Genomic DNA, 144,179 nt, shown 5'->3' on the forward strand with positions numbered 1-144,179 from the left:
ATTCGTGGGGAAAATGTTTTTAGAGTATCTTGATAAGTGTGGAATTAAACACAAAAGGACGCCTTTATATTATCCCCAAGCAAATGGTATAGTCGAAAGGGTGAATTGATGCATTATGGAGGGTATTCGTGGAGCGAAGTCGTGTGGTCTTGACAGAAGAGTGGCTGTGAGAGACAGGTTGTATGCGTTGTGGATGGCCCCACGAATTGAGACAGGAATTAGTGCTTTCGAACTAATGAGAGGACGAAAAGCAAACACTTGTGTGGCACCGGCCTGGTTGGGCAGGGCTCCCCCTGCACCCTGGGTGATGGGACTTACAGTTTTTGGGGGCGGTGTTGTCCTTCTCCAGAAGCTTGTCCTTCTTGCACCCCCCGCAGCAGGGTCCTCAGTCCATCAGCTTGTGGCACGTAGGTTACCAAAGACCGACTCGTCGCCATTGTTAAAAAGCAGGTTCCAGGCACTTTAAGATTTCTTCAGGTAAGTTTATTTCCAAGTTCTTAGTTACATATCCACATGAAGACATAAAGGACATAAGCTGTGACAACACCGGCTCCCATCACCCAGGGCCAGCCAGCTGTAACCGCCTCTACACAGAACACTCACTCAGAATATTCTCATCATCCACACATAAACATTCCACATGACATCTCAAGCTACCTCAGACAGGCACAATACAACAACCCGCTCTGCCAACAACCTGCTCTGGCTTGCGCAGCCTTCCAATAAAATATGATCCATATTGCAAAGGGCCGCCAACATTCAAATCATGACACATATTAAAAGGTTGTTCCTGCAAATGTTGCAAGGAACCAAAAAAAGCAACCGGGCTCATCGCCCCCCCCCCCTCCTTTACCAGCTTTACTACGTTTAAGTCCATGCTGCCGTAAACCACCACTTACTGCCAGTATGAAGAGCACACACCCTGAGATTCGGAATAGAGCGTAATAAGTTCACAAGTGCTTGCACAACCAACCGTTCCAGTATATGCTGTCAAAAATAAGTTATTCAATCACATCTATCTGGAGTCCCCAGCTTCTTTATTACAAACACAGTTCTCTACTACTCTCACTACTAGTCGTGGGCCTTTCTCCCTCTACACAAGTCCCTCATATCCCACTTTACATGACCCTCACATCCAGCTGTGCCTCAGTCACCACCTGAAGCCCGGCCCCTCCCGCTGTTCAGTCACCTCAGATATGGGCTTCGAATTATTACTCCCTTAAAACCCAGAGCTCCTCTAGCTACCAAAAGGTCCCAAAACTAGCCACTCAAACAACCGCCAGAGACAGTTTGAAACAGGTCCCATGTCCACCCAAGCCCAATTATAGCACTAAGCATTCCCTACCACTATTGATCAACCCACGAAGCCAAGCCACAACTTCCCGCCAACAAGCTGTGACCTATCACTACTCACCTTAACTGAGTCCTATACCACCCGACAGCCGAACGCCCATCTCCCAAAAAACCCTGGACTGTAACCCATAGGAAACACACCCGACCCATCGACAGCAAGGACAGACTGAACCTGAGAGCATCCGAGCATCTCAAAACTAAAGAAACATCAATACTGTGCTTGCACAATATATCAGAAAACCACCTACCCTGCTACCTCTGCACCGTGAACCAAAATCCCCCGAAGCAGAAAAGGACGCAGAGAACGAGAGCAAGAACGTGCAACAATGGCCACGGACACACAAAGCTAACGGCACCCAGCAGAAGCAGCCTCAATTTCAGGAAACGCCCCGCCCAACACGGTCATCATCAGAACAAACTACGCAAGAGAAAAATCCCTCTCTCACACCCTACCTCGCGACAAACACGTAACGTAAATACCTCAACACTGAAATCGCGACACATAAAAAGAATCCCCCGAAAAACCCGGAAAAAAGAAGGGAGCACCCAATAAGAGAGTGGGATGATTCTAATCCCCTTACCCCATACATTACAAGAACAAAGGAGCACCATCGATACCCACAACATACCAGACAAGACGATGATGCCCTGGTAACCAACAACCCTACCATTAACATAACAGACCGATTCAATGAAGAAGAATCCATCGCTGATCTTCAACCAATCGTCCTCATTGGAGAAGCACCACTTTTGAACAGCCATTGTATCAACCTAGTGGACCGCTTCAATGAAGAAGCAGCCGTCTGTTCTTCTTCCAATCAAAATCAATACAGAAACAACTACAAACCGGAACAAGGAACAACCAATAAACAAAACCACACCAAGAAAATCCACTGTAATTTAATAAACACAAGGTCAATGTCCAAACACTCAACCGAAATATACGACCTCCTGACTGAGGTATCGACATCCTATTCGGAACCAAAACATGGCTAAACGACAATTACAAGTTCACCCTCAACAACTGCATTTGTGAAAATTTCAAATGCATCCAAGCAAACAGGAAAAATAAAAGAGGGGGTGGGGGACTGGCAATCACCCATGAGGAAAACCTGGCTATCAAACTGGAAGATCCACTAAACATCAATACATGTGAATCCTTAATACTACACCTAACAGTAAACGCCAAAAAACAAACTTTAAAATTCATACTGATATACAGACCACCAACCTACAATGCAACCTTCGTAGACGCCTTCACGGAAGTAACCTCCATCCCAGCCATCAAGCACAATCACCTGATCATCCTCTGAGACTTCAACATCTGGTTCGATGAAAAAACCACTACCACACAAAAATCTTTAACCGCCCAACTAGCAGCAATGAACTTACAACAACTAGTCAAGGGAGCGACACACTCGGCAGGGCATACTCTTGATGCAATCTTCACCAATAATAAACACATTACCACAGCACCCCCAATTCAAATACCCTGGAGCAACCACCTCATCACTCCATTCATAATCACAATGGTCGTTCCAATAAACCAACAACAAGACAGACCACCAATCCCCATGAAAAGAAACTGGAGCACAATCAAAAATTCAAACCTAACCGAAATCCTGGAACTCAGCAAACCACAAGCAACAATTATGGAAGAAGCTGACATGGACAAAAAAGTACCCTTACTCCACACCTGGATCGCAACAACCCTAGACGACATCGCAAAAGAAAAACGCTTCACCCCCTCACGTAAAAAAACAATGGCAAAATGATTCACCCCATTACTCAGCCATAAAAAGAAAAAATGAAAACTAAAATCAGAATGGAGGAACAACAATGCTGCAAACAAACTGAAATTTCTGCACATACAAAAAGGAAATACAAAAAGCAAAGAGGAAAGACTACAATAACCGAAACTTCAAAGCACCAAACACCCAAAAAGAACTCTTCAAAATCATAAATAAAATTTAAAAAACCACCTGGATGCAGCAATACGCCAATCCCATCAACGAAACTATGCAATGACCTAGGAGACCACTTCAAAAGTAAAATCATTACCATCCAACAAACCATACAAAAGAGACTACGCAATTCCACTACAGACCCCATCTATCCTCATGAGGAACACCCGAACAAACTACAAAGCTTTCTAGAAATATCAGTGGAGACTTTCGTCAAACTGATCAATCAAAGCAACAAATCAGGCTCTCCTGAAGATCCCTGCTCCCAGACATATACAAATCGATTCTCATACAAGGAACCCCCATGGAATACCACAGGAATGTCCTCAACCTCTCGATCGCAACAGGTAAAGTACCACAGGGCTTCAAATCGATGTACATCAGGCCACTACTCAAAGACACAGCAGGAAAGGTAGATGATTTATCCAACTACAGACCCATCTCCAATATCCCGTACATAGCCAAACTGCTAGAAACACACATTTACAAAACAACCCAAGAATTCATAGAAGAGCACTGCCTACTACACCTGGGTATTCCTGAACGACTTAAAAAATAAAACTACCAACGCATACAAAATGCGGCAGCCAGACTCCTTCTCAAACTACCCCAGAGAGAACACATCACACCCGAACCAAAAATACTACATTGGCTACCAATAAAACAACAAATAAAATTCAAATTAATGTGCAACACGCACAGAGCAATACACAACCAAGGCGCCGAATTCCTTTACGCCTACATCAGCCAACAAGAAAGCTCAGATCAAGCAACGGCATCCACCTGGAACCGAAACCCTACAACAACAAAAAAACTTGTAGGATCCTCTTTCTCCCATCAGGCTCCGAAAACATGGAATGACTTACCAAAGGATATATGGAACACAAGAAACCACCTACTATTCAGGAAACTGCTCAAATTCTAGCTCTTCAATACGTAACCAAAGACCACCCGCAAGAACAAACACTGCTAAAAGAACGATGAATATAGAACCCGATCCCAGTTCCCAACAAGCAATCGAATAGAAACAGAGTGTGGTGAACACACTCCACAACATATACAGCATAGTGAGAAATACCCACAAGAGGAGGACATTGTAGACCGAACATATACTTGGTTACAAACACACCTGGTAACTCACAAGCGACACGCTTGGATCAATGAATGGTGGCATGTGCCGCGTTTGGATGGGATTGTGGATGTTGGCCTACGCTGCGTCTTGGTTGGATGGTGGATGTTTGGCAGACATTGCGCCTGCATGAAGCTGTGGGGGTTGGCAAGCGACACATTTGGATTTGTAAATGGTGGCATGTGCAGCATTGGATGAAATGGTGAATGTTATTGGATGCCACACTGAGCTGGAGTTGTGGCTGCTGGACTGCATGGTATATAGACGGATCTGTGAGTATTAGCAAGTGAATTAAATGCATTGTGATGCCTGGCCCTTTCCCCCCCATTCGGCAGGACTCCCAAGTCTGGATGTGCCTTTGTCTGTCAGTTATATGCTGAAGCCCACCCACGGTGGAGCCTAGACATTTCTTCCACTGTGCAGGACTGTCGTATCTAGGGATAGCCTCCGTCCTTGTATGCTACATGGCGAGACATAGCTTATTGTGAAGCCCAGACCTTTCACGACTTGGCGGGGCACTCAAACCGAAGTGTGATATACATACCTGTACTTCGTATGCCGAAATGGAGCTTACTATGGGACCAGGGCCTCTCAATGAAGGACCCGTGAAATCAAGGCATCTAAGCATACTGCGACGATTAGCTCCAAATCATATAACCCATTAACCAAAAAAGCTCAAACTCTCTGCATACTTAACTCACTCAAAAAAGTCACAAACACCATTCACAATCACCTCTCGCACCGCAAGCCGCATGCACTTCACCACACCACCACATAGGCTGCACCAACAGCACACGAGGACTGACATTGATCCGATACTCGCACCAAAGCTCAGCACACAGTGTATACCGAGTTCAAGCTGCCAACAGTACACCACCCCTCTCACTATCCTACTCCCTCTTCGCCTTACTAACCCATCGCACCTTCTTGTTTGCAGATCCACCATAGCCTGGGAACCAATTGCGTTGGTGACGGTGCACGGTACAAATACCTTTAACTACATACATAGGGCGGCAGGCTGCATGTATTTTCGCAGAGGTACAGCTGGTGGGGTAGGAAGGCAGCACAGCCATTATCTATAGTAATGGTTTGATTTGATGTTTTTTCCTTCTGACCTCAAGGTGGGGAGAGGGGGTATGCAGTGTGTGCAAATCACAGACTATTCATGAACGCTAATGGTTAGAAGTGTCCGTTTGCTTATTGTCGAGGAGGTTGCTTTCAAAGGACTTCATCCGATCCACAATGCTCAATGGCTCAAACCATGCCCATACTTAACCTTGTTCACGGGACGATATACTTTAGCATGAGTCAAGCCTCTAAGGCGACTTGCACTATAAATGCATCTATCAAGTACGATGATTCGTCTTCGTGGATAACATCTGTCAAATAAAACCTTTTCTTGCTCAAATCCATAAAGCAATTCTAGCAGCATTAACCGCCCCCCCCACCTGGTACATTTTCCCAAGAAATGTTGAATATCAGGGCTAATTAGCCTTCTGCAATGGTGCCTCATACGTTCCATCTCCCGAATCCAATGTTATCTGGTCTGTGCTTGACTGAACTTCAATGACTGGCATTTGTCCTGCAGATTATTATAATGTACGGGTGGATAGCTAAAACATTACAACACTCACCCCAGACATGGGCCCAGTCTGCACTTCACAAGCCCCAATTCCAGAGCAGAGCAGGCTCAGCCCTTCTGCAGTCAATACATGAAGTGGCATTACATTGAGAACAAACCACACGTTACAGCACTTAAAAGCATTAGAAACCCAATTTTTAGCGTTATATGTGAACCTTGTAATGCTGGCGATCATCTGCCTGTAGTTATTACAATGCACTTTTTAAAATAATGGGCTGACTTTAGAAATTCTTTTTCCTCCCAATTCTCCTTCACTTAGGGTTGGCCACATCCTTCCTTGAGAAGCTCTACTGGAATCCAGATTGACATTTGCACTAGCAGCCTTTCACTTACTTTCCTTTTTTGGACAGAAATCAGGTGTGGGTTGTCTCAAAACGTCTTAATAGGCATGTGCTGGACCACAAGATATGGCCAGATTAAATCTATTTTAACATTTTGGATAAAATCTACAAGAGGATGGCAGTAGAAGTTTCCCCATTCCTCCTGGATCTATCAGCGGAAGTCAAGGAAATTGGCCAATGGCAATACTAAATAGAAATGGGTTTCTGGGCGTTTATCCGGCTCTAATCTTTGCTCTCTGTTCACACACCTGTGCCCATCAGAGACTGCAAGTCTGGCTCCATGCCTTAAGTAGCGTGTCCACAGAATCGCGTCACCCCAGCTTTTTCAGTCTGTACATGGGTCTGGCGGAGTCAAGTAGAGTCTTTGGCGGCATATTGGCGAGATCAGAATCTGTTTGCTCTGTTTACCCAGCTGACGGAGAGAGGAGGAGAAGCCTATTCATACATGATCTCCAACTCCAAGCAGAGCGCTGCAGAGTCAAGCACAGCCTTTGGCAGTCTTCGGAGGCTTGGCGATGGTTCTAATGTTGGTTAGCAGGTAACGTACTATATTTCTCCCCCCCCCCCCTGACCCCCCACTAACTACTCGTGAACCCTAAGCAAAGCAGGCTGTGATAGACTAATTTTGTATATATCGTGGCAGGAAGCTATCCAACTGAGGGCAGTAACCGTTCTCTGAACTCTGCCTCTGGCAATATTTGCCACTTCTGATTGAGGGGAAAAACTAACGTGTACATCTGAATTCTAAGTACCCAAGGATTATCAGCAATCCGTTTCATCTGCGGTTTGTATTATTTTGCCTTCTGGTGACTGCTGGGTGGACGTTTCAGCCCTTTGAACCAGTTATGGTGAGGGAAATTAACATAGCCCTAAAGATTAAGGCTTTTCATACTGGTTTGCGGAGCCAGTCCAACCATCAAAACATTCTTCTACCTACACCTCAAATAGCTGGCCCTTCCTCTAGTTACCATCAAGGTTTTGCTAGGCAGTCCAGCAAGAGAAAAGGACAAGGGATACTTGGCCCAACTCTGTCTCCCCTATCGCGCCAGGAAATCAAATCACCCTCGAAAGAAACACTTTGAGATGATTTAAGGGAAGACCAGAGCCCTATGATCTTGGAACCTCAATGTCTTTCTCCAAATAAACAAATACACACATTAAGAAGGTCAGTGCACTATCTTCGGTCATCTATAGGGCAGAAAATTACAGACTACCTCCCTAAATCTTTGGGATCTAGCACAGAAATAATCAGTTCGATGTGCGGCAGTCCGACTGTTCCCAGATGAACGGGTTAACTGACATGAGCATAATCGAACATGCAGCTGCAGATATTGATCAGGACACCATAGATGTACATAGCGGCGGGACTCAGCTTCCGGTCAGGGCTCTCACACAGACTTCACTGATTTCATGGCCTTGGAGGCTGGGGGTGGAGTCTCTGCGATTCTGTCCGAATTTACTGAGCATACAGAGGACCCTATTCACCACACATTCAAAGAAGCAGACGACTTGGTTAAATTGACCTCGCCTAATCTGTCTGCCCTGAATATGGTGTGGAGCTCCTTCGTTCGCCTTTATAATATATGGGAGGAAAAAACCTATACCATAATGTTGAATTCTATCAACAAAAGGTTGAAGACCTTGAAGCTTGTGTGGGACATGGTGTCTTTCGGACAGGCAGAAATATTGAATCAACATGTAACCATCCCTAAACCGAGAGATGATAAAGACAAAGTGATTGAAGAAACAATCTTGGAAGACCCGGTTACGACTGCATGTGCAACTATTGTAGACCCCATTTTGAGTGGAGATGGAGTAACCTCGAATTTAGAGAAGGGAGACCAGAAGCCTCTAATGGACTGATAACAGCCGCTGCACCAATACAAAGAGGATTAAAAAACAAACTTGCCAAAAGAAAACAGGTTTCTTCTAGGAAATGTTTGCATAACCTTTCCTTACATGACAGGAGATATTTTACCAAAGTATCCCCCCGGCCGCAGTCCCTCACTTGAAAGATGCCACCTCCAAGTCAACTTTAGTGGACTTACCTAACAAGGGGATACACCCATTCTTCTCTTTGCCCAGAAAAACTCGCCCAGAGGGAGCTACTGCAGTAAACGTGGCAGAAAAAGCTACCGAAATTGTACAGGAATCCCAATTTCAAGGGGAACACTATGGAGGAAACAAACTTTCACCTTTAGCTCCCCCTCACCCACTGCCAAGAACACCGTCAGATAAGTTGAACAGGGGTTTGACAGTGGGGGGTGCAGACAGAACGAAGTAGACAATCCAACAGGTGCTTTAAACTGCTCCCTTCCCAAGAAACGCTAGAATCAAGTCTGGAAAATTGCAAGACACGGATGAATTCCAAATTTCTTACCAATCCTCTGCAATTTATTCTCTGGGGTCTCCTCAACTTGGGGTAACTTTTGGGTAAACTCTATATCCCTGCACTTAGTGAAGACCCAATCAATAATTACAAAACCTCATCTATCAGAGCAGACCTACAGTATTCTCTAGCCAAGGGTGAAAGCTACAAGATGAAGGTTAAACTAAGGGAACAGGAAACTGAAAAGCCTTATACCTTTCAGTCTTCTGTAAAGAGCGCACCCCCTGATGACTGTCCCCTAGGATTTTCTAAACTGCTGTTACCTTCCAGCGAGCTTCCCTCTAGACCCATTTTTTGGCCCGGGACTGATGAGGGTGGCACATTTGGGACGCAACGTACTCAACCTATCCAGTCTGTTGGGGGATTCTGTCCCAGTTGGTTTAACATCGCTCAAATGTTCTGCCGATTCTGGACCGATCATGATCCTTGTCCTCAGACATCGACCTTCGAGTACATAACAGGTTCGTCTGTACTTTGAATCCAGACTGGTCATTGGCCGGATATTGTCTCAAGAGTTCTGTAGAAGATGGGTTTCAAAGTGGAAAAGGGAAGTGATCTTGATCAGAATTCACTCCCCCGCACTCTGCCCCTGGTTAAAAGTCCCTGTAGGGCAGCGAGTTACTAACTATATAGATCCCCGACAGGAGCACGGATGGGGTTTTGAGGGCACAAGTGGGCAAGTAAGGTACACAGTTACTCCAGCTTGGGTTCAAAAGGCAGGAACGTTGAAGATAGGAGGGTCATGTTCACTCCCACGGTCTGTACACACACAACTGCTGACCTGGATTTCACAGGGAAATAGCCATCTTCTAACAAATGGGAAAACCATTGAGTGTTTGAAAAGGGGCTCTGTAATTTCTTTGCAGGAGACCTGGTTAAACTCGTCTCCACCACTCAATGGTTTTTTTGAACTTTTGTACAGGCAGCAAAACCTAGTACAGGTGGTCGTCCAGCTGGGGGCCTCACAACCATCATTCACATTAGACCAGGCTTAATAGCCCGGGAGGTTAAAAATGACATATGGGGTTTTAGCCGTTGAAGTCTACATACCGGAGGAGAAATTCAATGTCTTATTAGTTAACATCTATTGGCACAGGGGAATGGGAGTCTTGGAGGACTTTATCAATGATTTAAATTATCTTATTTCCACCTGACAAATATGAAGGGGCCCCCGCAGGTTGTTTTGGGAGGGTACTTAAATACTGACTGTATCCACCCGCAACTTACAGCAAACATATGGGAAGAGCTTCCAATTTTTATAAATTCAAGTGATAAAATACAAGCTGTACAGCAATGGCTTAGTGCAGCGGCCACTTGGGGGGCTTAAATTGCTGAATGATCAGAATAGCAATCAATTGGGTGGGAACTCACATGGGCTAGGGGCATCAGTGAGTCCACACTGGACTATATATTTGTGAGTCACTCATGAGTAATGCACCATTGAAAATAATGAATGGAATGACCACAGCATTCTTAGCGCAACATTTGCAGGTAACTTAAACTACATATCCACGGGGGCGCTGTTGCACACCGTTGAAAATGGCCGCCTGATCCGAGTGCTCCGCAGCCTGCAAACTCCTGTGTAAAGAATACTGTGGTCTGCCTCTGCCAATTGCCGCCTTCTCCGCAGATCTGAGGAGCGGAGCACTGGGGGCATAACTGTGCTGACTTTCTGCTGATAACGTGGCCCCATTCTCTGAGGATCAGCCCCCAGACCGGTGGCGGGCTGCGCTGGCATCTGTGAGGCCTCGCGCCGCTCCTCGAAATGCCCAGGGCGTGATCCGGAGAAGAAACACCAGCTGCTGTAGCCAGACCAGTTCCCCTACGGCCCTTGAAAGCAGAGCACCAGGGAACATTCCAGCAGATTTGGTCTGCCTCCGTCCCCGGGCCGCCAGACCCTGATTCAGGTAGAAGCGGGCACCAAGAAGCACGGATCGAGCGGTGGAGAGGTTACCCGTGCAAGCCCGCTCCCCGACAGCATCGGAGCTGCGGGGCTCCCCAGACACCTGCATACTAATTGAGCTGCTCCCACAGCGACATCAATCCCACGAGACCAGCCGCATACCTCTAGCTGTCAGATCACCGAGACATGCCTGGAGCTCTCTGAAGGTACGTGCTGGTGCGGAGCCCCCACAAAACACGTGCCTCTTCTGGGCAGAGGGCCGCTGCTGTGCAATTCCCAAGCCTGTTCCACCATCCATACTGAACGCTGCCCCCCGCCCCCACCACACGGCCACGCAAGCCCTAATAAATACAAAGCCCCGGGCCTAGATTGATACTGTGCAAGTGGGGGCACCATTTGGTCTGTGGTTGTCTCAAAGAAGGTTCATAGTGATAATGTCGAAAAAAAAATGTCGACTTTTTTTTTCAGTGCATTTTTTTTTTCGAAATGGGGGGTTCCCCCCCACCCCCCTTTTTTACATTTTTTTTTTATTTTTCCTTTTTTTAACTCCCGAACCCCTAAAATAAATATATAATTAAAAAAACGAAAGTCGAAATTTTTTTTTTTCGACATTTTTTTGTCGACATTTTTGTCTGTCGACATTTTTTTTTGAAATTATGACTGCCCACCCTCAAAGACAGTATCCCGTTTGCCTCACAGCTTTCCAGCAATACGCTGACTTGGGCCCTTATCCCGGACTGGAAGATCACACTCCAGCTGTTAACCCAACCAAACAGGGACACCTCCTGTGGAGGAATTTGCAAGCCACACAAGCTCTACAACCAAAGCAACCGCTAACCCTCTGCTCAAAGCTCCTATAACATGGTGCAATACATACAACACTTAGCCACCTCAAGACATCTCAGCACATGAAAGCAAGGCAATAGCTCAACTACATACCAGATACTGGGACAGCGCTGCGCGCCCAGCCAAAGCATCCCCATGATGGGTGGAGGATCCAAAAACAAAAAGAAAGGGCCCATGGATACATTTACCTCTGCCCTCACTTCGGATCCAACTCAGCCACAACCCCAAGTGATTCTCCCCCCCTCCCCCAACCAGAACTACCTGAGCAGTGCATGGCGGCGATGGAGAAGAGGTTCGCAGCTATCAACAACAAGCTGGACGACACCAGCGAGAGTATAGCTTCCATACGGTTGGATATAAGAAAGGTCAACGCCAGAGTCAGAGGTAGAAGGGAGCGCGAGTACCCTAGAAGATGTGACCACCTCACACAGCAAAGACAGAGGGCATCCATAAGGACATCAAAACCCTGAAGGCAAAATGTGAGGATTTCGAATCTTGGTCACAGCATAATATACGTGTGGTCGGACCAGTAGTGTACTCATGGAACACTTCCTTGAGGAGCTGCTCCGCACATTGTTCCCGGATAACCAGTTCTCCAGCCAATTCCTGGTCGAAAGGGCATATAGGGCGCTGACCCCTCCCCCGAAGCCAGGGGCCCCTCCTGGGACCATCATTGCGTGCTTATTGAACTATAGAGACTTGAGCCTGAAACATGCGCGTGAGAGCCCTGCTGCTGTAAGACTCTACTCGTCTGCACATACACCCAGACTTCGAAAACTTTGCAGTCTGCCAGATGCACCTTTGACGGTGTACAGAAGGTGTTGCGAGAAAGGAAAATTGTTTATGCTACGAGGTATGTTGAATCAAACACCCCCAATACGACTGAGAACAGCTAAACCCCATCCTACACAATGCAGAACTAGGCTCCTAGTTGACCCTTCATAAACACTTCACAGAAAGAGATGCGCCATGGAGGAGACGACACTCGTGAAGGCTGCGGCCCCGGATGGGGCAACGGAACACACCACCTCCATTATTGCAATATTGCATGTAGTTATGAGGGATACACCGCCCATTAAGGGGAGGGTTGGTGTGGGGGGGACATTTATCCCATGTTGGGGAGGAGAGGGGGGGCTATTGGAATATGTTAAACTATATAGAAAATCTGGCACGGCGAAACCTGGGAGACAGGTATTTGGACAACGTAGTCGCAACACACACATTACATGGTGGAAAATATGGCAACGCAATATAGGATGGTGAACACTAGGTTTTCATCCTGGAATATTAGAGGCCTGTCCAATCCAATCAAAGCCAGGAAAGTCATGGCTTATGCTGCAAGACATAAAATCGACATAATGCTTCTGCAAGAGACTCATGCAACTGAAAAAACAGTTGCATCTTTTAGCAGCGCCGGGGGTCAACAAGTGATTACCACTGATAATTCCTCACAATCCAGAGGGGTTGCAACAATTATCCACGAAGAATAGGATTCGCCATAACTAAAACTAAGTGTGATCCCAAAGACAGGTACATAATATGGGGAACGCTTCAAGGATAAGATATAATGGTCCTCAATACGTACAGCCCTAACCTGGACACCCCAGAGTTCTAACACCAGATACTAGCACTGATACTGCCAATAGGAGAGGCGAAGGTAATATGGGGTGGTGACTTCAATACCATCCTAGATCCCGAGATGGACAGAACTACAAGCAGCAGAAAGGAGACGAAAGCAGCGTCAACCATTAAACAGGCTATGCTCCTAATACCGTTGGCTGATGCATGGAAAGAGCTTCATCTTCTTCGCAAACAGTTTACATTTCACTCATATGTTCATGGTTCGAGCTCCCAGATCGATTACTGGCTGTGTTCCACAGAGTGTATCCAGGAGACTAAGGAATGCACTTTATTGCCCCACACCCTCTCGGACCAATCCCCGATCATATTAGACATCCAATTTGGATCTATACCCCAAAGCCCACGAATGTGGAACATGCCACTGCATCTCCTCCGGGATGAGGCGCCGGTGGAGACACTCCGCATAGAAGTAACCAACTTATTCGAGCGCAACAAGGGCTCTGTGATATCGTTCAACACAATATGGGAAACCTTTAAGGTGTGGTTGAGAGGGCATCTGATCGCCACGGCACATGGCAGACTCCAAGAGATCCGCTTGACCCTGACCCAGACCAAAGCCTGCATAAAAATGGAAGAAGCATACACCAGATCACCTGGGGAGAATACCCTGGCCCCGCTACAAGATGCCACCGCAACATTCAAAACTCTGGCGGACCAGGAAGTCCACTACATGATACGACCCATGAGAGCCAGGAGGTACGGAGAGGGGGAAACAAGTCCAGTAGATTACTAGCCAACCTTATCGGATCAGAAATGGGCCACAGACAAATTACCAGCATCACCGATGAACATGGAACGCCGCATAAGGATAAGAGAGGGATTAACAAGATATTCCTACGCTTTTACTCCAAGTTATACCAGAAGAGGGACCAGAAGTCATCTAAAGATCTTCAGCAACACTTGGATTCCTATTCACTTCCAAAACTCAGACGAAGAAAGGGTAATTCTGGACAGCCCTCTGTCAGTGGAGGACATATCCCAAGCAATCAAAGACCAAAAGACGGGCAAAGCACCCGAAGCCGACAGCATTACGACTGATCTTTACAAAGCATTTATTACAGAGTTAGCCCCCTGGCTTCTGAGAGGAGTCCCTGGCGAGAGGAACCCTACCGCCGTCTTTACACAAGGCCATAATCACCATCCTGCTGAATCCACATAAACCTCCTCAAGACCCCTCCTCATACAGGCCCTTATCTGTCATCAATGTGGACCCGAAAATTATAGCAAAGGCCATTGCCAACAAGCTGAATCCACATGAATAAACTGATTCACCCAGATCAATCTGGCTTTATACCTTCCCGTTCCACAGCCCTAAACCTCTGTAGATTTTTCACAATTTCATCTCAAATGGACCCCGAGAAGAAGACCGTTGCAGTGACACTAGATGCCGAAAAGGCGTTCGACTCCATCTCCTGGAGTTTCATGAATGCCATCCTCCAGAAGATGGGATTCGGCCTGGGATTCATCCAAAGTATACAGGTATTATACCATAACCGTACAGCCAGAGTCAGGACTAACGCGACCCTCTCTGCCAGTTTTGGACTACAAAGAGGTACGAGACAAGGCTGTCCCCTCTCCGCGCTGAGATTTGCGCTTACTAGAGGGAATGGCAGCATTCTTGCATCCAAACACGCATGGAGAGGGGTACACATGGGGAAACTTCAATTCATTTCACTCTACGCCGATGAGACTATGCTGTACGTCAGAGATCCAGATACACATCTTCCCCCGATAATGCAGGACATTGCAGAATTTACAAAATATTCCAGATACAAGATCAAGCAATCCAAATCAGAAATACGTTACCCAAATCCGCCACACAATCTGAGGCCACTACCCTGTCCACTGGTCACCCACTACAGCCCGGTACCTTGGGATCTTTATAGCAACAGATAAGGATACGCTGTACTCCAACAACTATGGTCAGTTTCAAACGCAGTCGGAAAGTAAGTTCAACCTCTGGGCTAAACTACTATCCATGTTGGCAAAATAGCCCTACTAAAAATGGTGATCATCCCCAAATTATTATATCTCTTCAGTGGCATTCCCACCTGGCCGGGTCGAAAATTCTTCAAAGTTCTACAGAGACGCAGTGTACACTTTGTATGGGGAGGAGGTACCCCCAGGATTAGATGGACCAAGATATGTGAACAATACGATACAGGGGGTCTGGCTGTGCCGGACTCCTGTTATACTATAATGCAGGCCAGTTCGCCAGATACTGGTTCCAGGACACAGACACTATGCGCACATACATGCCGAAGAGTTTGCAGCGGCACCAAAAGACCTTCAGGGTATGATGTTCACTAAAGTAAGATAAGAACAAGTTACTTTCTTACCTGGTAACGTTCTTTCGATGGGATGGTCCGACAACGTATTCCATATCTATGACAGGTAATGTCCACTGCTGTGCTGCTTCGGAAATTCTTTGGCGTCTGCATCGATGACGTCGATGCACCGTCCCCGAGGACCTCCTCCGACGGCCGACTTCACCCCATGTGATAAGTAGGACGCACATAGCTCAGCGGCAGCGTGCGCGTCTTGGAAGCAAGACGACACAAAGCAACAAGTTCGATCCCCGGGTCCGCGCTTAGAAACCTCTGGGTGTTTAAGCGCGTTATAAATACGCAACTAAGAGAAAAAAAACTATTCATGTAACAGCGCCTCGATGCCTGCGGGCTATGTGAGCGCTTTATAAATGTAAAATAAATTTAAAAAAAGCCTCAGTTATAGTTTTTTCCCAGAACGTGTGCCACCAGTTTTCTGCCAGTCAGACACACAAGGCCTTGCGGAATGCAAGCTGCAATCGCAAAAGAAATTCTGCAGCAGGTTAGGCAGGGAGGGAGCGATATGGAATATGTCGTCGGACCATCCCATCGAAAGAACTAGTTACCAGGTAAGAAAGTAACTTGTTCTTCGAGGGGATTGGGTCCTCCGACATATTCCATATCTATGACAGACTCCCAAAGCAGTACCAAGCAAGGAGGTGGGAAAGAATTTAGAATACAAATTTAGCATGCCCAATCAAATTGCGGAATAGAGAACTGCCTTGCCAAAGGCCAGATCTTGCCCTCTGATGGAATTGAGGGAATAGTGACGTACAAAAGTATGTACTGAAGCCCAGGTGGCTGCATCACAGATGTGACGAATAGGAACTCCCCTCTGCAGGGCAGTAGATGCAGCCACTCCTCTGGTAGAATGGGCCCGCAAGCCAGCCAGAGGGTCCTTACCCCCCCCCCCCCCCCCAAGCGGTAACACTCGGAGATAGCTAAAATAATCCAACAAGACAACGTCTGTTTCGTCACAGCTTGTCCCAAACGTTTTCCAGCGTAACCAATGAAAAGTTGATCGTCCACTCTGACCCGGGACATGCGCGAAATATAAAAGCTCAACGCTCTCCGAGGATCAAGCCTATGGAGCCTCTCCTCTTCCTTACCAGGATGTGGAGGAGGATAGAACGCCGGAAGAACCACCTTCTGGCTCAAATGAAATTCCGAAACCACCTTCAGAAGAAAAAAGAAGGACAAACTCTAAGGACAAGCCTGTCCTTATGAAGCACAGGGAAGGGTGGCTTAACTGAAAGTGCCTGTAACTCACTCACTCTGCGAGCGGAAGTAACTGCAACCAAAAACACAGTTTTCAGAGTTAACAGCCTCAAAGGGCAAGAATGTAAAGGCTCAAACGGAGCACCCATAAGAAACTTAAGAACAAGGTTCAAATCCCAACCTGGCACCAGAAAAGGTGACGGAGGGAACACATTAGTGAGCCCTTTCAAAAACTGCGAAATTAAAGGAATTTTAAAATATGAACACTCTTCAGACGAGCGCTTAAATATGGACAGCGCCGCCAGGTAACCTTTAACGGTTCCCACTTGCAAGCCCCTGTGGGCCAAAGAAAGCAAAAAAGACAACCATGGGAATGTCACATTCAAAAGGATCCACATTCTGAAACCTGCACCAGTCGCAAAACTTTCTCCAACGGCACAGAGACTTAGTTGCCGGCCGCCTGGCTGAGAGCAACACCTCCAATACGTCTTCAGGGAGGTCCCAATCCTTATACCTCAACCTTTCAGATTCCAAGCGTGAAGATTGAGGGATCTGACCTCTGGATGGAGAACCCGACTCCCCCTCCCGTGAGAGCAGATCGTCTCGGTAGGGAAGACGACGTGGAGGGCAGATGGACAAGTCTAGAAGGTCCGGGTACCACGTCCTCCGGGCCCACGCCGGAGCAATGAGGATCATCCGGGAACCGAACCTCCGCAGCACTTGCGGGATGATGGGGACTGGAGGAAACGCGTACAGCCGTGGGAATGACCACTCCACCACGAACGCGTCGCCTAACGCCCCTTTTGGAGGAAATTCCTGCGAGCAAAACCTTTCGCACTTCCGGTTGACACTGGAGGCGAAGAGATCCACTTGAGGGGTCCCCCAAAGGGCGAAGATCTCCAGGAGAATCTCCTGAGCCAGCTCCCACTCGTGAGAGATCGAGCTCTGCCTGCTCAGAGTGTCCGCCGTCTCGTCGTCATCTCAGGCCAGATGAACAGCCGAGATCGAAACTTCCTGCTGGATGGCCCAGAATTCGAGCTGCATCGCCTCCCTGCACAGCGGAGGTGACACTGCGACCCTCCCCCCCTTTTTGTTGAGGTAGTGCATGGCCACCGTGTTGTCCGTTAGAATCAGGACACTCTTTCTGCGCACAGTCGGCAGAAAAGCCTTCAGGGCTAGCCTGACGGCCCTCAGCTCCAACAGATTGATATGAAGTCTGGACTCCGACGGCGACCAACGACCGCTGACTGTCAACTCGTTGGCATGAGCTCCCCATCCCGTGAGGGATGCGTCCGTCATGATCGTCACCTCCGGCCAGGGCAGCCAAAATGGGGCCCCCCCTTCATCAGATTGCCCTCGACGGCCCACCATAGAAGGTTCCGGGCTACCGAGGACAGCACCTGAACAGGGTCCGACAGCCTGCCGGAGGACTGAGACCACAGGAGCTTGAGTGCCCACTGCAAAGATCTCATCCACAGACGAGCCTCTGGCACCAGAAGAATGCAGGATGCCATGAGGCCGAGCAGTCTCAAGAACTTGGATGCTGGGAGATTCTGGGCAAACAAACTTGTGCACCATCTGCTGAATGTGAAGAGCCCTCACCTGAGGAGGGAAACACTGCCACAGGGACGTGTCTAGCACTGCTTCGATGTACTGGAGCCGCTGCGTTGGTGTCAAATGGGACTTCTTTAAATTGAGGGAGAAGCCCAGCCTGTGAAGGGAGTGGCAGGTGACGGACAGATGATCCAGGACTTGCTTGGGAGAGCTCCCCCTGATCAACCAATCGTCCAGGTAGGGGTAGACGTGAATCCCCCCTTTCCTGAGATGCGCTGCCACCACCACCATGAGCTTGGTGAAAATCCTCGGGGCGGAGGTCAATCCGAACGGCAGGACCCAAAACTGAAAGTGCGAGTCGCCAACCGCGAACCTCAGGTACTTCTTGTGCTTGGGATGGATCGGCACATGCAAGTAAGCATCCTTAAGGTCGAGAGACACCAACCAGTCCTGAAGTTGAAGGGCCTGGAGGACTTGAGAAAGAGTCACCATCTTGAACTTGTCCTTCCTGAGGAGTTTGTTCAAACCGCGCAAGTCCATGATGGGTCTCAATCCCCAGTCTTTCTTCGATATCAAAAAATAAGGGGACTACCAACCCTTGTTCCTCTCCGCTTCAGGCACCAGTTCTATGGCGCCTTTCTCCAGCAGGGCTTGAATTTCCTGCACAAGGAGCGGATCCGGACTCTTCAAAGAGAGGCTCCCTGGTAGATTGTCGTGAGGCCTCTGCCGAAAAGGAAGACAGTAGCCGGGGGATATGATCTCCAGAACCCACACATCCAAAGTAATGGCTTGCCACTCTACAAGATGCTGCGCCAGCCTTCCCCCAATCGGCGAACCATGGGACCTGGCCTCATGACTGAGTGGTAGCGGCTGCGGCATTGCCCGAGCGGCCTTGGCACCTCGAGTACCTTTATTTCCACCTCTGGCACTCTTACAATGGCCTCTTTGACTGCTAGCTCCCCTCGCTTTACTGAAGGACGAGTAATAGCGAAAGGAACCTCCCCTCCATTGCTGTCCCCTAGGACGAAAAGGCGGAGGTTGGTGAACTGCAGCGCCCAACGACTTTGCTGCAGCTTTGGAGGTCTGCAACCTCTCAAGGCTCTCGTCAGCCTTGCTGCCAAAAAGGTGTTCACCGTCAAAGGGCATGTTGAGGAGCCGGGACTGCACATCAGGAGCGAACCCAGACTTCGGCAACCACGCAAACCTGTGCATTACGGTGCTCGCCGCCATGGACCGGCTGACACAATCCGCCAAGTCCAAACCCGACTGAACGGCCTCACACATGGCATCCTTGCCATACTGAACCATAGCAAGGAAACCATCCCGTTCGTCCCCTTCGGGAATATGTTCAGCCGCTAATGCAACACAGTTCCACAGAGTGTGTGTGTGAAACGAGACAAGGCACATATGGAGTTGGCCGCCTGAAGCGCCATATCCCCCGAAGAAAACACTTTCTTCGCCCAGCCGTCAAAACGTTTGTCGTCCCTATCCGGAGAGATGGTAGGATACGACGCCTGCTTTGCCGGGGCCGTAGCCGCCTGCACCACCAAACTCTCCGGAGTGGGGTGCCTAGACAAGTAACAGGTGTTGCTACTGGCTGGACGGTATTTTCGCGACAAAGACTTGCCCACTCCCGGGAGACTCCAGAGCAGTCCAAGCCGCCGCCACCCTTCTCTGCAGAGCCATATGAAAAGGCAAAACCGGGTCAGTGGGTGGACCGAGATCAAGGATGTCCGCGAGATCATCCTGAACGAACTCCCCTGGGGGCGCTGACCAACCCAAGTACTCGGTAACCCGAGACATAAGGCGCCGATATGAAGAATTGCCATGAGTGTCAGGCTCCGGCCTACAAAACTCCACCTCCGGAGAGGTGTCCAGTCCACTGGCATCATGCAGCGACTGCCGCAGGTCATCAAACTGGCTATGGCCCGAGATGAGTTAATTGGGAACCGTAACCAGAACCAAGCCGCCATCAGAGCCTTCATCACCCTCAGAAATGTATTCCAGGCGGGGAGAGGAAGACCTCTGGGGACCAAAGCAGTGCCTGACCTTAGCCAGAGCCTTTCTAGGGGCAAACCCCGTGCCACAGGGCCCCTCCGACACCACCGCCTCGAAAGGCGTCGAGGGCGCCGAACGAGTCGGCGCCGAGCAAATTGGCGTCGACATCAGCTGCAGCGCCAGCAGCGTCGACACAGGCCTGGAAGCCGGTGCTCCGAGCGTGTCTCTCGACGACCTAGGCGCTGACGACCTCCTCAGAGGCGGAGCCTCGAGAGAAATCGTCAACGACCTCGGTGCCACCGGCGTCGATGTCTTCTTCGAAGACGGCACAGGATCACGCGGTCTCGAGCGCGTCGAGGACCGGGACCTGGAACGGGCATGGCGAGAACGGCTACCCTTGTCCGAGCGGGACCTCTCCCGCGAGCCGTGCCGACCACCCGAGCCCGAAGGCATACGAGCGGTGTCTCTCGACCAGTGCCGACCGACCCCACTCGGAGGCGCGGACGGACCGGTGCCATGTGATTCAAGAATCGCTAGCATCTGCTTCCCGAAGGAAGCCCATTCCTCCGGTGTCGCTTGCATTGAGGGATAAGCGACCCGCCGACGGGCGGAGTCCTCGGAAGAGGACGGGGAAGGCGACCTATGCCAGCGCTTCCGGGAATGCCTCGAAGAGGCGGAGGAGTGGCGAGACTGACTCCTGGAAGGAGACCCACTGGACTTCCGATGATGACGCGGAGAGTCGCCCCTCGAGTCATCCGTCGAAAGCCCCGCAGACCTCGACTTCCGGGGCTTAGACACCCGGCCTACTGACAGCTTCTTCTTGCGTTGCCGCAAGGCCTTTGCCGTGAGCGACATCTTGGACCCACAGTCCCCGCCGTTCTTGAAGCCCGGACGCGGGGTTGAAGATGAGAAAGACATCACCACGAACAGGTCTTCACACAAACCGAACAGGTTCAACGAACCGAGATTTGAAAACAGCAAACTCCAGCGAGTCGAGGCGTACCGAGATTCACGAAGCGAACACATTTGCGGAAAAAACGGAACTGAAGCTATGGGCGTCATGCGTCCTACTTATCACATCGGGTGACATCGGCCGTCGGAGGTGGTCCTCTGGGACGGCGCATCGATGCAGGACGCCAAAGATTTTCCGAAGCAGCACAGCTGTGGACATTACCTGTCATAGAAATGGAATACGTCAGAGGACCCAATCCCCTTGAAGGTATTGGCGGACCCAGTGACGCCCAAGGTTCGTGCATGGATGCAGATACTGAAACGAGTCCAATGCAAGACACCATACTGGCCACATGCCCACTATGGGCATACCCAGACCTTGAACCAACCATGGATCATACTCTGCAGAACCGATGGGACGCAGAGCCAAACTGGGTGACTTCTTTCCGGAGGGCCGCTTTGTCGCGATTGCTGAAATCCAGGACAGAATAGGCACCGGCCTGACCCCAACACTACAGTACCACCGCCTAAAGGCAGCCTGCAGAGCCATATGGCCGTCCTTCCCCCAAGGAACCACCAGTACATACCTTCCTTGCTGATATCCTGTCACCAGCAGGGCTCAAGAGTGGCATCTCAGAAATATACAGAAAGGTACATGCGATCCAAATGGGAGGAAGACCTTCATATAGAAATTAATGAGCAACAATGGACACACTACTGCAGATACACTAAAACCATCTCCATCAATGCCAATTTCCGCCTCATTCAATTCAAAAGTATAAATCCACTACATATTACCCCCAAAGAAGACCCATCCAAACTAGCAGTCTGCCCCAAATGCGGACCGATTGCAGCAGACGTGATCCATATGTACTGGAACTGCCCAACGATCCGCCAATCCTGGGAAGACGTAGCAGAGACAATGAGTGACATACTGGTTACTCATATCCCGGTGACACTGCTAAAATATTTATTAGGAGATATTGGAAAGCCCTCGATAAAAGTTTGCAGACTGTTTGCTGTGGCAGGGGCAGTAGACAAGAAGCATATACTTATGAAATGGAAGTCTACAGTCTAAAACTCCCCCCACAGTCCAAACATGGCTTCAAGACCTGGCTCTCACGCAGGAAAATGAGATTTACACACAGGGCATACAAACTCAGGCCAGGCCTAGGAACATCTGGGCCCCACTCAGAGCATACCTACACACATCGGCGGATCGGTCTGATGAAGAGGGATAGACAGACAATAAAAGCTGTGTGAGACGTGAAATATTTTATGTTTAAAAGTTGAATTGAATAAGAGTCCATGCCTTCCGAATGTCTGAAATGATTTGCTTGATATTTGCTAAATGCCATGGCAACATTAAATAAAGGTATATTTTTTTAAACTACCTATCCACCGCACAGCTGGAGGGAGAAGGGGTGGATCTTAGCAGGTCGCAATGGTTAACAGGTGGTCTCATCAAAACAGATTCATTAAATGACTCCCTTGGGCGTGTAATGTCCAACTCATCCTTTGAATGGAAGCTGAGGGCGTTCAATGTATTCCATTCCAATTCTACTTTAGAAGATTTAATGAAGTTAAAAAGAGGCTCCAATCCCAGTTCTAGGTACAGTCATAGGAGACACCTGTATACATTTGACGAAACTGCAGTGAACAAATAAATAGCCTTGAGGCTAGAAATCCAACTGCTTAGGGGAGGGGGGGATACCATAGTTCTCAGCATGCTGAAAGAATTTGACTAAAAACAGTTTCAAGAATTTCTGCAAACAAAAGAAAGCTGACCTTTTAAAAAGATGCAGAAAATATGCTCGCAGCACTAATCAGCAAAGATGTGGGTGTGTTCTGGTCTTTGATTAACAGTCTTGATGTCCCGTTACTTCTCTCCCAGCCTAACATAGCTTTGGAGAAGGACTGGGTTACGCACTTCTCCGATTTTTATGCTGTGGGTAATGCGAAAGAGGAACCACACGTGTTGAGATCCTTGATGGTATAGCGGACTGCCTTTGAGCTGTGTGTTGACAATGATGGTGTTGGCAAGTTAATTAAAGCATACAAGACCTCTAGGGCGGCGGGCCCGAACGGCCTCACTAAACACTTTAAGATCAGACTGCTATAATTGGACAAATGCTGTGGTAATCCTCTTCCAGAGTCCGATTGAGCTAAATTGTATTCCTCCATCCTGGCATACTGCCATAGTGGTTCCACATTTTCAAGAGGGGAGCTAGATCGCTCCCAAGAAATTATCGAACAATATTTCTTTTGTACTCTTATAGTAAGATCTTTGCCTCCCTCCTGATGCCCCACTTAGAGGCTTGGGCCAAAGCAACAGATTCCTTATTTTTCAAACAGAGTTTCGAAGAGGACACTACTAACCTCAATGGAATGATTGCCAGGGCTATCCAAGAAAGTGCGAGGTCGGACAAAACTGCCCCTACCTAGCCTAGATTGATTTACCAGGTGCCTTTGATAGAGTAGATCGCAGGAGACTGGTGGAAATTGGATTCTTGGGTAATGCCGAGTGGCATGTTAAAACTTATTATGGCACTCCACGAGCAGTGAGGGTTAGATTGAACAGAGGGCCTTTTGACTGACTTTATTTCTACTCAGTCTGGCTTAAGGTAAGAATGTAAATTAGCTCCCTATCTGTTCAACCTATACGCATCTGACATAAACATGTCAGCGGTCTGGCTACTCCAAAACTGGGCAATTAAAAGGATTCCCTGGTTAGACTACGTGGACGACTTCTTGTTGTTCGATCCTATACGTGTAGGTAGAAGGAGGCTGCTAGCTGCTTTCTCAATATTTGTGGGCGAGAACGACCTATTAATTAATTCTGTAAAGACCAAGATCCTCTGCTTTAGCAGATGGCTTAAAATGACTCCTCTAGCATGGTAGGCTGGAAAGGTCACTCTCCCACCATGTCCTAGTATGACTTCCCTCTTTTTTATTCTGGCTCGCCCTTCTCTTTGTAACCTCCAGCTAAATGTTAGGCAAAAGGCATCTCTCATGTTAAACCAGCTGGCTATTGTGAACCAAAAAGTTGTCGGCTCTTCGATAAAACCGACCCTAAAATTATATGAAGCGAAATTTGTCCCTAAAATTATATACGCCCCTGAATTACATTTCTGGGTGGCTTTGAAATGGTTGTATCGAGTAGAATCCAAGGTTTGGAGGAGACATTTAGGTGAACCAAGTTGTGTACTCATTACAGCTATTCGGTTTGAGTTGGGGTTAACATCTGAGAGCCCGAGTGCAATGGAACTGCCTGGAACTATATTTCAAACTTTTGCATCCTATTGAGCTGTCACTATAGGAGGCAATGAACAAAGCTATGGGTGTGATCCAAGGGGTAAGAGAGTCAATCTGCTGTACGAATTTCACTCATATTGCAATTTTATTCTGGAAAATCTAAATGTGAGCGTAAAGTCCTTTGTTGATAATCCTGAAATGGTAAACAGGTTATATGATCAAGATTGGGTGGAGACTACCGATAAATTCCACAGCTACCCGTCTTTGGGTCACGAGGCATGAATACAAAAAGGGCCCACTATTCCCCCATACTTAATTTTGTTCCCATGCATCATTCGAAGAGCAGTATTCCTATGTTTTTGTTAAAACTTGCTACCCACACTTGAGATCCTACAAAGGAGGGGGCAAAACTAAAAGTATAATCAATCTTGTAGATTTTGTAATATTGGGGAGAACATAGAAACAACTACGCATTTACATAGAGTGCCCTGCATTAAATATTCTGCGTATGAGTTTTTTTTGGGTAAAATGTTCCTCTCAAAATTCATAAATAGTGATTCATTGTGGCAAAGATGTTTAAACTCACCATTTGTCTATGACGCTGTTGCATTTTTTTTAAATCAATTGATTTGACTTTTTCTGGTTAATTGGAAAATAGATTTCTGGGTTGGCTTTACTCATTTTTCATTGAGTAATTGGTTTGCTTCATATGTTAATGTTAATGTTAAAGGTCATTTGTACCGCGCACTATCACCACCGGAGTGGTCCCCTGGCGGCTCTGAAAGAGGGGGGAGGGTGGGTTAGTGGGTGGAGGCTGGAAAAGTGCAAGATTGCAGTGATGTGCTGTTGGCAGCCTCAGCCCGGTGGTTCCGTCGGCTGGGCCTGGGGTGTATGCGGCCGGTAGTCGTCGTGTGCTGATGTGCGAGTCTATGTGTGTTTTTGTTTTGTTGTTGCAGTGTAGTGAAGTTCGTGCGGTTTGCTGCGCTAGAGGTTTGTGGTTGTGTTTGGTTTGGAGTTTGAGAGGTGTATGCAGAGTAGGAAATTGTTAATGGTATTCGTTAGTCATCTCTATCCTGGACTGAACCGGTTGGGCTTGTGTAATCTTACACGACAGGATGCTTGTACACCCTGAGCCTCAGGAGGTACGTGCCCGTTTTTTGCATTCGAGGCCGTTTGAGGATTTAGCTGTCCCCTTCACCCGCTCCCTTAATAACCTTGCATGCTCCTCACCCCCTCCACATGACTAGCGCAGCCGCTAGTGTTCATACACCCGATTGTATGGTGATTGGTGGTATCTTGTCCGTTCCACTGCCCCATGGTACCTAGTTGTGGCTGTACGGGCGGTGGGGGATGGTAAGGGTTGGCTGGAGTAGTTGCATCCGTTTCTCTGGGTCTCGCGGGTGGACCCCTGTGTCCAGCGTCAGCCCTACTGGTGCCCAGGGTACTTCTGTCGGTTCTAGGGGTTTGTCAATGTCCTTTTTTGATGAGTCGTTTGTCTTATTGTTGTTTCGGTTTTAGTCTCTGGTGTTGAAGAGGCAGGTTTTTAGTAATTTTCTGAATTTAAGGTGATCTTTGGTGTTCCTCATTACTTTTGGGATGTTGTTCCAGGTTTTTGCAGCTAAGTGGTAGAAAGCGGTGCCTCAGAGTTTCTTCTTGATGTAAGGTTTTTGTTCCAGTCGGATTTCGTTGGTTGACCTGAGCGGTCTCGTTGGCTTGTAGATTGTTATTTTTTTTTGTAGGAATTCTGCTCCTTGTCCGCTGATTGCCCTGTGCGTTATGCACATTGTTTTGAAGATGATACGCTGTTTTACTGGGAGCCAGTGTAGTGTTTTTAGGACCGGGGTGATGTGGTCTCTTCTGGATAGTTTGAGGAGTAGTCTGGCTGCAGTGTTTTGGATCCGTTGTAGCTTCTTCAGTAGGTATTCCGGTATACCGAGGTAGAGGCTGTTTGCATAGTCGATACTTGACATGATGAGGCCGACGATGTGAGTGTTTTGTGTGTGAAGGAGAGGAAAGGTAGTATTTTTCTTGCCGTGTGGAGGAGGAAGAAGCATTTCTTGACGGTTGCGTTTATTTGCGGTTCTAAGGTTAGGGTGTTGTCCCATCAGGACTCCCAGATTTTTTACTACCTTAGATGGTGATGGAGTAGATCCCATTTCCGCTGGCCACGGGATGGCGGTTTCCTTCTCTTGGTCTTTGGATATGATCATGATTTCGGTTTTTCCTGGGTTGATTTTCAGGTTGTTGGCATTCATCCAGTTGAAGACTTCTTTTAGTATATTTTGTTAGTGTATTCTTTTATAATGTGTATACTTAACTGAAACTGTTATAAAAGGTTCACTTAACAATAAAAAAAAGAATTGGCAGATGCGGCCCTCATTCCCCCCCCACCCACAACATGTTTTGACTACCTTGTGGGGACTGTGGAAACCAGCCTTGTGCCCACAGTGAAATCAAGTCACCACAGCGTGTGCATGCTATCATGCCCAAATCCCCACAAGGATAGAGACACACACATCCTGTAAGCAAAGAGGCCCATTTGAACCTTTGTATCACCTTTCCTCAAGCCCTCTAGCAGCTAAGGAAATCCCTCCAGATGAATGGGCCTAGGTGGCTTCCTGCATTCTCAAACTAACATCCAAAAACCGAATTTCTGTTGCCATAATCAAACGCCTCTTTTTACTTCCTGGTTAAACTTAATTCTTCCTCTTTTTGGTGGTCCTAATAGCTAAATACATGGGTTTTATCTTGGACCAGTTTCTGTATTTCCAAACTCTTATTACTTCTCTGGTTGAGTCTGCTCATTTCAGTCCTCTTTCAGAAGCCATTTAACCTTTTATTCCTGCATCTATGTTTTTCAGCTTGTTCTATCCTGCATTTTTTTCTTGCCTTTATTATGGTAACCCAATTTTGCAAGCAAGGCTTTCATTGGCCAAGGTGCAAAGCCCTGGCAGTTTCCAAAAGGTGGTGTTCCCCAATGTGCCGCCAGTACAGAAAAAGTTAACTCGGCAGCGATGGAGCATACCAGACATGGTGTGCACAGAGCATAATTGTTTTCGCACTCACAGCACCATGCTCTTGAAGCAGCCAGAGTTACAATGGAAATGCAACATGTCAGCACTGCTTACAACAGACAACGGTAGGCCCAGGTGAATACTATAACTTTGGAGGTGAAACCCTGCTAGGGGGTCAGCGGGGGAGTGGGAATAGCTACCAGGCCCAACGGGGAGGCTTGCTTCAGCCAGGGACAGCTTGGGACATCCGTCTCTTGCACAGTTGAGGGCATGTGCAGTCTGGAACTCCAGCAGAGTGCATTGATATAAATATGAACAATTACCTGAGGCGGTTGTGGTAAAGTATGCTTTACTGGGGATGGTTGGGAAGGTGTTGCGAAGGAGGACAAGTAGGAACTAAGAAATAATGACCACTCCATACATCACAAGATCAGAAGGGTGCCATGGATATCCACATTAAACCACACGCAACAACGAAGCACTAGAAGCCAAAAACCCAACTATCAATCTAACAGACAATCAATGAAGCAGCCTTCGCTGATCTTCAACCAGTCAGCATCAATACAAAAGCACCTCGACTGAACAGCTACAAACCGAAACAAACAACAAAAAATAAACGAAACCACATCAAAACGATCCATTGCAATCTAATCAACAAAAGGTCAATGTCCAAACATGCCACCAAAATCTACAACCTTTTATGTGACTGAGGTATCGACATCCTATTTGTAACTGAAACATGGCTAGACAACAATTACAAGATCACTCTCAACTGCCTACCTGATAACTTCAAGTGCGTCCAAGCAAACAGGAAAACCAAAAGAGGTGGTGGACTAGCAATCATCTAGCAATCATCCACAAGGAACACCTGGAAATTAAACTGAAGACTCATTAAATATCATCAATAAATGTGAATCTCTAATCCTACGCCCATCAGCAAGCCCCCAAAACAAATCTGAAATTTATATTGATATGCAGACACAGAAGCAATCACCAACCTAGCCATTGAGCACAATCACCTAATCATCCTCGGAGACGTCAACATCTGGTTCGTTGAAGAAACCACAGCAACACAAAAATCTCTAGCCAGCCCACTAGCAATAATGAATCTACACCAACTAGTCAAAAGGAGCAACCCACACGGCAGGGCATACACTCGACACAATCTTCACCAAAAAAAAATAATAAATAACTCATTACCACAGCACCACCAATTCCAATACTCTGGAGGGACCACCTCATCAGACCCTTCATATAATCACACTTGAACAGTCCAATAAACCAGCAACAAGACAAGCCACTCATCACCATGAAAAGAAATTGGAGCAGCATCAAAAACTCCAACCTAACAACTTCTGGAACTCCTCAAACCACAAGCAACAACTATGGACGAAGCTAACCTGGACCAAAAAAAAAGAAAATACAAATTCTACTCCACAACTTGCAACAATTGACGAGATCGCCAAAGAAAAACCCTTCACGTAAAATAGCAACAGCAAAATTGTTCAACCCACTACTCGGCGCCATGAAAAGAAAAAACAAAAATTGGAACTAGAATGGAGGACTAAAAACAACCACGGAAAAAGATTCAAATTTCAACATATCTGCTCATACAAAAAAGAAATACAAAAAGCAAAAAGGAAATACGACAACTGAATCTTCAAAGCACCAAACACCCAAAAAGAACTCTTTAAAATCAATGAAATAAAAAATAAAAATAAAAGATTCCACCTCGCTGTAACATGCCAATACCATCGAACAAACTATGCAATGATCTAGCAGACCATTTCAAAAACAAAATCATTACCATCGAACAGACCATACAAAACAGACCATGCAAACAGACTATGGAACCCACGTACCCTTACGAGGAACAGCTGAACAATCACCGAAGCTACCCCGTAATATCAGAGGAGACATTCGTCAAACTGGCAAATCAAAGCAACAAAACAGGTTCCCCCAAGGATCCCTGCCCCCCAGACATATACAAATCAATCCTCTCACAAGAAACCCATGGAATACCTTAGGAATGTCTTCAACCTTTCAATCTCAACAGGGCAAGTGCCACAATCCTTCAAATCAGCATACATCAGGCCGCTACTCAAAGATACAGCAGGAAGCTTAGAAGACCTCTCCAACTACAGACCCATATACAACATCCCGTACCTAGCCAAACTGCTCGAAGCACGCATATACAGAACAATCCAAGAATTCATAGAAGAGCACCGCCTCCTAGACCAGGCACAAGTAGGCTTTAGACCAATGAGAGGAACGGAATCAGCACTCCTCTCAATATGGGATAACCTAAAGGCAAACGCAGATTCAGAGAACCATATCACTTTGATACTTCTAGACCTCTCTGCGGCATTCGACAAAGTAAACCGCAACTTCCTCAACACGAGATTGGAAGAATTTGGAACCACTGACTGCACCCTACTAAGAATCAAATCCTTTCTAACAAACACAACAGAGACCAAATGGATGAAACCTTTCAACTCCAACCCAGGAGAATCCTCATGTGGAGTACCTCAAGGATCATCCTTCTCCCCATTATTATTCAACATTTAACCGCCTCAACTCATCAAGATCATCAAAAGACACAGCCTCACCTGCTACAACTACACTGACGATACACAAATAGTCTACAAAATACAAAACACTCAAGAAGAAAACACAACATTAGAGAACTGACTCAAATATACAACTGGATTAACTAACTACCTCAAACTCAACCCAGGCAAAACAGAAAAAATGAACACCACAAAGAGGAGACAACCACTACATCCCTTGGCCAAGGGAACTCGGTACAACCTCAGCCCCATCTTCAGTTGTAAAAAACCTGAGAGTCCTGAAAGACAACAAACAAACTCTAGAGCCACAAGTAACCGCTCTAATCAAGCAATGCTTTTTTCTCCTGCGAGCAGTAAAAAGGATGCTACCATTCCTGCCATTCGCCAACAAAACCGTCATCGTTCTCGTCATGTCCAGAGTAGACTACGCACAGCATTTATCTGGGCATGCCTGGACGACTTCTAAAATAAATTACAATGCTCACAAAATGCGGCGGCCAGTCTGCTCCTCAAACTTCCCCGAAGAGAACACATCACACCAGCACTGAAAACACTACATTGGCTAAACAGCGAATCAAGCTCAAATCAATGTGCACTACGCACAGAGCAATCCACGACCAAGGCGCATAGTTCCTAAGAGATACATTAATCATACATCACCCAACATGGACGCTCAGCTCCAGCATAGATATCAGTTTGGAACCAAAACCCTACAACAAAAGAAAATTCAGGAGGATCTTCTTTCTCTCACCTCGCCCCAAAAACTTGGAACGAGCTACCAAAGAACCAACACAACACAAGAAACCACCTTGTGCCAGGATTTGGTGTTTTCTGAATAGTTGGCATTTATTTATTTTATTAAATAAATAAAATAAATACCTACAAATACCTACTATTCAGAAAACACATCAAATCCTGGCTCTTCACCCCATAGCTAGAAGAACGCCTACAGGGGCATATACACAGCCAAAACAATTGGTGAAGAAACCGATCCTCCCGATCCCCCTAAGCTATCGCCCATAAACAGAAGTTAAGTAAGAACAATCTACGGCAGATCAATTTACCGACAGATAGCTATGATAGGACGATACCATAGATTAAATACAGATAGAGTGGGTTGGAAGGGTAAGGATGACATATCAATAACACCATGGCCTACAAACTACACAGGCACCAATGGACCACCTACGGAAATAGATAGCAAAGGAGTGGGTGACTGCTAATTTACAGCAGCAATACCAGAGGGGGGGGGGGGGAAGACAAGACACCGCCCTTCCCATTACACCAAGTTCAAACACCACAGTTGGGAACACGCCATGCCATCACTCATAACAATTAGACGGACAGGAAGAAAAGTGGAAAATATGCCTACCTATAGGACAACCGGATACATAGAACAAGATTTATAAAAGACAGATATATAACCCAATCTCCGCTTACCTAATTCACACGAAAATCCACACAACCATCTTCTCGATCAGCAAACCGCACGCACTTCACTGCAACAAACACAAACCGCACCAACAGCACACCAGGTCTTGCACCAGTCAGATATTCACACCAAAGCTCAGCGCAACTGCACACCACTTCCCTCACTTTCCTATTCCCTCTTCGCCAGACTAACCCACCCCACCTTCTTGTTTGCAGATCCGCCTGGGGACCAATTCCGTTGGCGACGGTGTACGGTATAAATACCGTTAACATTAACAAAGTAACTCTTAATTACCTTCACATCCCACTCTTCCCCGTCCATTACTCCATGAGGGAGTCAGCCTTCACCTCTATACCTTATAGCGTTTGCTCCCCAACCCGTTACAAATATGGCACCCTACCTTACCACTCCCGTTAGTTACGCCGCTTCGCAGCCTCCTATGGTGTCGGGCATGAACTTGCTGGGCTGTGTTGCTGCTACCAGGGAAGCTCCCGCCGGCACCTGCTGGGCTCGGGCTGAGGGTGGGGACCTTCTCGTGCACCGAGGAGTCACCCTGGGGCATCTGGGGCTGTAAGCTGCGCCAGGAGCTCACCAGGTCCACCTAGGAATGCTACACATGCACAGGCAGTGCTGAGAAGACTCCATGAATGAGGGCCGTCTACTCTAGTCTTCGGCTCTAGACAATGTCAGTGGGGTAAAGCAGGTGTGCTGGTACATGCACATAAAGGGAGGACAGGTAAGGCTCCCTGAAAAGTGTTGGCAAGTTAAAAACTATTGTGGTGGTGTGGCCAGTATGCATTCTCACAAGAGAAGCAGGAAACACCAGGATACAGAGTGATTCCAGCAGCTCTTCACCTGCTGCTCGTGATAGGAGACAGCATTTTAGTTAAAAAGGGAGGGCAATCATTAGAGAAACACTAAGGAAGACTCCTAGATCTCTGGCTCTGGTCATTGTAGGGAGTCCTGTTCCTCCACCACGAAGAGCTCCACATATGGACCCCAACTGTCTGGCCAGGACAGTCTCTAGGGGCAAGTACCTGGTCCAGAAGGCAGTGGGTATGGTTGTATGCATAAGGCAGTATGTATGCAGTTCACCGAGAAAGACTCCGATGCTGAATCCCAAGCCTACGGCCGGGCAGTTCAAGAGGACTGAGAAATTGGCTCCCATTGATTGAGGACATGCCCAGATTTATTGGGAAATCCTAGCTGTTGGGATGGAGACTTCCCTGCCTGTAGACATGGCAATCTTCTCTGCTTTCAAGCTTCACAGTGCGACCATCAATGTCGCCATAGGCAGCGTCAATGATGGATGCGAGTGATATGGTGGATTCAGCATTGGAGCAAAATTACGTTTCTCACGTATCCATCTTGTTTTCCAAGTATGCCTCCTACACCACCCAGAACCTTCTGGAGGATTTTCCAGGAACTCTCCACTAGAGTGGATGAAGGACAGGAATGCTCAGCTCTCCTGGAAGTCAGGCATCACAAAGTGGAGTACCTTTCTGACTTGGCATACAATGGTGTCATGGCAGCCTGGATTGCAATGCCAACTACTGTTACCACCAAGAGATTGATCTACATGAAGGACGGACTGACGGACAACCTCCAGAAAAACGTGTCCGAGTGTTGTAATGTGAATTAGTCTTGTTCTGCATCACTGGCCAGGAATGCATGCAAATAGAATGTTAGAGACAGCTCAGGAGACTGTTGATTGAGTGTTGTGTGTTCCGTGAAGGTCAGTTGAGGGCCTGAGCTGGATGTTAGAGGATGGCCAGTGGGTCTGTCCCTTATCTATCACTACCCGTCTTGGTCCCATGTACCTGTCATGTACATACCTGCACGTAACTGGAGTTCTACATCTGTACCTGTGTATAATAAAGTGCCCTGGTTCAGTCTACATGGCTCCACAGCTTGTCTGTGTAAAATTCAAAAGAGCCCTACACCCCATCTTAAAACTGAGCCTTCCATTTTAAGGCACAATGCTTTTCAGTGATGAGCTAGAGGAGAAAGTGCACAAGCAAGAGAAAAAAGCCACCAGTTCCGAAACCTGGCACAACTGTAAGACCTTCAGTCCTATTCGAAGGCTGGATCATCTAGATCTTTCAAGAGCAGACAGAGAATGCCTCTACCAAAAGAGGGTCATCGCCAACCCCAAAGACTACCTATTCCTGACTGGTGGGCTCCTTCCCCAATTATACTAGCAGGCGGAAAGATCCATCTCTTCTGGGATACCTGCATTTGCTATGTGCAGGATTCCTGGGTGCGGGGCATCTTGAAGGACAGGTACCAGATAGAGTTCTCAGCTCTTCCCAGGGCTGTGGGAGTGGTGGATATTCCTTAGCCTCGGAATCCTGTCAAGAGGGTCCGTTTCAAGGCAGAGATCCCGAGCCTGATGCTAAAGAACATGATTCAACCAGTTGCACAGAAAGATCAGCGTCATAGTTGTTACTCCAGGGCTTTTTTTGGTACAAAACAAATGTAAGGTGGATTTTGACTTGTTAAATCTCAAAAGGGTCATCCTGTTTATTAGCAACTTTCCCTTTCAGTAGGACATTACAAAAAAAAAATATATATATATAACGTTGATCTCAGAAGGAGATTGGATTAGCATTGCTGGACCAGAGCAACACCTATCTGCATGTACCAATTCATCCATCCCGTTTTCAATTCCTTCAGTTTGCTGTGGCAGGTCGGCATTTCCAGTTTGTTGTACTAACAGTTGGGATCCGAACTTTGCAGTTTTTACAAAGATCTTGGCGTTACTATTAGGATTGCTGCATGAGGGAGGCCATGCAATCTACGTCTACATGAACCATCTACTTCAAGGCTCCAGTCTATCGGAGACAAAGCTTACAGTGATGAGGTATCCAGGGTTTTGGAGAACCGAGTTCCTAATCAATCACAAGAAGTCACAGTTGGAGCCAGTTCCAGACATTCTATTAATTTGAGTACGATTCCAGACAGACCAGGGGCTGGCTGCCTGCAAGAACAGGTGACCACGCTCAGGGAAGAAGTGGAGTGTCTTTGCCATCTGAGGGGGGCCATGGCCTGGTGGTGCAGTGTCTGATGGCAGTAACGGTATTCATCACTCCGTGGGCAAGACTTCCTCATAGCCCTTTGTTTCCGGCACCCAGCCTTACAAGAATTAGGCACTGATCCTGCTCTCGGTTGAGATAGTGAAGGGCTTGAGGTGGTGGCAAAAGCCTGGCAACTTGCTGAAAGGATTTACTCTGGATCCCTCGCAGCCCAAGGTCACAACTACGGATGTCAGCGTGACGGGTTGGAGAGCAGTCCTAGGGAACACAACTATGTAGAGGAGAGGCCAGACCTTCCTCTAACTGGATGCAGAATAGGGCTTGCAAAAAGCAAGATGATTACCCCAAGTGGTGGCCCTAAAGAATTCAGAAAACGAGACATGCCTTATAAAAAGCTACCAATGCTGCTTTGGCAGAATGAACCCGAAGTCTCTGTGAGGCCTCAAGCAAGCCATAAGCTTTTGCCAAGCAAGCGACTACCCACCTTGAGATAGCCTTAACTGCCAGGTAACAGACGACCATAAGTTCTGAACAATTAGTCTGATTTCCTAAACTGTGTTTAATGTAAAATATCAGTTATTCAGACATTCAAATTGTGTAAAACCTCTTCTGCCAAAGTTGAATGACGGGCAGGATGAAAACCCAGAAGGAAGAGATCTTTATTCACATGGAATTTAGAATCTATCTTCGTTAGGAAGGAACCGCCCGAAGAACCACTTCTTACAGAAACTCAGTAAAGGTTCCTTTGACTAAAGAGCTTGGAACTCTCCAACTCTTCGTGCCAATGCAATCCACCAAGAAGACTGTTTTCGAGGTCAACAAATCAATATCACATGAACGCAAAGGTTCAAAAGGTTATTGCATCAGTGCGGCTAAAATCAACCTAACAATAATTTGAAGCAGAGGGACTTTAATGGGAGTATCTAAACAAAAACTACCTTCAAAATCACACTGAAGGGCCTTGTCAGATCAAAAAAGGATTTGTGGTCTTAATTTAGATAAGCACCCAGGGTTTAAACAAATATTTAGAGCTCTGGGCTTTTAATAGATCTAGGTGTATTATTGGCACTGAGATACATTTTGGAGCAAGTATAATGCAAGATGAGGGAATGTGAGGTTTCTTGGAATGTCTGTTGAGGAGGATGGAAGACTATCGATCATACACCAGGTTGTTCGTAAATACTTACTTCCATTTACCCCAATGAAATACTAATTTTCTACATTTCCGAAACGACAGGCATTTTGCTGTTCAGTCACGCATACCAGATATGTTGAAATCTCCAAGCACAACCAGAGTACCCTTTCCCTCCAGTTTGATCTCTACACTCCCTTCTCCCAAGGTACTTGGGTGCGTGTTCTGTGTCCCACCCGCTGCAGCGATCCCTATAAACACCTCCCTACCCCCACCATCAAACAATAAATGCACAGAGGACGTAGCCCAACATGTGCAGCGCGAATAGCAGGAGGGCACGGGAATGCCCAGTGGAGCACTGAGCGACAGAAGCTGTGGAAGGCATGTCCAAGGAATTGTCAAGACTCAGGGTGTGGTGAAGATCATGTAGTGTAAAGGCTTTGAGAGTGGCAGTTTGAGGAGGTACAGGGCATAGTTCAGAAAATGGTGGAAGGTTCAGAAATAGATTTTCAGTGCAATAATATTAGTCTCTGATGGCAATGCAAACTCAAACATGTGCAAAGAGCCACCATGTTCTACCAGCAAAAGAGCTGAATTTCTAACACTGCAAGAGAGGCTACTAAAAAGAAGCGGTGATCACACTAGATTTCATTAAGTCTGAACTACCAAAGAATGGCACGAAAACTCAAGACAACTGAAAACATCAATAAGGGAATTGGAAAAGAGAAATACACAAAGGGGTCTGCACTTAAAGGTTAACAAATCAATAGTCGGGATTTGCATTTTTTCCTTTGTAGAACCTGGGGGCGCCATCATGTAGTCAAATCCCTACTTGCATAAAGGTTCACAAAAACATTGCTGTAATAGAATTAAAAACATGCTTTACACACCGCAACAGTTTCTTGAATTGTATGGAGTCTCTAAAACAAGAAAATAAAATCATTTGACAGATGCACGGAAAATGGCAGGCCTATCATGAAAAATTCTTGTGTGCAATTGTATCAGCAAATAAAAAGGCTCCGGATTTGCTCTGAACTTCACCATTTTATTTCCTTCCCGAGCTGCCTGTTTTCTTAACCTTCACTCGCCGCCAAGGCACAGTAGATAAAAATTGATAATTTAGTTATGAAAATATGTTCTGAATTGAATGAGCAGCACTGTCAGTGTCCGTTAGTCATCAATGAACGTTAATCTTCCAGGGCCCTCATTCTTCATCCACCTCCGGTATCGCTTCCATCTTGGGTCCGAGGCCATCTTCTTCTTCAGTTCCTCCTCTTGCTCCAGTTTATAAACCTTAAAAAAAAAAGAATTACAAACAAAAGAAATCTGGATGAGACACAGGTTATCAAAATAAAGAGGTTACAATAATTTCTAAATTCTTTAGACCACTCTCATATGGTTTCCATTTAAATACACATTTAACGAGAAAGGACAAAGAGAAGAAAGGATCACTTCACATGCTTTCGATTTACATTCAAATTTGACTGATAAACCTCACTAAAAATAAGGATGACAACAAAACGAATCTTACTTGCATGACTGAAGTTACCCTGGCTTTAAAACACAGTTGGTTTGCCCAGCCTTCCCAGATTTCACCACTCATGAACTCCTTCTGCTTTTCTTTTTGGATTCTCTCTGTACATCTCAAACTACCCTTACTCAGTACCCCCTTGTGACCAGTCTGCCCTTGCACACCGACCCCCACTCAAATAGAAATGTTCAATTTCCTGGCCACATGGACCCTGTTGCCATCAGATCAAACTTGCCACAATATTTCATTCTTAGTTTACCCACGATCGCACCTTGTGCATTTATGACATTTCTCCATCTGCACTGCACTGACCTACTTTTTGGGCAGGTTTGGATCTGGTTTTGCTCTGTGCAAAATACACAACCTGTCCTCCTCAAAGTCACCTTCTTTGGTGAATTCATCCCATGAACATCGCTCACATTTAGGGTCTTCTTGTTTCCAGTCATTTGCTCCAAGTAGTTGTGTATTTAAGCCATTGCACGATTCACCAACTAGGCTTCAAAATATTATTTTTGCCTAACTGCTTAATAATGAATTGATGTTGCATTCCCCTTCTTCATTTACCAATTCTTGGAACACTACCATTTTGTAAAAAAACATTTGATCTCCAAGGCAATAAAAGTATATGCACTAAATGCCCACTTATGAGGGTTCTAAAAATGAACTCGCTCATTCATGGGACTTTGCTACATTTCCCGATTGTTGAGGGTCTCTGAAAAACGAGTCCTTTCATTCCCGAACAATGCATTTAATCTTCAGAATATATCAAAACATAGAGACATCAGCCTTGAAGATTAAGTCTGTCAACCAATTTTATAAACCTAAAGGTTTATAATATGCTGAACCAGGCAGACTTTTCTTTGACAGACAAGAGGGGAAGGGGAAGGGGGGGCCCTCAAAAAAGTTATTCATTTTTCCTGACAATACTTTGGAGAAGAGCCACTAGGAATGGAAATACAGCTTAAAGCTATAAAAGGGTACTTTTATGCATTGAAACCAGATTTGTCAGATTGAAATGCTTTGCATTCAGAAAATGTACCAACTTTCTGAAACATTAAGACCCGATGATGAGCAGGAGAAGAGCAAGAAATAAGTAAAGAGGGACAATGACAAGATTGGTCTGTGGATCAGGATACATTCATTAAACGATTGCAAGGGTTGTGGCAAAGAAAACTATAGCCGGAAGTGAAAACCCAGGTGAAGACCACATGCTACAGTCTGCCAAGGATAGGGCTTACTGGGGAGGTTCCTCTGTACTGTACACAGAAGACCTAGAGGAAGAAATAAGCCTGCAGATGGTAAGTTATTATGCAAAGTTAAGACAGTTATCACATTCCTGCAAAATAAGGCACCAGGGTTTAAACTCCGAAAATCTACCCCCAGCCCAAACTAATGAAATTATCAAATTTGAAACTTGGTAAACAAGGTGTAACATTGGGCCAACTACACATAGTAAGTGAATCTAAAACAGATGCACATGGTTCAAAATAGGAAGCCAACCCTGATAAGGATCAGAGTTAATAGCATTTTGCATGCCACAGCTGTCCCCTACTCGTTTTAGTCCCTGGGTTTGGAAACCTTAGCTTGTTAAATGTTCCAAGATACAGAGCTATGGTGATACCATAACACAGAATAGGGGTGGGCAGGATGGATGCTTGGTTATATACAGATTATCTTCTTTATGTGGGTTGCGAAAATGAAGGGGTGAGCTAATCAGTGTGTGGCCTAAGGAGGGCACACCCGGACCCAAACAATACAAGTTGAGATTCAGGTGGTCTTGCTTGTATAAAGTCTTCATATTAAAAATTAAGAAATCTGGATCGTTCATAACAAAATATATGTATTTAATGTGATTTAGTTTACATAAGAAACTTTACACATAAGAATTAAGGAAATTAAATTTTTACAAGAAAAATACATCATCCATAAAATCAAAAACAATCCTAATAAAAAGCATCAAAGTCAGTCATACATACTTCATTTCCCATGTATAAACTACAAAATACATTTGATTCACAACTCATAACTAAATCTTTCATTCAATACATAAACAATTCAGTGATCAGATCAGCCTCCATTTTGTAAATAAATCACCCAGCAGAAAGGAGATGGAAAAAACAGCACCAATACACTCTTGGTTGGTTTACATAAAATCAGAGCATGTTGGCAACATGAGAGATTTTTTTTTATAATTTAACAAATATGACAGGTTAAAGCATGCAACCCTTTTTCATTCAGCACAAAACGCACACAAATCTTAAAGAATCTGCATGAATTCTCAAGTGGACTGCCCCATTTTACAGGGATGGGATACTGGGGGCGAGGGGATCTGAGTGGAGGACATCTAGTTTCCCCGCTATTCTCAATTACTGCAAATGCATAACTCCAAATGCGTACACCAGATCAATCTTCTAGTTTTGCTTATTATTGGGTTACAAAGTAAGCCCTGGCACCGTCCCATCTTGCATGCAGTTTGCCAACGGCTGGGGTGTTGCCCCATCTATCGCCAGACAGCTCAAAACTCAAACCTTCCGAGATGGAGATGCTGCCATACTCTGGATGGCTCTTAGGCCTTGTTGATTAGTAAAGAGCAACCCAAAAGCTTGAGGCAGTCTGCAGAAAATCAGTCCCTCTACAGTACAGTTTCCAGAAGAACTATTGAAATAATGTGTTCATTGCAACTGATTGGGATACAGTCGTCCACCTTAAGGTCGAACCGCAACTTGAAAATATTAGCAATTATGAAAGACACTGGTCTCCATTGCTCATTTTGTTTTGGGAACACTGCGCTCTTAAACAATTGATCTTTTCAAGTTTCTCCACATTACATAAATCTGTTTTGTTACAGAGTAACGAGGTCTTTATTCAACAAAAAGGCAAATCAAACTAGGAATGTATGTTGACAGTACGGAACTCCTCTACTGCACTTCACCACTCGACAATTGTAATCTCGGGCTGCCCGCCCAACATGCAGAACATTGTTGGTCTCCGAGCTGTAGAACAGATCCCTGTAGTCAACTAGATGTGGGACCAATCTACCACCGTTCATGGGCATATTACATGAGCACAATCCTTTTGTGCTGAAAGGGTTTCCGAAGACTGAGGCCGTAAAAGGTATTGGGGAGGGCTGTGGCACAACACAAGAGGATCTTCATAGGAAGAGTATAAAAAGTCCAGTATCAGGAATTTGTCATGCTAAGTACCTCTTCAGTAATACAAACATGCTTTAGCAAATTAAGGTAAGAATTTTCACTCTATACTAGACATTTACAAATAATTGTTAGGAGAGTTTTCTTTACCACCGCTAGTGTGTGTGGTTGTCCAAGAAATAACCGAAAACAAAAAAATTAAAGGAGAAATGAGCACATTTTTGGATCGAATAAGACAAAAATTACTTTATGCACTTTTTTAAATAATGTGGGGGGAGACCACCCGTACCCCCACCCCCTTACCTTAACGAATACCCTTACACCCCCGCCCCACCCATTTACTTAAATATACAAAAATCCCTACCAAATTCAATCAAAAAAATTCAGTCATTTCTACCTCGGTTTTTTGCATTCTGTCATTTCTATGGCTATTGTTGAATTTAGATAGACCAACCTATCAATGGTAGTGTGACGGAGCAGTTAGTATGCACTCTTACAGCATACCAACACAAATGCATATGTATCAATTAAAAAAAGGATGTGAATTAAATTAATTTACACGAGTTAACAGACACGTAGAAACAGTAAGGTGTCCAAAGTGAACACCCAGATCAACTAGAAAACAGTGATGCAATGCAATATCACAATATGTACCACTGCTACAATGGAAAGAGGAAAGGAAAACAATGGATAACCCGTATTAGGGGACTTATGAAGCACACCTGTAAAAATAACCATAACCGGATTGAAAAGTCCAGCCCTAGCCCCTGAGCAATGACCCAACAAGAGGCAGAGGTAAGTAAGCAGTTGTACTTATTTTGGGGAGGTGTTTGTCAATACGAAAGGTCGTCCCCAGAGGAGAAGGTCAATTGGCATGTGTAGTTATTTTAATAGAAATGGGCATTTACTTAAAATGTTTTTGACCAACTGACGGACACCTTGGTTCCACTGCCAAAGAGGAGGCCACGAATTAGTGCAGTAAGGACTGTGCCCTATGGAGATTTACGCTGTACAACAGGGAGAGGGTGAAAAGATTATGCAAGCACTCAGGAGACCCCTATGAGGAAGACCAGCAACTCTAGGTAGGTTACTACTCACAGATGTAGTACAGCGATTACTCAGATTTTTGCAGAGGTGGTCCAGTGATCACTGGTACAGGGGTACATTTCGGGAATGGGTGTGGGTCATGCTGGCAGCAGATGCGGTCCCTTTCACAGAAGGTGCCTGTAGCAAACTACTGGATTCTGACAAAGAAAGGTCTCTGTATGCAGTCCCACAATGCTGTCAAAGCACAAGAAATGAAACAGTCAGCAAGTAGTTTCAGGTGACTAAGCAACTGTCTGAAGGCAGCAAGGAAGACAACCAACTCCAGCTCTGGTAGTCTAGCCTAGTCGGGCAGCCACAAGGAGCAATAAAGCCACAAAGTTCCTCAATGATGTCACATACCATAGGGAATATCATGTACAGCAGTTCGGGTTCAAAATAGCCTCCCCTCTCAGGATGGGCAAACCTTCCAGACAGGAACAGTTTTGTGGGTCCTACGAAAGACAGCAGTCTGCTAAAGGAAGAGGATGAAAACCTTGTTGTCCCACACTGGCTCAAGGCAGTCCATCTGTGGATGTCTACCCGTGTTCAAAAGGGGCAGAGCGTCAACTGATGGGAATATCTGTTTCAGTTGCAGTCCCTGCGTCCTTCAAGGTCCTTCTGATATAAATGCCAGTCCAATAGCATCTTGGATCCGGCCCACTAAAGATCATCAGATGCCCCCTGGAGTCTGACGAGTTACAAGAGGGAAATCCTACAATCCAGACCTAGAGGTCTGTAGGTTTCTCCACCCGAACTGCCACAAATACTAATTTTACTCATCCATTTATTATATGTGCTTGAGAATTGATTTGGTCCTGGACTCTTCTAGGATGCAGGTGGCTTCATCGTAACCATCGCACACCATTCTGATCACTCTCCCATTTGTTCAAAGCTGTTCCTTTCCATATCACCCACATCTTGCCATTACTGATGCTCCATTTATGGTGAAATTTGAACTGCAAATAAAGTCTATTTTAAATCACAACTTTGAGTCAGTTCTGCTTGCATAGACAGACAGGGAGGCCTACAAGGTGTTCCTGCAGGAAGTATTCCTTGGGGCAGAGAACCTTATACTTAAAAACACTGACACACATGGGAGGGAATCACCTCGGACAGATGGGTGCTGTCCACAGTATCCGGAGGCTACTGCATCGAATTACTCTAGCGTCCCACGACCACCCTCCACGGCAAAAAGTACACTCGCAGGAACACCAGCGGATCCTCCGAGGAGATTGCTACTCTGCTGTTAAAGAACGCCATAGAGGTCGTCCCGGCCAACCAGGTAAATGGGTATTTATTCAACCTACTTTCTTGTGCCAAAGATCAATCTCAATGCGCCAGTATTAGATTTGTGCCCCGCAAACAATGTCAAGCCACAAAAATTCTGCATGACTACGCTACAAGAGGTAATGCTCCTACTAAAAAGGGGGATTACAAGCCAACACTGGATATGAAAGATGCCCATTTTCATATTTCAATGTTTCCAGCACACAGAAGATTCTTGCGTTTCAAGATAGCGAACCAGTACTACCAATACAAGGTGCTGCCCTTCGGAATAGCCTCAGCTCCAAGGGTATTCACCAAGGTACTGGCGGTGGTGGCAGCACACATGCGCAGCGAGGCAATCCCAGTGTAACCTTACCTGGACGACTGGCTCATTACAGGGGAGTCACCCCTAATTTGCAGCAAAACATCCAAAGAACCATCAACCTCCTCTTTCAATTGGGCTTCTCCATCAACGAGAAAAAGTCAAGCCTGGTGCCAAGCACCTTGAAACAGTTCCTAGGAGCTGTCCTAAATAATCAAGAGGGGTTGGACATTCAGTCAGAGGAAAGAATTCGGAATTTGTTGCTGCAAATTCCTCAATATCAAGCCGGTCGCCAAATAAGGGTGCGCAAAGCAATGAGTTTGCTAGGCATGATGGCTTCTTGCATTTACTTGGTTGTACACAAAGACAAGCTGGTTTTATGTACTCACCCTAGATTCTCACCTAAATTCACCTCCAAATTTCATGTAAACCAGTCAATTGAGCTACCGGCTTTCTTCCAGGAACCCAAAAGCTCAGCTGAGTTAAAACGCCACACACTAGATGTGAGGAAAGCGGTCCTCTACTACGTAGACAAGACCAAATGCTAAGAAAAACAGATCAATCGTTTGTCTCCATAGCACCAGGCAGAGAAGGTGACCGCATTTCTAAAAATGCCATCTCTAGGTGGATAGTCAGATGTATCCAACTGTGCCTACCTTTTACGCCCAGGGCTCACTCCACAAGAGGTACTGGAGCCACTCATTCCAACAAAGATACACAAGTGGAACAAGCGGTCCTAAGACATTTATTCGCTCATGAACCTTCTCACATCCCACCTCCATCCACTGCTCGCTAATCTATGCACAGCATGTGATCTAAGCAGATTCCACAAGCCTCAGAAGGGATACATTACTCACCGTAATTGTATTTCTGATGCTTGTATCTGCTTAGATTCAAATGCGGCCCACCCTTCCTCCCCTCGGAGAGAAGGCACATGGATGCTTATGAGCTTGTCTAATACGTATCTGCCTGGATACAACTCTACTCACGCGACACCTAATGTTACCTCATGTCAGAAAAATACAATCTGAGGGACCTACACGCGTGAGGGATCATGGGTACAGTGGAACTCACACTAGGGATAATATTACTGGCATGCCCCGTCGACGTCCCTTTTCGAGTTTCGAAAACAACTAATAATGCTTCCACTAGATGTCGACCTATCATGTATCAAGGATTGATATCAATATCACAGCGCATGGGGGAAGGAGGCTGCATGGGTTTAGGCACGAAATGAAGGCAGAACAAAGACGAAGCATGTTCTACAAGCACATGAAATGCATTGCATTATGATGTAACCATAAGGAATGATCGACATATCCGCAAGATAATTAGAGGCAGTTCAATGGGGCAGAGAGCATCATGAAGACAGATGTGCAGGATGGGTGGGGGGCTCGCTTATCGACAAAAATGCCTTTAATGATAAAGTGACAAATCATGAAGTAACAAAAAACAAATCAGGTCGTCGGTGGTGAAGGCTACAGTTAAAAGCAGAGGGTTAGGTGAATTTATAAATTGAGCAGATGTTAGAGTCACCAGCGACAAAACCTTGTGACCAATGGCAGCAAGTTTGGGATAAAGACGTGGGGGGGTTCGGTTGGTCCCGTGCACGCAGTAGACTGAGGACCAAGCGAGTTCAGCGCGTGTAGGCAGCGCACAGCATGGAGGGTACGCGGATTCTGGGTACAAAGAAGCACAATGTTGATTGGGAATTGTGACAGGCACTGGTCATCGTGGTGGTGGGGAAAAAAATGTATGTTGTAAGGGATTGGGAGGAGTTGAGCAAGGTGCAGCAGTGTTTTAAAGAAAAAAAAATGTTATGGCGATGTGGTCGGGGGAATGTGCATTGGAGTTGGGGAACAGGGGAGGGAACATGGGGCGGGTGCGATTCAAAGGGACAGTGAGGGCTGTTGACGGGAACACGGGGTGGTTGCTTGATGTCGGAGTCATTGTGAGCATATTGCTTGAGACATGATCTTACAGGGGTAGGTGAAAGGGCACGCTCCGCCTGCGGACCAGGGGGCGGGGGGTAGATGGTCGCCTGGCCATAGCTGGTGTGCGCATTGTGTTGTACAGTAAATATGTGACAAATTGTCTGGCGTTCATGTAAATCACACTCGCCATAGGTGAATGGGCCATATGGCACGGATTGAAGTGCAAAGCACAGCAGATCAATGTTCGGGCATCTGTTGCAGACGAGGCCTGTTAAGGCATGTTCCAGTAATGTGGCACGCTCGTGCAGCCATGTGGCAAGGTATAATTTGTTTTGCATGACGGCGGGAAACATGGGGTGGGAAGTTTTGTGGAAGGGGTAGTGCCGCTGAGGAGGTTGAGAGTTTTGCTTCAGAGCGCTTGTCGGCATAGGCCTTGCGGTGCAGACAGTGCGCGAGGCGTGGGCTCATTAAAAAAAAATAATGGTGACAGGGGCTGCGGCTTCCAGAGCACCATGAAGGCCCAGCACACGGCAAATGTTGAGCGTTTTGGGTGGGGGGTAGCCGTGTGGTTAATTTCAACGGAAGTGCAGTCCACGCTACATGTAGTGACTGGATTGTGACTTCAGAATTGGTGCGGTTTTTACCATGATGTGTGTTATGTTTCTTGGTAATCTCATGCTAATAGTATTGTTGATGCTTTCATGAATATTTTAAAAAAATGGAAAAGCAAAAATGAAACCCGTTTCACACGAACTCTGGGTACCTCTTGCCGCACACGAGGCCAGGAGGAATATATGTGTGTAGATGTAGAAGGAAAGGGAGTGTGATAATGGTAGAGGGGAGGAGTGCGGGAAATGGGGAGAGAATGGGTACTGTACTGTTAAAGGCGACTTTGGAGCAAGGGGGCGCACGGCCAGGCATGGGGGCAAAGTGATCCGGGCACTGAGGTACAAACCATGACATTGTATAGTCGGTGGAATATGACTTCGAACTGGCACCGATTGACCAATTGCACTTCGTTGTCCTTGGAAATCATGCTAATGGTGTGGCCGGAAAACTGCTGCAGTGGGCCACATTTTGGCTAACATGCCCCAGTGGATGAGTTACTTCACAATGTGGCTAATAGACCAGTGTTGCTGAATACATACGCACAATTTGCAGCACAGTAGAAAATAAAAAATATATGCTGCAACACGTACTAAACATAAGCTCAATGGGGCATACTAACGTCTAATCAGGCGCTGGGCAAGGTTAAAGTAGTTGGGAGGTTGCTACTGACCACAGACACCAGAATGCATTTGGTGGGGTACCCACAAAACATTTTACAGCGGCTCCTGAACCGCAGGTCAAGACTCTATATGGTGAAGGCATGATCGGGGACAATTCCATTGCTAACTGAATTTAGTGGCGGCATGTCGGCCACCATGCCATTGTTTAATGTAATGCAAATAAAGGCACTTTGTCGATGGGGAATTTCGTTTTCGTGCTACGGTGTAGGGGATTGGTTCGGGGGTGCCAATTTATGAGATTATGGGCGATGAATAAACGTGCCTTCGGGAATGCGAGTCATGGGGAAGGCACTGCGCATACTTTGGGGTTTCAAGGGGCTTGATGGGGGCAGGGCCTTGGAAATGTGTTCAACATACATCCCTCACGAGTCGTCTTCTTCAACCGTTGCTGCAATGGTGGCGTGGGTAGGACTAGGAAGTTGTAATGGGTTCAGAAATGGCAATTGCCACCCAGAGGAAATAGGTGTAGCCAGTGCTTAAAGTGGGCCGGGGCCGGGCCCCGGCAGTCTCCAAAAAGTGGGGCTGAGCCGGGGCCCTGCCGGGGCCCCGTCCCACTGCCCGCAACATTGGCAGGATGCATTATCCCGTCGCGGCCGCAGCCGCGACGGGAGAGGCGCCTGCCATGAAGTCAGGCGATCTGACAGAAGTGGCAGCCAACCACAGCGACGCTGTGCCTGGCTGCCACTTCCATCAGTCACAGTAACTGCATCTGGTGACCCCTCGCGAGAGGTCACCAGAGGCAGTGCCTTTGTTTCCCCAGGTCGCTGAGGCGTCTTTAACCCTCGGCGAACCTGGGGTTTCCTCGACATATTTCGAGGTTTATAAAAGATGGCTTTGAAAGTACACATTTCAAGCCATCTTTTATAAAGCTTTGCCGACAGACAATTTTGTCCATAGTCAAAGCTTTATAAAAGACGGCTTGAATTGTGTACTTTCAAAGCCATCTTTTATAAACCCGCAATGTTTAAAAAAGATGGCCTGAAAACTAGGCAAACCGTAGGGTATGCACACAAATATATATAAATGTTATATATTTGTGTACGTACCTTACTATGGTGTGTATACTATGCAAGCCATATTTTCTAAACATAGAAATATGTTACATATTTCTATGTTTAGAAAAGATGGCTTGCATAGTATACACACCATAGTAAAGTACGTACACAAATATATAACATTTATATATATATGTGTTTATACCCTACGATTTGCGTACTTTTTAGGCCACGCCCCTCACAAGCCACGCCCCCAAATGAGCCCCCCCCCCTCGATTTCTTACCCCACTTAAAGCCCTGGGTGTAGCAACAATTTGCCAAAGTTTATGTTCTCATAATAGAGAAACAATTTGATTTGGCCTAAATGGGTGGCATAGCCCGTTCATAATTATTGAATGCGGACGATCAGGCGGTACCTGCCATCAGAATAATTCGGTTAGTTACTCTCTGCTTGTAAAGCGCACATTATATTACAGCTGATGGTCATGCAACACACAGGAATGTGAGTGTGCAAGGAGCACAACGTGTAGTGCGATGGTTTGACCAGAATGGACGTTGGTCCATTGGTGGTTTTCAAACATGTCTCACACTCCACAGGGTGAATGGTGGAGGTTGTCCAATCGGTAAGGCACAAGGTTAAGGCATTTAGGGCAGTAGACCGATGAGTGAGCGAGTTCCGCACGTGTAGACAGGGCGCAGCATAGATAGAATACAAACTCTGGGGGCGCAATGAATCGTGAGGTTAAGAATTGTTGCGACAGGCCCTGGGCATCATAACAGTTGTAATAAATGTATCTGCAATGAATTAAGAATTGTTGGGCAATGTGCAGCCGTGTTTTAAAAAATAAAAACAAAGTTTTATAACTGATCAAGGGAATGTGGATGGAATTGGGCAGCAGGAGAGGTAACACGGGGCGGGTACGACGCAAGGGGACACCAAGGGCTGTTGACGGAACACGGTGATGACAAGCAACAGATGGCCCGCGGCATGCAAAGGTCAGGGCGTTCAAAGCCAAGGCGGCAGGTACAAGGTCATAAATTCTGGGCTCAGGATAAAACATTTTTTAAAAAAGAATTAAATAAACACAGGGCAGCGGACCATTGGGCGCTCTGCAGGGAAGCTAAGCATTGTATGGGTGGCTGTTAGTCAACAGCAACAGGGCAGATCACAGGGGTGGGGGTGGAGAGGATATATGGAGCGGCTGGGGTAGACAAACAAGTTTCCAGACAGGGGATTGGTCACCCAGTTTTAAACATGACTGTCTGGGGAAAGAATTTTGTTGCTTTTTAAGGCGAGTACAGCCCAGCACCACGGGCAAATCTGAGGCAACTTGCAGGGAAGGGAGGAGCAAGGAGGGAGGGGGTGGAGCAGCCGAGTGGTTAATACATAATGATCAAGTACTTGCAAATATTGTGTCGTGCATAATTAACCTATCGGTCATGTTATCGCGCCGTCCGGTCTCCGTGTTGCACAGGTCAGTGACACGCACTGTTGAATTACAGTGCAATGTGTTGGAAGGCCTTGCCATATTATGGTGTTGGGGGGGATACCGACGTCATTTCGTTTTGGGGCATTATTCCAGCCAATAGTCGGCCCCCGTGCATACAAGCAATGTTTATAGTGGGGCGCGCAAGTAGGATTCCCCCTAATTGCAGAGGAGAGGGGTGCTCCGGCTGGCTTACCTAGGGGGAGAAAGGTGGTGTTACTCTAAGGATTGAGAGCTCAGGGTGCAGTGGGCTCTCATTGGAAACGCGACAACACCGAGCAACACAGTTTCAACCCCGGGTTCACGCATGGACACATATGGTATTGGCGCGCTGTGAATAACTTAGCATATGAAAGCCAGGGCACAACGCAAGGTGGGAGGGGGCGGGAGGGAATAGAAGTTGAGAGGGATGGGGAACCTTAAAGGAGGGTGGTCACAAATGGTAGGTTGATGGTAACAAAGGGCGAAGAGGTACTCCAGATGGTAAGGAATGGGATAAATTGGTTGGGACACCATCCAAGGGGTGGTTGGCGAGGTCAGGAATCATAACCAGACAATCAGGGCAGGAGCTATCACCAAAAAGGGTTGAAGGACCCAAAAAATGTAAAAAAAAAAAGGGAAGGAAAAGAAAACGGAGGAGGCGGGAATCTGGCCAGGGGCAAAGGGACATGGCATGGCCTAGGGCTCAGAATAACAGAATATACTGCCCCCCCCACCAAATAGATAGAGGTGTAATTCCAGCTAAGAACTGGACTGGGGGATGGCATTAAGACAATCTGGGCAGGGGGAAAGTTAAGGAAAACCATGGGTTGGGGGAAGGGGGGGTGTTTGTGGAGGAAAAAGGCGGGCCTTTATTATGGTGAAGTGAATTAATGTGTCATGACCTATACCAATACAATTTGTCTTTTGTTTTCAAGGTGGCCACGCTCGTGGGGGCAACAAAATGAAAAGGGGGGCCCACAGCTTCCAAGACAGCTGGCCCAGGCGCAGATTCGCAAATGTACTTGCATATAGTGAGTAAATAGTATGTGTAAGCAAATAGTACACATAGGATGGAAGACGAAAGAGAAGAAACAGACCGGAAGATAGGTAAAGCAGGACAAAATGCCTGCCGTCACCAAAATGGAGCTAGTTGGGTATTACAGTGGTGCAGCATATTCATACAGCTAGGGCAACGCCGAAAGCAGACAAGGGCGGGGCAAACAGTCAAGGTAGGACGCGCGAGTAGGTTCGCCTCCCCAAGGCAAGAAAATAGTGGGGGGAGAGGGGTGCTCTGGTGGGCGTAACCGGGAGGTACGGGGGGTAAGGGAGTAGGCGTATATGGCAGGAAGGGAGAAAGTTAAGGGGACAATATCACCAAAGAAGATTCTCTCCCTCACTCATATAGCACGTGCATAGGAGATGGTATGTATAGCACGCCTATACACATGTGTTTCAAGGTACGACAAGGCATAGGAAGTGGACAAGGGGGCCAGGGTTAGGAACGGGTTGGGTGAATGTAAAGTTAGAGTAGGTACACCTGGCCAACAGGGAGCAAGGGCGGTGGGGGGGGGATGAGGGAGGGGGACAGGCGGTGAAAAGGTTTAACGATCCTGCACCTGGGAAAGTAGTAAAAGTGGAACCGGCTGCAAAATAAGGCCGGTGCCGAAAGGGGGAGTGTTCAAAGTACAAGTTAGCAAGTTAATAAAGTGGAAAAGTGAAAGTTGTTGGCATTAGCTCTGCATAAACTGAGGCTGCTCGCCATCAAGTCAGAGTTCATAATAAGTTAAAGTGGAAAAGTAACGGCGTCAGTTCCGCTCAACGGATGCTGCTCGCCACCAAGTGGGGAATGTAAGGGTGTGCAGTTCAGAGAAGTATAACCTGATGCTGTATTACTGAGTATCAAGTAACGGAGCACCTGTAAGCTACCTCCTGCTTAAATAAAGCAACTGCGGCCAATACATTCACAACTGAGCCAGTGTATTATTTATAGTGGGGCGTTGGGGGAGGGAGTGGGAAGGGAAAGGTGTGGAGGGACGCAGGGTAAACAAAGTTGAATAAAAAAAAAACAGTTCACCAAATGCAGGTCCCGGGAAGGCCTGTGTGGGGTGTTGCGGCTATGCATTCCACTGAGCTCCAGGTACAATGTCAGAGCGCACTTTCCGGCCCCACCAGGCCCAGGGGAGCAACAGCTGCTGAGCTTTGCGGGAGCCGGCCTGCATGGCGGAGTAAACACTTGTCCCCGGCACCAGAGGTAGGGAGCAGAGCAGCAGCATCCCCACAGCCCGTGTGGAGCAGTCTGGAAAGGCTGGAGGCCTGGGGAAGTGGGCCCACCAGGGAGATCACAGTGCTGAAAGCAGCAGAGCGCCAAACCCGCTCCAGTGGTCGTTCCCTGGGACATGCAGAGCTCTGCAGAGGCCGGGAGAAGCAGGGATGAATTGCAGCCTTAACACAGTGGAGCCAGCCTGATAGTGAAATCCAGAGGCTTTTGTGGAGCCTGCAAATGAGATGCCCGCAATGGGACCTGGTGGCAGAGGAATACGTGGGGCTCTAAACCCTCCCCCACCAACCCCCAGTCTTGGTGAGCTCTGGTGCACTCATCGGCCCCTGAAGGTGGCTGGGGGCCCAATGAGCTTCAGAGGATGCCGTAGAGGGGGACCAGAACCAGCGGCATAGACCAGGAGTGGAGAGGTGATCTGTGGGGGATTGTGCTCGTCACGAGTGGAGAATAATGCTGTGTCCCCGTATGGAATGTTATAGCACCCACCCGGCGGAACTCAGGGAACACCCAGGAGGCTGACTGAGAACCCCTCGTCCCGCCCGATGTTTGGCGGCCGACACTGCAAGGCACAACTCAGAACCGGGAGCCTCGCATCTTGGGGAGCTCTTGGAGCTGTGCAGATACGCAGACCTGGTGGAAGGGTACGGCTGCAGCTCTGTGGCGTAGGGGACAGGTAGCCCCTCTGGATGTCGCTGCGTAAGGCGCAGAAGACCCGCTCTGATTTCCCAGTGGTCCCCAGTCGAGGTATGGAGAAAGGGGGCAAGGAGATGGCAGCGGGTGGAGCGGGCGACACCACACTCCCAAAAAGGGACCTCCGAGTGTATGGCCTCTTACGACAAACGTCCCATTTGTCGAAAGGAGGTCTCTGAGGCCAAAGAAGGAATCCAAAAATCGATCACAGACCTAGCATCCAACCTAAAGCATGGTAGATTCCAGCACTGCAGCCGCACAACAAGAAGGCAGCAACTAGAGGGTTAACTGGGTTCGAGAAAGCCATTATATCGCTAAACAGCGATAAAGTGCTTATTTCTCGTCTATATTCGTGTCTGGGCAGCAGGGGGTTAATGTGCTTCCTTTGTGGGGGCATGGCACAGGGAGCTGGCGGTTGAGATCCAAATACAGGGATGGAGGAAAGACTGGCGGGGACTGAAAAAGGCTACCAGAAGTGTGCAGTATGCAGCGGGGGTATAAATGTATTGCTTGGGGGTACTCTACCCCCCCGGACAGACTGCAGTGTGTTGGTGGGGGGAGTGGAGAATGGGCTCTGTTAATATGGGATATGGCAGTGCTGGTACGTACATGCATATTTGGGGGAGAAGCCCTAAACTGACGCATTACTGGTTGGACAACTTGAATACACAGAATGGTATCACAGGGGCGGACGCTGGATCAAATCATTTGCTTGTTTGGCATCCGTGGGCTGAGTGCAAGGACTCTGTACTGGTTGGACATCCAATTATTGCAAAACATGCTCCTTATGGCTAAAGCTGTGATTGCAGCCTTTTGGAAGTAGCCAAGAATTCCCTTTGATCGATGACTGGTGGGCATGCATGTGGTCTGATTGGAGTGGAGAAGGGGACATCCTTTTTGGACGAGGCACAATGTTTTTTCAGGAGGTGAGCGGATTCTTAGACAATGCGTTCACCCATTATAAGGACTTTACATGCCCCTCCAGACAGCGTTCTGGGTTTGCTCAAACATGTAGAGACTGGGTGTATGATCTCCTGGGTGAACAAGGTGGGATGCTAGATAACCTTGAAAGCACCACTATGAGTCTGCAGAAATATTTTATGCTTCCTTACCTTTATTATGTTTGTTGTTTAATCTGGTTTACTTGTACTCCCGTGTGACACGGGTGATTCCTGAAAGCTGCGATATGAGCATGGGAATCGTGCGCACTGTTATTTTTGTAAATGCCAATAAAAAGATTGAAATACAAAGAAAATGCAAGGCCATGGGTGCCTGCACAGCATATCAGATAGCTCACCTCATAGTTTTCCCTTTTCCAAAGTTCTCGTTCAAGGAAAACTGTTTTTTGATAGTCCTCCAGAGTGTCAAACTGAGACTGGGGCATCTTCATGAATCTGCGTACGATATACAGTTTTTCTTCCTCGCCATATTCTTGTCTTTTGATATTAAAAGTGTAAACCCACCAGCAGTACCACGCAAGGTACTTGCATAAGTACAGAGGACATAAGACGATTTGGAAAAGTAGGATATCATATATTCGAGGCTTCTGATAACCTCCTTTAATATCTATTTTAGTCTTTATAATGTTTCGTATAATCTCTTCTTCCTCTTCTCGGATTTCCTCTTTAGACCTTCTGTTTTTACCCTTTTCTTTGGCTCTATTTAGAAGACCTTGTTGCTTGGCAATATCTGTGGCTTGAATTCGATACTTTGGCACCGTAGAGATATAATTTATGGCTTCATTGTAGCTGGCCCACCAGCTGTAGAACTAGAATATTAAAGAAAACAAAAACAGTGAAACACTATCTTGGTTTAACAACAGTAACAGTTCAGTTTGCATGATACAAAGGAAAGAAATTGTTCCTGACCCAAATAGAATCTCACTTTGTGAACCATCATGAAACACAATTCCAAGAGACTTGACAAGCACCTACAATTATTTTTCTAATGCAGCCATTCTAGAATCTACACCACAGTGCTGCGACCATATTCCGAAAATACACAAAAAGCACCCCCACATCAAGCACATGGTTGGCATCAATGCTTTTGCAGAACACCCAGTTACATACCCAATCTTCATCTCAAGAATGATAAAAATTCCAATACAGCACTCGAAGCCCAGCCTCAATGTTGAGAACTAATTTTATGGTTATAGATGATGTAACAAACGTGGAAAAGCATATATTAGTGGATGCATGCCATGAACCCAATCAGAATGCTTATTGCAATACATATTTGGCATACTGAGATTTGTTTTTCAAGTTCATGCAGCACAAGCAGAGTTTTGCTAAATATCAATTGCAGTCCATCCTTGTTACTGGCTTGGTATTTTTCGTGCATTATTCTCGATCAATGTTATTTTCTGATGGGCTTCGGTTACTTAAATTTAGTCGGGGTAGAAATGGAAGGGTAACGGCTTATAAGAGTTAATCCAATTATAAAAGTTAAGTAAAGGGCTGTGGGATTTTATCTAGGTATTTAAGGCAGGGGGTCGTTTTGGTTTACATTTTTGATTGTACGGAATTTTCCCCTCATTGACGATTTATGCTTCTACCTTAGAGACACCCAGCTCTTTTTGCTGCACTTTAGGACTTTTAATTTCTAACCTGGAGACAGCAAGACCATTTTCCCCCACTCGCTCATGTATTTTTATGTGTTTTGGACGGTTTCTTTTGACTTTGGAGTCTGACAAACTCCATAGGCATCATCTTTACATTGTCACACATAGGGCTGTACCGAATAGCATATTTAGTATTCGGCCGGATACCGAATAGTTTGTCAACTATTCGGCCGGTGCCGAATAGTGAGCCGAATAGTTTTTTTTTTTAGGCCCCCCTATGCAATACAATCTCGGGCCACCGGCTTTGGCCCGGTGGCCCGACAAACACAACATTATTGCGGTGAGGCCGCAGGGGTTCCCTGTGGCCCCGCGGCCTCACCGTGCTCAAGGGGTGAGGCACATTTCACAGCGAGGCCGCCGGGGTCGGCAAAGTGCCCCGGCGGCCTCATGGGTCTGGGGGGGGCCGCTCCTGTAGGAGCGGCCCCCCAATGCAAAATAAACATCGGGCCACCGGCTTTGCACCGGTGGCCCGACAAACAAAACATTATTGCGGTGAGGCCGCGGGGGTTCCCTGAGGCCCCGCGGCCTCACCGTGGTGAGGGGGGCACCGAGGCCGCCGGGGTCGGCAAAGTGCCCCGGCGGCCTCATGAGTCTGGGGGGGCCGCTCTTGTAGGAGCGGCCCCCCAATGCAAAATAAACGTCGGGCCACCGGCTTTGCACCGGTGGCCCGACAAACAGAACATTATTGCGGTGAGGCCGCGGGGGTTCCCTGAGGCCCCGCGGCCTCACCGTGGTGAGGGGGATGGGGGGCACCGAGGCCGCCGGGGTCGGCAAAGTGCCCCGGCGGCCTCATGAGTCTGGGGGGGCCGCTCCTGTAGGAGCGGCCCCCCAATGCAAAATAAACGTCGGGCCACCGGCTTTGCACCGGTGGCCCGACAAACAGAACATTATTGCGGTGAGGCCGCGGGGGTTCCCTGAGGCCCCGCGGCCTCACCGTGGTGAGGGGGATGGGGGGCACCGAGGCCGCCGGGGTCGGCAAAGTGCCCCGGCGGCCTCATGAGTCTGGGGGGGCCGCTCCTGTAGGAGCGGCCCCTCAATGCAAAATAAACGTCGGGCCACCGGCTTTGCACCGGTGGCCCGACAAACAAAACATTATTGCGGTGAGGCCGCGGGGGTTCCCTGAGGCCCCGCGGCCTCACGTGGTGAGGGGGATGGGGGGCACCGAGGCCGCCGGGGTCGGCAAAGTGCCCCGGCGGCCTCATGAGTCTGGGGGGGCCGCTCCTGTAGGAGCGGCCCCCCCAATGCAAAATAAACGTCGGGCCACCGGCTTTGCACCGGTGGCCCGACAAACAAAACATTATTGCGGTGAGGCCGCGGGGGTTCCCTGAGGCCCCGCGGCCTCACCGTGATGAGGGGGTATGGGGGGGGGCGTCACTTACCTGGTGATTGGGTCCGGGTGCTGGCATAGGAAGTGAGGGACGGGAAGAACTGTTCCCTTCCCTCGCTTCCTATTTCAACACGTTAGGCTGGTTCCTCTGTGGTCAGACTGCAGAAGCCAATAGGCAAACAGCTTGTTTGGCTTCTGCAGCCTGAACACTGTCAAACATTCTATGATTGGCTGTCATCTCCCAAACAGGGAGAGGGCAGCTAATCATAGAAAGTGGACTTCGGCTTCGAGTCCCTAAACAGAAACTATTCTGCCGAAGCCGGATAGCTGTATTTCAGCCGAACTTCGGCAGAATAGGGACTCGAAGCCGAAGTTCGGTACAGCCCTAGTCACACACAGCACCTTCAGTGCAGTGGCACAGGGAAGTGTTAGATTTTACAAAGGTTTAAATACCTTCTCTTGGTGAAACTACTGTATCCAAGAGCAGTGAAATGTAATGGACTTACTTTTTACTACAATTGTGTTTTTACTGTGGGCTGCAATTGCAGCTGCAGTAAGACACCCTTGGGTGCCACTGTTGTCAAAATGGCCCTGCTCTTCTTTTTTCGCCATCTCTTGTTGGAAAGGTCCTTAGTGAGATTTACTCTGCGCGCCAAACCAGGTTTGGTCCCTTGGTTCGTTTTGTCTTTGGCGGGATTCACGAAGGGCAGGAAGTGAGGGAGGTGCCCGAAACTACCTGTGCTTAGTCTCCTCGGTTACAGGAATGCATCCAAGGGTGATTGGCTCGAGGGCTGTCCTTGGAGGACAGCCACCCTGCTGTGTGCTTGACAACTAGGCTGCAAATGAATGGGAGAAACCTGCATAAAAGGCGAGGGAACCACTGGACGAAGGAATCCGAAGAACTTGGAAGAGATGCCTGCTGCAACTCCTGGACCGTTGGTTTGCCCGCTGAAGCCCTGCTGCTGTGCTCTCTGAATTTGCCTCGACTAGAAAAGACCTGCAAGGATGACTTCTCCCATTGAGTTGGTGGCACCAATCGACCCCAAGACGAGATCTGGAAATCCTCTCGGAGCAAGCTGTTCTTCCATTGCTGCTGCAGGAACCGCAGTGCCAGGAAGAGGAACACCAGAATCGAGAGAGTGCATTTAAATGGGACACAAGCTAGAGGAAGATCCTCTGACTCCCAGGAAATAGGACTATGCAAGCCTGAGCCACCTCAGAGTGCTGGACCCCAGATGCGAGGAAAGTCCATAGTAGTAGCCAAGAACCAGTGTTACTATTTGTGAGTGCCACGAGAAGCTGAAACCGCAAAGTGCTGCTGATCTGAAGTTTGCCCATTGCTGCAGCCGACCTTCAATTCGTAGTGCTAGAGTCCCAAGACGTCCTACCGCTTGTCGCCACGACTGAGGCACAGGATCAACAGGATCTGCAGACCTACACAGAAACAGAAGTCAGCTGGAACCAATTTCTTCAAACCAAAAGGTATTGTAAAACAAAGAGGACTAACCTCTTGTTGAGTAGCCGTGCTAGTTCTCAGCTGAGACTCTGCAGAGTTGCTTGTGCTTTGCCCCTCACAAGCCTCCCAGCTTGTAGCCCTACAGTGATTATAACTTTTCTACAAAGACTTCTAAAGCATTGTGCAAGACTTACTTGCCTGCAAGAAGTGCTTCAGCTCACCTAGACTTTTTCTCAATTAACATTGGCTGGCCTGGTTCCCTGAAAGACTCTTCTTACCTCCGACTGTTTTGCCTTTCCTCCAGAAAAGGGTTAATTTACTTTGCATTGGAGGGTTAAAAAGGTACTTACCTGCTTCAGAATATTTGTTTAACCTTTGTTTTATTCCCAAACCCTTTTCTTTGACACAAACTCAGTATTGCTCTAAATGTACCAGTGATATGTCCACAGTGTCCTAGTTATTTAGGTACCTCAGGGTGTAGGAAAAATCAGTTTGCCATCCCAAATGGGTGCTTGCTGATTTAGAGAAACTAAGTGCATATTTTGTATTTGTGTTACTTATATATTGCTCCCTTCTGAAGGCGGCTTACTAAACGGACTTAAATTAATAATAGTTTGATCAAGAAGCCTTGAATATAACAGTTTATTTGAATACTTGTCACTGTGAATCTCTGTAAAACTCCTACTGCTCACATTAACCCCTCTTGAAATAAGCCTGGCTGCTCAGCCACACTACTAACCTGTGTAGGACAGATGTATAACAAAGGTTAGGTTCCTATTGCCAGCAGGTGAAGGTTGCTGTAGTCTCCCAAAGGGTACTTCACACAATCTTGCCTATCAAAATGGTTTGTTTCACCACAGACGTCTAACAAGTACAAAGTCTGACCACAGCTATAACCAGATGTGTGAACCTCAGGGGGTCCCTTTTGGTCAGAATGCATTGCCTAGCACAATGACCGCATCACACTTACTCTACCACCAGAGCAATTACCAATTTACCAGAACAATATGGTCACTTCCCTACACTAAACTACGGGTAAGAGTGAGACGCAAGTTGTGATTCACCGTGATAGTTGAGCAATATACAGTGTGAGGGAGGTGTGCCAGAGCTACGCTGGGAAAACAGGCTGTGCCTTCCATGTGGTACACGGAGGAGAGAAGAGCAAGTGGGTCATTGCTTGTGCGGATGTCTTGTGTTTACCCGGTTCTTGGTCTAATGATTTTCAACACCCTAACGATGGACAACACCCTAACCTTAGAACCGCAAATAAACGCAACAGTCAAGAAATGCTTCTTCCTCCTCCACACGGCAAGAAAAATACTACCTTTCCTCTCCTTCCCACACAAAACACTCACTATCATCGGCCTCATGTCAAGTATCGACTATGCAAACAGCCTTTATCTCGGAATACCGGAATACCTAATGAAGAAGCTACAACGGATCCAAAACACAGCAGCCAGACTACTCCTCAAACTATCCAGAAGAGACCACATAATCCCTGCCCTAAAACACTACACTGGCTCCCAGTAAAACACCATCGCCTTCAAAACAATGTGCACAACGCACAGGGCAATCTGCGGGCAAGGAGCAGAATTGCTTCAAAAGAAAATAATCTACAAGCCAACAAGACCCCTCAGGTCAACCAACGAAATACGCCTGGAAATAAAACCTTACATCAATAAAAAACTCAGAGGCACCGCTTTCTACCACTTAGCCACAAAAACCTGGAACATCCCAAAAGTAGTAAGGAACACCAAAGATCACCTTAAATTCAGAAAATTACTAAAAACCTGGCTCTTCAATACCAGAGACTAAAACCGAAACAGTAAGACAAATGACTAAACAGGAAAGGACATTGACAAGCTCCCAGAACCGACTGAGAAGCACTCAGGGCACCAGGAGGGGTGACGCTGGACTGAGTGGTTCACATGCGAGACCCATGGAGACGGAGGCAACAACCCCAGCCAATCCTTACCATCCCCAACCGCCCCATAGATACAACCAGGTACCACTGGGTTGTGGAACTGGCGAGATACCATTAATCACCACACTAACTGAGGTATGGACACTGGCAGGTGAACTAGCCGTGTGGGGGGGTGAGGAGCATGCAAGGGCGTTGACGGAGCGGGCGGAGGAGGCAGCGAGATGTTCAAGGGGCCTCGAATGCAAAATGGCCAAGAACCTTCAGAGGCACAGGGTGCCCAAGCACCCATCAACTGAGATTACGCAAGCCCAACTGGTCAATTCAGGACAGAGATATCAACTAACCAATACCACTATCAATTTCCTCCTCTTCATACACCTCTCAAACTCCAAACCAAAACCTCCAGCACAACAAACCGCACAAACTTCACTACACTGCAACAAAACAAACACACAAAGACTCGCACATCAGTACACGACGACTACCAGCCGCATACACCCCAGGCCCAGCCGACAGACCCACGGGGATGAGGCTGCCAACAGCACATCACTGCACTCTTGCACTTTTCCAGCCTCCACCCACTAACTCACCTTCCCTCCCTCCCTCTTTGAGGCACCAGGGGACCACTTTGGTGGTGATAGTGCACGGTACAAATGTCCTTTAACATTAGTTGCAAACATACCAGCAATGTCCATTGCTACGCCCCCTATCCCCGCTTACAAAAAGAATAACGGGAAGTGGCATTGATAGGAAGTGTGGGGGTTTGGAATAAGCTGGGTTTTATGGATGGATACCAAATCCAGCATTTATGCTGCTGAAATTTGAAGGATTAACAACCACCAAAAACACAGAAATAACACATGCTACCACTTTCCCCAAATCTTAAGGCTGGTAGACTGGAGTAGATTCCAGCTATAGACATGAAAGGACTACTTCGCTTTGGCTCACCTCTAGGTAGCAACGGCGAAGTTCTCAAGCAAGACATGAGCGAGACCCGATAAAGAGAAACGCTTAACACATGAAATAATAAATTAAATGGCCACAATGTTCCAGTTTATACAAGGTCTCTTTAAAAGGATAAGCAAAATCTTCCTACAGCAAAAAGTATTATCCAGTGTAATAAGTACCAAGTGCAGCAGTAAAAGCTGTGTAAATCGGCAGCCATGTGTGTTGGGGGTACACCGCAGAGTCACAAGTGTGAGTATTTTCTTCCTATTTTTTTTTTTTAAAGTTGGGCGTAAAAGGACTTCAGGGAGTAAAAATGTAATTCGAATTCCCAATGTGTCATGATGCCTACCTCCAAGGAGCCAGGCCGGGCCCAGCAACCCCAGAGGCAGACATCATTTTCCCCAGGGAAGTCTCAGCGGGCCCAAGTCGGGGCCCTTTGGACTCAGTCCTGGCGCCTTAGGCGCCAGGCTCATAGCGGACCCCAGTCCTGGCGCCTTAGGCGCCAGGCTCATAGAAGAGGATATGTGTTTAAGTGCTTGGGTGCACACTTACCTGATGCAGACCTTGCTGCTTCATCCAGGCCCTCTTGAGGCCTGAATGGGACTACTTTACCTGTAGGACTACTTCACCACCCGGGTGTGGTCGGGGAAGGATACATATCTGATTGGTGGAAGGATACATACCAGGAACTTCTTCCAAGGCTATTTAAACCCCACCCAAACAGCCACACATGCTTCGCGTTGTTCTGCACCTAGCAGCTGGACGCTCACTGTGTCAGCTCCTGCATCCTGAGTTCAGCCACGCCTGCCAGCACCCTGGAACACCTGCAAGGGGAGAAAGGAAGAGAATAGGAGAAGAAAAGCCCTTACCTGCTAAATCTGCATCCCGGAGTCATTTCTCCAACGGCCCTGAAAAGGAAGACATCATTTTAAAGGCATTTTGTTTCGATCGCTGCAACGCTGCATTTTACTCACCTTTGCAAGGCGCTTCCGTCTTCAGCAGCGATCTTCCGGATTCAGCTACGCCCCGGCGCCTAGAGGAAAAAAGACAAGAACAAAGGTGAGAGGGAGAAAAGGAATAAGGAAAGCTCAGTTTCCTTTTAAGTCTTACCTGTTTGATTATTCCCACTGCATTTCGGGTCCTGCCGCTTCCTGGCATCTCCGGACCCCGGCCCCTATGGGGAAAAAAGACAAAGACATTGAATGAGCGAATGCAAAGACATTACCTGAGCGCTCATCCAGAACTGTTTCACTTCGGGTCGGCGCCATATCTCCGGCACTCCGAACCCGGGCCCCTAAGGGGAAAAAGACATAAGCATTAGCGCTTGCTGCAATTAGACAACGAACATTATTATTAAGCTTGAACTTTTGAACAGAACTTTTACAGCGCCTTACCTGAACAGTCAAGCTTACCTGAACTCCCATCAATCCTCAATCCAGTGAAGTAACTGGGTTTCAACGCGCCCCTGCATCAGAAGCAGGATGGAGAGCTCATCCTTCCAAACCCTAAGGTGAGGCTTCACGGGGAATCGTGGAGGAGGTATCGTGGAGGGTTGGAAGGGAGTGGGAGGCTTGAGCATTGTTCCACAGTTGGTAATACTCCCTTTTCACGCACAGGAGGGTATCCAACGAGCCAGGGAAGCCAGAATAGAGGGGCCCTTCCTGTCCATCTTCAGAGTTCTGCGCCTTCGACGCCGCGCCTCCGTGGGAACCAGGTGAGCGTTACACAATGAGAGTATTTTAGAAGTAGGAAAAAAGATTAACTTGGGGAAATTAAACCTTTTTGGTAATTATTTCCTTGCACCTAGTTATTCATGCACATTAAAAGCTACAGCTTTACTTCTTTCCGATCAGGCAGTTATAACAGTAATTTCTTTCTGTCGTACTACATGCATTACTGGTTCAAACATATCCATGGAGCTGTGTGAGTAAAAGCAGGGGTACAAGGTGCGCTTCCTATTTTTTGTTGGAGTATTTTTACTCCCTATTTTTAGGTATTGCCTATTTTTAGGGAGTAAAAGTAGCTGACCTGCTCTACAGTTAAGTGGTGCATCGGGCCGCAGAACTTGAAGGATCGGTCAAGCACTAATTTTATATGTTTATACTGTAGACATAATTTATCCATATGTGTTTGGTTAGTACAATGCTACTTTAGAGCAGCATACAGGTACATTTTTCATCTTTACTCATAAATTCAATCTCCTCAAAACTCCTGTCAATCAATGAATCCCATTAAGGTTGCGGTGTCAGACCCCTCCCTAAAAGCATGCTCATACGGCACTTTAAAAAGATTCCTGCACCCAACCCCATCATACAGTTTATGCCCAAGCTCCTTTTAAATGAAAGGATACCACCATTAAGCCAATGCATAGTGTGGTTTGTTTTACAAGCATTCAGGGCAACATTTTAATTCTGCATGCAGCTCCGATAACTGAAGCGGTTTATGCAACGAAGTACCTACTTCTAAACAAAAAGTATGAATGAGTTGCATTTTACAATTTGCAAAAAGAAGCTGGGGCAAACAAAAAATTGATTAAAAAACAGGAACAATGCTTTAGCAAAAGGTTGAAGAGAATGCAAACAAATATTCTGCACAGACTTGCATTTTTCTACAGCCAGCAAGAAATTTGGAAATTGTCACAACTTGGAGATTGTTTTCTGGTCGTTGCAGATAATACTTCCCCACTCTTCTGGGGAAGTTCCTTTCACTCAAGGAATCTGGGGTCTTTATGGTGATGTGCCAAAGACTTCCCTCTCAAGAGCTCAGCCTACAGGGATCAATACACCTGGCAGGCCGGTGGCTTGAGTAAAAAGGCCGGAGCAGAATCGTCAGAGCTAGAGGGACAAAGAACAAAACGGTTGTTCAGGAAATGCAGCCAAGTAGTTCCGGAGAACAAACAGCCAACACCGCCCACAATTACCCACTCTTACCTGCTCCGTAGGAACAATATACCAGTAACCTACTAGTATCGAAGTGCAGAAAACAAGGAGGATGTCTGGTGAAGGGAAGGTGTGCCAGTATCCTAGGAACACCACGGTGAAAGCAGCAGAGCGTTCCAAAAATGTGTTCAAAGCAATCCAGAGTCAATGCAGCAGAGCGTCCCAAAAAGGTTCAAAGCAATCCAAAGTTTAAACAGCAGAGCGTCCCAAAAAGGTTCAAAGCAATCCAAAGTTTAAACAGCAGAGCGTCCCAAAAAGGTTCAAAGCAATCCAAAGTGTAAACAGCAGAGCATCCCAAAAGTGTTCAAAGTAACAGGAGTGGACAAGGAAAGAAATGAAATGATCAGGGAAGCGGGCGTTCACCTCACGCTATTTCCCTTACGGAAATGTTCGGGTTATCAGGTCACCAAAACTTAAGGATTCAGAAATGGGAGGTCAATAATGAGCAAGCCGGGTTCATATAATCCAAGGGGAACAATCGAGGGAGGCAGGCGTCGGGAGGCAGACAAGGACAAGGCAGAGACAATAACTTGATTCGAGCGCCGGGTAGTCAAGGATTCAAACAGGAGTCAGCGAACAGAGCTCGTAACTAACAGTTTAGGAGCACTCGATCGCCGGATAGACAGGAGTTAAATGCAGTTCACAACAAATGAAAACACAGCAACGTCATGCGTGTATGTCACGTGGCTATAATAGCAAGAGTTGTGGGAGTTGTAGTTTCAAATGGTTTTACGTGCCAGATAGCGCTCAATCGCCAAGGCAGTTTCCAATTTAGCCGAGACGTGACAGTACCCCTCCACAAAGAGCGCCCTCTCCTGAGCCTTCGCAAGCGTTGAGACCAAAAGGCACGTAACAAACGGGGTGCGTTCAAATTAGAGGCCGGTTCCCAGGACCTGTCCTCTGGACCATACCCCTTCCAATCAATCAGGTAAGACCGAACCCCACGACATAGGCGAGTGTCCATGATTGCACGCACCTCATATTCGTCCTCTCCATGGACGTTAACTGGGGTAGGGACAGCAGGTAACCGCGTGCCAGGTACAAAAGGGCAAAGCAAGGAGACATGGAATACCGGGTGCACCCGCCAATGAGATGGAATCTCTAGACAAACAGTGACAGGGTTAAGGCACCGTAGAATCGTATAAGGACCCAGGTAACATGGCAACAGTTTCCGTTTACCCTTAATGGCCAGATGTTTTGTAGAGAGCCATACACGGTCACCACAAGAATACGAAGGAGCCGGTGTGCGTCGCTTGTCAGCCTGCATTTTGGTACGACGTTGCGCAGCTTGTAAATGGGATAACACTGATTTACGGATGACAAGCAAGGAATCCTTCACGGCATTAGCTGCGGGAAACTGCTTTAAAGAAGGCAAGACAGGCGGCAGAGTCCTTGGGTGCAGACCATATAAAGCATAAAATGGAGAGCAGCCAATTGATGAATGTATAGAATTGTTATAGGCAAATTCTGCTGCACCTAGTAGCGAGAACCAGTTAGATTGATGTTGCAGACACAGACAGCGAAGAAACTGTTCCATAGTGCCATTGGTACGTTCAGTCTGGCCATCCGTCTGAGGATGGTAGGCTGAGGACAAGCGGGCATCGATACCCAAGGAGGAAGTGAGGGAGCACCAAAAGCGCAAGGTAAATTGAGACCCTCGGTCAGAAATCAGAACCGTAGGAAGTCCAAAAAAACGTACCACATGGTCAAAAAACAGACTCGCTAACATAGAAGCAGTAGGTATTCCCGAGCACGGTATAAATCGTGCCATTTTGGTGAAAACATCCACAACCACAAGAATGGTGGACATGCCCCCGATACAAGGGAGTTCCACCACAAAATCAAGGGTGACCGTATGCCACGGATACGGGGGTAATGGCATGCTCATTAGAAGACCTACGGGTTTGCCCGGTTGTCTTTTGCACTGTGTACATACGGCACACTTGGAGACATATTGTTCGGTGTCCTTCTTCATACCAGGCCACCAGCACCATCGGTGGAGAAGATCATAGGTTTTAGCCCGGCCAGGGTGACCTGCCAACGGGAGATCATGGGACCATTCGAGACCTTTTCACCGAGTTTGATTATCAGGCAGGTATAGTAGACCTTTAACATATGGAAGACCGGTGATGAGTTCGGCGTCCATCTCCTTAAGAATAGGAGCATGGTCCTTAGCCCATCTCCTTAACCCACCTATGATGGACGGAGAAACCGAACAAACACACTACAGTCCCTGAGGGTAATACTGGGGTTGACTGCTTCGTAGTTTCCATATCTGTACCAATACGAGATAACGCGTCTGCCTTTCCAAGTAATGGACCGGGGCGATATGTCACCGTGAAATCAAACATGGTAAAAAACAAATGCCACCGTATTTGCCTAGCATTGGTGCATTTCACATGGGACAATGCTTGAAGATTCCGATGGTCCGTATGCACAGTAATGGGGTGCCTAGCACCTAATAGATGGTGTCTCCACTCTTTAAACGCCACCTTAATCGCCAGTAATTCTCTCTCCATGATCGTATAATTACGTTCGGCTGACGTAAATTTCCGAGAATGGAAAGCCACCGGATGTAGTCGATGGGTAGCTGGACAAATTTGCGACAAGATGGCCCCCACTGCAATTGCAGAGGCATCGGTTTCCACGATAAATGGAAGGGATGGATTAGGGTGCTGCAAGACGGGAGCGGTGGTAAAAGCCTCCTTCAATTTGTGAAATGCAGATTGCGCTTGATCATCCCAAAGGAAAGGGACGTTCGGACTAGTCAACCGAGTTAGTGGCGCAACTATTTCGGAAAAGGAAGCGATGAAACGTCTGTAGAAGTTAGAAAAACCCAAGAATGATTGAAGGGCTTTTACTGAAGTCGGGACAGGCCAATCCAGTACTGCCCGGACCTTGGAGGTGCACATAAGCACTCCCTTTTGAGAAATTTGAAACCCCAGGAACTCCACAGACGATGCATGGAACACACACTTCTCCAGTTTTGCAAAGAGGGAGTGCTCTCTTAGACGGAGTAGGACAGAGCGTACATGTTGTATGTGTTGAGACAAGGATTCTGAATATATCAGGATGTCGTCCAAATATATTACGACGTAACAATCCAACAAGTCCCTGAAAATATCGTTCACAAAGTGTTGGAACGTCGCTGGGGCATTGCAAAGTCCAAAGGGCATTACACAATATTCATAAAGCCCAAATTTCGTCTTGAATACGGTTTTCCATTCATCCCCCTTACGTATCTTCACCAAGTTGTATGCTCCCCGTAAGTCCAACTTGGTGAAGATAGAGGAGGTCATTTTATCAAGGAGCTCCGTGATAAGCAGCAGTGGATACTGGTTTTTGATCGTGACATTATTGAGGGCACGATAATCCACACAGGGGCGTAAATCCCCTTCCTTCTTAGGTACGAAGAATATCGGGGAGGCCGCTGGTGAACGGGACGGACGTATGTGTCCCAAGCGCAAAGCATTGTCACATAGTCTCGCTGGTGGTGTTCTTCCTTTTGAGTAAGTGAGTAGATACGGCCGTGTGGAATGACTGCCCCAGGTATAAGATCAATGGGGCAGTCATAATCTCTGTGTGGAGGCAGTTTTTCTGACAAGCCTTTATCGAACACATCCGAGAATTCTCGGTATTCCAATGGAAGTACAGGGACCGGGATAGAGGATAAGGCACTGATGGAAGGAACACTAGTTACCAGGGCCAGGCAGGGAGAGAAGGCTGCTGCCTCGTGAGACCCAAGGCATTTCTGTATGCAAAAAGAGGAAGCGAACCGCACGGTTTGTTCAACCCAATCAATTACAGGATTATGTGTTTGCAGCCAAGAAAGACCCAGAATCATACCAAACTGGGGGGCCGTAATAAGGTCAAAGGTGATGGATTCTGAATGACCTTGTAAGGTGGACATTTGTAGTGAAGTCGTTTGCTCCGTAACTTGTCCGGATACCAAACGGGAACCGTCTACAGCATGTATGTCTTCAGGTCGTACTTTGGGAATTATGGGTAGTCCGTAATGCTCGGCCAACCTAGAATCCATATAATTCCCACTAGCCCCTAAGTCTATCATTACAGGTTTGGAAAAAGATTTGATGCCAGGGGCCTTGAAGCACATAGTAAGATAAACATGTGAAGACGGAAAACACTCATCCGAGCCCGGGTACATTTGACTCATCCTAAAGGCCCGGTTTACGGACGAGTCCTGGCGTTTCCCGCCGGTTTGGCGGGTCTTTTAGGACACAACCGAATATAATGGCCTGACTGGCCACAATAGAAACATAGGTTATTCAGTACCCATTTCTCACGTTCAGCCTTGGATAATGGACCCCCTGATGGCCCCAATTTGCATGAGTTCGGCTTCGCTTTGAGAAACAGGAGTAGTGCCATCTGGTCGGGAAGAGGTACGAATATCAGGATACAGACGTTCGCCCCGTCTTTGCCGAATCCGAGCATCAACTTGAAGAACCAGGTCGAGCAACTCAGGAAAACCGGGTGGAAGGGCAGGCACCACTGATAAGGCATCTTTTAGATCATCCGACAAACCTTTATAGAAAACAGCCGCTTTCTTCTGTTCTGGCCACGTGGTCTGAGCCGCCAACTGGTTGAAACGAGCCAGATAGGGCAAGAGATCCGTCTTGCCTTGACTAATAGCCAAGAATTCCAAATCCGAAGTTTGTGCTTTGTATCGCATATCAAAAACGCTGTTCATGGATTGAATTAACCTATCGAAGTCATAAAGAGCCGGATCATTAGCTTCCAACAAAGGATTAGCCCATGCTGCGGCAGTGCCACCTAGATGGGAGAGAACGAAGGCCGCCTTAGTGGTAGCGTCTGGGCACGCCAAGGGACGACAAAGAAAGTGAAGGCGACATTGGTTCACGAAAGTCCGATACGCCTTAGGATCCCCCAAAAAGCGTTCGGGTGGGGCCAAAGGAAAGGGCCCAGGAAGGACAACCGGAGCTGGAGCTGGGGGGGGTACAGAAGGAGGTGTTGCTGCAGCGGCATCACCGAATTCCTCATCATGGGGTAATGGCTGCACAAAGCTCTGTAATACATCCATGCGTTGATGTAAGGCCACATGGGCGGATGCCATATCGGTACGCAAGGCAGAAAAAGCCTGCATGAGAGCTGCCATTGGGTCTGATGCAGCCTCCATAACCAATAGGCGTTTTGTAAGGCTCCTAAATCTGTCACAACTCAGAGATTGTTTTCTGGTCGTTGCAGATAATACTTCCCCACTCTTCTGGGGAAGTTCCTTTCACTCAAGGAATCTGGGGTCTTTATGGTGATGTGCCAAAGACTTCACTCTCAAGAGCTCAGTCTACAGGGATCAATACACCTGGCAGGCCGGGGGCTTGAGTGAAAAGGCCGGAGCAGAATCATCAGAGCTAGAGGGACAAAGAACAAAACGGTTGTTCAGGAAATGCAGCCAAGTAGTGCCGGAGAACAAACAGCCAACACCGCCCACAATTACCCACTCTTACCTGCTCCGTAGGAACAATATACCAGTAACCTACTAGTATCGAAGTGCAGAAAACAAGGAGGATGTCTGGTGAAGGGAAGGTGTGCCAGTATCCTAGGAACACCACGGTGAAAGCAGCAGAGCGTTCCAAAAAGGTGTTCAAAGCAATCCAGAGTCAATGCAGTAGAGCGTCCCAAAAAGGTTCAAAGCAATCCAAAGTGTAAACAGCAGAGCGTCCCAAAAAGGTTCAAAGCAATCCAAAGTGTAAACAGCAGAGCGTCCCAAAAAGGTTCAAAGCAATCCAAAGTGTAAACAGCAGAAAGTGTTCAAAGTAACAGGAGTGGACAAGGAAAGAAATGAAATGATCAGGGAAGCGGGCGTTCACCTCACGCTATTTCCCTTACGGAAATGTTCGGGTTATCAGGTCACCAAAACTTAAGGATTCAGAAATGGGAGGTCAATAATGAGCAAGCCGGGTTCATATAATCCAAGGGGAACAATCGAGGGAGGCAGGCGTCGGGAGGCAGACAAGGACAAGGCAGAGACAATAACTTGATTCGAGCGCCGGGTAGTCAAGGATTCAAACAGGAGTCAGGGAACAGAGCTCGTAACTAACAGTTTAGGAGCACTCGATCTCCGGATAGACGGGAGTTAAATGCAGTTCACCACAAATGAACACAGCAACATCATGCGTGTATGTCACGTGGCTATAATAGCAAGAGTTGTGGGAGTTGTAGTTTCAAAGGGTTTTACGTGCCGGATAGCGCTCAGACAATCGCCAAGGCAGTTTCCAATTTAGCCGAGACAGAAATACAATTGTGTAGTTTTGCCAGGCAAACCTTTACCATGCAAATTGATGGAGCAAGTATGTGTACTGTAAAGATGGAGTCTGCAACCGGCTTCTCTGAGGTTTTGGACCACAACTATCATCATCCCTCAACATCAATTATGCTGGGTAGTGCTGCTAGAGTTGCAGTACAAAACATCTGGAGATCCAAAGGTTGCGGACCACTGCTGTAGAGTGGGTTTGTGTAGAGGTTCAGCTAGCTGACCACGGGTAGTGAAGCAATCCAATCTGCCTAGTGAACAATAGTACTCCATTCCGTTAAATTCCGATTTTAGTGTATCATTTTGAAATTATAAGCTCTACTTTCTTTCAGTGTTTTAACAATCCCATGCAGGACTGGCACAAGTACGTTTTTTGTGAGCAATGTCATAGACCATTAGGAACAGTAGGGAACAGGTTTTTTGTAGTCTGATCTTCACCAACGCATGTTCATCCTTTCTCCAAGTCTCTGCCCCCATCGTACCCCACAAAAAAGCCATGACTTTGCCATGGGCACATAATGAGCACATGACAGAAAACCATCACAGTATTGCTTTCAAAATCTTCACTGGGCAAGCTCAGAAAAGAATGGGAAAATGTGGTTGGAGCCAATTAATGGTTTTGTGCCTTGTGGGGTCTTTCAAGGGATAAAATGGAAAAAACTGCCTGCCTCTCACCCCCCACCCCCTCATATCATGAACAGGCATTTGTGGAATCAATGAAGCAGTGACTGCAGTTTTGAAGTTCAGATCTCATAAAACCTCAAAGAAATATAGCTTCAACCACAACACCTGTGTTTTCTTGCTAACGAAGAGTTTAAATTATTCCTAGAAGCACTATTCAAGTTGGTGCTTCTTTGTTTGGTGGATATTTTCTCCCAATTATCTACAAAATAACGTAAAACAAATTGAAGAAACTATATACAAATGTCCGACATTCAGAAGAGGGAGAAAAATGGTTTTTGCAAATATTGGCATGAAGCAATAGGCATTGAAATGGGTGGGAGAAATGTGGGAAGAGTCGCTTAATGATTTGGTGCCTTGAGGGCAGTTCAAGGGATAAAAAGAACACTGCTTCCTCAATTTGCTATATGTCTGGGTGAATGAGGCTCAAATCTGGGAACATTACGAACAGGGTCTAGTGTGTGCAATCAGTCTCAGGTACAGGATCTTGGGTGGTGGAAGGAGAGGAAACAAGGATATGGAAGGAAGTCAATGAGGATGTGAATTCAGCTTATTTAGCAGCGTTTCCCAAAACGGCCACTTAAGTTTTGATGCAAATTTGGCATGTGCATTGTTAGGTAGTATTCATATGCAGGGTGCAAAATGTGCACTCACAATTAGTCATTAGTGATATTCGACTCTTGGCAAGTAAGAAATGGTGTGCTGTGTGTATGTATAGAATTGGGATGGTGAGTGACTATTGCTGGCTAGTAACTCGCAACTTGAATTTGTGCACCATGTTCATATACATCATCATCTCAAGATCCCCAATATGCACCCTAGACACCGGCATCAATGAATTAGCTTTGACGAGCGCCTCATTCCTAGGAACAAGGCAAATGGGTGAGAAGCCATAGAGTGCCCCATACAACCTGTACAGCAGATCCTACATGAGGAGATGTGTTTCAAACTCGTTTTAGCACATCAGAAAATATATCATTCTTGTCAAGTACAGAACCTTGTAACTAGCGTTCGTCTTCATTTTTATATTTTTGCTTCCAAGACTGCCATTCTCAGACAATCTGCACGGCTACTTATCCAGAATGAGAACTACTGCAAATTCCTCAGAGCCTTTACAACATGTAGCTGTAGTGTCGAAGGAAAAGGTTCTCCTCATTTGCGCCCAAAGATACAAAAGATACCAGAGAGGTGGTGCTGACAGATTAGCAGATGACTAGGTTTAAAACCTACATTTACTGTGTGTAGGGATGGCCAGGTAACCACCCACAAGGGCAAATATCTTATCCCGTTCACATAAACACTATTCCAACATCGGCGGTGAATCGAGGTTTTTCCTCGACTCAGAAAACAGTCAAAAACCCTGTGGCACCAAAGAGGAGCAGCTGATCAAGCCGGCAACATGCAGAAAGAGGCGCTGCCAGCATGGAGAGAGGAAAAACACTGCACTCCGCTGCAGGAAAAAGCATACAGCCACCCTCAGCACTTAATAGCAGCTGAAATAGCATACGGGTAGAACGGATTCCTTCCATGTAGAAGACCCAGGTTCAATTGACCCATTAAGGGCTGTGGGTAAAGTTTATCTAAATCTATTAAGATTTACAAAGGAAACTTAAAAATGCCATATCCAAGCGCGGATCTTGCAGGCAAGATATGGTAAATTCTCATTAAAGCCCACGATCATTTTTTAAAAGCAAAAAGTCTATGGTGCTGAAACCAGAACATAGCGCCCCGAGATATTTTGGCTAAGGATGGAAGAACTCTTTTGGAGAACAGTTTTAAATCTACCCCACACTATATCCATGTGTGCTGTTACACATGAATTAGGGATTGTCTCCTTAAACTATGTACATGTGGAGACTCCTTTCAGCATACAGGAAGTACCCTTTACATGTAAAGGAAAATTGCTTGATGAGCGCAATCTTGACTTATGTAATCACCACCAAACATAAAAATGCAAATTTGGAAATCGAAAATACAGGAATCCTTGGAACTCATAGGAGTCTCAGAGAACCTTTTAGTTGCAAATCTGAATAAAATAAATAAAAAACTTGGGTATTCAATTGGATTTCTACAAGAGAAAACTGTACAAAATACCTATTTAGGGATCACATCTATGTCAATTTTTTTTTAATAACCCTGAACCTCATTTAGTACAATTTCCGGCACCCTCATTAAGAAATCAATTAACGGGAGGCGTGTCTAGGCAGCACGCTATGCGGTTGTGCCTGTCGTGAGCTCTGTGTTAGGGTGCCCGATGCGGATGATTCGAACGTTCTAAAAGAAAAGGTTCCCCTCTGTTGCGATGGCTGAAGGTGTCCCGGACTGAGGAACTGTCAGTGATCAAAATTGCAGCGTGAGAAGCTGCCTTTGAGTGCATTCCTTGTCCTGTGACGAGATGGCGGCCTGACCACCAAAATCCTGGCGGTCGGAGCCCCAGACCAGGTTACGAACTGATCAGCATAGCAGTGACCCCCGGCCAGCCCCCACCGGCCCGTCTGTGGATTTGGCTTTATGAAGAGCCTGGGGCTGTGGGTGGGCGGAGCGGACCCAGAGCGTGTGCCCAGCTGACCCAACACCTACACCAGGCGCCCTGAGATGAGAAGTGGGAGCGGACACCCAAGGGGGGAGGGAGCAGTCTGGGGGCAGCAAACCTCCCCCCCCCCCACTGCGGAATACTGAACAGCAGAGGGCAGACCAGCAGTGAAGGGGGTGGCTAGAAACAACGCTGGGTCTGGGTAGGGGACTCTCCCTATAGGTGTAACACAACGGAGCGGCTGGGGCCTCTCCCGCCTTCGCAGCCGAGTAGAAAAGAATAGCCCTGATAATAGCAAAGCAGACTGGGAGCGTAGTCACAGACAACTGATAAGAGGTGATCCCTGGGCGATGGAGCCCTCTATAATATCAACGCATGCAGCCTGCAGATAAAGTATCACAGGCCCCCTGGTTAGAATAGACCGGTGGGTCTCTGCCTCGGCAGAACAGGAGGACGCTCCCACCCTGCACAGTCCTCCACCACCCCCCGGGCAGAGTCTTTTCCCCAGCTCACCCTTAACAGCATTCTCCTCCCTCGAACTGGGGACCGGCCTGCACACAAAGCCGCCCACCCCCACCCTCCACATCCACTGTGGTGTGGGGTCCTTAGCCCCCCCCCCCCCTTCAGCAGACTCTCAAAGATCCCCCCTGAGGTCTCGGGATAACTGTCATATGGGGGCACCTTCATCATTTCAGGAGATAAGTCTATAAACCCCTCCACCCCCCCCCCCCCCGACAATGCCCAAGGCAGCAGCAAAGTGCAAGACTAACAAAATTACGGCCTTCCCGACACCGCAAGCACCACCCGACCCAAGAATGCAGGCAACAAAGGCTGACATCAACACGCTTCTGGCGGCCACCCAGCCTCCAGGCTCTGCTCTTTCTGAACAGGACTTCGAAGACATGCTGAGAGACCTCGAACAGGACATGACACAGGAAAAAAAGCTGGAGATAAAAATCTCCAAGGACTCTCTGCTACTGCTGTCAATCGCCGACCTGAACACCCACCTGGTGGTCCTGGAGGCCAGAGTTAACGATCTGGAAAACACAACTTGCAAACAAGCACATGACTGCGCAGAATTTACCAAAAAAAAAAAAAAGTGGAGATCATGGAGGAACAACTCGAAGTATGGGCGAAGCAGGCCGACCTGGAAAACAGGTCGAGAAGGAATAACGTTTGCCTGCGTGGCGTCCCACGGCAAGTCTCGGACCAAGAACTCCTGGACTACGTAAGAGCACTCTTTAAGTCCCTGCTGGGCCTTAACAATTCGGATGAGCTGATCTTCGATAGGACCCCATCGGTCTACTCTGCTGAGCAGAAACGGAACGTGCTACCAGACATACTCTCCCGAGTGCATTTCTTTCATCAAAAAGAAGAAATCATGGCAGCGGCTAGACGGTCAGAGCAAGTGAAGTTCCAGGGGGCGTCCCTAGCGCTGTTTCAGGACCTCTCGCCATACACCCTAGCAAGCCACAGGCACCTGCAAAAAGTCACAGCATGGCTTCAAGCCAGGAAGCTCCGCTACCGTTGGGGGTTCCTGTGCAGGCTGATCTTTGAGCTTCATAAACAACACTACACCATTAACTCGGAGGAAGAAGCTTAAGACTTAATGCTGGAATACTACAATGAGCAGGGGATCCCCTGCTCGGGCACTACGCCAAAGGAAACCCAGGGGTTGGCCCTCCGCGCCTCCGATCCTTCAGTGGCACTACATCCCAGCAAACTGTGCAAGATGCTTTGTTCCACGTCCGAGGAGTGCTGGAGGGGATGCATGTCTGGAGGGGTTGCCCCAAGATCAAAAGTTTCTGGGAGGAGGTGTTGAACAGTCAAGAAATAGTCCCAGAAACGCAGAGACTATAGTGGAAGCCCTGAATCCGGAGCTTAAAACGTCCTTGAAATCACAGAAAAGGGCCCCAACAAGGGCGCTACTAGCCACTTGGATGGTAATAGCCAAAGACTGGAAACAAAGCTCCCCCCATCGAAGGTTAGCTGGTACTGCAAGCCTAGGGGACACAGTGGCGATGGAATGGACGACGTACAGGGCTCAAGGAGATGCGGACAGATTCCAGAATCAATGGGGAGAGATGCTAAACTTTTTGAAAAGCGACTGTGCAACAATGGTGTCCCCAAAACATCTGGGTACTGGACATATGTTACGATATAGATATTTGGACCAAAATAAAGGAGCAGAGGCTAACAACATGCCAGAGGTTATGAAAGGGAGTAGCGGTTCTTATGGTGGAGGGAGAAAGGAGGGTGAGAGGAGTAAGGGGAAGTCTTTGTTGAGAAATGTTTAATAAATGCCAATAAATATACTTTTTTTTAAAGTGCTGAAAGAACTGCGAGACGGGGAAGGGAGATATATTCTGTTGGTAGCAATGCTTTTTGGATGGAAGGTGACCCTGGTTTCACTGTATGCCCCCCTAAACCCATCATGAGCTATTCTTTACCTCAATATCCAAGACACTGGGGGAACATGCAGAGGAGGACCTTATTCTGGGAGGGTGGGGGGGGGGTGTTAACGTGGTGGTTAACCCCTTGGTGGATAAGTCTCTACCCCAACCGCCAACAACAAAAAGACATTTTACAGCACTCACCACACTCCTACATGAACACTCACTCAGATGTGGCGCTTCTTCCACCGAGAGGATCGCTACTACACCTTTTTCTCAGCGGTACACAAGGGGTTCTCCGGAGTAGAAATGTTTCTCATATGATACTCATTCCACAGACAATCGCCATGGAGATTCTCCCGAAAGCCCTGTCAGACCATGCCCAGTAATGCTCACGATAAGCCCCATCCCTTGTTCAACTCCATTGCCCAAACCGACCTGGCTACTGAACGAGCTTGTGTTGGAAGAACACCTGATGCGGTCCCACATCTCAGAGGCCCTAAAACTATACTTAACCAAGTACGACACCAGGAAGGTGGGATACGACAGTGTGGGACGCCAGGAAGGCAGTAATTCGGGGTCACCTCATAGATCAAAGAGCAGCGAGAGGGAGGGTCAGGAAACACCTACAGACCGAACTGGAGATAGAGCTCCAATGAAAAGAGGGAATACACAGGGGAAAATGATCCCAGCGCTCGCTTCGAAACCTGCGTATAGCACGGAAAACTCTAGAGGCATCATATGGGACGAGCAGCATACTTTCTAATACACACAAAGCAATGTTTCTACACCAAAGGGAACAAGGCAATCGACTCCTGGCAGCAAAATTGAAAAAACAAACTAAGCGTACTCACATGGAAATTCTACAAGACGATAATGGGAAATGTGTCTCCTAAGAAAAGGGTAAGGGTAAACTATAGTGGAAGCTTTTTTTTCCCGGGAATACTCCGTCGTCCCCCCCCACACACACCCTCCATCCCCCCCCCCAACCACCAAACGGCCCAGGAGTTCATACTCAATGCGCACTTACCTCAGATCGTTCAGGCACTCAGAACCTCTTGACGAACCCATATCCACTCAGGAAATCGAGCTAGCAATCCGATACCTCCCCTCAGAAAGACCTCCCCTCCGAAAGGCCCCGGGTCCAGACGGCTTCACGAATAAATTCTACAAAATCTTTAGCGCAGACCTCACTCCCCACCTGACGAAGCTCTTAAACGCCATATGGACCGCTGGGTCCCTAACTAAATCCATGGCAGAATCCGCCACCACACTGATCCCGAAACCAGGAAAAGACCCCACGGAACGTACATCCTATCGCCCTATTGCACTGCTCAACACAGACGCGAAACTCTTCAGCAAAATAATAGCAAGCCGCCTGGGGGATATCCTCCCCGACGATAATAGATAAGGACCAGACAGGCTTAATCCGTAACCGTTCAACACACAACATTCGCGGTGCAAACTACCTGGCCCCCAGAATCCCTGGCAAGCTTTTGCTACTATCCTTAGACGCTTACAGAGCCTTCGATAGCATGTTCTAGGAATACTTGAAATTAGGCCTAAGAGGATTCGGTTTTGGCCCAAGGTCTGCTAAACTGATTCTCTCAAATGTCCAAATCCCCTCGACCCACATTAGGGTTAACTTGCAGTGGACCACCCTGATAACCTTGGGCAAAGGTACTAGACAGGGCTGCCCTCTGTCCCACCTGGTAATCGCCTTGGCGATGGAGCCCCTGGCCCAGCGGATCCGCCTACATCCAAAAATCCAAAGCTTTGAATATTGGGACAATGCCATAAAGCTGCCCTATACGCAGAGGATGTGCTTTGCTTTCTAAATAATGCTCTCATTTCCATCCCGACCCCAATTAATCTTCAAGTCCAATTTGCAGTGGTCTCCGGGTTCGCAGTGAACCCATCGAAATCCCTGGGTATGGGCTTAATGGAAACCCCCCCCCCCCCCCCCATCTGGGTTGGCATTCCTCCAAGAAACATTCCCCTTTTGCTGGTCAACTACAGACATCCCTTACTTGGGAATAAAGCTGACCCCAACGTACTCGGGACTCTTAAAGGCTAATATTCCCGTACTTCTGAGGGAAGCCATGGAATGGCTTCTACAATGGGACTCTCAGGAAATCTCATGGTCGGGCCATATTAGTGCGGTTAAGATGACTCTCCTCCCAAAAGCCCTATATATTTTCCATAAATATGATTCCAGAGGGGGACCTCCTAGCTTTGCAGAAGGCAGTGGGCCAATTTGTGTGGCAGGGGAAAAAAACCTAAATCCCTTGCAAGCTCCTCACAAAAGGTAAAATGCTGGGTGGTCTGGGGCTCCCCTCAATCCTGTGGTACTACGGAGCAGCCCGGGTCGCCACTGAGCTGGGGGGGTGCCCAAAGCTCATAAATGGCGAGATATCGAGCATGCCGCAGCCCCCTCCCCCCTGGGTCATCTCCCATTCCACCTTCCCCAGTGAAACCCGTAAACTGGGCAGGATCCTACCTACCACCTTAACGATGCTCCGGAGCTGGGCTAAAGCCTGTGCACAGAGGGTGGTTTGGGAGGGGGTAGAAATCAAGTCGGTCCTGGTCCCACTTACGCCCATTACCCAAAACCCGGCATTCACGCTGGGCCTCCAGCAGTTTGTTTCAGCTCTGGAAGTCAGAAAAGCCTCAGACTGCGGGACCTATATGTAGATTGGCATAAGTTCAATACTTGCAGGTTGTGCAAAGGCGAAGACCTCATGTCCAGCATTACAAGACATAAGACAATCTTACCTGGCAACTGTCCTGGAACCCTCAACACTGCGCGAGGAAGAAACTTGGTGGCCCCGATTATTAAGCGGAGAAAAAACTGCCTGGTCAATTGCCACGGTAAAAATTTTGCAAAACGCCTTCATGTTGATTGAGGAAAAAAGGAAAAGGAAAACTTAATTAACAATCGACGGAGGGCAAAGAAACTGTCTATGTCTTGTTGTAGGATAAAGAGAAAGCCATCTTCGTTTTTTGATAAATACAAAATTAAAAAAAAAAAAAATATGTAGATTGAGAGCCCCTAACTTTCGTAGAATGCAACGAGAAATTCAAATGATCTGAATCTGGGCGTTTCAGAAGCATACAACTCTGCCACTGGTTGACCAATACAGTCACACGACAAGCAACCTCCAGAACCCCAACGGGAAAGTCCTGGAAGGGCAACAGGCCCATAAATTGGCCACTTGCTATAGGCTCCTAGAGAACGCCTCGTTGGAGGAGAAGCTCCCCTATATGATGGCATGGGAGAGAGAATTGGGCTTAGAGATATCCAGGGAGTCCTGGCAGAGAATTTGGGGTAGGGCCCAGAAAAGCTCCTGATGCACCACAGTAAAGGAAGGAGCCCTTAAACTTTGCTTCTGGTGGTACCTACTCCCAGGCCGACTGCATGCGATGAACCCCGCCTACCCATATACATGCTGGCATGGGTGTGGCGAGCAAGACGACCTAGCCCATGTGTGGTCATACAATCATTTTGGTTGGAGATACAATCCAAAATTAAAGAAATGACTGGCGCCTTACTCCCCATGGACCCACGAGTCCCGTTACTGGGGGATGTCCCGGACAACAGGTTGTTCCCCATGACAGGCCCTAGAGCAAGGCTGATCTTTCAATTATTCACAGCAGCCCAAATCACATGAGCATGCTTTTGGAAAACTGTAGATGGGTCACACACATCTTACTGGTGGGTGAAGGTTTGGGAGCTGCTGGGGATGGAGAAGCACACAACTACAGTAGAAGGGAAGTTGCCCAAGTTCACACGGACATGGAGACCATTCTTAGACTATGTGTCAGATAAAGAGCAGATGTTTTTTCAGCCACTACTTTTGAAACACCTTATCAAACCCTGATGTTTGGCATGGTGTTAAACTTTTTTTTTCTCTCTTCTCCCCTCTTCCTGCTCTTTTGCCCTTCACTATATCCTCTCCCCTCCCTTTAATCTTCAACCTGCACCTTGATTAAACAGCTATGCTAAGCAGACCAGTTACATGTTGGTAAAAAATGAATTTGATGGAATGTGGTCTTTCAATGAATGATCACCTAGGTCATCTGAACTGCATGTTAATCGAAACTCCAATAAAAATATTATTATTTTTTTTTTAAATCTCAATTCAAGAGGTTCAGAGTTGATCTTTGGCTTGATGTCCTAGCAAGACGCAATAAAATCGGCATTCATGAAAATCGTTGTAGATTCTGTTTGAAGGTAAATCAACATGAAACCATTAGACATCTGATTTCTGAATGCCCTTGCTTGCGTGATGAGGGAAAAACATTCCCCCCTCCCCCCATTTGTTTTCCAACTACCACATCATAACGTCTGATAGCTTGTGGGAAGCTATGTTTAATTGTCAACTTGTAGCGACCAACATAGCCACTATCAATGTCCTACAGTCTAACTTAACATGATCTATAACAGCATAGTATTCACTATCTAAACTGCTGTTGCATGCAAATATATCCTATATATTGTTTTTTTCCCAAAGGTTTCAATCGATTTGTGTGGACATAATACTTTTGTTTACTTTCATAGCTAAGCTTATATAGCAGTATATTTTAAATGTACTAGGTTTGCTATGACACTTTAAATTGATATTTCTGATCTAGCAGTTCTCAACATTGTTTCTATATTTCTTCTCTTAAAATGTTTTAATTTTGTTTTCTTTTAATGACAAATGGAAGTCTTATTTTAATGATTTTCAATTTACTTGTTAAATTGAATATTTGAAAGGTTGACTTGATCAGCTGAATCAAATAAACTTTTTTTTAAAAAACATTAACACCACAAATGCAAGGGGAGAAACAAAATAAAACCCTTCAGAAAGCAAGAGGAACACAGAGCTATACCCACCATCTACCCAAGTAGAGCAAACCAGATAAACTGGAGCAGAGCACTTATATAGGAGAGTTATTGGAACTCCTAATTGATCCAACTGTTATTCAAACTAACCAATAGGGGATGACCTACAGGGAGGATATAATGCAAGCACTACTTCCACCAACGGTGAAGCAGGACAGTTCAACCAATCAGTGGTCGGCTAGGGGGGAGAAAGGACTGAATAAAAGGAAAGCCAGTTCAGTTGCAAGTTGTCTCAGCTGGGGAGTGGTTTCCCGTCTCGCTGGTTAAGGTAAAACAGTGGAGAAGAAGCCTGAAGCAGGGGAAGGAAGGCTGATTTGTGCCTGGAAGCTTCACTGCTGTGCTGAAGAGAAAAACCTGAGAGAGCCCAGCTGAATCCAGAGGGGGAGAAGTGGCCAGCACCTATCTGAACCAGGAGCCCAGAGGAGCTGGAAGAAAGGCAGGCCGTGCAAGTCTGTAGTAGGGGTTAGGCAACCCAACGTTCCCCAGTGAAGAAGGGACTCTGGTAAGCCTGCCCACTCCTGGAGGGCAAGAGGCGAGAAGGGGGTGAGACCAGTTTGAAGGAGTCACCTCAGAGACTTTTTCCCTTCGTTAATCTAAGAGTGAAGAGAGAAATACCCTGAGTGGAGTTAAAGTGTGTGTGAAGCCCTGGAGGGTAACAAACACTCTGGAGTGAGGTAAACCAGTGAAAACGGCCAACCGAGGTGTAAAGAGACAAATACCTCAAGAAAGATTTTATTTGGAACATTTAGCCATTACAGTGGTACCCCAATAACTTTATATCGAGGGGAGAAAACTTGGAACCGAAGCAGCAGTCAAGCAGCTTTTTAGTTGATAAACCCTTTAGATTTATGTGTGTTCGTTTTGCTACAAATGTGGTAGGCTAGTATAGGTTTTGGGCTAGGGACTTTATGATTTGGATTCATCCTGACAAGAATATCATTTCCTTGAACCTTTGAATGTTAGAAAAAACTACTTTAAAGTTAATTTTCATTATTTTAGTTTGCCATTTTCTTTGAAGCTGGCCAAGAGTTCAAACTAATTGTTAACAAATAGAATACAAATCCATGAACATGACGTCCCAGAGTCCGAGCCCTACTTCTGGTTCACCGCACCTGGTCCACAATAGGACTACCACCACCCAACACCACCCCCAATCAATCTTGGGTTCTGCGCTACTCAACCAAGACCACCATTTAAAAGTAATTTTGGGGATAGCATCGATAGGGTACACTATCAATTATGCCAATCAGTTTAGGGTTGTCTAACTGCAGGCATTGAGGGGAATCCCGACAGGCTTTCAGGACACCCCATTTAATATTCCCAAGAATAAATGTGCATTCATTGAGAATCATTGCATGCATAGGTCTCAAACATTGAGGGGTATCTGGAAAATTAGTCAGTATAGCAACCCTCGGGCCTAGAGTTTGGCAACACTGGATAGGGTTACATTTGCTTCAAATGAAGATCATAGAGTCCATTCGTTACAGAGTTTGGTTAAGGTAAGCAGCATCCAATTGGCCTTAGGTAGGAATAGAAACCTTCCTTTCCTATGCACTGCTTAAAGTGGAATTGTTAAGACTTTTCTGGTGGACCAAAACAGGTTAACTAGCTCACAACAGTTTTTTTCTGCAGTGGGATGCTATAAAGATAACATTACCAATGCCATCCTCCAATTGTTTTTTTTCCTGGATGTTCATATCTGACCCACATACCATTACCTTAACAAACCTGTTATAATTACTATTGGTGACTTCACTTTGCAACTTTTACAGCCTGATTCAAGGAATTATTTGCGTGAAAAACAGATTTGCAGGCTTTTTTGCCCGATCATCCCCATAATTTAAACTGGGATTTTCAGGCAAAAAGGCATGCACATCTGCCTTTTTCACACAAATAACTCCATGAATCAGGCTGTTGATCTTAAAAAGCACACATGGTTGGAGAAGCCTTGTACCACCAAAGCGCAGATAAGGCTAGTCCAACCTTCCCAGGAATTATTCCTTGCTTTAGCCTGACTTTTCCTTTTCCAATAAATGTAGTTATTTTTTCCCCCCATGTGTATTTTTCAAGTTTAATTCAATTTTCAAACATTTATCTGATAGTTTGCTGCAGCTTTTACAAACATTTGATGAGCCCATTTGTTAAGCTTCTTGTATACAAAACGTTTGCAATCAGCAGCTTTTATTGTTTTAAAGGCTCTGCCACATAAGAATGACAGAAATGCACGGTACATTGATGAGGAAAATATTTGCAAGAAAACCAAAATATTTACAAAAATAAAGTATTTTAAAATTGATGGCATCAAACCCAGACAAGTTATTATACTACACTAATTTGAGCTTGGCTTTAGTGTATTTATCTTCTATGAACTCGCTTTCAGGATGTATTGAGAATGTGTACTAGAAAACAAATAAATGAGCCATCTATTAGACATTTTGCTTACCATAATCAAAACTGGATTACAGGGTTACTGCCTCAATATATTCACGAGACAAGCCTCAACGGTGCCACATATCTTAAGCTTGTCCGCGTACTATGAGGAAGCCTGTGCACGCCTTACCTGGAACAGCGAGATGGCGCACACTGTGACCAAGATGACTATTCTCACGTCAACCTTAGGGGCCAGTCTGCGGCTGTAGTAGTGATAGTAATGCCTGTAGTACTCCTCAGGATGATCCAACATATAATCATAGTCCTTGCGTGTTTCTTCATCCTGTAAAACAAGAAAAATTTTAAACCGATTTTCTTTTTCATTTGCAGACTTTCCAATTTAAAGCACACTTCCACAAGAAATAAACATGACAAAATGAATCGTAATTTCTAAGAAAACACAGCCCAACAAGCAATATTTTCACAAGAGGTTCTCGAACATTTCAATGTTCACTTCCATTATGTGAGGCAGTTCAGATCAGCAACAGCTTGACGCTTTTGTCCCGATCTAATGATTGCTTACAGGTTAGGTCAATTTCAAAATCCTTAACTGAATCTACAGGGTTAGAAATTGGAGGTGTGCTGGGAGCTATTTGGCGCCTGCTTGTAGCTTAGAATCCTCTGGTTAGCTGGACACCAACAGCTACCAGAAACTACTTTTGGCTCCCCAGGCAAACTAATACTGAACAAGCATACCATGTGACACTGTTTGGGACAATCCATACATACGCATCAAGACACATCTATGTGACACTCAAAGCATAAGGGGCTATAACTGATGGACAAAATGTTAAGTTAGCTTCTTATGTGGAGGTTAGATTTGCAGAACACCATGTACTAGCTTCCTTGTTACCCACTGGTATCGCCCGTTGACTGGTTAATGCTGGATACCCAGGAGCTGCTTTCAGCTCCTTATCCAATCTTAATTTAGATCCCTGATCTTGCCCTTGAGAGCCAGACTAGTTAATGAAGGCACACGAGTTGGACTGTAACCAAACAAATGGCAGGAACCCTAGTCTCGAAACACACTCCTAAAGCCAGGTAAGAGGCTGGTGGGGGAGAAAATAGGGGTACAGAGGCTTTATCTGTTTGAGTCCGCTCTACACTGCTGTAAGGGCATGAGAATGTAGGTTTGCTGTATGAAAAGCAAAGATACAAAGGATTATCTTCGGCCCTGCAGCCAATCCATCGCCAACTTCAAAGCATTTTAGTTGGCTATTCATGTGCAAGTTGAACAAAAGGCATTGAAACAGCTACAATAAATATTGTTTTAACGGTGAACAGTTAAAATACCGAATGCACAAAAAGTGTCAAGAAAAATGTAAAAAAGTACTCATTGTATGATTAAAGGTGGGAGGATGGAACGTGTGGGGAGAAGGGATTTTATTTATTTATGGTTTGCTTGTTAGGCGCTTCTACAATAGGAATATACGGTTTCAAAGCGCCCACAAGGCAGGCAGGGAGGGTGGGAATGACATTAAAATTTATTTTAAGAGCAGGGGGGGGAGTTTTGGAGGATGCACCTACTATGCCTTGTGACTATTCATAACGTGCAAGTGAAGCAAGGAGAGGGTAAATGCTGGGGGTCCGAGCTTGTGGTAAAGCTTGGGACAGGGTCCGAGCTCGTGGTAAAGCCATGGACAAAGTGCTAGGAATTTTGAGTGCTGCACTGCCTGAGCCGCGGCTGGTATAAGTGCGAGTCTACAGGGCGGAGGGTGTGCAGATGTAAAGTGCTATGGAAGAAGTGAGCTGGGAAGATTGTTGTGGAAGGTCAAGGCCCCGAAGATTCACTTTAGTTCTCTGGCGACTTCCCCTTGTTAAAGTAGCTCTTTTTACACTTAAATGAAGTGCATATTTATTCCGTTGCACTTCTGCTATGATAATGAGTATTCTTCAGACCTCCCCCATTGCTCTTCTGCCAACTCCCAGATCGTTGTTGCATATTGGGTACAATGTAGTTATGAGAGACGCAGACATTTTTTTTCGTTTTCTGAAAGACTCATCAATGCAGTGCCAACATACACAAGTTACACCTTTATACGCTTTGTGTTCTACAACATTTGGTATTCTCTGATCCCGTACAAAGGGTCCCGGGGCAGTACAGCTCTGCTGCTAGTGACCTTCATTCTCGGACCTGCTGGTAGAGGTCCTAAAAGGGAGTGCCAGAGGAGGTTCTATGTTCTCTCATCAATAATAATAATAATAATTATTATTATTATTATTTTTGCGACAGGATTTTTTTTAACGAATATTTTTAGCCGAAGCACCCCATCAAAAAATGTATATTTGGGGGGTTCCCCCACTCAAGTACCCCTGCCCTATTTTTACTATTCCCGACCCCCCCTCCAATCATTTATATGTCATTTCCCCCTTCCCTCTGTTTTTCAATGGGTTTTTATGGTGAAACATTTTCGTTAAACAAGTCGATAAAATAGCCACTGAAATAACGGTGTACCCCAGAGAAGAGCAATATACAGAAGCATTGCATTAAAACGAAACGTTATCTTAATGCCCTCCTGTCTTATGACATGTATTATTCAGTGCCTTGTGGGACATGTACACAGGATGCTGCTTCTACAATAGTGTATAGAGGCCTGATTTGAGCAAGGCCATTGTAGGACTCAACACATTAGCTTTCACTGCATGCACATAGCAGTAACGAAACCTAGTGTAAAACATCCATAACGGAAGGCCACGCCCAAGTAGTACTGGGCGTAAAGGTGCATGAAACAATGCAACTCTTTGCGCTACTTTATTGGTACAAGTGCAAATAGGCTCGGATGTTACATAACACTGGTAGACCTGCATTTATTTATATTTAGGTTGTATGGCTAAACGAACCTTCAACCTTTACAAAGAAAATAAAAATGATCCAATTAACAGAACAAAACATACAAACGTGTCCACTAAAACACAATACATGAACTCCATATGCATATTAAAAATATCCATTTCCTTTCAAAATTCATCAAGACTGGAATAAGTCTATAAGGCAAGATACTTAAGCTAGCCATTCAAACAGCACACTATACGATGTCTTCTAGTTCTCAGCAGTTTATAAATCCAACCACTGCTTAAACAATGTTGGTGGTTCGACCATATAAAGAAGTTATTCCAAACTTCCTCAGCCTTACCTTAATAGTGTATATTATAATCAAGTGCATTTTAAAAAAAAAAAGTAAATGTTAAGAACTTTCTTCGTATCAATCTGTTGGGATAAAGAGATAGGTATTCAGCCTATATACCAAGCCTTTTGTGCTCCGTACTGAAATGGCTCAGATTCATATGCGTGAAAATCTTCAAGAGTATGTATCCAATCATAGTTATTTAAGACAATTTTACTTTTACTACAATTATGGTTTCTTAAGTCAAAGCACTCAAAACATGCCCCTCCATGGATGATGAACCTATTGCGGTAGACAAGGGGGGTTTGCAATCTGATCTAAACCATGTGCATAAGCGAGCATTGTGCTTTGCATCCTTTCGAGTGCTTCATCCTTAACGCTGATCAACCTGCCAGGATAACTATTGTGGTTGTGTCACTCCTGGAGTGATTTGTGGTGGAGGGGATAGAGTCTTGCTGATTTATTGAAGAATGCAAACAATTCTATCCCACATTGTATTCAATGTTACTTGCCTCAACGATATACCGTTTGCTCTATGATTGAGAACTCGGAGTTTGGATCCCACTATTTGAATTACCGTTGCTGGGCTGTTTCTGTACGATAGTAGGCCTATTGTGTTTCCCAACAATGCGCGCTGGTCTCAATTTCCAATGGGTTTCTTTTTTAAAAAAACATAGTACGCGTTTATACTTATATCACCAGCTCCACCACACTGGCGCAGATTTGGTCTTTGAAATTGTCAAATTAATATATAGTTCTATTTCAAGGTTACAAAAAATAGAATTATGGGCAATAACCGCTCAGTGACAGTTTGTCTTGGAAGAAACACAGCGCCGAGCAACACATGGTTTGAGTTCTGGTTTCGCGCCTAGACGCTGGTCTACAGTATTGGACGCGTCAAAAAGAATCAATGCGGATGAGTAAACTAATAATGGAAGATGGATTGATCACCACCTGAGCCAGCAGGTAAGTTAAATATGTTTATTCCATCTTAACGTAGATCAGGTAGTACAGAAAACTGGCACATATCAAGCCAGCAACGATCTCCAACTGCCCCCTTTGAACAAACGTCCGTCACACACCTCATTCCACAGTGATCTCACAGCATTCCCCACTGTCCGTGACATCACCCACACACAACACTTCTCCCTCTATAAAACTTACAAAAGGAACCCCATCCAAAAGATTCTATAATTTTTTTTTTTTTTTTTAAACGCGTGGCCAGCACGCAGAAAAACAAGAAAAAACCACCATCCAAATGGAAATACCTACTCACGAACAGTATCAATGCCCACCTGAAGCCTGTGGAAGCTAACCTCCGCATTCTCCTCTAAACGCTACCTCAACAATCCTACACAAACCTAACCCACAAAGCGACACAACTTGCCAACACAAAACCTTACCGTTATCCACTCAGTTCTCACACAACCAAACAGGAATAACTTGCACATGAACTAAAGGCCCACCGACATATACAAAGGGCCCTGACCTTCAAAGCAAACCAGAGAAACTAGGACCAATGAACCCTCAAGTACTGAAAACAAAAACAAACAAAAATTACGCACATCCACCTGTCACAAGCTGCCCCCTCGGGACCAAAGGCCTGCCATGCCCAAGCATTCCACAAAACTTTACGAATTAATAACCCAATCCTTCCGTGTACAATCACCTTCCGCCCTCAGCTGCCTCCCAGGACCTCAGACCTGCCACGTCCAAGCAATACCCAGCTCAAACATTAGCAACAACAAGCACACCTTAATCTGAATATCGGTCCCACATCCAACAACATCCCTAACAGGGAAACACCACAATGCCAATAAAACAAACACCATAAACTCCAATCAACAATGTCGGCAGAACTTGACACAAACTGCACCTCCGAAAACCACAACTGCAAAGTACTCAAATCCAACAAACCCCTGAAATAGAAACGTAACCCGATAGACTGTGTGACCCCAAGTCACTGCCTCACTGATTGGACTCTAAAAGAACCACTAACTGAATAGGAATCTAAATTTTGGTACACCATGTGACCCCCAAGTCACTCCACCACTGAATTAACCAGTACACACTGCAAAGCAACACTACACGCCAACCCAAATATCACCCCAACCGTCACTAAAGGTCGCCACAACACAGCAGGACCCAGCCGGTATCACGCAGCGGACTACACAAAATGTGGTTGAGCTGCCAACCATCAAGTTGAACTATTGCCATTAATCACAAAACATTGACTGAAACAACTAACCACAGACCCGCCCGGCCACCTGTGAACCCATAACGTATAGGAAAGGCATGACCACAACACCAAGGCTAACGCACCACCTTGTACTAATAAATGTAACCTCGCCCCGACTGAACCCGCCTGGCATACAGTACAGCGCTACTTAAAAATCTCATAATATAAATCTCATAATACACAGCCACCTTCTACCCAACAGTAACCACACGTCTAGAATCAGCAAAAACACTAGCAAGATACACACAAATACAATTTTACATTTCAGATTGGACTTGTAGGTTTACATGACCATCACATGAACAGCAACCCCAACGTTGCAAAGATTAATCAATACTTGGAAAAATGTAAAAACAGGGCCACAACATGAACAGTCGCACAGAAATGGCCCAATCAACTACACCAACCCCAAAATCACTGAACGAAAAGCTAACCCCGAGGCAACACACTTAAATTTAAAGACATGACATCACACACAACGGCCTCATCCCACACCTATTGAGTTAGTCTTCTGAGAACATGAGTATAAATCCTCACGTAGAAATCCACCCAAAAAATAAGGATCCAATTCCCTCAGGCTCTGGATCAAAACAACACAGCTGTCGCACCACTCCTCATGGGAACACCCCTCTGAGATGCAGATGAAACATGCATTTCAGCATGTCCTCTTTCCAAGTTCCTGGCGAAAGTCCATACATGCACACTACCTCTTTTTTCCAGCTGCCATTTCATTGAGCGTTGCAGAGGACACCTCCTCCGCTGTTGCCGCCCCATTCCGGCAACACTATTCTCGTGCCGGAAAGAGAACGCACCTCTGCTCACTCTTTGGAATTGCGCTGCATTCCATTGCAACGCTGCTTTCCATCTTAGGTTGTTGCAACGCACCGTCCGGAGCTGGCGACGTCACCATTCCTGTCGCCGGCTCCACAGAGTAAACACCTCCGTCATCACAAACACACTGTCTCCCCCGTGCTTTGGGAACTGCTCGACCACTCCACCGGCACCATCCATTACTCTGGGGACACAGTTACAAAACTTCAACTGGTACTGCACAGCACCCGGACCCGTCACCAACTAGTCCGTGACCAATACTCCCGATGTGCCCTGAAAGGTCGCTTGCTACCAGTGGCGCGCGGCCACGGGCCAAACGCTTTGCCTCCACACCGGGCTCACTGCCAGGACTGCCCGGTCATTGACACCAGATCCTGCACGTCTGACTTGACAAAAGGGTCCACCTTAAGTCTCCTGCAGCGAGAGCCACCACACTGCAGCTCCCTACTACCGGATGGCCTAGCTGAGCTGCCTGAGGTCTTGAAATATCTCCCAATTACTCGTTGTAGAGGCGACCCCCTCTGCTATTATAAAGACATGCCCCTCTATTCTGTTGGAAGCTATCCTCCAGTTTGTTAATGCATCTCTCAGAGGGAGCACTGTGCCTGACAATTTAAAAGGGTGAGGGGCGACTCCTCTGTAAAAAAAAGTAGGGCTCCCCAAAGACTCAGCATTTTTGATGAAAATACTTGATAGGGTTGCTTACAAGCAGATAGCCAATCAGTTGGCAAGCTTTCCTATTCTCAACTGCCGTCAATCGGGCTTTAGAACTGGGCACAGCACAGAAACTGCCCTACTCTAACTTAAATCTAGGCTCCTGACCAACATGGACAAAGGAGAAGCCTCCCTGCTCATGCTGTTGGACCTCTCCGCCGCCTTCGACCTGGTTGACCACCAGTTGTTGGTCACCAGGTTCGAAAATGTGGCTACATTCTCTCCTGAGGCTTCTCACTGGGTTGCCCCTTTTCTCCAGAATAGGGAAAGTTGTATATGTTCAGAAACAGCAGAAGCAACCATGGTATCTAACAAATATGGGGTTGTGCAAGGAGCAAGTCTGTCTCTGTGTTTTTACAACATATTCACAGTGCCCTTCTTCGCAATGCTTGAACAAGAAGGCATTTGGTTCACCAATTTTGCGGATGATACCCAGTGTGCATCATCCCCTTGACTGGTAACCATGTTCAAGATGAAGTAAGGTTAAACAAAGCATGCGCCTGTATTGAAAATTGGATGATCATGAACGGCCTGGCCCTGAACAGGTCCAAGACAGAACTCACGATTGTGGGGTCTCCCAACATGCTTTCTAAAATGGATTCCCTGTATAAAAATGTTCAACTTGGTGATGTTAACATCAATACCCTAAAGAAAGTAATGTCTTTGGGGATTATGCTAGACCAACACCTCTCCATGAAGGCCCACGTGGGGAGCGTAGTCTCGGGTGCAGCATACTATCTAAGACTTTTGCACATCTGCGGTTCCTGATTTCCCAGGGCAACGCGGAAACATTAGCACGGGCGATTGTGGGAGTTAAAATGGACTACTGTTGCAACCTCCTGATAGGCATTAACAAAACCGAAATAAATACCCTCCAGGTGATCCATAATGGGGCCGTAAGGGTAGTTATGGGCCTGGCTAGACGTTTCCATGAGACACCAGACCGAAGAACTCTGCACTAGCTCCACGTGGAGGAGAGAATTCGATATTGCCTTATGTTGATCACATTCAAAAGTCTATTAAGTCCTCATTGAGATCTAATCAATCCAAAATGTTGGCGATTCCCAGAAGCAAATCTAAAAGGGTGGCCAATGAATCCTTCACAACAGCAGCTCCAGCTGCCTGGAATGGTTTGCCTTTGGATCCGAGGCTCGAATCTAAAACAGAATCCTTTAAGAAAAAGCTAAAAACCTGGCTGTTCGATTAAATGGAGCACCCCCCCTCTCTTCTTCCATTCCGACTGACCCTCTAGAGATTTGCTGTTGTACTGGTCTTGTGTTGTCCGTGCCATCATGACTCCGGGTCCATTGCTGCGCATTATACATTGATTAAAGTAAAAGTAAAGAGCGTCTACCTTTTCTACAGGATATGGATGATATCACCCATCACAAGCTAAAATGACTGCAGAGCACATACTATAAAGCAAAACAGACACTTTATCAGCAGGGTCCGACACTGCCATTAAGGCAGATCTCGGCAGGCAACTACGAGACATACAGCAATCCAACACAAATTACCAGAACGATTAAATGTGGAACACACTCAAATTATGCTCGACACAGTGCAACAACGCAGGCTCTGCAGCAGGCCCATTTCAAGATGTTAAACCACTGAGCAAAACTAACACTGGAATCCAGACGTACCCACATTAACTATTCTGGAAAGATATGTATACAGACAAATTCTGCAACATGTGCACTTAGGCAACAAGGGAGTGCTTCCGTATCCATTTAAGAGAACCTTAAAATCATTGCATAAGCCAACATCTCCTCGGCTCCTATACTCTTACCATAGCTCAGCAGATTTTGACATCTGCTACCACAGATCCTTAATAAGAAATCGAGGTGTGTTTGGAGTGGGCGCCATTTGACAGTGGTCTCATTGATGCTAATCAGCTCTTTGGAGGCCCATTTATTTTAGATGCGATTATTCTGCTCTGGACCCTGTTAGAGGCTGCTGTTCGGCTTCACCAGAGTGGGAGGTGCAGGAGTGCCCGACTTCAGCAAGGAGAAAAAAATACAAGGTGAAGGAGCAGGTCAGCAGGATGGCACTACTCCCATGTTCTGTCCCCAGAGTGGGGTCAGAGCCAGGCAACAGCTGAGCAGCAGGGCTCACTCAAACTTGGTGAAATCCACACAGCTTGGAGCATCCAAGATCTGACAGAGTGGCTCCCAGAGGGACGGTTAGGAAGCAATGTGGCAATGAATGAATGATCCCACGTGAAGAGATAAATTGTGAGGAACATGCGCAGGGCAGCGGTTAAGCTCAAGTGCCTCTGATGGAGAATTGTGGGCTACTAAATTGTCCAACGCAGATCTTAATTCAGCGGGCCTCTTCGTATTCATCACAGGCCTCCCCCTTCAATTCTCCTTGCAGTGGCTGAACTCAAGATTACCAGCAAGTGGCATTTCCGAGCCAGAGACTGCAGAGGCAAGAAGTGATGTGCAGATTTTCTTTGGCTGCTGTTCCTCCAGGGTTTGTTCTGCAGCCACATACATTTGGGATTCATTCTAGATGACCCCGGTTCTTTGGGGGTGGCGATCTGGATTTGAAGTTGGTGGTCTGCTTCATAGGCGTTAGGTAAGAATTGATGTAGTAACACTGTGCAAGACTACCCAACACTCATCTGCTTGGTATTACGTAACCCGCCTTTTGGTATAGGTCTGTACTACACAAGTTGGTAATGTGACCGAGTAGCCAGGCCCATCTCAAGAGGGGTAAATGTGAGCTGTAAAGCTGTAGCAATGAAATTCGTAAGTACAAGTCACCAAGGAGCACTTCCACTCAAGGTTTTAGTTATAAATAGTTACTTATTTAACATAAATTTTTAAAGCTTCTTTAAAAAGGGCTAGATATCTAAAACTGTAAATATACTTTAAAATACTTTTCAGAATCAAACTAGTGGATACTCTATGGATATGCTTACACAATTCCTACACCCTGAGGTGACTTCATTCGTAAGGACAGTAATGGCATTATATTTCACACTAATTATATTTTTCAGATTCTGAGATTGCAGAAAGGAAAGGTTTAAGGAAGGAAAAGGTTAAACAGGTTCTCAGTATGTGAGGACAACAATCTTCCAATGAAATCTAGAAAAGCCTTTCCCAGCAGTAAAAGTCTAAAACAAGTTACCACCTATGAGGGACAAACCATATCAAAGTCAATGGGCTAGAAGTCTGCAGGGAGCCAGGGCAGCCAAAGTCAATTGGAGCACAGTCTATGGAACAGAGGCAATTTAAGTCTTGCAAAGTTAGAGACTTTGTAGAAAAATCATTTGTAGGGTCACAAGCTCAAGCCTGTGAAGAGTTGGAATCAACTCTAAAAAAGGTAGGCCACTGCAAGTCTCAACTGAGAAAAGCACACCTCAAAGACATGGAGGTAAGTACCCCCAAGTCTAAACAGTACCTCTGGTTGAAGAGCGGTCCAGCTGGATTCTGTCCGGTTGCAGCGATGCAGACCCTGGGTTCCTGAGCCTCAGTTGTGGGGACAAGAGAGGACGTCTGAGGGCTCCTGGGGCGGCAGTTTGGAGGTCGTCAGCAGCTACAGGCTCTTTTCGGTTCAGCGGTTCTTCGTGGTTTCAGCGCTTGGTAAACAGCACAGTTGCAGGACTTCGATACCGGTTGGCCTTCCTTCATCCTTGGGCCCCCCCCCCCCCCCCAAGAGACTCCTGGAGCTTCTGGACGGATTTCAGACATTGTACTCTACTACGGCTTTCTCGACCCCTGGCACTCTGTTCTTGCAGCAGCAAACAAGTATAGCCAGTCGGGGAAGAGGGTCCAGTGGAGTTCGTCTCGGGGTTAGTTGGTCCCACTAACCCAAGGGAAATAAGTCGTCCCTTCCGGAGCTTCTCTGTCGAATTGAAAGGAGTTTCAGCACAGCAGCAGGACTTCACCAGGAAATTCAGAGGTCCAGGAGGGTGCAGCAAGCTTTGTTCACGGTTTCTTCATCAATGTTTCTCCCAGTGGTCAACTCTGCCTCTAGTCCAAAAACCCTCGCCTTTGAAGCAGGTCTCTCCCATTCATGCAGAGCCTAGGCTGTCAATCACACAGCCAATCAGGACTGGTGGCATTCAGGCATTCCTAGAGACAAAGGACAGGGGAGTTTCGGGAACCTCCCTCACATCCTGCCTTTCCAGAAACACTGGAGCCAGAGGCAGGCTTCAGGGCTGAAGCCCGCCAAAAGCAAAACAAACAAAGGGCTGAAACCTGGCTCAACGCGCAGAGTAAAACCCAAGAAAGACCTCACAAACAGAAAATGGTGAAAAAAGACAGGGGCCATTTTGACCAAATGGACACCCATAGGTGCTGTACTTTAGGTGAGGGTTCAGCCTGCGGTAGATGGTTGGAAAATGCAACCACTGCCACTAGCCATTTAAAGTAGTGAGAGTAACAAATAAATGTTACATGAGGAGTGGCCAGCAGCGCCATCAATTTGGAAGCTCTGTGAGAAGCCAGCTGAATTGATACCAGAATGGCATTTCCCAGCTGATGCCAGAGATCGGACTACAAGCAATTGTCTGAATGTGTGGGGCAGGCGTGGTCAGTTTACAAGGTTTGGAGCAGCCCGGAACATGTGAGAAAGCAAAGCCCTGCAACTGCATGTTACCTGCAGCGTCCCTCCAAGATGGCGCCGAGATACAGCCAACGGCATGGACCAGCTGAGAGCAATGTCCCTGGAGTGGAGCAGACTAGAGATAATCTGTTTAGTCGCTTCCACGCAGACCCATTTGGCAAAGGACCCACGGTCCAGATAAAGAAATCAACCCCACTTCTCTAGAGTCAGCGATGAGACTCGGAGGGACAGGCGCCGCAGAGACCACGGGTGCGCCGGTGCAGCCTTCAGGCAGTAAATCAGCTGCGCCTCCCTCAATGGGCACCCGACTCCCATAACACGCTCCTCGCATCCCCAGCCCACTGGAATGGCCACAAGACAACCCGGCAGTCCCCGCCCAGGGCCCGATACCTTCAATTGGCGCCTGAAACCTGCACCTCTCCCTTGGGACGCTGCACCTGGGACGGACCCACCCAGGGGAGCCCACAGCCACGGAGCTCTGTCAAGCGGCAAACGGCCTCATACCTGAAGGCAGGCTCACGGACATCCCCTCGGGGAGGGATCACACCCCCCCCAAGCAAGAGGGAAATACGTAAAACGCGGGGGGAACGAAGGCTCCCAGAACCGGGAAACTGACCAACTTCAACAGCTTGCCTCCTCGAGATCTTCGAACAGTGGATCACTGCTCATGCCCCCTGCCACTGTAGCGGATCTGCCTAAAACAATTTTCCCAGCAAGTGAAGGTGGGAACAGCTCCTGGAATCCGCCCCCACTCCTCCAGCAACACACAGGGGATAGAGTTACCCAGGGAACCACTGGCTGACGTCTGCTCACGGTCTACCTCAGGTGCACTGGGCAGTGGAGAATCTTCAGGGGGTACAAACTGAGGGCCTTCAGACCCCAAGCAGCAGTCTCCTCGGACCACCAAACGCGGGGACAGTCGGCCACGCCTTGAACCCCATCCAGCCACTCGGGGCAGCTGGCCACCAAAGAAGACATTCAGTCTTTTATGCTTGACATCAAGATGCAATTCTGCAGTTGCATGACCGAGCCAATCACCAAAATTGATAACAGACCAAAGAGTGACAGAACTGGAACAGAGACTGGGGGATTTGGAGGAGCAAACTCGAGAGCAGGCAGCCACCCTACTTGAGGTACACCAGACAATCTGGGCCCTAGCAGACAGAAATGAAATCCTGGATTATAAGCAAGAGGACCTGGAAAACAGGAAATAATCTCTGGATTAGAGGAGTGTCCTTATCAGTCCAGGACCAAGATCCGTCATAATACATAGGGGATCTGTTCAAATCCCTCCTGCCACACCTGGAGAAATCTCAACTGCTACTAGATCGCACCCACAGATTGCGCCTCTGCATGGGTCTGGAATCAGAATATCCACAGGACGTTATCACCTGCGTCCACTTTTACACAAGAAGCAGGATATTCTGGCAGTGGGCCGCACCAGAGAAACTATCATTCCAGGGATCTCCCCTATAGATCTTTCAGGACCTGGCGACGGCAAACAAACGACTCTCTGGCCCTCAACTCTTCTTATGGGACCAGAGGATCAGATACCGCTGGCTGTTTCTCACTGCCTTACAGTCCTCCTATAAAGGGGTCTCCCAGGTCGATCTCATGCTTGGAAGATGCAGAGGGAATCCTAAATGCGTCCTCACCAGACAAGGGAGGCAGCTCCCCTTGGGACGCCCTCACGGGATCGCAAGACCTTCCAACAAAATCCATGCGTTCGGCATGGTCAAAAGTCCAAAGGGGTTGCAATCTGAATAAACTGCCTTCCCAGACCTGACAGAGGGTACCAGTAGCTTATAAAGACCCATGTGCCCGATCCCGACACTTAAATACCTGATCCGCTGGCATCAAGGAAATACTGAATACTATAACCACCAAGCAAGCCTAACCTCAAGGAGGATGACACCTAAGAACCTTTGGGGTGTTTTGCCAACAGTTCTTTGCATTTGGAAAGTTTTGACTTAGTTTGATTTTCATTTTAGGTTTTCAGTTTAAAATGTTAAATGGGGGCACGAATACAGAAAATCTCACACTTGGGATGGCAGCTACTACCCCCCCCTGTCCCCTTCCGTCTATGGCAAAAGAGGACAACAGAGAGAACTCAGACTCTGAACTTCGCTTCACTGAACAACAAAGGCCTGATCTCTCCCATAAACCGAAAATCTATTCTAAGTGCCTGAAGGATCTAGAGGCTACACTGACTTTCCTTCAGGAAAGTCACCTTTTTCCAGAGCTCACATTCTCCCAGAGGATTTCACCCGCCTCCCAAGTAGTGACTTTCCCAAGCAATTTTTGACCTCTGGAAGAACAGCGATCCTAATGGCAAGAGGCATCTAGTTTGAGGAGTTATGCCCCGAATGAGGGTCAAGAACTCTTCTTTAGGGGTCTGGAAGCCTCCCATCTCCCTTTTTTCAGGGCCAAATTGTCATGGGAGGGTGGGGGGGGGGGGGGGGGGACTAACAGCATCCATGCACCGCACCGGACAAAGGTGGAACGAATGCCCCTCCTCCCCTTCCCCCCACCCCCCCCAGGATTTAAAAGATAGCCCTGAGCATTCTTCATTTGCTCAGATCACTGGGTGTGGTGAATGCCTGGAGAGTCCTGCATCTAGAGGAAAGAGACTTCACCTTCTTTTCGCAGGTTCACCGCTCCTCATCTCATATTGACTTAATCCTGGCCTCGCCCCTGCTACAGTCATTCACAAACAAAGTGGACATCGCCCCGAAGGTTCTCTCGGACCATGCCCCAGTCCTGCTACAAATTAGGGGCTGGAAACCAGCCCCGTCAACCAGACCACTTTAACGTTTATTTGACCCATCCCGAACGATAAAGCCCTAAGGGATGGGGAAGTGAAAGCATCAGGGACTACTTTCGAGAGGCCCCCACAGAATTAACCTCCCCAGCTACCACATGGGATGCCATGAAAGCAGTCCTCAGGGGCATCTTGATGGCTCACATGGCAGCATATTCTAACTGGAAAACACAAATCTGGGGCCATCTGGAGACAGAAATCTCAGAGAACGAAGGCAAATCTAAGTAAGTGGTCCCCCAAGGCCCACTCCGTCGTCCGCATAACTCAGAATTAACTAGAGGCCCTATACGCTGAGAAACAGCATGAACCCGAATGTCTATTAAGCAGGGTGACTATGCGAAGAGAAAGAAAACCAACTTCTAGAAAGAAAATTGCCACAGACCAAAAAACTGAACTTTATCATAGGCCTCAAAGACCAACATGGGGTAACCCAATATGGAGACCAGGATAGACTCCACTTAGCACTGGCACACTTATGATATGATATGGCATTTGTAATGCGCCTATGCACAAGTGTTTCAAGGCACGACGAGGCAGGGAGGGGGGGAACAAGGGGAGACAGACAACGATCCTACTAGGCCAGGTGTCATTCAGATCACGCAAATGCATGGGTAGGGCGGGACGGGAAAAGTGCAGTACAGGGTTAGTAACGAACAAGATAAATAATAAGGGGCAGCTGGTGGCAAGTGCAAGATAAGTGCAGACAAGTGCTGGGAAGGGGGGCTGTAGGGATACAGACAGTTCCGCAGTGCAGGGGTTGCCAGGAAGGCAGTGCAGGGGAGAGTGGCTGGGCCAAGGACCAAGAATGGGGAGTGGACCAGTTGCTGATTCAGTACAGTTTCAGTGATTTAGCAGGGGAGAGGGGGAGAGAAAGCAGAAACAAAGAGGAAGGTTTTGAGGTGCTTCCGGAACCGGAGATGGTTCTCAAGTTTCAGGGAGGCAGGAAGGCTGTTCCAGAGGGAGGCCCCTGCTGCGGAGAGAGATCACCCCCCCCAACTCGTTGCTTGGAGAAGCGGCTGACCCTGAGGGAGTTGGAGGCGGATGAGCGAAGTGCTCGAGAAGGAAGATATTTAGGAAGGGAGAGTTGAAGGTATTTTGGCCTCAGGCCCCAGAAGGCCTTGTGGACAATGCAGAGGGTTTTGAACTTAATCCCCGCAGCCACAGGGAGCCAGTGTAGCGATTTCGGTCCTGGAGAGATACGGTCACTGGGCTTGAGGCCAAGGACAAGTCTCGCAGTCCTGTTCTGGATGAGTTGCAGAGAGTGGAGAGTAGAGGCAGGAAGATTTAGATAGAGGCTGTTACAGTAGTCCAGCTTTGAGAGAACCAGGGCTCTGGAGACAGTGAGCTTCTGGGGGAAGGAGAGGAAAGGAAGGATACCTCTGAGGAGGTGCAGCTGGTAGTGTTACTTCTTAGAAATGTCAGAAATGTGAGGAGAGTGTGGAGTCGGAGATGAGCCCCGAGGTTTTTTGCCTTGCAGGTAGGAGCAGGAAGAGGGCCAAGAGAGGCCGGCCAGAGAGCTGCAGGGAAGGAGGGAATGGGTGTGCCGATGAGTAGAATCTCGGACTTACTGGCATTAAGGCAGAGATCATTGGCGGCACACCATTTCTGGATAGCAGAAAGACAGTCAGAGATGAGGGAAGGAGAAGGAGGCCGAGGGTAGCCTGAAAATGAGCTGGGTATCATCCGCATAGCGCTGAAAGTTGGGGCAGAGAGCAGCGATGCGGTGGGCGAGAAGTGCCAGATACTGGTTGAACAGCCAGGGAGAGGTTAGAACCCTGGGGGACACCACATGTAGAGAAAAAGATGTCAGACAGGAAAGACCCCAGTTGGACCTGGGAGGGTCGATTTGAGAGGAAAGAGGTCAGCCAAGCCAGAGCCTGACCAGTGATACCCAGGTTATCACGGAGAAAGTTGATCAGGATGGTATGGTTGACAGTATCAAAGACAGAAGAGAGATCGAGCAAAATGAGATCACATGGAAAGTTAGAGTCAAGGTTCGAGAGCAGGTCCTCACAGATGTTCAGGAGAGCAGTTCCCGTGCTTCTGGCAGCTCTGAAGCCAGACTGATGGTCATGAAGGCTGCCAACAGATTCGGCATGGAGATTAAGCTGGGAGATGGCAAGTTTCTCCAGGAGCTTGCCCAGGAAAGGAGTGATAGAGATAAAGCGATAGTTAGCTGGGCAGGACGGGTCGGAAGAGGGTTTCTTAAGAAGGGGGTGCACAAGAGAATGCTTGAGAGGGGATGGGAAGACTCCAGAGGCGAAGGAGTGATTGCAGACCTGAGCAGTACTGTAAGAAACAGTAGTCCAATGTGAATATACAAGTCAAGTTGAAACCAGTCATCTACTCCCAAAAAAACCCCACAAGGAACAAAAATTGGCTCCTGTTTTCCTTTGTCTGGGATTCCTTGGCAAACATATATGTGGATTTCCAGAACCAAAATAGGGTGAAAACGAAGCATTGTCAAACCAAAATAGGGTGAAAACTAAGTAATGTTATAATATCCCTCTGTCATAGGAATAGAATTTATTTTCTGTGTTATTTATAGTTCTTGTCCAAATGAAAACATTTTTTATTGGTTTTTTTTGCAAAAAATGTTTGTATGTTCTTTTTGTTTCACTTGTACTTAACTTTTATTGCTCTCCATGGTGCATGATTATTTCAAATGCTGTCATTTTGATCGAAAAATTATATTTTTGTGTAAAATGTCACTGAGGCTCTTGCACCAAAAGTTGTTTTATGTTTTCTATTAAAATAATGAGAATTATAGCCAAGTCTTTGGTCAATATTTAAGCGTTAAATTCCTAGCAATGACCCTCTGAAAACAGCTATGACATGACCACATGCTAAGCAGAGGTAAAATACAAAGAGCCAGAGTCAATTAGGACACTCTTTGGAACTAGAAAGTAATATGCCCAATTGAGAGTGATCCTGCAAGGGAACCTTATGCTAGACCTGTTTACTAGTCTGTGGCATTTTTCTTGTATGCTACAGTGTTGTACACTAGTTGTTTGCTTTTTGAGGTTAGAAAAAGTGAGGTGAGTATCAGTAATAGGTATACTACATCACCTGTATTTTACACCCTGTGGGGTCACTATTTGTTGATACTTGGTGATTGCAGAAGTCAGCAAAGGCAGGAGCCAAGGAGTCGATGTGGTCCTTAATAGTTTTGGAGGAGCAGGGGTGGACCTGTGTTGACGAGACTTTCATAGATCGGACTTGTCTCGAAACCTCATCAGCACAAAAAAGGGGAAAGGGAGAGAGGAGGGGTGGCTGCAGAAGGGCCAGAGGACGGGCAGGGAATAGAGGGGGGGAGGTGATGGGAGGAGAGTGAGGACAGGATGTCCTGAGTTTTTGAAATGAAGTGAGAGGCCAATGCCGTACAGAGGGCCTGGGAGGGGACAGGCTCTAACTGAGGGAGATCAGTCTCAGCCCAGTAAAAGTATATTGCCGAAGCGGTCCTACCTCATCTAGCCCGGGAAGAGATGGAGGCACTTGAAGCTCCTATCCGACAGGAGGTGGTAATTAAATCTCTAAAACCACAGGACTTGATGCGTTTTCTTTAGTAGTCGGCTGCTCTCCCCCCTAACAACCCTTTTCAACTCTTTTGGTGAAGTGGGTAGCGTGACCCCCTCCATGCAAGTCTCTACCACAATTCGGTTATTGAAACCTGGCAGGGACCCTAGAGAATGTGCCTCTTGCAGGCCGAACTCTCTCCTGAATATTGACAAATACTTACTCGAAGGGACTAGCAAATTGTTTAGCCCCTTCCTTCCCACACTAATTAACGTGGACCAGAGGGGCTTTATCCAGGGGAGAAAAACAGGAGAATATTAGGCAGCCATTATACCTAATTGAGTCCACTACTCTGAGCAAGGGGAAGATGGCCCTCCGAGCCCTAGATGCAACCAAGGCATTTGCAAAGGTAGATTGGTCCTTTATGCATTTAACCCTGGAGGCTTTCGATTTTGGACCCAAATTTAGAAAAATAAGTCCTACTACATCTCCCCGAATACTCTACTTCAGGTCAACCAGGAGCGATCAGCCCTGATCCCTCTAACATGCGGCACACGACAGGGAGGCCCTCTTCCACCCCCCACCCCCTTCTGTTAGCCCTCATTATGGAACCAATGGTGCAACATATACGTAAGAATAGTAGTCCGGGGGTGGGGGCCCATGACTCCTCCAACAAGCAATCTCTGTACACCAAGGACGTACTTCTCTCCTTCATTAACATTCAACCCTCTCTCCAAGCAGCCTTACAAGAACTCCAGGCCTTCGGCAGGGTAGCTGGATTCGAATTACATTTTGGGAAATCAGTGGCCCTAGGGGTGGGGCAGTCACTGCAAGACATCAGTTCTCTTCAAGCACTATGCCCTATTCATTGGGATAAGAGTACCTGGGGGTCCGGCTCACAGCTTCCCCAATGGACCTCTATACGACCAATTTACCCTCTCTCATTAAATCACTAGAAAAGGACCTAGATAGATAGGCAGGCCAGGAGACCTCTGATGGACCGAATCACTGCACTGAAAATGAACTTGCTCCCTCGCCTACTTTACTTTTGTTCATCCCTCCCGGTGGCGATTTTGAAAATGGCACGGGACCATCTCCAACGCAAGGTTCTAGGATTCATATGGCAGGGTAAGAAATCTAGAATCCGCAAGAAAGTGATGGGTGGGTCCCGGCTAGGGGGTTTGGGGTACCCAATTTATGGAGATATGCGGAAGCAGCCCAGCTTAAACACTTGCTGAGACTCCAACCCCAAAATGGATGGAGATCGAGCAATCCCGAAGTACTCTCCACCTCTGCTTTTTGCCCTTTGTCCCCTATATGACCCAAAAACAATGGCCGCACCTGCTCTCATCAACAAAGGCCACCCTAAAGTCTTGGGATGAGGCACTAAAGGGTAAAAACGATCTAGGGGTACAGGCCCACTTTCCCCAGTCTTTGGAAATCCCGTCTTTACGCCGGGCATGCTCACAGGGGCTTTTGGGAAATGGAAAAGGGATTTGGGGGGGGTGGTCTACTTACACTAGCACAACTATTCAAGGAGGGCCAACTGCGCTCAGATGATTGCAAAAGGGAATTCCACCTTTCAGAATCAGACAGGTTCCCATACATTCAATCACGCCACTGGATTACGCACCCGGAAATAAGGCAAAAGGCCACTCTAACTCTGAGCCCCCTCGAACCGACGACTTGGGAGGGCTTAGGCACTTTCTACTGGCGGCACACATTACCATTGCTCGGCGCTGGAAGTAAGCTGAAGGTCCGGCCTTCGTTTTATGGTGGATCAAGGTCTGGGATGTGCTGGTGGCAGAAAAGGTGACCACAGCAAGGGAACAGAAACTCAACCAATTTCAATTGATATGTATTAAAGCCTGGCAGAGAACAGGTGGCGGTGGCATTATTGGGGGAAAAGCAACCTGGTGAACTGAATAGGGCCAGGGAGGGCTGGGAGAGGGGGAGCGGGGGGACAATGCTCTCGGGGGTTGTTACTTGGAAAGAATGAGCTAAGTGACTCTTGTTGTCTATAGCGTCCGACTCGTATGGAATGATTACCCTCATGTTACAATGTTGTATGTCCGACCATTTCATAATAACAATTAAAATATATTTAAAAAACAAAGTTACATGAGAATGTAGTATAAGGGGCTACTAGGTAACCCCCCAGCACTCCACATAGGATGGTGTGCACTGGACCTACAAAAGGGAAAAAGTAAAGTCAGTTTCACTTTACTGTTCTTGGTAACAGTAGTTCACACAAGAAAAGGTGTTTACTTTAAACCTTATGAGAAACCTGAAGGATTTCTCTGCAACAGTGCACTGAAGCTGCTGTGGGGTACCATACAAAAAGTAGATACCCATGGGGTGTGTAAGACTCCAAAAACAGCGGAAACACATGCTCCAAATCAGGTCAAAACATATGAACGAGTGCGAGGAAAAAGGTCCCACTCAATCAGGAGTTAAAATTAAAAAAGGCCTAAGTCCAGCAAAAGAGCTCAGGGTCTCTAGGGTGGAGGAATTAAGCACTAAAATGAAAATTCTCACCCACCACATAATTCTGTAGCTGTAGTGGAACACATGGTTTTTCACAGTTTAAGGTGGGCGAGATGATAACCCCGTCACCTGGGAGGATAGGGACTCTGCTGAGTTGCGCGTGATCACCCACTGAGTCTCCAACATGTCTCCAACAGGATTCCCTATATCTGGTTTTGGAATAAATTGAGCTAGACACAAGAAGCATAAGCCACTGAGAGGCTTTCACTGCTCCCCCACTGCTATGTGCTTCATGGTGCTGAGCTCCAAGTAGTCATTCAGGGCTATGGCTGGCAGCTGGCCTGACAATGAGCCCTTAACAAGCACTGGGGAAATCACTACAAGGCCACCACAGTACCAGCGATTTACGGTGCCAGAGTTAAGGTATGATGATACACCTACCATCAAGTGCAACAATGCTCTCATAACTCGTGAGATCAAACTCCCTGTTCAAATACTTTTTTCAAGTGAGAGTGGTGGCAGAGAGTGCCTCTATGTATAGCACTTGCAAGAGATCATTGAAGCAGAGACCCCATCTCATCCACCCTGTGTGTCAAGCAGATCAAGATACAATATCCCCATCAGACACAGAAGCTGGAGGTTCGTAGTTTGGCTGAGGAGCAAGATTATGTGGAGAAGCGTGCTTGCCGCAAGAACATTCATATCCGAGCGAATCCGAGCTGATGTATACCAAAGGAACTTTTGCAGAGCTACCTACACAATTCTCTTCACCCCGCTTCTTAATGGGGGCCTGGGTGTCTAGTTGATGATCTACTGCACTACATGGTGTTCTCCACAAACCAGCATTTAAGGAACTTGACACCTGATGTCCTCATGCACTAAGGAACAAATTATTTCTTAATTTGAGGTGACTGCGCAGTCTTGGTTTGAAGATGAGGCCCCATCAACCATACGAACGTCGCGCAAAACATCACATCCTGGTTGAATGACAAGAATATCCCCACACACATTGTGGTTCCCCTTGGAGGTCATTTTCATATACATGCACAAACTAGGTTTAGGATATAAGAAAATTCTAGGACTTCGACAGCCAGAAGGAGCGGTCTCGGAGGACGTTGCTAAAAATGAACATGGCGCACCCACGCTCCAATCTTGGCATCAGGCCAATGAGATACTCTACTTTGTGGAGATAAGTCATAGGAGTGAAATTTTCTCAGCAGAACGCTATTGCATTTTAGTTCAGGGTTGTCCAACTTCAGGCCTCGAGGGCCCCGAATCAGGTCGAATTTTCAGGACACCCCTCATTACTAAACCAGTCAGGTTTACGGCCCTGGAGTTGAACAACCCTCCTCTACATGATCTATGGTTCTCCGGGTCATTTTTACTAGTTTAATGATATGCAGTCTTACAAAATGTACATAATACGGCAGAAATTTCAACAAGCACATTTATTATGGTCCGAGCATTATAGGCTTAGAACTAGGTTTTACCCTTGCCAATATTTCCCCTCTGCCGGATAGAAAAAGGGTGGTAGCAGCAAAGCAACAATTGTATTGGCAATAGACTTCAGGTGGAAACTTAAGTTCTTGCAAGAGTCATACAGGGCAGACTGTTGGCACTCAGATTACAAGCAGGTAACAGGCTACCGATTATGGTCTCATATGGTCCAGGTGAGCATCGTGATTAACATTACATGGATACACATCAGTGGGCAACATCATTGCAAGTGAGCGAATACATTACGTGGGCAACTTCAGTGAACATTTTCAACGATTCAACCGACATCTACTCAGGATTGGAGTTCTCCAGCTCCTAGGTATACCGCTTCAATAGATATGATCAATGTTTTGATATTAGTGAATATATGGCAGCATGTGCATTCTTCAACAAAAACTTAGTTTTTTGCAGCCAAATAATGTTTTTGCTCATTCACACCTTGATTGGGTTTACAACCTTTTCTGATATTGCTCCAAAGCTTGGCATATGAATGGTCCATTGTCTAGTATAGTCAATGTCATAACCCTCTCACCACTTATTTTTCCGAAAACAAGAACCGTCAGGTTTGATTCAATATTGTGGGATGCCTTTTAACATTCATTAGGGGTTAAGTGATCAACATTGCTAAAGAGCATAAGAAATCAAGGATAAGCATGAGAGAAAAATCACACAAGAATGCGGACAGCTGGAATCCCAATGTAGCACTACTGGGTCACAGAAAAAATATATTAGACGTTAAGAGCAGCAATGTCGAATACAAGGTCTATAAGGGAGTAGGCAACAGCACATTCATGGTTGAGAACAACTAATTCTACAATTCCCTTGAACACCATACCCGCCCTAGCCCCTCCCCGCAATCAACGTAATTTGATGACAACCTTTAAAGATGAGGCAGGTTCCCTACATACAGGTGAAGTTAACAGATTATAAACATAATATTCTTATTAAATATTTATCATCTAATCAAGGGGTGAGCTTCGAGTTTGAGAACCAATATACAAGCCAATTTATGTTCCAACAATCGCTTCAGAAATAATTGGAGTTCGATACAAGGGTCACCTCTTTCACTCTGATCATTCGGGTGTTCCCAGTACCACCTTGCAAAGGAAAGCCCTCTCCCTGGTGCCACGATGAGGAAATTGCCCAAGTAATCAAATCCCTCCCATTAAATAAAGAAACAGGCTATATGGTCGGCCCTGTTCCATAAAATGTTTTAGAGGACATCGATTGGTGGGACTATTATCCTCAGGCTCCATGAGGTCAATGAGGGTTGTCTTACCATTACACCAGAAACAGACGCACATAATGTGTACGTCTTACTGGTTTTATCGTCAAGGGGGGGGGGGGACAGACCCAGGACACCACGGTCTCTGGCATTAATGTTACTGATGCAGCCCACCAAAAGTGGTTCCAGTTTGGCATCCCCTCGGCTGACGCAGAAAATGTGACAGAGTAGACTGGATCCATTTTCCTCAGGTTCTCCATAAGTTCGGCTTTGGTCCAAAATGTTTCCATTGCAAACTGTACTCCACACTCACATGAACACAAATGAATAATGCCCACTCCCTCCCTCCTTCACACACAAGATCTATTGGACAAGTCCCTTATTAATATTAGCTTGCTCCCTGGAGTCACTGGCACAACATTCCAGGGACAAAAATGGCTTTCAAGGTCCAAATTATGCAGGCTTCCCATAACTTGGCTTTTTTGCCAACAATGCAATTTTCATGATTATGGATCCAACAGATTATTTGCCAATTCTGATGGCGTCGCTGTAATGCTTCAAACCTGATCTCGCCATACAAGGAAAATGAGAAGTTTTTTTTTAAAAAAAATAGTGGTGTCCCCATGAGGAATTTCAGGCACTCGTGCAACAATATACTTTGATATGGGAGAAACCCATCATGAAATATATAGGCAAACCTCAAAATGTGCAGTCACCACATGTCACTGGATAGTGTTTATTGAACCCGGGCGAGTAAGAAATGATGTGCGTATATAAAGAATTGAGGGTGCAAACAACTATGCCTGGCTAGTGGCTTTCAACATGCTTTATTTTTTACAATTAAAACCTTTAACAATTGTATAAACCACATAGAGTATAGTGAACATTTTACCCCTGATATAAGATAATTCGAAGAAAAAATAAATCACCAGCCATGTTATGTTAGCATAATATTCTGATGTGGCTAGCAAGTGTTTAAGGATCTACACAGAGGGCAAGAGATTTCTTAGCTGGGTCGGGTGAAATATATTAAAATATAGTCACCAGATTTCTCTACACCTTTTTAGCTCTTCATATTAATCTCTCACAATCTGACCTTGATGGACTAAGAAAATCGATTTTTATTTGGGGTATGCCTACAGTGGCCTCAAAGACATGCAAACTCCAATGGGCGAGTTGGGGACGGTTGACCTCTATACATGTATAATGGCAGCACAACAGAGCGTTGGTATCGGTCGGATCCTTGTTCCCCCGCAAGGGGGGCGTTTCTCAGAACAGTTATTTTGTGCAATTCATATCAAATTTCTCATGGAGGTCACATAATTTACTGCCCAGTTGAAGGTTGCATTGCACACAGGTTCTTCCATCAGATTGTTATCTGGCACAAAGAAATGTAAAGGTTTAGGCCTCTCCAGCCCCACTCGCCCTGCTTTGGGGCGACCCAGACTTATCACTAAGATGGCAAACGAAGCACTTTAGAGATGCTTGGAAGGAGGAAATTAGCTAAACGTACAAAAATTGTGAACTTAAATCTTTAGAGGACTGGCTGAATTAATTATCTCTGCCAGCAAGAGAGTACTTCCAAATAAAGCACTGGGCATCTTTGCTATACATCTCATGCAATGAAGTCAGGAAATTACTAAGCTAGAACGTTTGCTAGTCAGGGTATTGCCATCTCAAAGGGTGTATTATGTAAATGACTTGAGGCCATTTTTAAACCCGCAACTTACTGCGAGCGAGACATCCAAATGGATACGGACGAGGTCTCCTAGTTTAATATTTGGATAAAAGCAGCTACAAGCCAAGGAAAGCACCTACACAATTAGTTGGTACTTTATCCTGATTTAACTAGATAAGATGCATTCATCTAAAATTAGCCTTTGTTGGCAATGTCTCTTGGCGTTGGGTGCTCTACCTAATTTGTCGTGGTCATTTTGCATGGTGCAACGGTTCTGGCACACTTATGTAGCATATATCAAACTGGTACAAAAAAGAAGGTGGGTGAGGCGCGCACTCTCGGTCCTGGTCAATTGCACCTGTTGTAAAAAATAAGTAGCTGGGTCAAATCCCAAAATGGACAAAAATTCACAGGGTTAGATCCCTTCTGCTGCAATTCAGGTACTTAGTAATAACAGGGTTAGATCCCTCGGCTGCATTTCTGTGGTCTGCAGTTGTTCTCCTAGCGCTTTCTTATCTTAAATAATCATCAGGGAGGCTGTTGAGCAGGTGTGTCTAATTAGACTCAAAGGATTCTGGTAGCTGTAGTGAAAACGTTTTTTTCTGTTCAGGTGACCAGCGACCGACACCCCTCCAAAGCACAAGTCCTTCCCAAATTTGGGCAGGGGAGAGAACCATCTTTATGATTCTCCAAAGTGGGGCACAGTCACCCTGTGGCGCTGCCTCTGGAGCTGTGAATGGACCTGTGAATATTTGTCCATTTTGGGATGTGACCCAGCTACTTATTTTTTGCAACAGGTTTAATTGACCAGGACCGGGAGTGCGCGCCTCACCCACCTTTTTTGTACTGAATGCTATGGGAGTCCCGGGCTCCAGAGGCAGCGCCACGGGGTGACTGTGCCCCACTTTAGAGAATCATAAAGATGGTTCTCTCCCCTCCCCCAAATTTGGGAAGGACTTGTGCTTTGGAGGGGTGTCGGTTGCTGGTCACCTGAACAGAAAAAAAACGTTTTCACTACAGCTACCAGAATCCTTTGAGTCTAATTAGACACCTGCTCAACAGCCTCCCTGATGATTATTTGAGATAAGAAAACGCTAGGAGGAGAACAACTACAGACCACAGAATTGCAGCTGAGGGATCTAACCCTGTTATTACTGAGTACCTGATTCGCAGCAAGGGATCTAACCCTGTTAATACCGAGTACCTGATTTGCAGCAGAAGGGATCTAACCCTGTGAATATTTGTCCATTTTGGGATGTGACCCAGCTACTTATTTTTTGCAACAGGTTTAATTGACCAGGACCGGGAGTGCGCGCCTCACCCACCTTCTTTTTTGTACTGAATATATCAAACTGGGGCTACAAAGGGACCCACAGTTCATCCTCCTAGACAATGTTGAAGAATTATTTCTAAAAGTTCAGATCCCCTGGTGCAGATTTGCCCTAAAATGCTCTTGGCTGCACATGCCGCCATTACCCAGGTTTGGGAGATTTCCATGCCTCTTCCTATTTGATGGTGCAAATTCTGGAGTGTGTCGACCATGGATAAAATGGTACAGGGTGAAATTAATTCCCCCTTTACACAGTTTGCACAAGATTCAAATGAGCTGGCCGTTTAAAGAAACATTTGATCAGCTGTGAATCCTTCATGGCAGTCTCAATGGGGGAGTTGGGATGTGTTATTAGGGATTGAGGAGGCAGTGCCTTTTATTAGGTTTATAACCGAGTACTGGCTGGTATCATGGGGAGTGGGAATGAGACAGGTACACTTCAATCTACTTTACATTGAAGTGGCATTCTTATTGCTTTTCAATTAGACATTTTGCATTATTTCCATCTGGGATTCCATTGATTGTCATCACAAATAAGTTACCATTGCAAAGAAATGTAAACTTTTTTTTTTTTAATGAAATGAGACCGGAGTTAGGTTTACACAACAGTGCTACAGTTGGTGAGGTCTTTCCTCTCGGATAAAGCAAATGCACAGGGCCTGCCTCCCCCCCCCCCCCCGCTTTTTTAGGTCCATCTTATAAACATGAGGAGTACTGGAACAATGGAGCCCTTCAAATCTTTCATTATATAAAAGGCCAATTTACGAGGCTTTTTTTTTTAAAACACTCCCCTGCTACAACCATGGGTAAGAAACCTCAAACTGTAAGCTTCGCCAGGCATAAAAAGTTACTTGCGCCCACACCATTCCCTACTTGCCAAGCCTCGATTATCGCTAGCCGATGGCTAGTGATTAATGAAAATTGAGGTCTGCAACAACTATGCAGACGTACAAATAATGTTCTAAACGACCAGCAACTAGGACACTTATAACGCCCTTACAAACTGCCTTGCACGAGTGAAAACATGAGCGACAACTAACAACTCAGGGCAGTTTCACCCACTGCCACAACAGAAGCCCCTTACTCACGGTAACATGTACCCGCCCAAAAACCTCAAGTGATCAAGAACCTTGGGATCCTTATGAAAAAATGATCTTGGAATCACTAATTAACACCTTATTAAAGAAATGTGTCTATCATATTTATGCCACAGAGGACTCTCGCCATCACACGACTGGTTTTATCAAAGAATTACTCAAGCAACAGCAATGCCGGGTTACCTTGTCACAAAGCGAACAGTTTCAACACACTTATTTCTAGATTTTCTTAGAATAGACTCATGGAAATTCAATTTAGGAAAAAAAAGAATATATTAGGAATAAGTGCAACCTCCTCCACGCCTCCTACTTCGCCTCCCCATCCAGACCCAGATTCTCTACGGTCTACACTTCTCCCGTCAATCATATCCAGGTGGATTGTGTATTTGTGTATAAGACTTTGGGTAGACCGCAAACAGAAGGGGTGGGAGGAAACAGTCTCTCCTGGTCTTTTCTTTCTTGTCTGCATGGGGGGTGAGGTCCCAAATAAACAACCACAAACAAAAATGTCTCTTCATGGCTACGGTCCTTATCCTCAAGGACACAGTCTTCTAGGTTTTGTTGACTTTTCTTTGGTGGCAAGGCCAGCCGCTTTGAACTTTGCAGAATAGTAAGTGATGAAACTGGACCGTTCTGGAGGGGGTCAATATAACTGCAAGGCCCAAAGCCTTTGCCAGTAGACCTCTTAGGCAGCGTAGACTGATCTAAGTTCTAACCACTTCTATGTCCAAGGGAGAGAGTCATTATCTGCCCCAGTCATACATTCCTATGTGGTTTTACAACACGTGCACCTTCCCAAGAGACCTCAATCCAAAACCTTGTCATCTGAATATTTGTAGACACCCATTGTGCCTCATCAATGCGTTGCTAGATGCTCGTTTCACCCTCACAACCCCGAAGGCTTTCAGCTTCCGAGACCACATGCTGGTCTCTTCTCCATGTCCGATTGTTCCTGAAGTCACTGTTCGTCTCCCGCCACCAGATAGCTCAGCGGGTTGAGCGCTCGCTGCTGCAATCTGAGCGTGATCTGCAGGTCACAGGTTCTAATCCCGGCAAAGCCAACACAGCCTTTCATCCTTCCGAGGTCGATAAATGAGTACCAATTTTGGTTGGGTGATATTGTATGTAAATATGTTCTCTGTTAAGCGCTTTGGATTAAGGCGCTATATAAATAACACATTTTTATCATCATCATCATCATCATCATTATATCCCAGCCCCCCCACCTCACCAGCTCTGCTCATCAAAATCACCATCTCCTCAGCTGCTTAAGTCTCCTCTGAACATCTACCATGCCCAACTACCTACACTAGCCATTTGATTTATCTCGGCAGGTATAGGGCTGCAATCTTACCTCATGGCTGTGGGAAAAATATTAACTTGATCTATTGAAAGCATGGGGCTGTGCCAACGTGTGGACCAATCCTAAAAGAGGCTCAACCACACCTTGATTCTCAGCTGTGACTCACGCAGGCAGCACTGTCTGCGGATCTCGTTGCATGGATCCCTTCTCGCTGCTTTGCTGTTCCTGAGGCAGAGTGGAGCACTCACAAACAGTACACATTCCTACATAACAAATACTGTAAACTAGCAGGAATGTGTTGGGGCCCTCTTAAAGGGACAGCTTTATCCAGTACTTTATATTTCATTGGCACCAATTATATAAGGAAAAACTTCAGTGCGTCACCTATGGAGTTCTTCAGGGCAGCAGAGCCAAATCCATCCACAAAAAGATCCAATACAAACTAAGAACACGAAGAGCCATTGATCACACTACTAGACACAAGCGCTACCACATACAAAGAAGATCAACTTACTGTAACATGGCAGCTTAACTCTGGAACACTTTGCAAAAAGGAATCTGCAAAATCCAGGATCATCTATGCTTCAATAAAATGCTACAAACCTGGCTTTTCAGGCAACTCGCCAACCAGAGGACCCCTTCAGCATTTCACAATAACCAGCCACTCGGATCGTAACATGCAATAGAACGAGCAACCTTTAAAGTCTCTGCCCAATACCAAGGGAATACATTCCAGCACAACATAAATCGTGCCACAGTGTAATGTTTTCCATAGACTGTCCCACAGAATACCAGCCTAGATGTCCCATTATAGCATGTGCAACTGGGGTATATCTATATTTTTGGACTGAATGGCGATATACAATGCATATCTCGATAAGGTTTAAGTGGGTTAAATGCTCAGTTGTAAGCCAACTAAATGCAAGATGTCACAAACACCATTTATTTATAAGACATTGATCAAAATAAAGCGCAAATGCAGGGGTCCTCTTAATATTTCAAATACAAAGCTGTGTAAATATCAAAATGTAAATTAAAAAATAGTATATATTGATGTCAATATTGTCTCATCCTATATTGTTTTTGAAAATATATTGCTATATCTCCAAAACTTGATATATCGCCCAGCCTGATGTGCAACCATCTCTTTCCTCTTTATCTCACACGCACCTCGCCCCAAGTGCCGCTATCTACTGCACCAAGTAGAGTTTGCCGCCCAGGCATCTAGTTTGGGCAATGGTGCTATATCCCATCTCCAATGTCTCGCTGCAGACTAAGCTAACCATTGACTTTGCTCTTAAACGCGCTACACTGAAACCAACAAAGCACCTCACACTGCTTCGTAATGCCCCTTCGAGCACACCTCTACAAACAACTTAGATAAAACAGCCCTGGCCGAAGTATCCTAAAACTATGGACACACAACCTTTCCTTTCTGGATACAAATGCCTCAATGCACTGGACACAAACCTAGAAATTCACCTGCATGCACAGTGCTTCCGGGCTGCATGCACCATCTACCACAGCGCCTGCAGCAATGCAATCGACCGCATTGTGCTGTATAAATCCCAACATATCAAACTTTAACGCTTGGAGTTACAGATCTAGGACAACAGGGGGTACTATGGATAAATTGACCTTGCATTTGCAGACCAAACAGAACTGGCCAATATATATTGGAATTCATCCTACAAGTGCAAATATCAAAGGCTGTCAGCCAATAAGAGAGAGTCAGACCACAGCATGGTATAGGCCTACAATAGAAGCCTTCTGATGGGCTAATGGACTAAATGCATGCATCTCTCCCTCCCATCACCATGCCCCAGTTATTCCTACACCAAATGCCAACACCATTAGTCACCCAATACTTACCTCAAACACACTTGCTGAATGTCACTACTTCCAATGACACTGGATACTTCCTCCCAACAACTGCTCTGCTCACCGCTGTGTCAGCTCACTCACAGATAGTGGCCAAGTAAATCGATAAAATAAGTAGTTCCCTTCTCCAATCTGCCACCATCTTTTTCAGTTATTTTTTTTTTTAATACAAGAAATGGCTACCAGGTATTTTGAAAAAAATAGGCAAAAAGGTGGAGGGTGGGGTAATGTAGAGTCCTCTCTAAGTGCGGCTTTCCGATGAGTAACGGCCCATAAACCTTAATTCCTTTCTTCACTCATGTCTAACTTGGTTTCTAGTCCATTGCAGTCCAGGAAAGCCCAGCTGCATGGTGCTTACTACTCAAATAAAAACACAATGCCTGATGGATTCTATATCGTGCTGAAGGGCAAAGACCACCACAATTCCTGTATGTGCGGATGGGAGAGTCTTTAGGAAGAGGGTTGCGCAGAAATAAAAGATTGACTTCAACTGTTCTACGAAGCGGATGAATGATTGCTAGAACACATGCACTTAAGAGCCGAAAGCAGTTTGGAATATTGGGATATTATGTGCCAAACGTCTATGTCCAACAGGGATTGTAATGGCCGTGGGCTACGGTCTGTCCTAGTAGGTTTTTTTAAAAGGAGTTCTGCAACAGTTTGAGTGGCAACCTCCAAAGTGTTCAAGAGGATACTTAAAGATTACATTGGTTCCATGTTTAATACAAAGAGGAATAAAACAGGAAGCAGAGTTGCTCAATACCAAGGGGCCACAATCAACTGCTGGTTTATTGGCTAGTACCACACGAACAGGCACAGCTAAACACAGGAATGCCAAACTGTCCTCTAGGGGGAAAAGCAGAAAGACACAACTGGGCTCACCAACCTATAGCAATGCAGAAATCTTACTGATGCCATGATCCAGGAGAGGCGCAATAGTAGTGCTGGCCACTACAAAATAATCAGCAAGGTAGTTGAACGTGGGTAGACCGAGGAGGGACAGGGTGCCCAATAGGTGAAAGTGGGCACAAAACCAGAGTGCGATTAGGGCGGAACCTTTTCGATAGAAAATCATCACGTATCTATTTTAACAAGCTAGTACTTTTGGAAGTCCGAGAACGTGGTTGTGAAGGTCACAACAGGTGTGTCCAGCTCAGCCATTTATCTTTTGTGGGGTGATACAAAGAGAGCTGAAGTAATATAGTAAATGAAGATTAAATAATTCAGGTTAGCTCAATATTGGTAGACCTAGGGCAGACTTATTTCATCCTTATGGGGTCAAACAATTGTTTGGATATCAAAACGAGGGAATTGAACAAGACGCAGGAACTTTCGGTAGAGCAGGGTCTGAGTCAATCACATGTGTGACATCTTATCCTTTCATCTATCTAAAAGGAGTGAAATTGAAATGGATATTAATACTGAGTATGGGAGTGCCATAGCCAACTAAAATAGGGAGAGTTCAGGACAGCCCAATAATTCTGAAAGGCCAGTCTGACAAAGGTGGATCACGACATTTGTATCCACCATCTTGGTACACATGCCTCCAGTTATGCCATCAAGTGGTTCATATCCCTTCTATCAGACGAGATCCAAGTTTATCTTGTTGGGTCCCATCTGTTCGCTAAAAGCTGTGGAATCCTGCTTCTGTTCAACATATATGCAAGACCCCTTTATCACATCTTCGATACATGCAAACTTGATAACCATACCTAGGCAGCTGACACACAAATAAACAAACTTGAATGAGAAACTCTGGGACTGATATTTTAGAGAGGTGTTTGGATGAAATAGAGGCGTGGATGTTGGACAACTCATTGCAGCTCAACCCAAACAAGTCAGAAGTTATCCGCTTTGAGCCCAAAACTAAAATGTGTTTGCCCGCAAAACTCTGTCTCCAATTAGATTGAATATCCAAGGTAAAACACTGGCAACATGATCTTTTGTTGCAAGAACAAAATCAACCAATTGTCCTTTTTAAAACTACAAATGCTTCACAAACTATTCGCATTCATTGACAAAAAGCATTTTTCTAGGGTGGTCAGCGCCTTACTAAATTAATTAGACTACTGCAACTCAATCTATTTAGGCATCCTGGATGTTCCATTACAGCAACTGTAAAAGTTACAGAATGCTGCAGTTAATTTCAGTTTTCCAATCCTCGCACTGGGAATCCATTTCCCCTTTACGCAGATCTTTACATTGGCTGCCAATAAAAAGCAGGATACTTTTCAAGGTTCTCTAACTTCCAAATGCCTGCATGGATTGGCTTCTTTCATATCTGAAACAAAAAGAAAATTAAGATATATAGCCCAAGAACCTTGCGCTCTAAAGCGGAGACCATTTTCTTTCCAGTTCTATATCTAAATTCGCCCAGAGAAGCATTTACAGTTTGTGTGGCAGCCCCATGACTATGGTACTGCCCTTTCCCAGAGCATTAGGGAGTTACATGAATTTGTGTACTTTCGTAAAGCCCTTAAGCAGTGGCTTTCACCGATTGAGATCTGGCAATTAAGAAGTAGACAGCATGGTCGCCTTGATGCAGTAAAGTCTATCACAATTAATAAATACAATATAAATATTGCAGAAATCATGCAAAATCTCAACAAAAAGGGCAAGAGGCTGCATTTATAATATATAAGGTGCAACACGCTTGATCCTCCAGTTTTCAGCACCATAAAGATTACTGCTACGACAGGTAATGGTAAATGGACCGAAATCATTACAAACCAGTACCTCTGAAAATGTGGCATAGCTTGAAAACACTACTGCTGAGGATATTAATAAATAGAAAGATTCTATCATGGGCTGTAACCCTGAAAAGTCGGGAAAGTTGGGGCAGAGTCAGAAACCTATTAGTTGCTCACAGCTCAGTCTTTCGTCCATTGGAGGGAATTCAAATCAGTGGTGGAGCTGGAGAACATACAATGATAATACAGGGTTCGAAAGGAAGTTTGGAAAAGGAGGTAAAAACAGCCCCTGGGTATCCCACTAACCAGCAACTACGAGCTATCGCCAGGGGAACGATGAGCTAGTGGGGCTGAAAGTTACCTTTATGTACAGGCAGCAGAACAATTTGAGACGAGAGAACTGTGCGACAGCAGGAGCGTACTTTCCAGTCCCGGGCTACCACTTAACAGACCAAGAGTTCACCCCCTAGAATTGCATGCCTGGATACTAATCTGACATGTGAAGAATTTTTCAGTAAAGGGGCAGATTTGATATAAGAAATCTGTGACACACATGCACCACTCAGACTCAAGACAGCCAAAAATTCTAAATCTTGGTTTAGCCCAGCATTGAGCTTAATGTGTAAACAGGTTCCCAAGGCCAACAAACTTTGGAGGTCCTCTAAATCAGATGAAGACGCAGAGAAGGCGAGAGTCTGCATAAAGCAATATAAAAACGCCCTCTTTGTGGCAGAAAAAAGATTTCCTCCAAGAAGAAATTAAGTTAGCAGGCAATCAGTCCAAAGCTTTATTCGACGTAGTATCAAGGTTTAGGAATCCTAAATGTATGTCAGCACCGACCGCCAATTCACAGGAACAGGCTAATAAGTTCAACAATTTCTTTGAACAAAAAATCGTGGACATTCAGAAGAGTATTAATGAAGTAATGATTGCAGAAGAGTGGGGAGATTCTGGGGAAGAGGAAGTAGGGATAGAAAACCAGGCAATTGAGGAGATTTTTAGCTTCCAGCCTATTGAGAAGAAAACAATACAGGCTCTAATACTTCAACTAAAACCTACAAAAGATCTAGCGTTTCCTATGCCAGCCTGTACTGCCGCATCCGTTTGGCAACCAACCTTACCCCATTTGTAACAACCTTTGTGAATAAATCCCTCACAGAGGGTTATGTCCCACACGCACTTAAAGGCGCGTTGGTAAACCCTCTATTGAAAAAGCCCAACCTAGACCCTGTGGTACTTAAAAACTACCGTCCGGTGGACAATTTAAGCTGGCCCACTAAAATCCTGGAAAAAATTGTCTGCAATCAATTTCAGCAGTTTGTCGACAGTAGAGACATCCTAAATGAACACCAATCGGGCTTCCGCCCTAACCATGGGACAGAGACTGCCCTACTAGCAGTCCAGGATGACCTACTGGAAGCCGCAGACAGGGGAAGCATTACGATACTGTTGATGCTTGACCTTTCTGCAGCGTTTGATACAATCAACCACAAGATTATACTTCAAAGGATCAGAAACATTGGCAGAGCAGCCAAAGTACTGGTGGACTGGTTTGACTCCTTTCTACAGGATAGAACTCAGCAGATGATACTGGGAGCATTCCTCTCAAAGAGTTTATACAACTGAGGTGCGGAGTCCCCCAGGGGTCAGCGCTTTCAGCTCTGATCTTCAACCTATATATTCGACCGCTGTTGACATCTTGAGGAAACACGGTCTACGATTTCACTCATATGCTGACGATACACAAATTTATGTGGAGACAGACAATCTGCCTGGGGCATTTGAGATGATAGACCGATGTATGCAAGATATAAAAAAATGGATGGCCTGCAACCAACTACAGCTTAATGCAGGCAAAACAGAAATAATATTATTTAGATCGGAGAAGAAAAATAGAGAGGAAGACACAAATATCACTCCACAGATTCTGGGTGTGAGCATCCCATTCTCAAAGAAAGTGAAAAACCTTAGGTGTATCTTGCAAGAAAATCTGGCCAGCGAAGCCCAGGTAGGGGCAAAAGTAAAAGCAGTAAATTATTCCCTGCCCCTGCTTAGGAATGTACTCCCCTTTTTAATACCTCAAGATCATCCAGTGGTTGTGGGAGCTTTGGTAAATTCCCACCTTGACTACTGTAATAGTCTCATGACAGGGATCCCTGGGAAACAAATCTTAAGACTACAGAGAGCCCAGAATGCGGCAGTTAGGCTAACAACCCATCTGGGTAAAAAAGAGATCACGTGTCCACAGCCAGGAAAGCATTCCACTGGCTGATGGTGGAGGATCGCATTAAATTTAAGGTGGCATGTCTGGTACACAAACTTGCACCCAGATACTTGAATACGAGAATCCTCCACTATTATCCATCCAGAGACCTCCGATCAGGAGACAAACTCCTGATATTTGTCCCTAGCACAAAATGCACCTCCAAAGGTGACAGAAGGTTATCTGTGTTTGGTCCTAATCTGTGGAACCAGCTGCCCTTTGGCATACGCTCAAGCACCACATTGGCATGGTTCAGAAAAGAACTGAAAACCTTCCTATTTAAATGAACCTATCCTTTTAGGCCAACTCTAGGCTTCCACAGTGGTATTTTCAATCTCTAGTTAACACCTGCGCCCGAATGCAGTTATCTGCCTGGTGCGCGTAAGAAATTACTCAAACTTGTCATGAAAATCATTGAAACAATGTATCAGACACCAATAACATGCAAAAGGAACCCAGTCGCAAGGAAGACCCGTGAAGGATATTATGCTGCTGAAACAGAAACGTATATGCCCATTTACTAACATTAGATCAATGGAAGACTGAGGAGTGAGACAATTAAAACAAGGAAGATTAAACAAATACCTATCCCGTGGTCTCCTTCCCAAATGTGCCATGCAAGGTATTTGAAATTGTGTGACCAATATTTTACAATAATGTTCATAACAAAAAATACAGCTTTCCTTCCGTAATCCCTCAAATTACTCCAGCAGGCCAATTCATTTTGAAAGACAATTTAAAATTGGGCCAACAGAGTAATGCCAGAAATCAAGATGAGCTAGGGATGGTCGGAGGGGGTTGGACCTAAAAGCAAAGGGGGTGGTTGACGGGGCTCAGTGCATTATGAAAATCATGGCTCTTCTGGCTCAACAGGCTGCAGTTATAACCTTAGAACGTAAAGAACACTGGTTCTTTGCAGTGTGCGAGCTGGGGGTACCTTATGTTGTGCATCACAATACTGGGAGCTCGAGTGAAGAGGTACTCGGTTCACAACCGCAGCGATCTCGCATACGCGCTACACTGCTCACCTTCAAAGTCTCGTAAGCGGTGGCCACGAGTAGGAACTTCTCATGGGCAGTGTCTTCGCTGTCACCGGGTTGGCGGCGGTAGCGGTCCGGGTGGTACTGGCGGGCTAACTGCCGGTAAGCGCGCGCGATCTCCTGCTTGGTAGCCTCACGCCCCACTCCCAGCACTTCGTAGCAGTCGCGTGCCCCGCAGTAGAGGCCCTCAAGCAGGGCACGCGCCGGGCCAACTACTGCTAGTAACAGCAGCAGTGCCAGCGACCTAGCGATCCACGCCGCCATGAGCAGCCAGCAAGTGCTGGTGCTGCTGCCGCCGCCGGCCACTGTCCACGCTGGGAACAGCAGCCGGCACGTCAGCGTTCCACAGTGGGAGGAAGCCCAGGGGAGGAGCATAGACAAGGAAAGAGGACAAAACATAACATTACGCTGGCATCTACAAGTAAGGGAGCCGTATTGATCAACGTAAACTTGACATCCATCTTTAAAACTCTAAATTCCGTTTTAAAGCACAGGACATACACAGTAAGGGTAACTTTGAGTTTTACTTCCATATTTGGAAAAGATATCATTAGACCACTGTACACAATTATGAAACTACGACTATATGAATACAAACGTGACATTCCATGCTAGCATTAGGCACAGCTGAGATTTCACAAAAACCTAAGCTACGTCAGTATAAATATAGCAAATGGAATAGTGGAGGTTTATTAAATAGTGGTGGCATAATAAATGACACAAATAGTCCGCTACTGCTGCGTTAACCGATATTTACCAACTGCAATACGTTTCTAAACCTCCTAGTACAATTGGGGGAAGCTGAAGCATTTCACTGAGCCTCGGTGTCGGGTACCAAATGTTGCATAACACTGGCATAACGGAACGCCTGAGTTCCATGTTGACCAGTCAGGGGAGTATCCAGCATTGCAAGAGAGGTTAAGGGGATAGCCAGGATGAAAGACCTGATTAAAACAGGAACGTTCGCATCAAACAAAGTTTGGTCCATCTGGCCAGATGAACATTGTTTTGATATTAGTGTAAACTGCATTATGTTCTAGAGAAGGAAACTCCTAGAGGTCACAAGCTATTGTGGATGGTGGGAATCAAGACCACATTTTCCGACTTGGAATGTAAAAATAAATAGCTCCATGGAACACGAAATAAGAGTTTGGTTTCAAACAGCAAGTCTCTTGGAAGTGCGGCTGTTGGGCTGAGTATTCTGCTCTACTCTGCTCTGTTTCGTTTTCCAACCGGTGCCGTCGGCAAGTGGAAGCCCTGTCTTTCTCTAGCGCGCGAAACGCGCATCAACATGGACATCTTTGTGTTGGACTTTGGACTTGATTCTGGAGGCTCCGCCAATCTGGTCCCGCCTCACCGCCCGCCCACAAGCCCCCAGCCACTTCCATAAGAGCATAGGTGCTTGCGCATCCGGAAGTGCTTGGAAGTGCGGCTGTTGGGCTGAGTATTCTGCTCTACTCTGCTCTGTTTCGTTTTCCAACCGGTGCCATCAGCACGTGGAAGCCCTGTCTTTCTCTAGCGCGCGAAACGCGCATCAACCTGGACATCTTTGTGTTGGACTTTGGACTTGATTCTGGAGGGTATTTAATATTCTAACTTCTCATTAAGCAACTAGACCGCGGGTGTACCGCGGTGTACCACGGTCTCACTGTGAAGCGAGCGTTACTTACACTGTTTTCTCCTTTCTGCAGCTCCGCCCATCTGGTCCCGCCTCACCGCCTGCCCACAAGCCCCCACCCACTTCCATAAGAGCATAGGTGCTCGCGCATCCGCCGCGCGCATCCGGAAGTGCGGCTGTTGGGCTGTTTGACGTGGTGGCGGGTTTACGGGTGGAATATTGGTACTCTATTTTCTGATCTCTTTTCCCTAATATGGGGTGTTGTCAGTGTGATATTTCAATCTATTTGACTCACTCTATGGTCGGATATTACTTGTGGCTGTGTCATAAATCACCAATGTATCAATTGAAAAGGATACAGTAACCAAAAAAGGATACAGTTGGTAGGGCTCTTCCGGATCCTTATTCACACGACTTGATAGCACCACAGGATAGCGTCCAAAGTACTGTGCACAATCACCTTCCAATAATTAATGAAATGCTTCCTATCCCACGAAGAACAGAAAATAGATAGTTCACCTGTTAACTATCACAGGTACCAGAGGTTCACTCCAAAGCAAAACAGTTCTTGCTAGTCGAATATACGTTTAAATAGTTCAGCAATCCACGTGCAGGAGTGTATGCGACAGGATACACGGAGCCCAGGACAGCCGCGCTTGGAGACAGCGTTCGCGTTTGGATATGAACACGAACAGGATACACGCAGCCCAGGACAGCCGCGCTTGGAGACAGCGTCCATGTGGAGATTTGGCACGTGAACAGGATACACGCAGCCCAGGACAGCCGCGCTTGGAGACAGTGTTCGGGTGTGGATATGAACGCGAACAGGATACACCCAGCCCACGACAGCCGCGCTTGGAGACAGCGTTCGCGGGTGGATATGAACGCGAACAGGATACATGGCTCCAGGAATTAGCGTGTGGAGGAAAACACGCTACAAAAGGCCAAAGAAGTAGCTGAAGGGAATGCGAGGACGCAGGTCAAGAGTTCAGCTACAAAATGCCAAAATGATTCAATCAGAAGCAGCAAGCGACGTTTCCACGCTGCTTATGTACGTACTGCCGTAACACACGTGACGGAACTAAGTCACGTGAATTTAACAACGTGAAAAATGCAGACATCGTTTTCCTGGCAATGCATCAAACAACCTCCATTTAGAATACAACGGTCTAGCGGTTCTATGGGCGTAACTCATTCTGTATGGAGAGGTTGTTCCAGGTCCAGAGATATGTCCAGCATGCATGACAGTGCCACCCCCAAAGGAGCAACCTCTCCCCTTTTCGAGTGGAATCGCCTTAATAAAGCAGGAGCATGAATGTTGGACAGAGGTTCCCAGGATCTATCCTCGGGACCATAGCCTTTCCAATCCACCAGATAATACGGCTTACCAGAACGTAACCTCATGTCCAGTATGTCCTGTACCTCATATTCGTCCGAACCTTTCACAGAAATAGCAACAGGCCGTATAGACAATCTAGTAGCATCAGAGCACGGTTTGATGAGTGACACGTGGAATACAGAATGCACTCGCCATCGTTGTGGCAATGCCAGACGGACAGCAGACGGATTTATAACGTGGAGCACTTCATATGGCCCGATGTACTTAGGCAACAATTTCTTTTTACCGGGTATCCTCAAGTTTTTAGTGGACTGCCATAGCTTCATACCTGCTTTGTAGACAGATGCAGGGATTCTATGAGCATCGGCATAGGTCTTATCTCGTTTTTTAGCTTGCTCCAATTGCTGCTTAAATTTCGTCTGTAGATTAGATCTCTAATATTACGCCTTGCTGCAGGAGTATCCAAAGACAAACTGGAATCCAAAGGAATGGATCGGGGGTGTTGCCCATACAGAGCATAGAAAGGCGAAGTACCTATGGCACCATGGTAGGAATTATTATAGGCAAACTCTGCTGCCGGCAGGACATTGAGCCAATCTGACTGGAACTGCAGGCACAAACATCGCAGATATTGTTCCATAGTGCTGTTGACTCTCTCAGTCTGTCCATCCGTTTGAGGGTGATAAGCACTAGACATCCTGTCATCAATTAGTAATGCCGAATTTAGTGCTCTCCAAAAACGTGACGCAAATTGTGAGTCCCTGTCAGTAATTATCACTGAAGGTAGACCAAAAAACCGGAATATATGCCGAATGAATAAATCAGCCAGACCAGTAGCTGTTGGTAAACCAATACAGGGGATAAAAAGAGGCAATTTTGTAAAGTAGTCCACCACAACCCATATGGTATCGTAGCCATTATTTCTTGGAAGTTCTACAACAAAATCTATTGACATCATGTCCCATGGTTTTTGAGGAACAGGTAGGGACTGGAGTAAACCCACCAGTTTGCCAGGAGTTTTCTTGCATTGATGTTGTGCGTTGATAGTCGTGAAGATATAGGAGACCTCCGTCCCCAAGTGCCACACAGGGACGAAGGTCGCCCTCTTTTTTGGGCACGAAGAATATGGGGCTAGCTGCAGAAGACTTAGACGGTCGTATGTGACCCAAGTGCAGCGCTTTATCGATGTACTCTTTAAGAGTCAGATCCTCCGACACGGATAAAGAATAGATGCGGCCCGAGGGTACCACAGCCCCGGGAACCAAGTCAATCGGGCAATCATATGGGCGGTGAGGAGGGAGTACTTCGGAGGAGCCCTGATCGAATAGCATGCTGTAATCCCGATAAACCACAGGAATGTGATTGGTGACAAAACCCACTATGTGTGAGGCTAGGGGTCGACACAAAAAGTGCAATTTGCACTGGTTAAGGAAAGTCCTAAACTTCCTCGGGTCCCCATGGAACTTTTCTGGGGCAGCCAAAGGAAAGGGAGAGGGTAGGACCACCGGAACGGGAGCCGGGAGAGTCGGGAGTGGGTGTGCAAGGGGTACCGACGCTGGAGTGGTGTCAACCAGCTCCGGGTCTGCGGGTAAGGGATGCTGGGCACTCTGCAATAGGTCGAGACGCTGATGGACTGCTGCATTAGCAGCCACCATGTCGGCCCGTAGTACCGTAAGTGCTTGGATGACAGCGGCCAGGGGGTCTTCAGCGGCACCCTCCATGTCTTACACGACTAGGCTTCACAGTCTGTTGTGCGTTGATAGTCGTGAAGATATAGGAGACCTCCGTCCCCAAGTGCCACACAGGGAGAATCACTTATCACTCCCTGTGCAACCCTTGAGGCCACAGGTGGAGAAGATCCGAAGCCGGAACCGAAGTACTAGGAACCCCAAGGCAGCTGTGAAAGAAGGCAATGATTACAATCCAAGCAGGCAGGGCACTACATGTATTACAAACAGAGAACAATCAGAGTCTTACCGGGGACTTGGTGAAAAAAGACGTTGAACCTGAAAGGGAGGATGGTTCCAGGACTCACGCAGGCAAGGGACCCACCTTCAGGGATAGGACCAATTGTCATTCGCCAGTCTCCACCTGGAGAGGGTTGTAGTGGAGTAAAGGGTCCCAATCGGTCAGATGACAACCACCACTTGGGAGGCGTGACCCACCGTGCAGCGAGGCGATCTGGGAAATCCAAGAGGAATCCGTTGAGCAAAAGAAGGGTCTGAAGCCAGGAAGAGCCGTCCGAAAAATGGAAGAACAAAGAGCAAGATCCAGAGGGAGTCCGTGATTCAGTCCGAGGTCAGAAGCCATGATGAACAGAGGAGCCGGTGTCGTCGCAGCCAAACGTGATCCACAAGAAGTCCAAAAGCAAGAACGAGGTTTCAAGGAAGCCGGGTAAGTAACACGAGTAAGTCAGCCAGACAGGGTCTCCAAGGAAATCAGCTGTGAAGCGTGGAGTACAGGTACTGAACAGCTTAAATACCGTTTTACTTCCTGGTCACGTGACATTGAATGGAGCCACGTGACCGTGAACACGGGGCACATGACCGTATAGACAAGTCACGTGACCGGGCCACAACGGTACGAGCGCGTGTGTTACCGCTCGAGCGGCTGCCTAATCTCCATGGCAACTGCCAAGGGAGAAACGGCCGTAAGCGCGACTGAAAGGAGTATGGCGATTGTTTTGCCAGCGCGCGAGCCAGACTGGGTTGCCTGCGCGAGTCCCGGGAGACAGGTGAGGGAGAGAGAGTGGTCCCGTGACTGGGTGACGGGACATGGCCGGAGGTACGACCTGAAGACATGACAATTGAATGCATACAGAACATGTTGAGACATAATTTCTAACATCCTGTGTTATGGACGGCCACCAACACCATCTTTTAAGCAACTCTAGGGTCTTCTTCTGTCCAGGATTGGCGGCAATCAAGGAATCATGACCCCAACTGAGGGCCTTGTTCCGAGTGGTATCAGTTGGTAGATAGAGCACTCCTTGTGTGAAAGGCAAACCATTGTGTATATCAAGATTCAATCCCTGAATCAATTGTGGATTTTGTTTCACCCACTCCTGTAACTCGATTTTTAGGGGAGGTTGTGCAGAACAACTACATATCACGGGATCTGCCAACAACTTATTTTGCACCGTTGGTTCTTCCTTCACCTCTTCACCGATGCGAGACAAAGCATCTGACTTGACATGTTGTCTGGCAGGGCGATAAGTAATCTGGAAATTGTATTGAGCAAAAAAGACATGCCATCTGGCCTGTCTAGCTGTAAGACAATTCATAGTTTTGAATGCCTGAAGATTTCTATGATCCGAGTACACCAGCACCTGATGTTTGGCCCCAAGAAGATGAGATGATGTCGCCATTCTCGGAAAGCATCCTTGATTGCAAGTAATTCCCGCTCAGTGACAGTACAGTTCTGTGCATATGGGGTAAGCTTACGAGAGAAGAAAGCAACTGGATGCTCCTCCTTGGTTTCTGCGCAAACTTGCAAAAGTACAGCTCCTGTAGCGACACTGGAAGCATCTGCTTCAACGATAAACTGACAATCCGGATCAGGATGTTGAAGTACAGGTGCAGTGGTAAATGCTTCCTTTAACATCTCAAAAGATGCTTGGGCATTCTGGTTCCAACAGAATGGAACTTTGGAACTAGTTAAAGCTGTCAATGAGGCCACTGTTTTGGAGAAAGAACGAATAAATCTGCGATAAAAATTCGCAAAACCTAGGAATGACTGGAATGACTTGACATTGTGTGGAATGGGCCAATTCAATATGGCCTTCACTTTGGAACGACTCATTCGAACACCTTGATTGGTAATGTCGTAACCCAGAAATTACACTTCTTGTGTAAGAAAGACACATTTCTCGGCTTTAACAAAGAGCTTGTTCTCTCTGAGTCTTTGTAAGACAGCTAACACGTGTTTAACATGTTTTGGAAAAGACGATGAATATATCAAAATGTCATCTAAGTAAATCACCACAAATAGGTCCATCATATCTCTGAAGATATCGTTCATGAAGAACTGAAATGTGGCGGGAGCGTTAAAAAGACCAAAAGGCATCACAAAATATTCATAAAGGGCGTACCACGTCTTAAAAGCGGTCTTCCATTCGTCGCCTTCACGAATGCGAACCAGATTGTAAGCTCCGCGCAAGTCCAATTTAGAGAAATACCTGGAAGTTCCTAATAGATCTAACAGAACATTTATCAGTGGTAAAGGGTACTGATTCTTTATGGTGATGTCGTTAAGAGCCCTGTAATCAATGCAGGGCCTTAGATCTCCTTCTTTCTTCGGAACAAAGAATAAAGGAGAGGCAGCAGGCGATTGAGATGGCTGTATAAATCCCATATCAAGAGCTTTATCGATGTATTCTTTCAAGACAACATCTTCTTTGGGAGTTAAAGAATAGACTCGACCAGTAGGAATTTTAGCTCCAGGAATTAGTTTAATTGGACAATCATGCTGCCTACGTGGAGGCAGCTGTTCTGCCTGGCCTTTGTCAAACACATCAGCAAAATCTGTATATTCACTTGTGTACCACTCTGATGTACCACATTAATAGTGGAAATTCCATCCATAGAGGCCAAAATATGTGATTTATTTGACACCTCCTGACTGGTAAAGCAATGTTCATTGCAAAAAACAGAAGGATATTGGATCAATCCCGTAACCCAGTCAATGGCGGGATTATGAAGAGTCAACCAAGCAAGTCCAAGTAATATTTTGTACTGAGGAGCCGCAATGACATCGTAGACTATTTCCTGCGAATGACCATTTAATAAAGTCATCTGAATAGGTACAGTCTCCTGAGTTACCATACCGGAAATCAAGACCGATCCATCCACAGTATTAACTGTTTCAGGTTTGTTCTTGTCTACAAGGGGTATAGAACATTTCTTGGCATATGTGATATCAATGTAACTATTAGTGGCTCCAGAATCAACCATAGCCTTGGAAACCAATTCTTGATCATCAAAACGTAAAGTCACCTCAACAGCTATAGGTGCGTGCGCTGGAATAGTATAGGAGTCCGATGTAACACTCGACACAGGGACTCCTGTTACTGTCGAGTTTTGGCGTTTCCCGAAGCCTTAACTGGTTTATTAGGACATGCCGCCAGTAAATGCTCAGATGAACCGCAATACATACATAAATTGTTTTTTCTTCGGTTCTCTCTTTCTGCTCTAGACAACTGGCCTCTCACAGCACCAATTTGCATTGGTTCAGGATCATTCGAAGAAGCTGCCGGTGCCTCAGAACGAACAGGTGCCTGCAGGAAAGGGTTTCTCTCTCCTTTGCGAGCATTTCTTCGGGCATCAATTTGTAGAATCAAATCGAGAAATTCTGAGAAACCTGTAGGAACCACTGGGACCGTCGACAAGGCGTCTTTGAGTTCTTTTGAAAAACCCTTGTAGAAAACAGCCGTCTTCTTGTCTTCAGGCCATTGGGTTTCGGCTGTTAATTGGTTGAATCGGGCGATGTAAGCCAACAGAGGTTGACTGCCTTGTTATAGACTCAGCAACTCCAGATCTGTGGCTTGAGTAGCGTAGCGCATATCAAAGACTTTACTCATAGCAGACAGAAGATCATCGCAATCGTACAACAAGGAGCTATTTGATTCCAATAAAGGATTAGCCCAAGCAGCAGCTGTACCCCCCAAATGGGAAAGCACGAATGCTGCTTTAGTAGTTAGGTTGGGAAACGAATTAGGCCAGCAAAGGAAATGGAGTCGGCACTGATTAACAAAAGGTCTATAGGTTTTAGGATCACCTGTGAACCTTTCCGGGGGAGCCAAGGGAAACTGTGTTGGCATAACCACTTTAAGAGTTTCCTATGATAATGATGGTGCCGTAGTCCCAGATGCAGTGGCTACTGGAACCTGTGCTCCCTGAGGAGTGGCATGCATGGCATCTTGCATAACATCCATTCGATGCCGTAACATGTCCTGTGCCGTAATCATTTCATTTCTCAAGTCGGTGATTAACTGAGTCAAAACAGTTAAAGGATCCGTACCCTCCATGGCTTCTGATTCTGTCATAAATCACCAATGTATCAATTGAAAAGGATACGGTAATCAAAAAAGGATACAGTTGGTAGGGCTCTTCCGGATCCTTGTTCACACGACTTGATAGTAGTGAAGTCAAATTAGACCTTCCAAATGATACAACTCTCTGACTGAGGAAACAGGCAGAGAGATGGATCACTGGAAAGGGCGTGGGTATTGTATAGGAAGTCAGCCTAGGATAGATAAAGTATCATAAGAAACTGCCTCAACTCAACTCCCTGTGATAGCACAGTATTAGCATTAATTCAAAACACTGACCTTATGGCTAGAACTGAAGTATCCAACAAAAGTCTCTTGAAGAAAACCAGGAGTTGAACCAACGACAAAGGAGGGGAAGATTAGTAAGGGAGACTTATCCCGAACGGCACGAGGCTCACGCTAGATACCGGGTCGGTGCACCACAGAATAGCATCCAAAGTACTGTGCACAATCACCTTCCAATAATTAATGAAATACTTCCTATCCCACGAAGAACAGAAAATAGATAGTTCACCTGTTAACTATCACAGGTGCCAGAGGTTCACTCCAAAGCAAAACAGTTCTCGCTAGTCGAATATACGTTTAAATAGTTCAGCCCAGGACAGCCTCACTTGGAGACAGCGTTCACGTGTGAATATGAACGCGAACAGGATACACGCAGCCCAGGACAGCCGCGCTTGGAAGATAGCATCCACGTGGAGATTTGGCATGCGAACAGGGTGCACGCAGCCCAGGACAGCCGCGCTTGGAGACAGCGTTCGGGTGTGGATATGAACACGAACAGGATATACGCAGCCCAGGAGAGCCGCACTTGGGGACAGCGTTCGCATGTGGATATGAACGCGAACAGGATACACGGCTCCAGGAATTAGCGTGTGGAGGAAAACACGCTACAAAAGGCCAAAGAAGTAGCTGAAGGGAATGCGAGGACGCAGGTCAAGAGTTCAGCTACAAAACGGCAAAATGATTCAATCAGAAGCAGCGAGCGACGGTTCCACGCTGCTTATGTACGTACTGCCGTAACACACATGACGGAACTAAGTCACGTGAATTTAACGACGTGAAAAATGCAGACGTCGTTTTCCTGGCAATGCATCAAACAACCTCCATTTAGAATAGAACGGTCTAGCGGTTCTGTGGGCGTAACTCATTCTGTATGGAGAGGTTGTTCCAGGTCCAGAGATATGTCTAGCATGCATGACAGGCTGACCTTGAGTAGTGTGAGCCCTATATCTGGTGTTAAGTGTCTGGTAATACATACGACCAAAATTTTCCTTCTGCAGGTTGGTGTGTGTAGTCATACGTTATGGTTAATGGGCTTAGAAGTGGTAGAAAGCTTAAAGGGGCAATGAGTCCAGTTATGGCATCCATTGATCTATCAAATGAAAGATCTTCACACGAAGATCCTGGTAATCTTGGGGACTCTTCCGATGCCATTCAGGAAGCAGTAGCAAACTATGAATGTAGAGATCATAGTCTCAATAATTTACCGCTGTCTTCTGCTATGATCGAGGGAGGTGTTGTAACTCCATATGCTTCTATAAACAATGAAGTCCAGTGTATGAATGATGAAGCGACTTTAACTCTGAATGCATCTAAAATTGAACAAGTACAGAGCATGAATGAGGAAGGAGGATTAACCCTCGAAGCCTCTAAAATCGATCAGATGAAGAGTAGTAATGAGGAGAGTACAATACTAAAGGATGTTCTTAAAATTGGATATCGTACCTCCTCTAATCTTGCTTCTTCTCTGATTAAATATAATGTAAAAGAGGTAAATGAATTCAATGTGCCTCACACTTTGGTTCCTACTCAGTCTGATTTAGATGAGTGGATGAGAAGTAAGCTCGACTCTAGGATTTGTAAGAGTAGAGTGTTGGGAGGACTGAATGACTGTTCCATTCTTGGTCCTACTATCGAGATGGAAGTGGGTAAGAGAATGAGATTCTCTATGGGTCCATCTACCCCAGTCTCTAATAGAATGATTGATAGAGAGGATGTTCACATGTTTAGCCTACCTTCCCATTATGGCCAAAGCCGCAATTCTTTTGCAGGAATTTTGAGTGAGGATGGTGACGATGGTGGCAAATCTCGTATTAAAAACAATCTGGATGGTAGATACCTGCAGAACAGTATAAAGCCACTAGTAAATAAGATGAACCCCTTTATGGACCCTAATGAACAAATTGAGCAATTTGAAAAGAAATCAGGTTTGAGTTCAAAAGCGGTTATCTGTGATGATGCAAGTGCGGATGAGGAATTGGATCTGCATGCACGTGATGCACCAGGCTTTGCTATGGACTTTCCAGTCCTTACAAGGATATTGGACCTATTAGATAAGGGACATGAAGGAACGCATGGCGAGTTAATTGATTTGAGAGCAACTATAACTGAGCTTCTGTGTAGGGTTAACAAAGTCGAGGGGCTGCTGTTTACCTGTGACGCAGTCTCTACTCTAGTCTATAACAAAAACAGACCATCTACCAAAGAGTGTCATACACAAACTCCAGGGGATGAAAGAATGGTGAATGCTGAATTGAAAACATTTGCAGAAATGGCGACTCCTCCTATAATTAGTCTGCCTAATGCTGAACCCAAATCTTCTGACTCCTTAATACTAGCTATAGGTGCCCTAAGTAATGATATCAAACTCCTGAAACTTGATATAGAGATGGTAAAAAAATCCCTGGTGGGTGAACTTAATACAGAGAACGAGCATATGCTTTCGCCTAAAGTGGAATCTATTCCTTGTGGAGAAGTGAATGATAGTCCGTCCGTGCTTCTTGACTTAATCGATCTAACAGAGGATAGAAATTAAGTGATTGGTGGAAGTATGAATGAGATAGAATATAATAATGAGTGCAAACAAAAAATGGTTTTGACGAGCAGAGAGAAAAAGACTCTAGCTCGCGCACTCAAAAGGGAAGCAAAGAGAAACAAATCTCAAAATGCAAAAGATAAAATGATGAATGTGAATGTTGAAAAGAGGGCTGTTGAGACAGTCCATAGAGAATGTAACAGTATTGTAAATATTGCTGGTGAAGAGAGGTGCATTGACCTGCACCAATTGGATGATGAGCCCAAGGCCCTTTTAAATCTTAGCTCAGAGGGCTCGAAAGTAGATGTATTACAACCGAAAAAATGTTTGAAAAAGAGTAAACATCTTAATTTTGGTGATGGTCCAAGTGCTAGTGGACATGGAAAAGAATGTAATCATTTACCAGCAGCAAAGAGTCAGTCCTCATTGATAAGCATGGGTACCATGGGAGTACAAACTGCCCTTTCCCAATTCTATCCTGTAAATAAGAAAAAAACTGATAAAAAAATGAAAAAAAAAATGACGATGTTGAGTAACAAACCTGATGGTAATGGAAATAATACCAATGAGATTATTAATGAATGTGTCAACAATGTGATGGCTTGTAGGGACATTCACTCTGTTGATGAAATTATGGAAGATGTGAATGATGATGTGGGTATAGGTACTAAGGGAGCTGCTAAATCTGCTGGTCTAGAGACCAAGGGAGCGAATAAATCTGCAGTTAAGTCAAAAAAGCAAGTACCCAATGTGTTATCTGGTACCAATAACAAAAATGATGGAAATGAGGTCCAATCAGAATCCGAGTCCTTTTATGAAGATGATGATCCTGTGTTAGATGCTAATACCTTGGCACAGGACGCAAAACTGGTTCCCGGCATGCCGGTTATTACGGGGTGGGAAAATAATGTACAAATGAATGGTAGAAATAATTTGAACAGAACCTTTATGATGAAAATCTTTCAATCTATTTCGCCCCCTAAGAACTCTTCGATCAGATGACCTGGACTGGGTACGGTTGGGAACTAACAGTAATCATCGTATGCTATGTGGCTTTCAGTCAATGTTAATCATGAAGATGGTATGGGAGCAAAGGGAAAATTTTAGAGAACTGGGTTTTACTCCATCTATCTTCATGAATGTTAAGGATGCAAATTTTTAGCAACACCACCTGTAATTGTTACTCCTAAAGTTGTTAATACACAAGTGGTTCCAGAGTTAAATGTAAGTGCTGAAACACTGAAACAACTGCTTGCTTTAGTGGTCGCCCTAAATGGTTTTACCCGTGGGGCTGATAATACTGGATACCCTATAGCAAACACTAACAAAGATGCGATAGCGTAGCAAGGGTAATTTGATAATCACATCCTGGAATTGTTGTGGACTTGCCAATTTCCAGCAGTGGTTTGGAGAAGATAAATGCAGCAAAAAACATGACATTTATCTTCTTCAGGAAACAATGCACATGTCCCCTTTTTCTGTTGAAGGTTTTGGTACATATACTGTGGAAGCAACTAGGGGTATACAGGGTAGGCCATCAGGTGGTTTAGCTGTTCTTATAAGCAACTGTTGCAATTTTGATGTTAAGTTGTTACTAAAAGATGAAAGTCTTCTTGTAATTCACCTAAGTTCTAAGGGAGGGCATGAGCCTGATCTAGTAATTATTTCCCTGTATTGGAACAGGGCCCGTGTTAATTGGGAAAAAATTGTGCAAGTACTCGATTAAATTTTGGAAGATATTTTCAACTATTGATTATGTTCAGATTATTTTAGGTGGCGATTTTACTTCTTCATGCTATAGGACTAAACCTTACACAGTACCTTTAGATAATGGGAGATTATCATTAACCGCGATAAATGGTCAAAAGTGGGTGCAACATTTATTAGGTTGGGACATGCAATTAGTTAAACCTAAGCATGGATCCTGCCTGTTTTTGTCAAGTTTACTAAGGAGATAGGGTTTCAACCCCCTCTCCCGAACCACAGAAGCCGAATAGATCGACCCTCCCGTCGTGGTTGGCACGGGCCTCTGAATGGAAATACACAGATAACCATGTGGCAGCCAATGGGGGGAAGACGGAGTTAGGGAAAGGGGGTGGAATGACAAAGGAAAGGTAGGGAACAGACGGTTGCCAGTCAATTCGTCGAAAAAAATTGGTCGACCAGACAAATGGTCGAAGCAAATTGGTCGAAAACCATTTCGTCGAAATTTTTTTTTTCTATTTTAACCCTTTTTTTTTTTTTTATTTTGGGGGTAACCCCCAACCCCCCTTTTTTGCCTTAAAAAACCTTTTTTTGCCTAAACGAACACCCAAAAAAATATATATAATTTAAAAAAAAAATTTGACGAAATGGTTTTCGACGAAATTGCGTCGACCAAATGTCATTCGACCAATTTGAGGTCGACGAATTGACTGGACACCGAACAGACAACATGCATTTGCAATACAATACTTAATCCTGAACCAAAAAATATAGTCTAGTACTTCCTACTTGATACTACCTGTCTTACTAGCCACCTAAGCGCTTAGGGTTCTTAATTACCCTATACCATGACCATACTTATGACCGTGTAATTATAACATGTAGCTAACACATAGCGGACAAGAGCTATACGAACTACATGGCACATACAAGGGAAACTCCCTTACATGAAGTCAACATACACATGGCCCCAAGGACTGACATTGAACATGAGCAAACAGAAGCAGTAACATAACCCAAGTTTTCCCTTCAGAATCGAAATGAACAGTTTTTCCCTTAATCTCTCAGGAGAAATGTTCCTGCGGTAAGTATTGCCTCATACTTTTCAAGGAGATAATGTTACAAACAACCTGTGGACTTGCCAAACTTAATTGAGCCTTTTAACGTATCAAGTAAACATAATTCTTGCCAATATAAACAAACACTTATCAGGATACTTATCTTCGAGTCTGGGTGACTCACAAGTGTACCCGGACGATCTGATATGATGCCGTGAAAACGCAGCCGCCTCGTGGAGCAGCTGCTGCGTATAGAAGCGAAGGCAGCAGTTTGACAGGAAAGAATTGTTCACCGCTGCGTCCCGAGAAGGATGGGGAAAGATGCGCGAATGCTTGCGTTGCCTCTCAAGTTAACCAGCAAGGTTAACCATGCTCGGACCAGACGCTCTCCTTACTGCCGAAAACCTTTGTCCGCCTTCCTGGACATAATTCTTTGGCTCTTCCTCCTGCGTTCCTCACACACGCCGTTGTGGCCGCCCGTGCTGCACAACATTAATTATCAGCACCTGTGCCAGGGCGGTTAATGGCTAAATACACCAGTAATGAACTCCAGCTGTCCCTTACCGCGAATCCAGGACTACATTGCGCCTCTAAGCATGCTGGGAATCGTAGTCCTTTCCCTATTTCCTACAATATTGTCGTCTAGGCTTGCCCCAGACCCTATTCCTGACAGTTTTCTTGGAAACGTGGTGACTGCAGCTCTTATATTGACCATTTTTTCTTAACCTCACACTTGTACAATCTTTGCGAACCTACTCAAATACTAAATTTTGGGTATGGGGATCATCTTGCTATCTCTATTAATCTCTCCATTACAAACTGGAGATTAGTTAAGGAAGAATCGCTGCAATTGATAGAGTCTAACAGGCCAGGCTTGTCCATTAGATGGAATAAATACATCTGCAGGAAACTCATTTTAAAAATTAAGGAGGATCCAATATATATATTTATAAATTCTAGTTATGAGTTTACAAAACTAGAAATGGAAGTAAAACTAAATAAAATTATTCAAGCTTTTTTGATTGATATTGTGCATGAACGTAGACCATCTACTTTTTTATAGAGATCATCGTCATGCATTTGATCTAAGAATTTACAATCAAAAACTCATAAAAAATTCTAAAATTAGGAAATTAGCCAAATTAAATTTGAGCCCACTAGAGTACGGCTTGGGAAAAAAGCACATCATTGTCTCTTTCAGGAACCAGATTAGGCTTTAAAGACACGAAATTGCTATTAAGGACAATCAGCGTATGATTTACAATATATTGGCCCACGATACTAGGAACATCTGGGCTCTGATAAGAAATGTGCATGGTCCAAGCATTTTTTGTGAACCTTCCATTCTTGCTGCCACCTGGGAGACCTTTATACTTGGTAAATTTTCTTTACCTAAATCATTCCAAAGTATTCCTCATACTGATTATGCAGAACTTATCTTAGAACAATGTCCGTGGTCACTTGAGGATGTTACTGATGCTATCCTTAAGCTGAAAGATACTAAAGCTGCTGGTCCTGATTGCATCCCAGCATGTGTATTTAATTATGATCCGCAATTCTGGGTTTCCATCCTAAAAACTAAATTTGATCTAATTTTCACCTCAAAAAAGATTCCCATCACTTGGCGTTCTGCTATCATAGTTCCCATTTATAAGAAGGGCCCCTCCAATGTTCCTGAGAACTTTAGACCCATTGCTATTGCGGATGCTTCGGCTAAGGTATTTTCTCAGCTTATTCTAAAAGATCTTCAAGAATATCTATTTAAGCATGATATTTTGTCAAAATTTCAGACCGGTTTTCGTAAAGATATGGGAGGTATATTGAATGCCACCATTCTATCTCTTCTTCAGTGTCACTCTAATAAAAGCAGAACTGGGCCAGTCTATATGGCTGCGTTAGACCTCCGTTCAGCTTTTGACACTGTTATAAGAAGTTTACTTTGGAAGATTATGATCCATTTGGGGATCCCATTACATCTGGTGGCGTTGATAGCGCTTTTACATGCTAACACAAACTATATGGTTCGTGTAAATAAAATGGGAACCTTAACAGATCAAATTCTAACTGAAATTGGACTGAAACAGGGGTGCTCTCTGGCCGCAATACTATTCAACATCTATCTTTCTCAGACTGAAATACTTTGGAAGGATATTGTATGCTACCCGGCCAAACTTGGACATCTCAAATTAAACTATATTAGTTTTGCAGATGATCTACTACTCCTAGACAGAACCCCCTATGGGCTACAGAATAAGCTGGATGCCTTTCACCTTTTTGCAGAGGACCACAACTTAAAAATAAACTGGGCCAAATCTAAAATCTTGATTTTTGCGGATGGTAAGAAAACACTCAAAAAGTATGATTGGGTCATTGGTATCGAAATATTGGAGGTGGTTAAAGAGTTGCGATATTTAGGTTACACCCTTACAGACCAGAATTCCAAGTTATGGTGGTCCAACATGTTAAGGGAAAAAATGAAACCCCTGATTTCGCAAATGTGTGTATTGTTTAGGAAATACTGTAATTATTCCCTGATTCCAATCATTCAGTTCTATCTGTTGAAGATAGAACCTTGTATATTATACATTCTTGATCTCTGTATGGTTGAAATGGATGACTTTATCGACATGTTACAAGGGCAATTATGGAAAAAGGCACTATTATTCTACATGAACTAGGACTGCTACCTCTGTCTGCCAAGTGGAGATGGAGAAAATTGAATAATTACAGAAAGATGCTAAATCCTCCTAGGAATTCCCTTTATGTTGATCTCGGTCAAATAATTAAACACGGTTCCCTACTTACTCTAATCGGTTTCGTTAAGAAAATGGATGAAATTTTAGAAGCCACAAATATTTCAAAAGAACATTTTATATTGTGTTTAGGAATCTTTATATGCGGTTCCACTTGAACCAATTCCATACTTATGAACACATTCATAACTGGGTTGATAAAGGTTCCCAGTCTAGTGCCCAAAGTGTAGATTGTAGATTTTGTCATATAGAAGGTACTACTGAATCGCTGAAATATCTGGTGATTTATTGTAAATATTATGATGTACTAAGATGTAGACATCTAGGAAATTATTTATATTCTGATACTGAATTATCAAAATGTGCACTATGGAATAGGTGTATGTGGGGGAATAGTTGTAAGTTGCTTCTTAATCTTACCAATTTTTTAAAGGAAATAATGAAAGATATTTCTGTACTAAATGAATTAAGTAAACTGAAGTTTTAGCTTTTTTGTTATTTATGGAAATATGAAAGTGAATCGAAAATTTATTTTGTTATTTGTTTTGTTTTGCTTTTAAGAGAAGGAAAATATTGTTATAAATTGTAAAGTTTAATTTTTGAACTATTTGAATTGAAGTTTTAACGTCTGTTGTTTAAGAAAAATGAAAATGAATTGAAAAATGTATACTGTAAATTGTTTTTTGCTTTTAAAGCAAGGAAATTATTGTTATAAATTGTAAAGTTCATTTTTAAATCAAACACAATAAAAAAAAAATTAAAAAAAAGTCCTGCTACTTTCCCCTCAAATGAAGTGCACACAATTCCAGGTTGTCTCATTCGCCCCCACAAACCGCCCACTCCTGCCCCAATCTACTTTTTTGGTAACATTACTAGTGGCATATCGCATTTTAACACTTCAAAAAAATAACGGCAGAATCATTACAGATGCAGGGAACTCATCTATTAGACCTCTGTCCAGACGCTCTGGGGCAAAATACATGCACATCTCCTAATTTGCATATGGATTGCACCAACAGAAATTACTTCACAGAAAGCACATAACAAGGAGCATCATCAGTCTTTGATACTTGGAGGCACCATGCAAGTGACTTTAGAATAAGTTGTCGTAAGAAAGTCAAGTGGCAAATCATTTTGTGGTGCAAAATACCTAAATTGCACTGTTATATATGGAGCAAGTCAGGCTTTTTAAAAAAAATTACAGCATGATATATTAAAACTTTGAAGTGAATTACTTACAGAGCTGCAGATAAGAAACAGGGGGTCATTACGACCCAGGCGGTAACCATGGCGCTAGCCATGGTTGCCGCCGGTATTTTACCGATTGCGCCATGGTGAATGGCGGAATTACCGCCCCATTCCAAGGTTGGCGGGGCGGTAATTCCCCATTCACCATTGTCCCTTCCCCATTCCCATTTTTGCCCCATAGGGCTCAATGGAAATGGGGAAGGCGGTAGTTACGGTACCGCAAACTGTGGTACTGTAAATACCTCCAAGGTCCCTTTGCGGGTCCAATCCTTAACGGCTGGTAAAAACCAGCCGTTAAGGTAGGGACCCGCAAAGGGACCTCGTAATTAGGCGGTAAGGGATTAACAGCGCAGCCACCTTTTATGGCGCCGTTAACCCCTTACCGCCTGGGTCGTAATGAGGTCCACAGTCTGATTACATGATCTGCCCAGGATCACACACTTTGGTTAAATGGTTGTAAAGGAGGTCCCAGATATGACCTGCACCCCTGCCCCCCAGTGCAAGTTGCCAGCAAGGTACTCGCCGTGGTATGTGACGTATGAGGAATAGCTGAACCAACAAAGGGCGGCAATGGGCCGCTGCCCTGTGTACATTAGAAGATCAATACCTGCTGAAATGCCCATAACCAGGCAACCCTGGGCAGCACGGTACCCAATCAGACAACCGTACCTGCCATTGGTACGAAACGACGAGTATTTACAGACTGTCCACGAGGAGACCCCGAAGGCCTTAATGGAAGGCCAATGGAAATAGACTGAGGGCCTAGGCAGCCCCAAGAACAACCAGAAGTGGCTAATGAAAGCTATGCATGACAGCATCGACAATTGCAAGGAGAATTGTAATGGACGAAGGGGAGAGACACTGTGAAAACGTATGAGAATGGTGCCATGAGACAAGACGGAAGCAACCGCCTTATTAAACGTGTGTAAATAAGCTAGAAACGCAAGATGCTAAGTAATTGACACCGCCTGCAATGCTTAAGTAGAAGAACAGAGCGGCATGCGCCAACTATATATGCCTACCTCAATACAGCACAATGTACACGTGCGACTCCATTTTGTTTAAGCAAAAGAAAGCCCAGGCGGCCCAGGCCCAACTGGCTGAGTTTCACATCTAGGTCCAAGCTGAGGAAAAGAGCGGGATTGAAACTTAACAAAGGATGGCTCATGCCGGGGAAATCGAGGTCAACCAGAGAAGGGGAGGTGAGCATAAGCTCACGAGGCTCCAACTTCAGAGCATGCCTGCCCGCCCGTGAAGGTCAAGATAAGAGAAGCCCATGCAGGTGGCCAAGCGAACACAGAATCAAATGCACGAAAAGACTGAGAACTGAAGCAGATTCACGGTGGACCAAGACGTGACCAGACAGGTGCGAAGATGTACCACCGCCTGATGTCATTCAGAACCAGAGGGTGCCATAACTTTTCCTGATAAGAGACTACAGATCCGAGGCCATACCCAGCCAACTAATTGACACATAGCCCTAAACCACTGATTGATGGAAGGGAGGCAGGGTGAATCTTGGGACACCAGGCACCAGGGTGTCTATTCTGCATGCTGCTAATTAAAAGTGGAGATTTATGTTTAGGGGTGTAACTCGCCCAATCACAAGGGACCATGTAATCTAGGGTCCTATAGACATTGTAACCAATGAGACGTCGTACTTGTAGTGACGTCAATCACGTTTGGTGTAGAGGGATGGGCATAGACGCCCACCCGATAAGAGTTATCCAATCCGTATGCCTTATTTTCATATACAGATATAAAACCTATACTTAAGTTACCTTTCCCAACCATTATATTGCATGATTGCCCATAAAAGAGGCTGTTGTACTGAAGTTCGAGGAAGTCGGGGCGAGACAGGTGTTCGCGATGCTGCTGATTTCCATAAGCTAATGTATGTATCATTAAACAGATTTCCCTTTGCCAACTTACTGAGTCCTTAGTATTGATTTGTGCTGGAGTATGTAAGTCCTGCACCCTGTCCTCACACGGTGCAGCTATCTTGTATTACAAGTTTTCGAGGGTGAGTGCTGACCAATGGGCCCGTCAGTAATTACCTCTCCTTGTCAACACTTGGTAGCAGAGGATGGTTTCGGCCATCGATTATTGATAATCGATTAATATATTCACAAGACACCTTTAAACCGACGCCACAAAGTAACTCTGGATCTTCGTTTACATCGCGAGTCCTTTCGCTATTCCGGCTGAGTAGGCCGAGAAGCTTCCCGTGGACAGTGATAGTGTATATACTCCCAAAAAATCTGCAGTGCGTCTGAAGGAACCCGCTTTTCCAAGCATAACCCTTTTCATTCCCACGGGAAGCGGATCGGACGAAAACCATTAAGCGGGAAGAGGAAGGGGCGGTGATCCCGGAGATCCAGAGAGGAAAAGAGACGATCGGTGAGTGAAACACCGAAACTCGTTACCTTGGCAAATGACTCATAAGCATTAGAGCAAGTGGGGGAAAGGTAATGGAGGGTGGCGGAGAAAGATAAATTAGTTAAAGGTAGAGAAGACGGTATATATATAGTGGATTAATGACTCGAGTATAAAAGGAAGATATATATAATAGGATTCCAGGGGGCACCTGAGCTAAAACGTAATAGAATACCAGAGGGGCACCTGGGAAAGGTAAAAACGTAAAAGTATACCGAGGGTCACCCGAGATGAAAAACGGTAGAATACGAGGGGGGCACCTGGGAAAGGTAAAAACGTAAAAGTATACCGGGGGGGGCACCCGAGATTAAAAACGGTAAGGAATACCGGGGGGGTACCTGAGAGAAAACTGTAAATTCGCCTTGTTCCTGCGCTTTAAAGAGTGATCAGAAGGAACTTGAACCCAGAGCCCACAGAGAGGGGGACGCTAGGCTACAATGATGTTTAAAGACATCATAAAGGGGTAGTTCAAATCCCATGACGGGGTAATAAATAGAAGGCAGGTATATGTTGACCAGCTGGTGTCTGTCCAGTCTGTCAAGCGTCTGTTATAAGTGTCTTGCTATATGTGAATGCGCAATAAATGTATTGATGCGGAAAATGTGTTGATGCTTGAGTGAAATGCATTTTGGTTTTTGCGATTCTGTAACTGAGAGGGGATCGCCAGTGAATTGATGGTTTCTGTTGAGTAAATTGATGGTATACATTTTGGCGGGAAAAAGTGGATTGGAGCTTGCGGTTGTGGTGCTCGCTCATATTGGTGGAGAGACTTAAGTTATTGTGTAAACATTGTGGGTATTGAAGTGAAAAGATGGAGGAGGTCACCCCGCTTATGCATCTCTGTAAGCAATTGCCAAAACATGCAGCAAAGCTGAAGAAATACAGCCAGGAGTGGGTTAAGGGCACCGCAAATAAAATGTTTATGCCGTGGCCCCAGAATGGGTCATTGTCTAAGGCTGTTTTACAGCATATGACCACGTTCCTACATGCCACATATAGCGGGAAGAAACTCGGGAAAACGCCTTGCCGTTCTCGAGTTATGGAAGATGTTTGAACAAACAAAGGAAGAAGAACCACCTGCAGACTGGATATTAAACATATGTACAGAGGGGGGTGAGACGCATACTGCGCCAGCGGCCCCGCCGGAACCAGTCATTTAGGGAAGCAGGTCAGAGGGTCTTTACCCGCTACGAGAGCTCAAAGCAGCCACGGGGTATATCAACCCCGTGTATGAGTCACCTGCATGCAGTAGTGACAAAACTAATGAGAAGGAGCGGGAAACCGTTCCAGCCCCCGCCGTTCCGATGTACAAGGAGAGGCACGGAGATGGACGAAAAGATCAGGTACAGAATAGTGCACCTCTCGATAAGGAGAGAGAGGGAAAGAAGTGGAGAGAGAGTGATGAGATGACATTCGCAAAGGACGAATGGATGGGAGGACAGATATTGTTAAAATTAGATGGAAAGGGGAGTGATGATGCAAGACCACGAGGAAGGCCTGACGAAAAGCAAAGAAGGGAAAAGGATAGGGAGACAAAGGATGAAAGAAATAGAAAGAAGGACAGGCTGAGGCGAGAACAACTTTATCACGAAGAGCAAGAAATACCGCTCAGTTGCACTCAGTATGCAGCCTATCAAAAATACAGACTGAATAAGTTGAAGTTAGAGGAAGAACGTAGGGTGCATGAAAGGAAGGAAGAGATTAGAAAGGCAAAGGAACGTAGAGACAAGTAGATAAGATTAGAGAGGACGCAAGGAAACCTAAGGAAACAGGTGAGGAAATAGAACGAAAACATAGACAAAGGGCGCGAGACTTAGAATATTTGCAGCGGGAAGTGAAAAAACCCAATCCTGTTGTAGACTGGGAAGACATAGAAGAGTTCTTTCCAGCAAGTGATGCAGTACCAGGTACAAGCAGGACAATTATTGATGATGACTTCGACACCAGGAGCATTGGGGAAGCGATTGATAAAATATATGATGAAATGGGACTGGAACGAATCTCCCAAGAGAGAAGGGAAGATGAGCGCTTAGAGAGCACTCAGTTATATGACACTGAGGATGTCACCCAAAGTAGTTAGAGTTGGGGTTGTTCCCTAGATAGACTAGAAGATAGGCAGAACGAAGATGATGCAAGAAGTTGTGCAAACTGGGAGTATTCGGAGTCTGACTCCGATGGGGACGCGGAAGAAGCGATGTATGACAAAGGGAGACAGCGCGAAAGGCGGCTCCCAGGGAACCGAGGGGTACAATGGTCAGAGGCTGGCAAGTCTGTAAGTAGGACATTGAAGTCCGCTGGACAGTCCAGCAGACATGAAGAAACACCCAACGGTCAGAGGGGGGCATCAGCACCTGCCTATACAGATAGGTTAAGGGCGCTGCCAGGTAGAAAGCAAGGCGGGAACGCCACCCTAGCAAGAGACCAAGGAGGTAAAGAAAAGGGAAAGGAGGATTGCGCATTTCATTTCCCACTGCTAGAGAAAGGGGGAGTAAGACCGCAATATATTTCATGGCCACACATGGACCGGGAACATTTAAAGAATAAGCTTCCAATGCTGACATCGGGAGCCGGGAAGTGGATACATGAGCTAGAAAAAATGATGGGGGGAGTCACTCTAGCCATAGGGGACATCAAGGGTCTCCTAATTGCTATACTCGGAGTAAGAGCAGACGATGTGTGGAAGAGGGCAGGCTACCCTAGGGTAACCATAACTAACACCTCTCATGACGGAGCGCCATTTAATAACTGTAGAGCCACAGTGTGGAAAGCGCTGCGAACGCTATACCCTGGCACATCAGACATGGGAGCCACTATGACTCGGAAGATGAAAGAGTTAGAGGATCCGTTGCTTTATATCCAGAATTTTCAAGACGCCTGGGTGCTTGAAACGCATGAGTCTTGGACAAAATCTATCCCTGTATTCCATCATATACTGTGCCAAGAGTTACCAGAACCGGTGCAAAAACAACTAAAAAATTTGGTAGGAATAGAAGCTAAACCGTGGGCCGAAATCCAGTTGACAATTGCCCATTATTGTAGGCTGTTGCAAGAAAAGAATCAAAAGAAAGAGGCAACGTGTAAGGGAGAAGAGGCGAAGCTGGTGCAGAGGAAGCTCACGAAGTATGCGCTCGAGGGAGCCATGCTAACAAGCCCAGCCATTTCGAGTGCGCAATGTGCCACTAACCCGCCACAGAACAATCAGGGTAACGCGAGATATTTTCCGAGAGGAAGGGGATTTGGAGTAAGAGAATGGCAGAGTAATCAGGGAGGCTTTAGAGGTACCCAAGGAGGTTTTCAAAATGTTCAAGGTGGTATCCAGAGCGCACAAATGGGCAGTCCAGCTATGCCAGATGGACAGATGGCCCGATCACCGCCAGTGTGTTGGCTGTGTGGAGTGACAGGACATGTGGCACGCATGTGCAGAAGACAAGGCATGTGGCAGAACAATCAAGGTATGGGGCAGGCACGGTAAATCAACCGGCTACCCCACAACAGGGTAATGCACAAAACTATACCATGCAGCAAGGTGCACAGCAAGGGTTTCAACCCTCGAACTTGGGGAACTTGCAACAGGGGCAACCCCAGCAGGCACCGCCGCCGGTACCACAAGGGATGAACAATGGGGGTGCTCCTCAAACTTATAGTGGGCCGAACCTATACATAAAATAGGACAGCTCACGGGAAACTCGGATGTGCTCTATCCTATCGGTGACACCAGACCCTAATAGGGAACCAAGGATAAATGTCACCATAGGAGGAAAAGAGTATTCCTTCTTAGTTGACATGGGCGCGACGCGTTCGTGCATAAGAGAAGGCAAGTTTTCCTTGTCCGGCGAGGCAATAGACACACAGAGTTTCACTGGAGCTCATAGTAGAGTTCCCTTCACAGACGCTCTCCCGGTCTCCCTGGGAGAGCATCAAATGAATGTGCCTTTACTGTACTCACGTCAGTCCCCAGTAAACCATGGGTCGAGATCTAATGACAAAGCTGAATATGTCAATCTCATTCACTGAGGATGGCATAGTGTGCATTATTCCAACGTATGCGAAATGATCAGAGCATACTTGGGACGTACAGCTATGAGAGCTTTACCGCTGGAGCTGGAGGTCTTCGAATATGGCTTACGAGTGCTCATGGCAGGATTGCCGGGCCTCGCAGGCAAAACTATGAGGACCCCTGACGAGTTTCTTTTTAGATCAAGGATACCCATGCATGAAGAAGAGGGACAAATATTTCCTTTGGTAATACAGTTTGCCGCAGTAAAGGGGAAGGTGGTTTTAGTAGAAGGATACGATGACGAAGGAAGGCAATGGTGCGCAATTATCGCCATTGAAGAAGGGTATCTAGTGACTGACGTCACAGATGATGATCTGTTCGAAGAGCACCCTGACTTAGAGGAGACACGGGTGGAAGTAAGTCTCATATTCTGGGTCAAAATGATCAAACGAGAAGTGCCACAGCGAATGATTCTAGTGATGGCACGACCAGAATACTTTGAGGTGGACATGGCCCAGGTGCCAGTCACAGTATGGACAAAAGGGCCTTATGACGTAGGGCTCCTGAAGGGGGCAGGAGAGGTGAAGAATAAACTCAAGCCTGGAGCGATTCTACCAAGAGCGCAACAATACCCCATGTCCAGAGAAGCGGATGAGGGGATTGCGAAGACAATCTCTGCCATGATGGAGCAGGGCATTCTGGTAACGTCAGAATCA

At 46.1% G+C, this 144,179-nt stretch overlaps 1 protein-coding gene across 1 annotated transcript; it reads right to left on the reverse strand.

The window, feature by feature from the left end:
- Positions 1–36,718: 36,718 nt before the first annotated feature.
- Positions 36,719–118,878, reverse strand: DNAJC25 (DnaJ heat shock protein family (Hsp40) member C25). The gene is made up of 4 exons (XM_069630807.1): positions 118,432–118,878; positions 82,262–82,414; positions 53,001–53,471; positions 36,719–36,987 (listed from the first exon to the last, which is right to left on the reverse strand). Exons 1-4 carry the CDS (start codon positions 118,840–118,842, stop codon positions 36,865–36,867), a joined length of 1,158 nt encoding a protein of 385 aa, XP_069486908.1. The 5' UTR covers positions 118,843–118,878; the 3' UTR covers positions 36,719–36,864.
- Positions 118,879–144,179: the final 25,301 nt, after the last annotated feature.

This window comes from Ambystoma mexicanum, chromosome 6q (genome assembly GCF_040938575.1).
Source record: "Ambystoma mexicanum isolate Mex_15411 chromosome 6q, UKY_AmexF1_1, whole genome shotgun sequence".
In the NCBI taxonomy this organism is placed as follows: Eukaryota; Metazoa; Chordata; class Amphibia; order Caudata; family Ambystomatidae; genus Ambystoma; species Ambystoma mexicanum.

Excerpts from the sequence above, each read along its gene's own strand:
- DNAJC25 (XM_069630807.1), bottom strand. The coding sequence starts at position 118,842 with ATGTTTTGTCCTCTTTCCTTGTCTATGCTCCTCCCCTGGGCTTCCTCC. Across the intron at positions 53,472-82,261 it reads GCGCCATCTCGCTGTTCCAG|TTCTACAGCTGGTGGGCCAG; the intron begins GTAAGGCGTGCA and ends TTAATATTCTAG. Across the intron at positions 36,988-53,000 it reads GGAAAAGGGAAAACTATGAG|GTTTATAAACTGGAGCAAGA; the intron begins GTGAGCTATCTG and ends TTTTTTTTTAAG.